This window comes from Cryptomeria japonica, chromosome 8 (genome assembly GCF_030272615.1).
Source record: "Cryptomeria japonica chromosome 8, Sugi_1.0, whole genome shotgun sequence".
NCBI lineage: Eukaryota > Viridiplantae > Streptophyta > Pinopsida > Cupressales > Cupressaceae > Cryptomeria > Cryptomeria japonica.
The window spans coordinates 570,125,707-570,269,885 of NC_081412.1; the positions used below are offsets into that span (position 1 = coordinate 570,125,707).

The 144,179-nt window shown below is 36.9% G+C and overlaps 1 protein-coding gene across 3 annotated transcripts; it reads left to right on the forward strand.

Annotated features, from left to right (window-relative positions):
* Positions 1-11,590: 11,590 nt before the first annotated feature.
* On the forward strand, positions 11,591-82,353 carry LOC131030585 (probable anion transporter 3, chloroplastic). Of its 3 annotated transcripts, XM_057961449.2 has the most exons (8): positions 11,591-12,505; positions 63,317-63,543; positions 63,847-64,219; positions 64,392-64,436; positions 64,612-64,758; positions 81,394-81,531; positions 81,692-81,725; positions 81,878-82,353. In XM_057961449.2, the coding sequence occupies exons 1-8, from the start codon at positions 11,966-11,968 to the stop codon at positions 82,045-82,047; spliced, it is 1,674 nt and encodes a 557-aa protein (XP_057817432.1). In that variant the 5' UTR covers positions 11,591-11,965; the 3' UTR covers positions 82,048-82,353. The 3 variants fall into 3 exon arrangements, with proteins under 3 accessions (XP_057817432.1, XP_057817434.1, XP_057817433.1); XM_057961451.2 differs by lacking the exon at positions 63,317-63,543 and having other exon boundaries at positions 11,591-11,865; XM_057961450.2 differs by lacking the exon at positions 63,317-63,543 and having other exon boundaries at positions 12,335-12,505.
* Positions 82,354-144,179: the final 61,826 nt, after the last annotated feature.

The window sequence follows — 144,179 nt, forward strand, 5'->3', positions numbered from 1 at the left end:
ACAGGAAATTTAGACGATATGATAAGGGAATAGGTTTCTTTGTAGGAGAAATTAGAACAACACCTGCCCCCGATCCCGTACGACACTTAGAGCCATCAAAGTATAACTCCCAAGTTTCATCTTTCTCTATAGAAAGAATGAAGTCGTCAGGAAAGGACTCAGGGTTAGGGAAGGAGAAAGGTGAAGGAGCCTCAACTAAGTGATTGGTCAACGCTTGTCCTTTAATTGCTCTTTGTGAAACAAATTTAAGGTCAAATTCAGTTAACATCATAACCCACTTAGCTAGACGTCCTGATAAATCAGTTTTAGAGAAAAGATGCTTCAAAGGATCAAACTTTACCATGACATGGACTTCTGAATTCAAAAGATAATGTCTCAATTTCTGAGTCGCAAATACCAAGGCCAAGCATTGTCTTTCTATCGCAGAATATCGGGTCTCATAATCGAGTAAGGTACGACTTATGTAATAAACCAGACATTCCTTACCATCTTTATCATGTTGTGCCAACAATGCTGCGAGAGCATGAGAGGAAGCAGCTGTATACAGAAGGAAGGGTTTAGAAGGTTCGGCAGGTTGAAGAATAGGAGGACTAGCCAAATACACTTTTAAATCTTCAAATGCTTGCTGACAATCCTCATTCCATTGAAAAGTGATATCCTTTTTAAGAAGTTGAGTAAAGGGAAAGGTACGATCCGCAAGCTGAGACACGAACCTACGAATAGCTTGAATCTTTCCTTGTAAGCTTTTAAGTTGAGACACATTTCTAGGAGGTGGCATGTTGACAATAGCATCTATTTTCTTAGTATCCACCTCAATCCCACGATGCGAAACTATGAACCCTAATAGTTTTCCACTATCCACACTAAAAACACATTTTCGGGGATTCAAGCGCATGTGATATTTACGAATTCTTTCAAAGATTTGACGAAGGATTGTAACATGATCCATGCGAAGAAAGGATTTAGCTAAAATATCATCAACATAATCCTCTAAAATCTTATGCATATAATCATGAAAGATAAGGGTCATCGCTCGTTGATAAGTTGCACGGGCGTTTTTAAGTCCAAAAGGCATCATTATCCAACAAAACGTACCCCAAGGAGTGGTGAAAGCGGTTTTGAATTGATCTTGAGGGTTTATGAAAATTTGATTGTAGCCTGAAAAACCATCCATGAAGGATAGCAAGGCATGTCCTGCCGTAGAGTCAACTATCATGTCAATGTTTGGAAGAGGGAAATCATCTTTTAAAGAAGCCTTATTTAGATCCCGAAAGTCAGTACACATTCTTATTTTGTTATCTAGTTTAGCCACAGCGACAATATTTGAAATCCATGGGGAATAGTCAATAGGGCGGATAAATCCAGCCTCCAATAATTTTTCAATCTCAGCCTTAACAAGCAGAGCCACCTTAGGATTCATTTTTTGAATCTTTTGTTTCACGGGCTTAGCGTCAGGAACTAAGACAATATTATGAGTAACGATCTTAGGATCTATACCAGGCATGTCAGAATATGTCCAAGCAAAGATCTCAGGGAATTCATGCAATAGTTCTTCATATTGTTTCTGTTCCTCTTCATCCAAACATTTCCCAATTTTAATGACTTTCTCTTTATTGCAAGGATCCATCTTAACATCAGTGGTGTCACTTATGAGAAGATTACTTTGTTGAGGAGTATCCTTTAACTGAGGGAATTCTTTCACAATCTCATCATTATCAATCTCTTTTCCAAAATAGGCTTTGGCGTTCAAACAATAAGGGAGTCCCCTATTGTGATGATAACGAGGAAGAGTATCATAGGCTCCCAAGAACTCAGCTAAAGCATCGTCGGTAGGGAAGATATCCAAAGCACAATCACCCGAAGGATCCCCATCAATATACTCAGGATGTTGTATTGATAAAGATATAGATATAGCATTAACACTAATGCATGGTCTTTTAGAAGCTTTAGTACATCTGCAGGGATTATAGCCAAGTCCAAAGGCATAATGTTGAAAATTAGTCTCTAGAGGAACTCTTATCCCTTGTTCATTAGCACCACAACCTTTTCCATGATACCCATGCTTAGCAAAAATGCGAAAACCACGACCATAACGATCAGCCATTTCAGGAAGAGAAGGTGGTTTTTCATAAGACAAAGAATCAAACTCTTCATAATTATAGATGTGGGGAGAAGAAGTTTGAGAAGCGGCCACAAAATTATTACTCATAGATTCAGGTAAGGTTGATTGATTTTTAGTTTCTTCTTTCTTTTCAACTTTGTGATTTTCAGCTTCTTCCTTCTTTTCAACTTTAATTTCTCTAGAAGGAACCTTATATTCACCTACAAAGGTAGGGTTAAAATCAAGAGATCCCCAATCATCCTCTGCGAGAACCTTCTCAGGATCAAAATCCTTTTTATGTGTAGTTTCAAGTCGAGAAGGATCTTCTTCAGGAGTTCCAGACTCATCCGAAGGATTTTGATCATCGGAGAGCGAAGACTCATCGATAGGTTTCTTGTTTAAAGAATCATCACTAGACGAGGATGGCTTAGAAGAACTCCCTTTGGAAGTAGATGTTTGCAGACAAGCTTGAAAATTAGTATCACCCATCAAAGTGTATGTCTTATTGTTATAAACGAATTTAACTTGTCTATGCAATGTAGAGGGGGCAGCTTGCATGCTGTGAATCCAAGGCCTCCCTAATAACAAGTTATATGTTAAATTTTCCGGCATAACATGAATAGGAGTAGGCAAAGTAACAGGTCCTACTGTGAGAGGTAAGGTGATGATACCTAATGAAGTCTTAGCCACATTGTCAAAGCCACGAATGGGACGAGAATCAGGCTCAATAAGAGATGTATCCACATTCATCTTATGCAATAAATTAATGCTACACACATTAAGGCCAGAGCCATTATCTACTAGTGTTCGTCTTATAGCAGTGTCTTTCATGACAACCACAATCATCAAGGGATCATATTGTTGTTGAATTTCACTAGTAGGCAACTCATCTTGGGTAAACACAATTTGAGCTTTAGGATTCATCACAGAGTTAACAAAAGATGCTATATTACTAGACGTATTCGGTGGAGGAGCATTCAAATCTTTCAAGGCATCTTGTAACATTCCATGATGAGCGGAAGAAGTTTGAATCAAATCCCAAAGGGATATCTTAGCAGGGGTAGCTTTAAGTTGTTCTATGAGATCATATTCCTTACCCATAACTTGCGAAATACGGGGAGCTTGAGGAAGAATTGGTTGAGGATTAGGAAGAGAGACTGGAATAACAGGAGGAGGATTAGGTTGCCTATTATTTCTGGTATGATAGGTATGGGCAACCGCATGATAACTCTCTCTAGTTATTTGCTTAGCATAATTGTAAGGACTTATAGGTTTTCTTCCTTGTACAGTGATGATTGGTTTATTCGGGGTGTGAAAGGAATCATGATCATACCTTCCTTGAACAGTAAGGAGAGGTGATTTAGGAATTTGAAAGGTAGGAGAAGGATAAGCACCTTGGACTTCAAAGAGAGGCTTATTATGTTCATTCAAGTTTATCATGTTAACCAATTTAGAGGCCTTGTTCTTGTTTAAAGATTTCGATAAAGCCACAAAGTCATCAAGAGCATCATCCAACAAAGCATGATCATATCGGTTAAAAGGTTTGTCTTTTGATTCAAAAGGAGACATCTCCTCATAGAGGGGATTATTGAAAACAACCATGTTACTAGATTCAGGGGAAGAGTTGATAGGAATGTATCCTTGAGAGGAATCATTCGACTTATCTTTCTCATCACACCTAAATGGCATAGTAACAAGGTTTATGAGTTTTTGGTAAAATGAAGGTTTAGCATCCTTAGGGTTTAAAAACTCATCTAAAGCTTCATCTAATTCATCTTGGCTATACTCATAATAATCATCAAAATCATGAACATTTTGCAAATAAAAATCTGACATTTTGAAAGGATTACATAAAATTTAAACACACAATGCAAAGAAACACACTTTTTTTTTTCTTTTTCTTTTTAATGAAAATGAAATGAAAACACACTAAATCTAGATCTAGATCTAATAAATGCAATGCAAGAGGAAGCAATGATAGATTCACGTCGGGTTCACCAAAATGTGTGGGGGAAAAAAAGCGAGACTAGGTCAATCATGCCCTAATCCTACCTTTTGACACACATTACGGAATACGAAAGAGCCTAGAGATATCGCACAATTGGCTACTTCTTTTGGTGAAAGAGAGAGCCACGGGATATCTATTAGGATTTCTATTCCCTTGTTGAAATTGTAAGATCAAGTAATGCAAGTTCAAACCCTAATCCCAAAATGCAAGTATGAACCAATAACAAGATTGCAAAATTGAGATTAAACAATGAACAACTATAAGTACAAGGATGAAATAAGAATGCAGATATGTACCCGGAGTCAAAATCGGACTAAAAATGTTCGGGACGGGAGCGCGGGCGCCACTGTCTTGAAAACTGCATCGGAAACCACTGTTCTGCACTCTGAAACACTGTCTGGAAACTGTCTGCAAACTGTCTATCCGGAGGACCAGGGCGCCCAGCGCCTCTGTCCTGGCAGGACCAGGGCGCCCAACGCCTCTGTCCTGGCAGGACCAGGGCACCCAGCGCCCCTGTCCCAGTCTCCTGCTTTGCAATTTCACACAGAGTGCTGTTCCAACCTTCTCTCTCCGGATCTGTATCCTGCGGCGTCGTCCGAATCTCGAAACCTGCAATAATATCTGAAAAGGGGGAGGGGCGGCTATATAGGGTTTTGCCTTAGTCAAACCCCCGCTTCGGTGATTTCCACCTCCACGAATAGCCAAGTTGTTTTGTAAAATGTATTGTGTGTGCAGACCTAGTGTGTGTGCAAGGTCCAAAATGCAAGAAAGCAAACTAGAGCAACCTAGAAAGTAAACCCTAATTGCTTGCAAATGATAGTGTAAATGCTCTAAATCAAGATGCAATGTGATCTAAAGCATGAATAAATGATGTATCAAAGCTTATGCAAAGACATGAAAACAATACGAAATCATACCCAACCCTCAAGGGAGGAGTACAAGCCAATCTTCAGTCGGTAATCTCCTATTGTTCTTCAATGTCTTCCAAGCCCTAAGTGGATGAATGAATTTGATAGATGCTTCATAGAATGATGTTGAATGTTGTTGAAGTCCTCAAAGATTTGCTCTTTCGCTGCATATGAAGTTCCTGGAAACAAAAATCCCATCCCTTCAAATGAGGAAAGAGAGCTTTTATGTATGAAACCCTAGGTGGTAAATTCGTATTTTGGCCGACCTAGAGATTGAATATCCCGCCAATTTCTTGGGGTTAAGCTTTATTTTATGATTGGATCGCGCTCCTAAAATTTCGGGAAAAATGTCCGGGACCATGTTGCACTCCGGGCGCCATGGTCCCGACAACTTTTCACCAAATTTTCAGGCCCGTCGGATATGATGATTTTAGAGAGAATCCCGAAGTTACAGGCGATTTCGAGATGTTTTGACCCCGAAACCAAGCCCCCAAGTTCGAAATAGGACTTAATTAGGGTTTTTGATTGAGTGGTGTATTGGAGGAATAAAATGCGAAGGGCGCGCTTTAGTGAAAAGGGCCCAATTTTATGATGTAGAGAATGATGAAATAGGACCTTAGACCTAATTAATTTGATTAATTAAGTGCTAAAGGAGAAATGCAATGCAGAATGTAAAATGCACTAAGGCGGGTGCTAAACTAGGTGTGAAATTGTACCACCCTATATATATATACATACATATATATATACATACATATATATACATACATATATATATATATACATACATACATACATATATACATATATATATATATATACATACATACATACATATATACATATATATATATATATATACATATATATATATATATACATATATATATATATATATATACATATATATATATATATATATATATATATACATATATATATATAGTTTATTTTATTATGGGTATTGTGTTATTTAGTATTCTTTTAAATTTTGTGAAAATTAATTTATGTGATTATATATATATATATATATATATATATATATATATATATATATATATATATATATATATATATATATATATATATATATATATATATTAAATTTGGAGTTTGGTTATTTAAAAAAAAAAAGGAAAAGCTTATATTTTTAGATTTTATATTGTGCTTGAAAATACATTAGGAGATCAATTTTATGTGATTGATTTAACCCTATTGGACAAATGACAAAATTGATTTCTTTGTATTAATGTAATTGTATTTTGTGGAAAATCTTTAATTGCAAGTTATTTATGCTTTTGGCTATTTTAAGAAAAGAATGTCTATATTAGGATCTTGTGTAAATGGTATTTGCAGTCAAGCTTAATTTCGTTACAATTTTGGTTGAGTTGTCATTGTGTCTTATGTTATTATATCTCCTTGGTCAGGTGTTGTTGTATAACCCTATTGATGTGAGCCATTGTGTGTTATGTTCCAAATGGTCAATCTTGGGTTAGTGATTGTGTATCCTTCACCTGTGGTTTGTCAGGATTAGTTATGGCTATCTGTTTCGCCATAGAGTTCTCGTAGAGAGACCTTTCCTGTTAGTGTCTTATGAGAGAGAGTGGGTTTCGATTGGGGGCCGCGCTCGAAGTGGATGGCAGGATAACCCCTCAAAATTCAGTTAAGAAGTGATAACCTAATAATTGATTAGGGGGTGGGTAGAATAAATATTAATTAAGATAATGTACCTCGTGCATAGGTGAGTGCTAGTACAGGGCTCATAATGTTGCGAGAAGGCCTGGAATGACAAACTTACCACCTTGTCTTCACGAAAGGATAGGTAGGGTCTGCATGAGACTTAGATGGAGCCAGAGGTTCAGGAGAGGTTACCAGGATAACCTTGGATGGGGGCCAGGACCTATGGAGGCCTACCATGGTAACCACCGTAAGCCATGCGATGACACTCTCTCCTTAGAGTCACTAGTGTTTGTGAGTTGAGTCACATGGATGTTTGCGGAGTCATGTAGTTCTTTCATACTTGTCTTATTTTGCTTGCTTGAGGGTTTTATACTATCTCCTAGCACATTGGGGTGGTTCCATTTCGGGATCACATGGTCGGGTGATAGTGCCACTTCCCATCGGTTGTTCTGGATTGTATCTTCAGGCGAGTAAAGGCTTCACTGGTGTTCTTGGTTTGTGGTTCATGTACCAGCTCTTGTTCGTGATCATTGTTCAGTTGAGACCTTGTGGTCATTGTATCAGACTTTTATGTAACCTTGATATTGTAACTTTGGATTCCGTGGTATTTTTGGAAGCCATGTATTTATGGATATTGTAATATTATGTCAGTAGAATGTATGTTAAATTCAGTTGTTTGATCTTATGTATAAATGATTTATGGATAAATTGAATGCATGGAATACTTTGATTCTTTCATTTTGGAATTTAGATGTATGTGTAGTTTTAATCATAAGCATTTAATTTACCTAATTAAATGGACAATTGGATTAACCGTGGTGTTAATATAATCTGTGAATTAATCTTCGTTGGCAACCCTTAGGAAATCATGTGTTAGACTTCTGCTGTGTTATTAAACGTGAAATTGTTATAATTAATGCACTTAATCTTTAAAAAAAAATTTATTTCACCCTTTAGTTGCCTAGTTGTGTTGTTTTCCTTTAGGGTTCCTGGCGGGGCATTACATTTTGCATGGCTAAGAGTGCCTAAATAGTCTTTCCTTATTACATTAGCAACATCAAAAGGGAGAGATTGAATGACCTTATCAATTTCAATAAGAAAGTCAACAAAGGGAATAGAGGGAGGGGGGAGATGACAAACCCAAGGTTTCTTTAAAAAAATTTAAAGGTTAAAGTGTATAAATGGGCATCAAAGAGATTAACAACCAATTTATTTTCCCAATCTTGTATAATGTGGGAGAAGTGGTTGCTAGAAAAGAGTGGGGAGGTAAGAGTGAAAAAGCAAATTATTTGTTAAGATTATGAGAACGAAGGTAAACAAATCCTAGACAACTTTTACATGTTGATCATAACCCAAGGAATGATTAATGAGAGAGGAGTGAGTTGATTTATAGTTGACCAATAAGGTGGGAAGATTATGATGCATCATCAACACATGAAATCAACAAAGATAGAGATGCTTTAATGTTATTGGTGTGAGAACTTAGGTTGGAAGGTCAATGAGGGTTTGAGTCAAGATTTAAGAGTAAATTGACATTAATGCACATCAATTCAATAGAACAACACTACACATGGGAACTAGGAGATTGTGTACTTGAGAAGCTTGCTAGAAGACTATTAGGACCAATCTGTTGTTGTTGGATGAATGAGGAGTTTTGGTGAGAAAAATCAAGAGAGGTTTGAGGAAGGAGATCTTGCTAAACCATGCGATGAAGTGGATACATCAATGGAGGAAGGCGAGGAAAGAGATTATGGTGACAAGGACACCTCACAAGGAGAAAAGGGATAAAAGAAATACAACAATTAGAGAGGATGGAGAAGGTTGGTGCGTGGGCATAGAGAGAAGTAAAACACTATGAGTGGAACCATACTCATAATGAGCACCGCTAATGACATCTTGGTGGAGATCAACATAGGAGAAGTGTAGAGAGGGAGGGAGAGCTAAGATGGTCAATGCACCTAGGATGCAAGAAGGAAAATTAGGTGAAAGGTAAGTAGAGAGAAGTGACAAACAAAAAGTAGGGAGAGAAAGAGGCTGCGTGATGAAAGATGGAGGATGCTAGGGGGACACAATTGAAGTGGAGTGTGGTGGATAGAGTGAAGGATATAGAGAAAATGGAGGAACTTGAATGCAAGTTGGAAAAAGGTCAACTAGATGATGGAGACTATGGGATAGAGTGACAAGTTGGGACCCATGGCTAGCCCTATGTACTAAGGCTCCAAATTTCATTTTTTTTTTCTTTGTTCACTTCCTCGCTTAATACGTACAACCCTCACTTGAGAGGCTATGTTTAGAAGAATCCACAAATCAGGGTGAAGATATGAGGAAAGTTCTAGGTTAAGCAATAACTAGATTTAAGAAATTTGATTATTATTCACTTTCATGGATTTGATCTTAAAACAAAGGAGAGAAAGACATGCACACTGGATGATATGCAAGGTCTTGTGACCACGCAAGTGGTAGACACGTTTAACAAAGGAAGGGATAACCTAAGAATACCTACATCTTTTTAGAAAAGATAAGTCTGCTAGCTTCTTTAAAAGCTTAATTTAGAGTCTCTCTAATTGCTTGGATTTGTTGAGCCATTCCCCCCAATGAAGGTTGTCAATTAAAGTCGCGTAGTTTTTCCCTAGTCCATGAAGATATGTATAGTAGATTTTTGGATTAAACTATGTGCAAAGTTTATCATCTTGACATTTTGAATCATACTTCATGATCCATCATTAGGGTGAAATATTAGAGACTAGAGATAGAAAGAGTAACAATAGACTTAGAAGACTAAATAGATAAGAGGGAGAGGGTGTAGGAGAGAAGGGAAGCAAGAATTGACAAGAGAATAAAAATAGTCAAAGAAATACATTAAATAACTGTAAATAAGGCTAAATAAGAGGAAAAAAACAATAGGTTTAAATTCAAAGAAGAAATGCATAAAAATGTTGACAATTTGTGGAAAAGACAAGGAGAACAAATAATTCAAATAACAAGAAATAAAACCAAGATAAAAAAATGAGAAAAATTATGAAAAAATTAAGAAATGAGATGATGAAAATAAATATAAAATATGAAAAAAACTATTAAAAGAATATAAAAAAAATGAAAAGTGAAGAAAAATTATAAAATGTACAAAAGATATAAGGAAAAGAAATATTTAACAAACAAAAAGAAATAAAACAAGAAACTAAACTAGCTAAATGTTATTTAAATGTAAATGTAATGATAGAATGAAAAATACAGATAAATAAAAGAAATATAATAAATTGAATTAATAAAATGAAAAAATAGAATCAAAGCAAAAACTTAAAGCGCGCGCACGCATACATAAACACATACACACACACACACACAAGTGGGAATGGGCACACGTGAGAGCGCACACATACATACTAGTGGGAGCAATTATATATATATATATATATATATATATATATATATATATATATATACACACACACACACACACACACACAAACTAGTGGGAGCAATCTTATGTATATATACATGCAAACTAGTGGGAATGATTATATATGTACACACAAACTAGTGGGAGCGATTATATATATACACAAACTAGTGGGAGCAATTATATATATATAATTGCTCCCACTAGTTTGTGTATATATATAATTGCTCCCACTAGTTTGTGTGTATATATATATATATATATATAAAATTGCTCCCACTAGTTTGTGTATATATATATATATATATATCCCACTAATTTATTGAAACTAAGGGAAGCAATTATGTATTTCCACTAGTTTGTGTGAAACTACTGAGAGTGATTATATATAATCTAGTGAGAACAATATTTAAAGAATGAGAAAAAATATCTAAAAAGTAGAAACAATAAAAAATGAAAAAAAGACAATGCATAAATGTGAAATTAAAATTAACAAACCGAATAAAATGATCCCCAAGAGAAAGATGAGCAAGTTACAAAACTTAAGTAGGGAACAAGAAAAAGAAAATACTTCTCACAAAACTAGAGAAAGGAGGAGAAGGTGGTCTACGAGGAAAAAAAAACATGTCATTAGAGTAGGAAAGAGAGAATGAGAATAAAGAAAAACAAAAGAGGGGGGGCAAGAGGGGAAAGGAGAATCAGATGGGTAGGTGGAGGTTGGTATTTGGGTGGTTTAAAAGGGGGTACCACGTGAGTTCAAATTCAAACCATTATCACGATTAAGTTTATCATGGTGATTGCAATTTTAGTGTCTTCTTTAAATCTTCTCTTGAAATAGTTGTTTTCTTTTATCATGATTTTATTGTCTTCTAAAGGGATATGGTGCTTGGTCTTGTGAGAGTTTTCAACAAGGGCTGACTTAAGGACATGTTAAGTCAACGTAATGCTCTTTTATTCTAGTGTCAACTGAACAACTTGTTTCACCAATGTAGGGAGGCCATAGGAGCAAACTACTTTGTAGACTCTTGATCTGAGAAAGGAGTCAACAGAGTCTTTGGAAGAAGGTATGTGATTCCTAAGAGTACAAATGGACATAACAGAACGTCAAATGCCCTCTTTAGAAAACATTGGAAATCTTGTTAAAGAGACCTTTGATATAATAAAAATAAAAAAAAGAAGAGGGGGAGACCGCCTCACTAAAGCTGGATTGAGATTTGACTTACTTGATTATCCTACTAATGTGCTTTCTTTTCTATCCATTTAATCTTGTCTTCCTTTTATTTTTAATTTTTTAGTTTTAAACTTGATTTCAACATTTTGAATATGATTTGAATCCTTTTTATTCTTATAAACCGAAACTGTGGACAAACAAATATCTTTCTCGCTAGTGGCGAGGCGTCTGCATAAAAGATTATTCAATGGTATAAAATTGTGCTATGATTCTTTGAAAATTCTTTATGACCTGTTTTAGATAAGGGGGGATTAAAATAACAATTTCATGCATTAGCCGGGCCCAAGATTTCATTAGGGAATTAAGACGACTTTCCTACTACAGTCCACATACCTAATTTGAATGTTAGAAATGCTCGCAACACACCATCCTGCTCGGCACCTGGTTTCTGTGTATACCGGAACACCTATGCATTATCCGCGGTTCATACAAATGAAGAAATCTATTCCTAGTTTGTACATAAAATATTGTAACAGAAGTGCACGTGTAGATAAGAGCCCCAATATGCTCTTGGGTACATCCGCAAATCAGTTTCAAGTAATTTTTTCCATTTAATTAGTTTTCTCAATAGAAACTCAAGGTCTCTTCAATACCCACTCGGGCTTACCTTTAATTTTGCTCCTAACATTATTCATCAATGGTGGGCAGCTCCTGTTCTTTAATGGATAGGAGACCACCATTTCAGAAACTTCAAGGCAGTCCTACACTGAGGAACAGCCAATCATGCCACTATTTTGCCAGAGTGGCAAGATTTGGGTGCTTAAATTTCTCCCAGAAAATGCACAAATGCATTGGTTTGACGAGAAATTTAAGAACCCAATACAGGATTAGTACAGACTTAAGGAAATTCAATGAGGTTAGTGATTTGATTAGAGATTCAAGGACCCAAAACAGGAATAATACAAATGGATTGAGGAAACTCCTGGAGATTAGGGCTCAGGTGGTTTCCGGAGCAGATGAAGGACTTCCTGAATCTATGGGTAAGTTGGGTGCAGTCTCAGGAGCATCACAGTCGTCAGGCTTGGTGGAATTTATTACTTCAGAGAGAGTGAAGGTTGTCGCAATGGTGGCACTGGCATTGGGGCTCTGTAACGCTGACAGAGTTGTAATGTCTGTTGCCATCGTGCCTCTCTCATCTACTTATGGTTGGAGCACCTCATTCTCTGGAGTTGTTCAGGTTAGTGTTCCTTTTAAAAGTGCCCATACTTACTCTTGTTTAGTTGTCATGGGGTTGAGGGTTGGGAATGAGGATAGGAGTCTCTCTCAATTGCTTGTCACATATACCGTCTTCTTTAAAGGAGAAAACATTTAGAAAATGGAATGAAATCATAACTTTGTATTATATTGAATATTGTACTTAACCAGAAATCCGGCCAGGGCCTTCAGCAAGGTACATAACTTGTTTTATTCATTAATATACTATAACTTATTTGCATCACCAGGCTAGTCAGTAATTGAACATCACAATTGATTTCCCATTCAAAATGCAGTATAAAAATAATATTGCAATTATTTAGAAAACTTTTCATACATGTCCTATCGAAATCTTAAATCAAAGTCACCTTATGTTATAGAGAAACTATTTAGAAAAGAAGTGAACCGACTCGAACAAATGATGCGTTGAAACTTTCTAAGCAGAATTACATAAATGGAATTTACTCGATAGCATGCAGAAAAATGAAAGTCCATGCATCCAGCTTATTTTTCAATTTGGAAGGACAGTATCAGTTGCCCTAATATTAGTAGGATCAAATGTCCTCTCGAGTTTCATCAGAGGAGGGAACTATCAGGCATAGAAGTTATACATTGGTCTAGGCCATGCGTTTAAAGGCTAATGCATGAATGGTTCATTGTTTATAATACAAACATTTGACGTATCATTGATAATGTAGGACTTATGACATCTAGCAGCAGCATTTAGTAACTAGTTTGAAAACATAGTAGGCTTCCGGCCTTTATTTGTGACATTGATGCTCCTTCTTTACAGCAGGAGTTTCTAAATTATCCTTATGACAATAAGTCCCAAAAATTGAAGAAGTCCTTCCTCATTGGATCCTAGCAGGCTTCCGGCCTTCATTTGTGACATTGATGCTCTTCTTTACAGCAGGAGTTTCTAAATTATCCTTATGACAATAAGTCCCAAAAATTGAAGAAGTCCTTCCTCATTGGATCCTCTCTGACAAAAATTCTCTAAAATGGACTTTGGATCCTTTCTGTCAAATCTCTCCATTAACCTTTTGCAAAATTCATCATACGTGTGACATGTGTCTATTAATTTATGACATTGGGTAACCAACCCATGGTACCACCATTCATGGGCTGATCCTTCCAAGTGTAAGGTTGGAAATTTGATGGCACCATCTTCAGTCTCAATGATAAGGTATGTATCTAATTTTTAGACCCATGCACGAGCAGTACTCTTATTAGATCCATCAAATGTAGATAATGTTAACCTACCAAAAGCTTGAAGTGTTCATTTTGTCTTGGCTGGGGTCTAGGCTCCATTCTTGATCCATTTCTTCCTCTCTTCATATTTATGTAGTTTGTGAGAGACATTGCTTCTTGGATTTCTCTACGGAGATTTCTATATTCTACATAACGAGCAGTGATATATCTCATTGAATTTTGTGTTTCTTCAGTGGCAACACTTTTCCTCTTTTAATGAATGTGAGATGAAGTTGTCTATCCACAGACCCAACCTTGGTTCGTTACGTGTAAATTTTATGACCATTATTGCTACTGTTAAAAGTTTCCCCACTATCTTTTTGGAATTTTCTGCATTATTTATCTTATGTAACATTTGCCTCATCATATCTATCATAAGGTCAAATTTTCTATCTATTTCATAAGCATAATCTCAATTGTTACTTTCTCTAACCTTTTTTATTTATGTTGTTTCAGAATCTAGAGGGGCTTCTGTCACTTTGTCCTTAGAGTTTTGAGTTTTTCTTAGTTTTCTTTGATAATATCTGCTGGCTCTATTACTAAATTGCATATGGAAGAAGATTCACAGGCTGGCAAGATATAGCTCTGATACCATTTGTATCTCCCCTTTTAAAATTTTCCTTATGTCTTTTAAATATAATTAACCCTCACTCATAATAATAGCTGCACAATTAATTATAAGTATGAAGTTAACCTAGAAATTATGCTTAGCAGTTTATAATATAATTCAGATCTCATGCTTAGAATGTATTTCGGAAAATTGTAGAATGTATCCTCTTATCTCTGCTGCAAATCTTCCTCCAACCTGCAGTGATATCTCTATATTTGAATGCCTTTGAAATGTCTTAGAAATTTCCTGAATCAGGGGTTTTCATCCACTAACTTGGCAATGGAAATGGAAATTAAGGAGTAGCTTGAGGGGTTTTGTCCTTAGGTTGCTGAACTGCAGTTCACATTCGACAAGGGATAATAATATTAAAATAACTTCCAAATTGCCATCCTCTTCTCCTCGATTGATCTTCCTTATATACTTTATCCCTTCATGAGACACAACCCTTCACATGCCTTTTCACCATTATTAAGGTAAATCTTTATTTATTTTCAGTTTTATAACATTAATAATCTCTCCTTAGGGGCATTACAAAATGGGAGAGTCAACCTAAATTTTGGTTGTTGATTTTAACTTGAGCCACTTGGAGCTTCCCATTGGCAGTATCTCACTATGAACACATTTATCAGAGAGTTTGATGAACAGGAATATTGATAGATTAAGGGCATGGCAAGATGTCAATAAAATGACACTAATAAAATATTGGATTATATTGTAGTAGATGCGCGTGCTTTGATATATGTTACATAGTTGACCTGTTCTCTATCATACTCACAAATCTGTATTTTAAATTAACTATCAAAATGAAGTAATTTTGATCGTCTCAATTCAATTTCTAGAAAATTAACATTTCATTGTTTATGGCAATTTTATTTGTAAGCATGAAATTGTTGTTATGCTCACATGATCCTAAAAGATAGCAGCTCAAGAGACAGAGACTATAGGCGAGAACTTACTTAACAATCACTTGGCAAGGCAAGGCAATTCTTTGGGTTTTGAATGGGATGATTATTGTAACTGAGTATTTCTTGAAACATTTATTAAAATGGTCTTTGGCTGAACTTAGCTCTTATCATAATATTGTGTGTGGATGTTCAATTTGAGTGGTGTTGAATTTCCTAACTTCACATTGAGAATAATTGTGTTTATCTCAAATTTGTTGTAGGTTCTTTGTTCTATGTTACATAGTTAAGTGTTGTCGAAATGATCAATTATTTTGATGCATCCCCTCCTTTACTTTTATCTTGGATATTTTCTTTCCCCTTCCACCCCAAGCATTTCAGTTTAAAGATTAGAATTGGAGAGTAAACCTAAATTTTGGTAATTGCTTTTGACTTGAACCACTTGGAGCTTCCTATTGGCACGATCTCAGTATGGACACATTTATCAGACAGTTTGACATGTGAACAAAAACATTAATAGATTAAGGGCATGGTAAGCTATCAATAAAATGATACGAATAAAATATTGGCTAAAATATGGTAGTAGATATACATGCTTTGATGTATGATGCATAGTTGACTTGTTCTCTACTACACTCACAAATCTGGGTTTTAAATTAACCAGTAAAATGAAGTAATTTTGATTATATTGGTTCAGTTTCTGGAGTTGACATTGCATTATTTATGACAGTTTTATAAGTAAGCATAAAATTATAATTATGCTCACATGATCCTAAAAGATAAACAGCTCAAGAGACAGAGAGAATAAGCCTGAATGAACTTAACAATCACTGGACAAGGCAATGGAATTTTTTGGGTTTTGAGTGGGATGATAATAGTCATAATTCTATCATGACTAAAATAAGAGAAAAGGTAGCTGAAAGGTGTGGAACATGTTGGTCTACAATGGAACTCCTAGGAAACAGGTGCAAGTTAAGATTAGTCTTCAACATTGACGCTACACGTATGTCTCTATTGCAGAACTCTTAAAAGACCTCCTACCATTGACACTTTAAGAGCTCTACTTACCGTTGATCTCAAAATCTAAAGCTGATCTAAGGGTTGGTGAATCAGTGGAATCATAAAGCTAAGACGACAAATTTAGGCTCCACATTGAAGGCAGCTGTTTTTATGACACTATGCAACACAGAATAAAATACTAAGTATTCTCTCCTCTCTGGAACAAAGACCTCTTGGATGCTAAACTATGTGATCAAACGAGACAACTCCAAGGCTTCGATAGTCAGGTCTTGACTTTATACGTGGATAGACCCAGTGATATATGATTTGACATTGCTGGAATCACAAGGGGGACTTAAGTTGAACATGAATGTTGCTGGAACATGAGAACTTACTTGACTTGGAAAACAATTAGCAAAAGGAATTAAGTGTTGAGAAACTAATCTAATTCTAAGACTAATGATAACAATGGATGATGTTTGGACGGACACATTCCTTAAACTAAGTTTTGCTTTGCCATGCTAGGAACAACTGCACAAAACTAGTGCAATCTTCTAAGGATGATAAGGGTTTTCATTACATGAACATCCTTTCAAATACTTAAATATGGCGCAACTTGAACATATATCAACAATTGAACTTAGCACAATAACAAGGTTCAGGTTAACTTTGCATTGTAGCTTACAATCAACAAACCACAAAAAGTATGAACTAAAGAATTATCAACATCCACACACTTCTCCGTCATAATCAATAAACTTCAACCAAAACTTGAGAAGTAACAAGAAACCATACAACATGTAGAAAGAACAACACATTCCACCATATCTTCAATGAAAAGTATATTTATTCACAAGTCTTGGCAACAATATCAAGTTTCTCCTCCTACTCTAAGTGCTAATGATCTACTAGCTATTCTCCTAATTGTCTAGCTGCTAACTATTAACCTTTACAATGAGAGATTTGAGCCTTATATAGAGGTCTCTTTACAATGGATGGCTTAGATTGATTCTCAAATCAATGGCCAAGATTACAAGATAAAACCTTAATTAGGGTTTGTTACAACAAACTCCTTTTGGCTAATGAAATAATTATATAGAATTGGACACATGTCCATCTTTGAATGTAAGCCAATGAAATATGAGGTTAGGTATCTCGAAGTTTGTGCATCCATGGGATCCATTAGGTTCATTGTAGCTAGACATTTTAACTTGGAATCCTTTGATTGGTGGAATGATGACTGGAATGCCACCTCAGCTTGACTTGTAGACTAGATTGACTTGCCTTGTTCTACTGAATCTTTTTCCTTGAAGTCCTTCACTTTGGAGTACTAGCAATAATTCTTGAATTTTTGGAGGAAATTCAAGATTGTAAAACATCCTTTTGTCTTTGTCACTATCTTCCTCCAAGACTTGATATGTTGATCCTCATTCACCTTTGTGATGTTGTCTCATTTGACTGTCTCTTACATTGATGTAGTTCTTGATTTCATGCTGAACACAACCTCTTGACCTAAAACTCCTTCATGTTGTTCATGCTTGATCATCCTCATGATGCATGAAGTATCTTTGTTATTGTACTAGCCTTGATTTTGATTTTCTCATCCTTGTCATGTCTGTCTTTCCTTCATTTGTTCGCCATCATGGTGAAGCTCTCTTCGTGTCTTGAGCTAATCCTTGAGTTAAAAAAGTTTCTTTCCCTTGGTGAAGTCCTCTTTTGCACTTGGTTCCTTGTCTTGCGTATATCGAATTTATTCATTATCGTGCTTCATCCCGTATCCACTTGCTATCAATCCTTCATCTTCTCTTGGATTTGAACCTTAATTCCTCCTCATAGCATTATTCAAGTTTCTCTATATGGTGAAGTCCTTCACTCCACACTCCATACACCACATTGCTTGCATTCAACCTGAAAAAGAAAAAGAAAACATTTAAATCTTGATTATGAATGAAACCTCAAGTAAGATAATTCACAAAATTTGCATCATGAAACCCTTCAAAAACTTGGAAATAGTCCTTCACATCAAAATTTCAAGGAAAATTGATCAAAATCTGCAAATTTGACCTCAAATCTGATTGCTAGGACCTGAAAGGATGTCCTGAAAATCCTTATTTACAGGCAATGAGGGCTTTGATCTGTGATCAGCCCTCTTGAATCTCCTCTTGCAATGATTAATCTCCCACAATTCGCCTCTTAATGCTGAATTCCTTGTGCTCATTATCATGAATATCTTCTTCCTTTCGATGCGAACTTGTTTTATTCCCTTGGATGCAAATTTAGAAGGGCAGACTTGAGTTTGGTTTGAAATGGGGCGCTTCCTCCTTCACTTTATATGTCTTTCTCTTGAATAATTGCACCCTTTCACCTTCGTATACTTCCAGCCGACTTGCCTTTAGAAATTTTTATGTTTGTTTCAATTAAAACTTGTATTTGTTTTGCACTTAATAATTAAGCTTACCTCCTTTCACCTTTTGTGCAATTTTTCGAATTAAATCATGATCAATTAAGGTGTAGCGCTTAAGGTTTTGCAAGGTGGAAATTCAACATGTATAGGGACAGAATTAGTGCCTATGAAAGTTCGCACTACCTTAGCATGGTTCATCCACAAGTCGAAAATCGATATGCATAGGGACTATTTAATCCTTATAAAAAATTGTTTTGTCTCTATGAATTTCGTTCAAATTTTGCAAGCTTTTAACATTGAGTGGAGATTCAATGTGCATAGGGACAAAATTAGTCCATGTGAAAATCCATTTTTCCTTTGCAAGTTTATCTCCAAGTGGAAATTCGATAGGCATAGGGACAAGAATTAGTCCATATGAAAATCCATTTTTCCTTAGCAACTTTTTAACTTAAAGTGGAGATTCAAATTTTATAGGGACTTTTGATCCTCATTTTGTCCCTACTTTTAGATGTGACTTCCCATAGGTAATTGGATCTTGAGGCTTGGAGTGGAAAATCCATATGTATAGGGACAAATTTGATACCTATTTTTGTTGCGACTTCTCATAGGTAATTTGATCTTGAGGCTTGGAGTGGAAAATCCATATGTATAGGGACTTTTTGATCCATGATTTTCCTTGATTTGTCCCTATGGATTTTTACTAGTTTTTTCAATGCCTTGAACAATGGAAATTCGACCTTTTTAGGGACAAATTAATCCTTATGAATTTCCTTTGAAATTGTTCAAATTCGCATTGCTTGTTTATTTCCAAGGTGGGAAATTTGATTTCCATAGGGATTAAATGGATTTTCATCATCATTCTTTACTTCAAATCTTAGGAGTGGAGATTCAATCTCCATAGGGACTTTTCACCTGCTCATCACAAAATTTACATTAGCTTGCAAACACTTGGACAACTTAGCATTCCAGATGACTTCCTTGCAATTTGACAACCTTTTGCATTCTTTGATTACATTTCTTGCTTTGTGACAACTTTGATCTTGATACAACAACCTCTCATAAGCAAAGATTAAAACCAAGAAATTATTGCTAAGATAAGGCAATTTAAGCAAAACATCTACCTAAAAAGCGAAAAATTGGGGGTCCCCATTTGCAATGGACAATGTGTGAAAACATCACAACATCTAGTGCCACCTCGAATAAATGTTCCTAAGCATTATAAAGATAAAAACTCAATCCAAACCTAGAACCTTTGGAAAATTCAACCCAACCTACCTAAAGACTAGGAAACATACTCAAAAGGGAAGAAGAATCCCAAATTGTTTCAAGGCACTTAGTCTTTGATTACCCAGGTGTGTGCAAATGATTCATTCAGACTCATAAGAACATTGTGACCCTTAGAATCCACTATGACGATCCATGTAGTTATCCTGACTCCAAAAGCATCCTAGATAGAGCCTCACTGCCAGCGAGTGTCCATAGCCCCGACGAGGTTATTGCTGTAATCTCATGGAGATTGCTCTACTTTTGGTAAATTTTCTTCTAGTACCTATAGAGATGTCCGCACTCCCAAAGCCAAGTATTTTGATATTTCTTTTCATTTCATTTTTTAATTTTTTTGATTTTCGTTTCTTTCTCCTTTTTTTCTTTCTTTTGATACTGCTTTCTTTTCTCATAAGCAATGAAGCTCACATGGGTTTGAGAATTATAGTGGCGCTGAAGTAGGATTTAAGATTTTTTGTTAGCCATGACTTCACCAAAGAAACCACAATGACTTAGAGCAATTGATTAAGTGTGTAAAATATAGTAATCGAAAGATGTCGGTATCAAGACACAATAAGTGATTTTGTTCCGAGTCAAGTACAAGTCCTAACCAAATGATAAAATTGGAGAAGAACAACCTTGGATTCTAAAGCACTTCATAAGTAGATATCTAGGAAATGAACCGAACATGAAATCTAAATTGTGCCAGTGCATGAGAAAACAACACAAACACCTTTCTCACAAGCAAAGGCTCCCACTTAGGACTCCTAAACTAAGCAATGACTAACTAAAGCAAACTTAAACAAAAAGCAAACTTGAGCCACCTAACAATCATAAGTCAAATGACTCAAGGCAAATTAAGAACAAGGCTCAACAAAAGCTTCTAAACTAGTGCACATGAAAGAAAACCTATTCTAAAACTATACTATACACAAGATGCCTAAGACAACCAAGACTCAAATAACCAAAATATGTACATGATCTCATGTGGTTTCTCAAAATGTGCAACAAGAGCATGTCATTAGTCACAGTTCAAAGTTTTGCAAATTTATCCTTAAACTTTGAGAAGTAGTCTCTCACCTTGCAACTCTCATACTCAATCAAGACCTCATGTAAGATTATCAATTGGGGCGACTCATTAGGTCCATGATCTATCCATATGCAAGTTGTTTTTTTCTAAACCCTCATAATCAAAATCATAGAAACTTACAAAATTAAGATCAAGGAAAGAGACAACCTGGCATGTTTCGAGCTCAAGTAGAAACTCTAGTGTGCTCTCCACGATCGCATCGTAAGAAGAGAAATCATCAGTTGCTTTAGGAGGTCGCCATTGGTGATGTATCACTCCACACCCATCTATGACATGTTGATTCTCATTTGCAAGTTCTTCTTGAAATAAGCTTTGCGCCCTTCAAATAGCTTAACATTGTTTGCTTTCATAGTGACATCTTGCATAAACCACGCATCTTTATGAAACTCCATAAGCATATCCTCAAAAATTAGAGACTCTTTGATAGGTTGATCTTCAAAAATTTCTTCTAGTTGATCCTCGAACACAATCTTTGGTGGTACCTCGTCCTCCAACAATATCTCGGGAGGCTGGCATTCATGATGAATCATATCACTCGCTGCAACTTGTTTGTCTTGAAATTTTTTTGGTAGTGACTCTTTTTGTATCTCTTGCATGAGATCTTTCAGCATCCCTTTAAATAGCATTGTAGTAATGATGTCCTTCAACGCCCCTTTGAATTGTTCTTCATACTTAACCTCACTTGTGATAATTTGTAATTCTTCATGTGTTACGCTAAAATTCATCATTGCTAATCAAAATAATAGGAAAATCACGAATCCTATCTAATTAACGAATTTCATAACACAATAAAAGCACGCAATCAAGACAATCAGGCTATAGATAAATTCAATCAAAACTCCCTATTGCATAGATGCAAGTCACTTCCATTGTTCTTTTGCTTCTCGTGGTATGATATCTCGTTCAAAACAGATGCTACAGGTCTGAATTTTTTACTGTAGGCATGGCTTGTGATCCTTAACCTACTGTAAAAAAATCTCAGAGAAATTCGTTTATTTGCTCCAAAAATCAAAGATTTATGAAAAATATTGAAACTACCATATCTCACTCAAAAATGACGATCTAAGGCTGATTCTTGGACTTTAGAGTTGTGAGATGATCATTAACCTACAGTAAAAAAATCATGGAGAAATTCTCAATCGTTTGGAAGATATGATAAAATCTTTGAATAGCCTACAGTCTTGCCTGGAACCTGATCTGCACAATGTTAGTTTTGAAATTTTTGAATAAAACACCAATTAAGATCAAAAACCTCTTAAAATATGAATTTAAAAGAGAGGTGTGAGTTCACGTTGGGTTCACCAAATGTATTACGGGATTATTAATCAAAAACTAGGCTAATTAGAATAAGGGAAATCACGAAAACCCAACTAATTAATGAATTTCATAATATCAATAAAAACATGCAATCAAAACAATAAGGCTATAGATAAATTCAATAAAAACTCCCTATCGCATAGACGCAAGTCGCTTCCATTGTTCTTATGCTTCTCGTGATATGATGGCTCTCAGTATTGCGTTGCTAACCTGCATAAGATCGATACAAGAATTTGAAGATCATGATTTTGAAAATGAGATATGAATGCTCAATTTATAGATTTTGGGAGGAGATTGATTGAGAGGTGGAATTAAAGTGAGCTAAAAAGCTGATTGATAGTTGAACTAAATTGATTGAGAGATAAACTCATTTGATTGATGAGTCAATTGAATAGATTGATTAGATGACTAGATAGATTGATTAGTTAACTGATCTGATTGCCTTGTTAGAAAAAGCTGATTTGGAGTTAGAAAAGGTGATTGAGGAGTTAACTGAGTTAATTGAATTGATTAATTAGTCAGGATTTTTAGCATGTGCTGTAGGATTTTGATTTGAAATTCAATTTTAATTTTCATTTGAGTTGAATTTTAATTTTTGAAATCATGAAATTGAAATGCACATTTATTGAAATTAGAATTTGGAGATTTATGAATTTTGAAAGAATGAATTAGTTAAAATTGAATAATTTAAAGAAACTATTTAATTATTAGAAATTGAATTTAATTAAATAATAAAGATTACTTAGTTAAAGTAATTAAATTGAAATTAATTAAATAATAAATATTTAATTAATAATAAGAAAGGGGGTTAATTGATTAATTGATTGAGATAGAAATTGATATAATTAGAATATGGTGAAAAGGTGATGATTAAATTAGTTTAGTAGAATAAGAATTAGATTAATTAAATAATTAATAAGTATTTAAATAATAAAGACGAATAATTAACATGTTAGTGATGAGACATTTTTAGGTGTCTACACTTCATTCAATTTGTTTATTTGATTATCTTCAACCTCGAGGATGCTTGAAATTTCTTGTAATTCATCCTCTAGAACTTCCTTTTGTAGCATGGACGAGTATTCCTTAAGGATTTGTTCTTCTTGCTTGATTATTGAATCAGTACCATGACCTTCACTTGCCTCCATTTCTCTTGCTTCAACCAGTTCACTTACACTGTCTTCTTGTGATTCTTCTTCTTGGGATGAAGTTGTAAAATACTCCTCTTTTATTCCTTCGTACTTCTCCGCCTCAAGGTATGTACTCCAAATTTTATCTACAACGCACTCGTCCTTGGATAGGATTGGCAATCCGAATTGGCATTTGGCTTGATTGATAGTTTTTTTGCATAATGAGCAAGTGAATTCGGAGTGGGGTGCATTGTGAATCCTGCACTATAAAGGTAGTAATATGCTTTCTAGGCATATTTCACCTTCAAGACCAAGCTGATTTTTCGATCATCCCTACGAATCTTGGAAAAGGATCATTGCTCTCTGGGACACTGAAATTGCTTGATTCCACCCTTGGCTTGGGGACATCCCAAAAGAAGATTTTTCCTCGTAGTGCTAACTGCATCCTTAATAGGAATGTCAAGCAATGTATTTCATCATGCTTGGTTGTCTCATGAATCCTGCACTGTCCTAGCATTGCAAATTCTGACAAGCTACATGGGTGTAGTTGTGCATTCAAAGTCCACCAAATCTTGAGAATATCTACTTGTTGATCATCTCTACCATGAAACTGCGACTGCTCCATTGAGAATTTTTTTTTTTATGATTTTTTGACTTTTTTTTGGATGTTCTGAAAATTTTCACTTTTTTGGATTTTTGACCTAAAAGAGATCTAACGAATCTTGGATTCAACTTGAAAGCTCATTCTGGTTCCAGCCTCTTTTGCGAATCCACTTGATAATCCACCGATGACCTTCCTTGTACAAATTCTGTTGGCAACTGCTTCAAAATATGACTTGATAAGCTCCAACATCGACTGATTTGTTCATGTATTCACTATCATGCCCTCCTAGTGCCAATTCTGTTGATGTGTATTTTGTGACACTATGCAACATAGATAAAATACTAAGTATTCTATCCTCTCGGAACCTTGAAGTTGTCTCGTTTGATCACATAGTTTAGCATCCGAGAGGTCTTTTTTCAAGAGGATAGAATACTTAGTATTTTATTCTGTGTTGCATAGTGTCATAAAAAACAAATTAACAAGTAGGCCAAAGTTTTGAGAGATCTCAAGATTGGAAGCTTTTCAAATTCTGATAACCATTGGCAGCACTTGAAAAGGTCAGTTTGCACCATTGATTTTCAAAGAAGGGCTTCCTACAACATCATCATTTGCAAGCTTAAGGAAATTGTTTGATGTTGAAGTTTATTATTCATTGATGTCAAATTGCTACTTCAGCTGTAAGCCTGTAAGAGTATATGCTTCAGCAAGTTGAGTGCGAGTTGAGTGTCAACTTAATCCAAGTGTTTGCTCATTTGGTCTTTGTCAGCAGCTCTGTCATATTTGGTGCCACATCATTTTTGGTGGGACCCATCCTTTGTTTTCTATGCGATTTTTTTTTCTAAGGGAAGCAGTTTGGTTATTGACTATTGATGCGTTACTTTCCCTTCCTGGCGTTAAGTTTTTGCAGACTACGACTTTGTATTAGAACCAGCAGAATTTTTTGTTAGGAGCATATTGTGCTGACAGGTTCGTTGTGTCTATTGAATTCTTTCACAAGTCAATGTGCATACTTATAGATGATTCGATTTTATGTAACGGCTGGGTGGTCGAAGATCAACTTATATGCTGTGCGTTATTTTTCCTACACCATAGATAATTAACTGTGGCCGCCTCAGCATAAGTCGTGAAAATTCCTATTAAGTGCACTTTGTAAGTGTTGTTCGTGCAAGGCAGAAATGATAGGGCTAGTAAAAACTGGAGGTTTTTGATTTTGAATGGGGCTGCGTTGATTAATTTTTTTTTAAAACAAGGTTGCATCTGCACCTATCGAGTATTATTTTCTTCCATCGATTATTCCTTTACGGGTGTTGTGGAGGATTTTTTTTAATTTCTGCTGAAGGCGTTATTTTTGCAGAGCGCAATTCTTTTATTAGGCTCTGTGCGCATTAAATTTTTTAATTGATGGACAAGTGTGCCATGGTGTTGTGTAACCGTGGCGTCTTGGTTACTGTTGCTGAGAACTTGATGAAGTGAGTCGATGCCATACTCTTTGGAAGTTTGAATCATCTATGGTGTTGTCGATTTGTATTCAAAAGAGGACGTATTTGGTTAGGTTGGAGTTAGTAAAAAATTCGAATGGAATTATGATTTTAAAAAGGGGAGCCATGATTTTCGGTTTTGACAGAAATCTTTAATGAAATGTGAAAAGCGGCTGTGTATAAAATTGTGTTTTGAAGGCTAAGTGTGTGTTATGTGGAATATAAAAAGGTGTGCTGAAGGTGTTTGGAGATTTTTTGTGTTGGTGTGCAGCATCAGGGAGCATATAAATAGTCTACATTGGTGCAGAATTTTTTTATAGAAAAAGGGGCAGTTGGTATATTCAGTAATGAAAAATTTAAAATCTGGGCTTGCTGTCATTAACAGTGGTGAATAGCTTCCCTGGAAGTAGTGCTGTTCATGTAGACCTGAAAGATTTTGATGCTTCTCTTTCATGTGTGAGTCAGAATCTGTTCCTTGTATACATTTATCAGTATATGAGAGTTGGAGCTCTCACAGAGGTTGGAGCCTCTATATCAAGAATTATAGCTGATCAGAGATTGGTGTCTCATTTTCACCGAGTTGGTGCTCAGTTTGTAATCTGGGTTGTAGCCCATTGGGTTGGTGCTCTTTTTATTTGAAATAGAAGAAATTTTGAAACGTGGTTTTTTACCTGAAAGGGTTTTCCATGTGATAATCACGTGTTTTTGTTGTGTGTCATGCTGTTATTTTTATATCCTTATGTTTGATAATCACGTGTTTTTGTTGTGTGTCATGCTGTTATTTTTATATCCTTATGTTTGATAATCACTGAGTTTTCTGAAAGTATTGAAAAATTTATAACACTGATTCACCTCCCCCCCTCTCAGTGTTGTTTGTGTGACTTTCATTTGATTGTGCAATAAGAGAGAAATCAACCAAGCCATAGTGATAGCCAAAACACTACTCAAGACTAGATGATAGATTGAACAATGCTATTCCCCATTAATCAAGAAAGTAAATAAAATGCATAATAGAGAGCATGCAAATAGAAAAAGAAAAGCTAGGTGAGTGGATTTCAAAGAAATGCAAAAGATGAGGGATGTGGAATATGAAAAGACACGACTTACTACACTTACCATTATTAGTCAAAATGAGCCTGCTTCAGAAAGCTAAACTAGGTGTATGAAAATAGTACCTATGTTGCATGGGTATGCGAACCCAACCCCCTAGGACGCGAACCGAAGATTGGTACGCGTCTCTCGCACCGGAGACCCATCGGGAGACATCTCTGCACATAGGAGACTCCACGTCAATGAACCCTCCCGTCTCCACCCTAAAAAACACGTGCAAAAGTCAAAAAGTTTGACACGACGCATGGGCAGAAGCAAAAATTGCTGACGCGAGCTCCACTTTTAGACATTTGTATGACATTTTGATTTGACTCATTTCACATTTGTGTACTTAAACTTCAAAGTTAATGTTAATTCTTGTTTTGAAAGTTCAATGTCATTATATTTTCAGATTTTCTATAAATCATTAAATTATATTTAAAAAAAATTTGGCGTCTCCAAGTACCCCCGTCTCCTATTTTGAAAAAATAGCCGTACTGGTATCAGTACTAGTCTCCGGTGTCTCCGAGAAACCCCGTACCCATGCAACCTTGGAAAATACCTAATAAACTAATGAAAAGAAATAAAAACTTACATTGACACCCCCCCTTAAGCACAAGTTAGGTGGGTGAAAAAGATGGGTCTTGTCGACAATATGCCTAATGAGGTGCCCATGTACAAGTAATTCTTCCCCATAGAGAAGAATCCTCCACTTTTGCCCCACAAGAAAAGAACAAAAGCCCCCTTCTAAAGTAAAGAGAAAATAGATCCTCATTTCTCCTCGTGTCCTCCCCCCTTCCCCTAAAGAAGAGGGAGGAAAGTGAGAAAGACCATGTATTCTCCCAAAAAATAGATTAGCCCCCTACAAGATCAATAACTCTACATATTAGAGAGAGAGAGAGTGTAGGTGTAGATGGTCTCACATAGTGTTGAAATAGGTCCCTTTGCATTGAACAACGCATCTTCCTTTTGGAAGGAAGAAGCCCATTGGTGCAAGTTCATTGAATTCCCCACTCAAAGTGGAATGAAGGGTGGAAATAGGATGGAGATCTAAAAGTTGTTCAATTGTTGCCATTCTGGTGCTGAAAAAGAGTCATAACTGAATCAGGAATCCTGAGCTTAATTGAAGAAGACCATCCAGAATGATGTGGAAAATGATGAAGGATAGGAAACAAAGATGAAGATAATCCCTTCAAAAATTGCTCAAGATTCTAAACCATAGTAATATTATGATAGAGACTGATAAGACAAAATTAAGTACCATGTAAGTGCATGATATAGGCATGCTCTAAATTCAAGTAAGAGATTTGCACCAATGGGGGTATTCGGTACTTTTGTAGGAGATGTGCTTGTAACAGAATGATGTGGAAAATGATGAAGGATAGGAAACAAAGATGAAGATAATCCCTTCGAAAATTGCTCAAGATTCTAAACCATAGTTATATTATGATAGAGACTGATAAGACAAATTAAGTACCATGTAAGTGCATGATATAGGCATGCTCTCAATTCAAGTAAGAGATTTGCACCAATGGGGGTATTCGGTACTTTTGTAGGAGATGTGCTTGTAATTTGACTTCACTTCTCACAGTTGGATGATGTATTCAAACAAAATGTTTGAGTACGAACATTAGATATATTTGTCGATGTTTGAATACTAGAGTGCTCAGCCTCAAGATGCTGATTTGAAGATAAGAAGAAAGAGTCATAGAAGCCAAAGAACCAAAAAAAGTCTTTGTAGGAGGAAAAGAAGCATCATGAGAGTCTCAATGTTCATCACGATGTTCAACCTCTTCCCATCTAGCAAGCTGCACAACTGTATCACATGCATACGATTGTTGTGACGTTTTCACACATCGCCCCATTGCAAATGGGGACCCTTGCTTTTTTGCTTTTTAGGGTTTGTTCTTTAGGGTTTTTTAGGGTTTTGTTAGTTGGCCTTTGCATTTTGAGTGCTGTCGGGGAGATCAATAGGGTAGCAAGTCCGGCTTGAGTGAGATCCTGATCCTGAAATTTGGCTAAGTCTGGAATGTCCTGATCCTGAAATTTGACTAAGTCTGGAAACTGAAAAACCTCCAAAAACTAGATTTTGCAATATAACTCCTGGAGGTCTGAAACCACTCTCAAACATCCTGAAAGTATATATGGAATATAACTTAAAGTATAAGTTCTTCTTTCTTATACTTAAATGTTATATTCCATAAAAATTATCCTGATAGAGAGTGCGAAAAGTCAAATTTCGCTCATGTCCTTCAGTGAGGATCCAGAGCGAATTTCGCTCCTGTCCCTCACCAAGGGACCAGGGCGATAATACTTATTTGAGCCATTCCTGACCTTGTTTGGACGAATTGAGACATCAAAGGCATGGTGAAGGACGAAATGAGCATGATAGAGCATCCAGACTTGATCAAAAACAATGAAATGATGAAGTTTTTGCCTAGAGGGTCAAATTCGCTCCTGTCCCTCACTGAAGGACCAGAGCGAAATTCTTCATAAGGTACGATCTGGGCAAAGATCAAGCAAGTTTTATGTTTGAAGGTAAGAAAGGAGATGAATTGAACCCATTGAAGACAAATTGAAGATTATCAAACGTCAACAAGGGACCCAAATGCCCAAGTTCGCTCCTGTCCCTCAGGTAGGGACCAGAGCGATTTTTGTCTTAGACAAATTTCTTGCCAAGTTACAATGAATTCCAAGGCATGGATGAATGAAAGGGTACATTACGAATCCGTTGAAGATAAATTTTGAAGGAGATAAGATGAAATGAAGTCTACAGGACCAATATTGCTCCTGTCCCTCTCCAAGGGACCAGGGCGATATGATGATTATATTGCCGTTCCTCCAAATTCAAGACACTCCAAGACAAAGAACAAGATGGCAAAGACGTTTCGAAGTGTTCCAATCAAGCACAAAGCATCAAAGGTCGCCAACATTGAAAGATTTGCACTAAAATATCCCAGTTCGCTCCTGTCCCTCAGGAAGGGACTAGAGCGAAATTTGCATAAAGGCATAAATTTTGAAAGTTTATCACGCATCAAGCGACTAAGAAGGATCAAGGGACTTTATTTTGCACGATGAAAGTAATTGCAAGTTGGCCGAAACAAGGACAAGCTCAAAATGTTGAAGTTCGCTCCTGTCCCTCAGGAAGGGACCAGAGCGATATTGAATATATTGGCCAATTCATGCAAAAATCACGTTAAGTCAATGTTTTGCAAGGTCATACAAGGTCTAAGGTGTCTTTTGAAGATGATATACAAGGGTTTTGAACGTCAAAAGGTTATTATTTGAGCTAAAGAGATTATATCGCTCCTGTCCTTTGGACAAGGACCAAGGCGATTTTTATTAAAACACTCATGTTCCTTCAAAATCATGACAATACAAAGATAGGCAAGATCGAGGACGTCATTTGGAAGGTAATGAACGAAGAACAAAGATTGAAAGATGGCAAATTTAGACCAAGACATAGAGATCGCTCCTGTCCCTCTCCAAGGGACCAGGGCGATATTCTTTTAAACATCAAAACGCCTCGTTGAATTCAAGTGAAATGAAAGTAGAATGAAGGAATAACATTGTTTGTCCCTCACAATGAAAATTGGAGTTCGAAGATGTAAGATCTAGGAGAAAGCATGAAGATCGCTCCTGTCCCTCTCCAAGGGACCAGGGCGATATCATATCTAAAGGACATTCATTTGCAAGAACAAGTCAATCAAGCTTGAAGGACCTAGCGAAAATGGCAATTCCAACGTAAGGATGAAAACTTTGAACGTCAAAAATGCAAGGATCAAGACCAAGTTGATGGATCGCTCCTGTCCCTCAGTCAGGGACCAGGGCGATGAGGTTTGTACTCTTCCCAATTCTCCAATTTTGGCGTTCAAACGAACAATTGAATTTATTTTAAATGCTAAAATTCGATAGGTTTTGAAAATTTAATTAAGTGGCATTTAAAAATAACGCATAACATTTATTAATTAATTTTGCCTATTAAAAATCGAAATTAATTATAAAGGCATAAAGTTAATTAATTATAAAAACAAGTTGAGCGCTTGAGTTTATTTTATGAAAGTCGGCCCTTGTTATTTATTTAAAAATCATTTTAATTGCCTCATTTTGGCAAAGTCGGCCTAGAGGTGAATAAGAGGTTAAGCGCCTATAAAGGAGGAGTAGTTCATGTCATTTTCACATCATCAAGCATCCTCTTTCATATGCGATTTGGAGTATACAAAGGAAGTGCGAAATTATCATTCAAGAGGAGGAGCGAATTTCAAAGGGAAGGTGCAAGCATTATCAAAGGAGTTCAAGTTTCAAGTTGAGCGAATTTGCCAAGGACATTGAAGAACACATCAAAGATATCCCCAAGGGTGGCGAATTGACAAAGAGGACGTTCATTATCCTTCAAGATCACGTCGAAGCCATTAAATTTTGATTTTTGCCTAGGCAAATTCCTCATTTTGCATTTTAGAGTTAAGTTCTCAAGTAAGGTATGGCAAGATCTCTTGTTTTAATTTCGAATTTTGATCGTCATTGCCTTAATTTTGAATTTTGAAAATTTGTTTTCCCTTAGCTCAATCGTTTTTAGGAAATGATTAATAAAGGACTTATCATTAAGTTTCCTAAAATTTGCTCTCTAATTTATGTTATGTATTGCAAAATCATTGTACTAATTTTGAAATGTTGTGTAGGCATCAAATGGAGATCTCTTCAAGGAAAATCAAGCCGGATCTAGGACGGTCTTCGCCAGGACGGTCTTCGCCAGGACGATCAAGTAAGGACATGGGCAACCTCTTTCAATCCAACGTTCCAAGGCGAGGTACATCATCATCCTGCACATCAAGGACACAAGGAGTTAGAACAAGGGCTCGTTGAAGAAGTAAATAATTCCAGATGAATTAATTAAAGCAAGCTTCTCAACAACATCAAGTTGAATATCTACCAAGTTACAAGTGTCAGATGAGGTGGCATCCTAGTCATCATGTCTCCAATCAGTGAGGTCCATCTCAGCATGTCCAGATTCAATGTACTTAACTCATGGAAGGTGGCACAAACTCCGATGTACCTACCCCGGCTATCCATTGGTCGATTTTTCTAGAGGGGACATGTGTCCAAGCAATACAATTTTATCATTGGTCAAGCATTAAATGTTATGTAATGGTTGTAACAAACCCTAATTAGGGTTTTCATTGTAAAATCTTGGCCATTGATCTTGAATTGATCTAAGCCATCAAATTGTATTGTGAGCACTATATATAAGCCCAGACATTTCATTTGTAAAGGGGATGATTAGAGATAGTATAGAAATAGTTGAAAGCGGTTAGTAGATAGAGAGTAGTTAGAAATTGATAGAATAGCAATTAGAGTAGAATAGGAGGACAAGGCAAGAAATTGTTGCCATTGATTGTAAACAAACTCCATTTTCATTGAAGTAATGGTGAAATATGTCGTTTTCTTGCAATTTGCATGGTTTCTTGTTGAGTCTTCAATCTTAGATGGTAGATAATTAGATGAATGGAGGAAATGTGATTGATTGATGATGGAATTCGTATATCCATACTACTAGCAGTTTGTTGATTGCAGACTTGCCTTGTGTAGTCAACTGGAATCGTTCAGCTTAAGCTCAATTTCAATTTGTCGCTTCTTCATTGATATGCATCAACTTGATGGTGTCTATGCTTGCGGTGATGATTTGAACATCATAAAGCTTCCCTTAGAAGATCGCACTAGCCTTGTGTAGATGTTCCATTGATGTCAAAACAAGACCTAGTTAGAGTTTCATCAAAAATCAAATCATTGCTCCTACATTCTTAGTATTAGGATTAGATCCTCTCTTCGCCCTTATCCTTTTTTCATTTTTTTTAATCTAAGTTAGTGAGAGCTTGTGTTCTAGCAAAGTAGATCGGAAATTCAATCACTAAATGTAAGTCCCCTTGTGATTCCAGCAAATCACATCATACCACGGCGAGCTTATCCACACGTAGAGACCCTACCAAAAGAACATTGGAGTCATCCTAACTGATCCTTCATGCGAATCTTCAGCAGTTAGAGGCTTTATTCAAGAGAGGATAAGATGCCTTTAAGTATTTTATTCTGTGTATGATGGTGTACAAAATACACGTCAACAACGATAAAGATTCGTTAAGGGCACAAGACAATCTATACCAAGATCCTCTAGAATTGGAGGCTCATTTGAGTCTCCATGCATCTCCTAGATTTTGGTACAAAGGTGACAAGGGCACTCAACATGCAAGATGGTCATGGTGTTATTGTCAACATAACAGTCAGTTAATCCTATGATATGATCCTTCATCTATTGAATACAATAATAGAAGGATGAACTTTTTCTATACTAATGATTATCTTCTCAAAACTTAGTCACACAAATGAATAAAGAGATCCACTTGTTATGAAACTTTATCTCAGAACTATGGAACAATGAACCCATAGATGCCCCCAAATTTACTCAATCATGAAAGCCCCCTAAACACAAAATGATCATGACACTTTATATTGAGTGTGATTACAAGCTCTCGAGCAACAAGGATATTCAATTACAAATTGCAATCATAGTTGCAGGGAGACGTGTCTTGAGGACTGGGACGCATCTCCTGTATTGGAGACGTCTCAGAATCTTGGAAATTAACAGCATATGTAATTCTGTTTTGTGATATTAATATTTTCAGTTTTATTGTTAGAAAATTAATAAATTATTAAATTATATTTAAAAAAAGTGGTGTCTCCAAGTACCCCCCGTCTCCTATTTTTCAAAAATAGACTTACTAGTACCGGTACCAGTCTCCCATACTAGTACTAGTACCAATCTCCTAGAAACCTTTATTGCAATCAATCTGTGCAAAATTAGATAGCACAAGTTTCATCAGATCAGAGTGCTTGTATAGAGCTTTTCATCACCCACATGAAGTCGAAAAATTGATACTGAGAGAAAAAATATGCTTGTTTTCATGCAAATGCTTTATAAGGAGCAATGTAGTTATCCTAGGGAATATTCTTTGAGGAAAAATCACCTTAAAAAATTTACTTTGTAATACTAAAAAAGATTCCCACTTCATAAACCAAATATTAAAAGAAGATCCTAACGTGATGTAAAAGGAAGCTTTTAGCTGAAAAATATATCTTTAGAAGTGTCGTAAAATAAAACAAATTTTAAATTTTTTTTACCTTTACTACTTAACCATGGGCATGACACCTTAAAGTATTTATCCATAGCACTAAGAGATATGCTTTTATTCGGTTCACTTTTGCTTGTTCCTCATAGAGGTAGGTGTAGCAAAGACTATCAAGATCTCATTTTGTGCGGCCTTGGAAGTCATAGGCATTACTAATGGAATAAGTAATGTACTTTGTGGTAGGCAAGAGTTCTACTTTTGTAGAGGTGTAAATATGTATGGTGTACCATGCACAATGGCAACTAAGTTAATAATGTTGTTAGAGGTGTTAAAGACCATAGGAATTGTGAAGAAATTTGAATGTTTTTTGGTACTATGAAATAAACCCTACCGATGGAGGATTAATGATGTCACAACTCCTAGCTATTCGTAGCATGTGGAGTAAAGAATTCATGCTTGTTGGGAATAATTATTGTTGTGTTGGGACAAACAATGGTTGAAGATGTTGAAAGGGCTAATAGGTGACAAATGTTGCCATTGTGTAGCATGGTACTAGACACCCATTCTTCAGACTATGAACAATGAAAATGACTAGCAGGGAACTAGGAGTAATAATTTAGTACCTTAAAACTTGTAAAGAACATGTTAACTTCTGTATCGACCCAAATTGAGCAATAAAACCAGTTGTGGGAGATGCAAATTGTGCAATGAACCAGTACCAAATATGAACCTTGAGCAATGTATAGAATAGAGAAAATTGACAAGAACCCCTAAAAAAAGGTGCTAGAATATAGGCAAATTTATAGTCAATGATTTTGGTCACCTTCAGCCACTTGCAAAACTCACATATGCAAACATTGAAAAGCCACCATCGAAAAATCAGCTTCTTGGAATTAGATTTTGGTGAAATAAAAGCCAATCTTGATTATCTTGAGCTTTTGGACATGATGGTGAAGTCCTTATGGCTCCATTGATCACAAAAAATGAGCTCACACTTAGAACTCAAAAAACAAGCTCCATTGATCACAAAAAATGAGCTCACACTTAGAACTCAAAAACAAGATATCACACAATCCTATTGCTTATGTTGAACCATTCTAATTCTCTAGATCCTCTAAAGTTGCAAGAGAAGAGCATATTGGGATTATGAGAAAAAATACATGCACACTTATTTGCACCCAAATCTCTCAATAAAAAAGAAACATGGACTAGACTAGGACATCATGGCCTTGATAGCATTTTGGATTTTGCATGAGCAAAATATCAACCTAAAACAATTGTCATAGTGATAGCCACAATACTACTCAAGACTAAATGATTGGCTGAACAATGCTATTTTCCATTAATCAAGAAAGCAAATACAATGCAAACTAGAGAGCATGAGAATAGCAAAAGAAAAGCTAGGTTAGTGCATTTATAAGAAATGCAAATGAGGAGGAAGGTGGAATGTGTTGAGACAACATTCACTTCACTCATCATTATTAATTAAAACGAACCTGAGTAAGCGAAACTAGGTGTAGGAAAATACTTTATAAACTAATGAAAAGAAATACAAATCTATACCAATAGAAACATGGTGAACAAGCTAGCCGCCTATGAAAGAAAATGACAAGGCTATTTTTTGGGTGTTGGAAACATCTGTGGATCATCTGGAGAACAAGTAGAGGACAACACAATCCTTTTGCAATTGTTTTCAAGTAATCATAACACCAAGAGGTCAGAAAAGCTAACAAATAAGCAATAAAATGTCGCCAAGGAATATTCTTGGGAAGAAATCAAGCATATTCATTTGGTTTATGGTTTATGTAGATTACTTTGTATAGCTGTAGTGAATTTTGATGCCACTTGTAAGATTGTCATGAAGCATTCTGATCCATGGCATAATTTAGGTGCACTTGCTGCACTTTTAATTGGACAAATAGAGCTTTTGGTTTTGTAGTTTTGTCTTTTAGCAATTTCTTTAATGAGAAGTATTAGCCATAGCAATTTACTTTTATGTAAACTGATAACCTTTAAAACTTAAATGTACATGAGTATATCATGAAGCATTTAATAAAATGTTTGTCTTAGCTCAGCTCTTATCATAGTATTGTGTGTGACCATTCAATTCGTGAGTAGTGTTGAATTTATTACCTTTTACTTTGAGATTAATCGTGTTTATCTCAAGTTTGTTATAAGGTTCTTTGTTCTATGTTGCGTGGCTAATTGTTGTTTGAAATGAAAAGTACTTTGGTGCATCACTTCTTTCTCTTTGGATAGTTTCATACTTTTTGTCTTTCCACCCCAAGCAGTTTAGTAGAAGTGTTACAATAGGGAGCCAACCTAAATTCAGATGTTCCTCTCAACTTGAACCGCTTTCAACTTCCCATTGGCAAGATCTTATTAAATTAATTAATGTTTATTTAATTGTCAGTTTTTTAGTATTAGTTAGTTTAGCAACTTTCTAATTTTTGTGCTTTAGTTTAAAATTGTTACGTTTAGAAACATTGTTATGTAATTCATTTATGTGGAGTCTTACATCTCAATTTCTTTAGATCAATTTACCATTTCATGGGATCAGAGTGTTAGATTTGTTTTTTGGCAAATTTTTAAAACAAAATTCATGGCAATTTTGGAAATTAATTTTTTTAGAAGTTTTTTAATTCTATTTTTTTGAAATAAAAATCGGAGGGTTTATTATTTGCGATTTCAAAGGATAATTTTTGACGGTTTATTTGCAACTCGTGGAAGTTTTTTGAGGAAGATCACAGGTCTGAAATTCATATTTCTTTTAAGAATCGCGTGTGAAAATCATGGGCTCCATTTTTTGAATCGTGTTGGATTTTATTAAATCGCAGGGTTTGTTTCAGGGTCGTGGACATTTGTTCTTTTTGAAAAAACACAACATTCTCTGCTCGTGAGAAAGGTCTCCTTCCTATTTGTGACATGGCGGATTTGGTGTTTTTTGTGAAGGGTTTGCAAATCACTGATGGGTCTAAAGAATTTCACGATGGCTCCTAACGGGTTCTTCTCCTCGCAGCTACTGCGACGGGTGTTTTTGAGTTTTCTTGCGATATCTCTAGTTATTTTTGCGCCGTGTTTGGAGATTTTCTTGCTTGTGATGCTTTTGGTCTGAACATTTTGAGGGTTCTCTCATTTTTTTTTGCTGCTGTTTTTGCTTGCGACGAATTGTTTTTTCTGCATGTAGGGTTTTTCAAAAATGTGCGAGGGTTTTGCTCGCACGGGTTTCTACTTGTGTGCATTGGTAATCGACAATATAAGTCTGTTTTTTGCATGATTTTCTAGAAAAATCGAAGGTTTCATTAAATCTAGCAATGGGGGCATTGTTTTTTGATTGATTTTTTTAAAATTAGGGGTATTTTTTTTCTGATAACCTTAGGATCTATGCCTTGAGCTTCATGTTAGTGTGTTGACTGATTTTTTGACCACAAAAATCAGCATTGTTTTCAAAGTTTGTTGTTGTAGTATCACCTCATTTTTCGTGCATTGGAAAGTGGCAGGGATGGCGTCGTTGACCAACATAATGTTGGAAAGCAGTCAACACTTCAACAACAAAAATTACAACATGTGGAAACAATTCATGCTCATTATTTTTCGAATACCAATGTTTAGATCAGATTGTTTTGGGTGAGACTGCTCGCCCCTTAGTGACAAGAAAAGACCAAGGCAAGTTTGATGAGTGCAATTGGGAAGCAGTTATGCTCATTAAGTTGTCAGTCATTGACGACATGCTTCCACAAGTGTCGTGTAGCAAGACAACTACGAAGATTTGGACGCATCTGAAGGATCTCCATGAAACGTCAGACAAGGGCAAACATTCTTTCTGAAGAATATGCTATTTTCAATCACGATGGATAATAAGATGCCCCTGCAAGAGCATCTTACAAATATCAAGGAAATATCAAGGATATTTGCGATCAATTGGAGGCTATTGGTTGCAAGATGGAAGAAGAGGATATGGTGGTTATAACGTTGAAAAGCTTATCATGATCCTACAAACACTTCATTGAAACGCTCAACATTACATCCACGAATGTTGACCTAAAGTTTGCTGACCAATGCAACAAGCTTCTGCCCTAGGATAGTTGGAAACAACAGTTTGGGAGTAGCAACAAATCATCCATTGCAGAACAAGTGTTTACTACCAACTTTGCCAAAGATAAAGGCAAAGGCAAGTCCTTTCAGCCAAAAGGATAAAACAAAACTGAGGACAACTCCAAGAAAGCTATCACATGTCATTATTGTGGAAAGCTTGTCCATTTGAAGAAATAGTGCAGAAAACAGTTGGCCGATGAGAAACCCAACCAGGGAGGGTCTCAGCAGAAGGCCCATGTTGTGGCGCATATTGAGCAGAAGGAGTTTTCCTTTTATGCATTTATGGCCAAAAGACTAGCAGACCATGTCAAATCATCTACCCGAAGGTACATTGATTTTGGAGCTTCTCGATGTTTCACACATAGAAGGGATTGGTTGACGGAGTACAAGGCTTGCTTCGATTTAGTGATCTTCGGCGGAGGTGAAGAGTATATGGTTGTTAGCAAGGGCAACACTCAAATTACATCCGATGGGAGGAATCTCATATTTCTCAATGTATACTATGTTCTGGACATGGAGCTCAATCTACTTTTTGTTAGTTAGATGATGCGACATTGTTTGAAGTTGGATGTCGTCTTCAGTGCACACAATTGCCACATTGTTGATAAGGAGTCCAAGAAGACAATTGCAGTTGGCCTCGAAGATCATGAATCGTATAGGCTAGTTGATACTGGTGAGTTTCAGGGGATTGCAATGGCTGCGAAGAGTTCTTCCATCAGCACTCTTTGGCATTAGTAGTATGGGCATCTCAACCTATCATATCTCTCTTAGTTGGCTTGAGAGAATTTGGTAGAAGGCTTACCTAACATTCAACAACAGACACATGGTGTATGCAGAGCTTGCCAAGTAGGGAAGCAACATCGAACTCCATTCTCCAATGGACAAGCTTGGATAGCATCCAAGGTCTTGCAGCTGGTTCATGCAGATGCTTGTGGACCAATGAATACGACATCGGTCACTAGTGCCAGGTATTTTCTTTTGTTTGTCGACGATTTAAGTAGAAAAATGTGGGTGTTTTTCCTCAAAGCGAATTCAGATTTGTTTAATGAATTTTAGAAGTTTAAAGTATTTGTTGAAAAAGAGTTAGGACATCAAATCATAAGTCTTAGATCAGATAATGGGGGTGAATTCTTTTCCATTGAATTCATGAACTTCTACGCTAAACTTGGTATCAAGCATCAATTTACCATTACCCCTCAACAAAATGGTGTTGTTGAGCGGAGGAACTAAACCATAACAAAGATGGCTTGGTGAAGAATGTGCCTAAGAAGTTTTGGTTTGAGGCGGTGTATAATGCTGTATACCTTTTGAATCGGTCTCCCACGCAAGTTGTTAAGAAGATGACTCCCAAGGAAGCTTGGTCTAGGAGGAAACCAAAAATCAGCCACCACAAGGTTTTTGGTTCGACTGCATATGCTTGGATTCTAGATGTGTTGATGTGTTTTTTATGCACTATGCAATAAATACTAAGTATTCTATCCTCTCTTGAACAAAATCATCTCAAATGCTAAACTGCATGATCGGATGGGATGACTCCAAGGTTCGGAGTGTCAAGTCTTGATGTGCTCTTGGATAGACTCAATGATTATGATGTGATTTGCTGGAATCACAAGGGGACTTATGTTGATACTTGAATGTTTGAATGTGTAATGGTGAAAATATTAGGGTTTCCACCATTAGATGTATGAAAATTGCTAATATTTAGACTTAGGGACCATTACATTAAAAAAGGGGTAAATCTAATGGATCTAGCCACAAATCAGTAAGGATAAGGGCTAAGAATTCTATTAGATTTACTGGATTGGATTGAATTGCCCTCTTTTAAGTTGAATTGTAAAAATGCTGAAATTAGGGTAAATGTGTTGGAATTGATGTAAAACGCATGAATAGTAAGCTACAGTTGTTGGATCAAGCCACAAACTTGGATCTAAGATGTAAATGTATTCGGATCTGTTCCTAGAAGGAGCTCTTGATTTGTTGGGACCGGGATAGTGGTCGCTTTGGTCCTCCACACTTTTCATACTCCAATGGGGGATTGATTCGTGTTGTGACCTTTTTGACATATCGCCCCATTGCAAATGGGGACCCTCTCTTTTCCTGCTTTCTAGGGTTTTTGTTAGTGCCCGTGGCCTTCCGCTTTAGTTTTGCCTAGCCTTGCTCAGTTTTGAACGGTTTGAGTCCTAGAGATTGAAAGCTAGTTTTTGCAAGCCCAAAGATACCAGAGTCCGGATACCGTCAAAGTGCCTAGAAAGGCCAAAGGACGAAGATCACAATTGATTTGGACGAATTTGAACAACTTTCTATTTTTAGAAAGTTTGCTTTTTTTTTGCTTTTTCCTATTTTTCAGGAAGTTTTGTTTTTGGCATTTTTAGCCCAATCCCCGGTATGGCTATTTTTAGAAAGTTTTCCCTATTTTTTAGGGATGCCTACTTTTTGCTTTTTCAGAGTGGGGATGCACTGATACCACTGACCTGCTTCGATCGCGACCCAAAATTTCCAAGTTTTGACCTACAAAGCTAGCTTCCTACATTTTAGGGGTCATGATGCTTTAGATGGTTTGCTTGAGTGTGGATTTCAAATTTCAAGTCAATCTGGTTAAAATTGGTTAAATTTTGAAATTTCCAAAATTTTTCCTAAGTCTGGCTAATGGATGATGTTGAGTGTTATGGCAAGTGATCAAAAGTCCACCCAAGGAAGACACTCAAAAGTCCGCTATGTTGGAGACCCCCCCCCAAAGTCTGCCATGCATTGGAGGTAGTCAAAACTCCGCCCTATGTTGATGGCCAGCATCCTAAAGTCCACCATGCATAGTGAAGGGAAGAAAGTCCGCGCTTGGTGGTAGACCAAAAGTTCGCCCTCCTTGATAGACCAAAAGTTCGCCCATGATGGTCCTTCCTAAACTCCGCCCAAGGAAGACCTTCAATACTCCGCCCAAGATGAAATGATGGGGATGATCAAAGTCCGCCATGTTGGAGAGGCTTCAAAAGTCCGCCCCCTTGATGATGTATTCAAAGTCCGCCCTCCTTAGACCTAAAGTCCGCCCATGATGGTCCTTCCTAAACTCCGCCCAAGGAAGACCTTCAAAACTCTGCCCAAGGAAGACCTTCAAAACTCTGCCCAAGATGAAATGTTGGAGACCTCCCTAAAGTCTGCCTTGATAAAGAGAACATGAAGAGGGAGCACAAAACTCCGCCCTATGCCTTGCTTGGGGTAGCATCAAAAGTCCGCCTTGAAGAGGATGGGATGAAGGCCTTCCAAAGTCTGCCTTGGTTGAGGTCACCTAGAAGTCCGCCCTCAAGGTGATGCCTTCAAACTCCGCCATGTGTGGAGAGGTCACAAAACTCCGCCATGCTCAAGGAAGACACCCCAAAGTCCGCCATGCATTGGAGGTAGTCAAAACTCCGCCTTATGTTGATGGCCAGCATCCTAAAGTCCGCCATGCATAGTGAAGGGAAGAAAGTCCGCCCTTGGTGGTAGACCAAAAGTCCGCCCAAGCATGAAGTTGAACACTTAAAACTCTGCCCTATTCTTGGAAGTCAAACAAAGTCAACAAGAAGCTAAGTGATGTCATCAAATCTTCCCAAAATTCTAACTTCTAATCAATTTAGAAAGTTGAAAAAAGAGATTTTTAAAGATCAATGAGCTGGGAAATCAAAATGGAAACTCGAAATTGAAATTAGAAAGAAGATATTTGCAGATCGAGATGATTTTCAGACTGAGTTCCAAATTATGAACTTTTTGGAAGATGCTAATTTATAAGTCTAGTTCGAATTTATGGACTAAATACAATTTAGAAACTTGCAAGTAGAAGATTTTCGAACTAAAGGAGATGACAACACAACTCAAAATTGGATGATAAACTTTCCCAAGATTTAAGTTGAATTTAGAAACATGAGTTGGATGGTTTTTACGTGTTTCTAATTATGAAATCAACTTCATTACAAATACATCCTTTGTTTCTTCATTCTTACACCAAGAAGTTCGAATTTCCTTAGCAAGCTAAGCAAAACATTAAGAAGTATACTTGCAGATTGAAGTTTATTTGGAGAAAATTTTGATATTGCTTGCAGTTGGGCAAGCTTCTTGTCAAAGAATTTGCAGATTTTGGGGTGAAATCAGCTGGTATAAGGCAGAGTTGTTAATTTTTCTGAGTTTTCTAAGAAACTTCTAGCCTTATTCCAATTTATCCGAAGGTGAAGTTGAATTTACAATACAGATTGGTTGCATTTTCTGAGTTTTCCAGAGTCATTGAAAGTGATTTTAGTGGATCTATTCGAATTCTTAGTGAAGGAAAATCATTTTATTGACTAAGTAGAAGAAGAGTTTTTGAAGTTATAACACTTGGTGTTGGATTGCAATCATAATTATCCTTAGGATTGAAGATTTTACATGTGAAAATCCATTTTTTTTGGCTAAGTATGAAAATAAGATAAAGTCTCCAAACACTTAGCCATTCGCAGCCTCTATTTTCTTCAATTCGTGAACTAATTTCTAACTTAAGCTTCGTTTTTACTTGCAGATTTTAAGCACGATGAAATTTCAAGTTGACAAAGATGCTCCTCCCGAGTCAAGGATGACTTCGAAATGGAAGAATGTTAGCGACACTAACCTCAGGCACATCATTCTGAGGGAATTCAAGCAACGGATGTTTGGTTTGGACAACCTTGGGCCTACCATAACAGCACGAAAGATGATGAAGAGTGGCATCGTACATGCTGCTGGTTTCCTCCCTACCATGCAATGCACCGAGTTGGTAGCTGAATGTGCTAGGCATTACAACCCTGCCAGTAGGGATATTGTCGTGCCAGATGGGAGAATATTGGCAAACATCAGCGATGAGGCCATCAGGGAAGCCTTTAGAATTCCAAAGTATCACAATGCCATGTATGTAACCAAGGATGAAGCTGATCGCATGTATCAGGATCATCTGGAGGAGAATGACGCCATCGTCAATCATTCCTGGCTGGACAAGCCAAGGAAGGGTGCCTCCAAACTTCAGAGGAAGAGCTTGGTAAGAGCATACTTCAAGGAAAATATTGGAGATATGATTGTCCTACCTGAACAGGATAATGGGGAATCCTCAAGGTGCTCCGTTTGAGCCTTGGATGTATTATTTTATAAATGAAATAATGAACGGAGTTAAGATGATAGACTGGGCTCGAATGATAAGTGATAACTTGGACAACCAGCTGAAGAATCTGGAAGCAAATAGGACCTTCTTCATGAGCTCGTACTTGTTCTATTCTTTGGCCAGAATCTATAGATACAAAGGCATCACCTGCAGAGGGGAAGTGGGAAACAAAGAAAATCAGTTTCCTGTCTATGATTGTTATCACCAGCTTCACATAGAAGAAAAATTCCATTTCAAGAGAGTGAATGACACATTTCTCATGCACATCACACAGACGTTGCAAGGTGGACTACATCAGAGACTCTCTCAAGAGTCTATGAACTTTATCAGTAGATTTGGATATTGGTATATCCAATACCCGAAGTTCACTTACATTAGAATTCAGGGGTTTACTGGACCTCCCTATAAGCTCCCAGCTTACCCTACCAACCGAGTTGTGCTACTCAAGGTTGTGAGGCAATTGGAGGGATATATGGCAATTCAAAGAGATAAGCGGAAGAAGGCAGGAACCTCCTCTCTCACGATTGGGAATGGACTGGAGATGTGTCCGTCATCACAAGATGCTGCCACTGCTGAGAAGGAGCTAGCCTGGTACCCCTTTTTATCAGTACAAGGCGAGAAAGAATTTTGATCTGTTCCACAAGATAAAAAGGGTCGAAGGGATGACACTTGAGCACAAAGCTGATTTAGAAGATTATTGAGCTAATGCAGCCGATAGTTTCGAGATCAGGAAGAGATTTTGGTCAAGGATTCCCTTGAGCATGGTAAGGGCAACAAAGTTATTAGAGTTGCGGATCAAGTAGAAGACAACCTTGAACTTCAGCAGCCAGGCTTTGAAAAGATGAGGAATGAGCCACTAGCCTTGATCGACTGGTCAGAGGGAGAGAAATCAGATCTGGCAGACCTTATGAGGTCGGTAGTCTAGTATTCTAAGTGGTGGACATCTGAGAGGACGAAACAATTGAAGTCCAAAGGTGTGGCCTTGACCTATGATTTAATGGGAGTAAATGACTCTCTATCCTCCAACCCTTGTATCTCTGCAGGCAATGCTCGAAATCCAGAGAGTGTTGGGTCCCGGAAGAGGAAGGAATTAGTGGGAAGCTCTGGAAAGGCTAGAGGAAAGAAGATTGTAGGGGAGAGACGGGAGTCCAACGAAGGTCATTCCATCTTGAGTGCCTTGTCTACTATGCCAGATCAAAATACAGTTGAAGAACAAGATATGGACATGTATATGGTGAATAATGAAGTGAGAAGGCCTTCTCCTTCAATTGAGGAAATAATGAAAGAAGCCATCCAAAGTCCAAATAGGGAACATGTTTCAAATGCAGCTACAGAAGTTGAAGAGCTTGAGCCCCTAGTAGTTTTCCTCGATGGTATAGTTACTGAATCAAGAAGGGCAGATAATGGGTTTGATCAAAATACTATTGAGCAGTCAACCATTCCTGATTGGTTGAGGGAAAGGATAAGGGCTAAGGTCCCTAAGGAAGCCCAATCTGAAGAGAACACAACAACATTTCTGGAAAAGGTGAATGAGCCAGCTATAGTCAAGCCACCCAAGCCAACCAGAAAGTTCTCTTTGATTTAGAGGGATAGTGCAGGATTCAAGACAGTTCAGATAGCTGTGCCAAAGGAAGGGAAAACTCGGGACAATGTTGCCCTAGAGGATTATAAGATCACCACTATAGAGTTGGGTAAGCCTACCCAGGACCAAGAAGTCCAGTACTTTGATGACTCCTGCAACGCCCTCAAGGTAAGTCTAGCCCAGGAGAGGGAGAAAAGGAAGAAGGTAGAAGAGGAGAACCAACAATGGAGGAAATATGATCTCCATCTCACTCGGTCGCTCAACCATGAGATACCGGTCACTCCTCTGCAACCTCTTCAGCAAGAATCAATGAAGGATTACGAAGACATGAAGGGCACATGCACACAAGCCAAGGAGTGGATCTCAGATGCTTCAGCACGGGCTGATATACTTGTGGAGAATTTAGTATTAGCACATGAGTCGGCTTCTTCATTGGTCGGCCGTATCCAGGACCTAGCTGCAAATTGGGAAGATGTGGAAGAAATTCAAGATGAAATACTCTCGCATCTGAAGGTCATCCGAGGCTTGTTGAAGAGAAGTTTGGTGGATGCAGGTGTTATACAGACCGGAGATAGATATGACTTCAACACCTGGTATTATGCCCTGGTCACCAGGATTGAAGTGCTGAAGAAATCCGAGACTAAGTGCTTTGAGACAGAGGAGAGTGTTAGAGAGATTTTGAGCAAGGTGTTCCATGTAGCATCAAAAATTTGGAAGAAAGAGAGTATAAGGGAGAAACACTTGCAGGTAGAGAACCTGAGATCCAAGATTCAGTCGAGCTTCTTCAAGGACTCAAGGATGATTGACAAGGGCGATTTTACAAGGATTGCAAATTTTCTCTTCATTGATGAGAACTTTCTTGCCCAAGCAGTTAAGTGGGAAGGCATCCTCGCCACATGTACTGATGATGTGGACATCATTGACTTCCAGATTGACAACTTGCCAAGTGTCACTATGGAGGAGGTCAGGCCCATCATGTCCAGATACATCGAATCTGCAAAAGAGGAAACTAGACACTCACCTCAGTGACAATAGCAGTTGTGCCACATGTCACTTTCTCATTCTTTCAAACTAATAGAGTTTTGGGAAACCCTAATTAGGGTTTGTAGCTTTCAATCTGGGCCCTTGATCACTGTTTGATCTCGGCCGTTCATTTACTTTTGAAAACTATATAAGGTTACCTCCTCTCTTTGGAGAGTGTGAGGTTTTTGACATTGTTGCGTGAAGGTCATTTTCGAATAATATATTGCATGTGCGCTTTCTCTTAAGGCTTTGTAATCTCTATTTTTTGAATGATTAGCATGGTTTCAATTTCCTCAACACTTTAGTTAAAATTAATCTAGATTTGCTTTTATGTTGTTAAATTGAATGAAGGATTTGATAAGTGTTAATTGATGGTGTATCTCCACTCATACTTTTGGTGAATGGATGATTTCCATCTCATTGTGCAAAGTTAGTTTGAGCCTATCCTCTGTGCATGCCAATATTTCAATCATAAGCACAACCCATTGAAGATTGCACCCACTTTGTGTAGTTGTCCTCAGTGTGGCGAAGCAAAGTGTGGTTTCCCGAGAGCACCCAATTGATATCGTCTCTGGATATCGTAGGATTAGATCAGCCTTCTCAAATCCTATCTCTTTTCTCCTTTTTGATAGTCTAAATCCTAGAAAATCTAAAAAATAAAAAGCCTAAAGTTGCTAAATCCGTCTAAGTCTAGCAGTTCAACAGACATTTGTTAATGTAAGTCCCTCTTGAGATTTTCAGCATACACTACCCAAGAAGCTATTTCGCTAAAGTCGCTTGTTCGCACATATAGACCTTGGAATCAGTAGTGATTTTTCAGGAGAGGATAGAATACCTTTGGGTATCTTATTCTAGTGTTTGGTAGATGATAAAACAAACACCAACAATTCGTCACTGTGAATAAAGCCGATTCTGAAGGTCGAAGCTCTGTACTCGCTCCTGCGCACAATAAAGAAGGGAAATAGGTTGGGAATAGGGGTTTGCCTTAGGTCAAACCCTGGTTTTGGAATTAACCATGAAATAGAAATAAAATATGATTGAATTGTAGTAATGGAAATGTTCTTTTGAGGGAGATGCTAAATAATGATTGAAACACAAATGCTATACCTCTTTGTGAAGTTTTGTTCGTCTCCACATGGAATTAGGGGTTCATGAAGTCTTCAATAACATAGAACATGAATGTCAACTCCAATGCTTGAATCTTGACTTTATCTTTGCTCCAATGCTTGAAAGAAGCTTGATTGCTTGCTCACTTGAATGCTTGATTGCTTGAATTGATTGATCAATATTATTGCCGGATGTTCAAATGAGAGGGGTAGACCTCCTTTTATACTTGCTCGTTGAAAAATAACTTAATTTTCCGATATGAGCTGACACGGAGCTAGAATTCCCCCTCAAATCTCATGACCGTTAAGGTGCCCAAATTTGGGTCCTAATGGGAGGACCAGGGCATTCTATTCTTGAAGGGATCAGGGCGTCGTGCCCTGGTCTTGCCCAATCAGAGACCACGAATTGAAGGCAAAATGAAGGGTAAAGTGAAAATGGTGACAAATTTGCCTAGTTTGAGCAAAATAAGGTCCCAATCAAGCCTCAAAGCATGAATACCAAGGTAAGGGCCCAAATGCGGACGGAATTGTGAGGGAGTGCAATTTAGGACGCTACAGGATGCTGCTGGAATGTGGAAAACTACTTGATTTGAAAAAAAAGATAAAAGAGATAGAGTTTAGGAAGCTATTCTGATCCTATGAATGTAAGAGACTATGAATGACTTAGTGAAATTCAACTAGACTTTGCTTTGCCGTGCAAAGCAATAACTCCACAAAGTTTAGTGCGATCTTCTAAGGTAATTTTATGATGTTCATACCACCACCAACGACATAGACACCATCAAGATGATGCATATTAATGAAGAAGTAGCAATCAAAGTTAAGCTTGTAAAGAGTTTAGTTGACTATGCAAGGTACTTTACAATCAGCAAAATACTAGTATGAACATAGGAATTTCACTACTAATCATTCACAATAACTCCATCCATCTAATCAACATGAAAACAAATGAGAAGTAGACACCATGCAAATGTTGAATCAACACTTGAAATTAACCATATCTTCAATGAAAAAAATATATTCTTCTTGCAACAAAATCTTGGAAACAATCTCCTTTTCTCCTATTCTACTCTAGCTATCTGCTAATAATCTACCTACTAACTATTGACTATTAACCTCTGCAAATGAAGAAGTCGAGCCTTTTATAGTGCTCTTATTACAATGAGTGGCTCAGATTGATTCACAATCAATGGCTGAAATTACAAGATGAAAACCCTAATTAGGGTTTGTAATACCCATTACATAGCATTTAATGCTCAACCAATGATAAAATTACAATAAATGAGACACGTCCTTCATAGAATGATTGACCAATGAATGATGAAGGTAGGTACATCGGACTTTGTGCTCACATGTGGTAGTTATCTGCCTCATCGGATGAGTTAGGTGCATTGAATCTAGATGCCTTGAATTAGATTGACATGTGAAGGTGAGTTGGTGATGACTGGGCACCACCTCAACTTAATCCTTGCAACTCATCACAAGTGTAGGTGATTGAGGCATATCTCTTGATACTCAATATTTCCAAGCACTCAAGGTGATGATGGAGGGAATGAGATGGTGGTGGGAGATATTCCCGAATTGCATCATCCTTGGGGATCAGGCTTTCTAACATTGATGAACTCTTTTGAAACTATCTCGTTGATCCTAAATCCCTTCATTGGAAGCCTCCGTCTTGGATTACTTTCTTGATGTATTGGAAATGATTCTTGGATTTTTCGGAGGAAATTCAAGGTATTTGTAAGATTCCTTCCTTTAGCACCTTCATTCTCATGCTTTCTTTTTTGCTATCTTCCTCATCTTCCATTTAATGGCATCGTTGAAGGTGCTGATCATTGCACATGCACAGCATGAGGTCATGATGCCTCTCTCTTGCATTGAAGATGTTGATATCTTTCTCCTTCTTGTGTGATCTTGTGAAATCTTTTCCTTTGAGCAGCTTCCTTGTATCCTTTGACCTGCTGGTAAATCCTTCCATGTATGTCCTGTTACATGTTGTAGTTGGAATGTACTAGTGTATCTTTGTGCTGATCACGTCCTTTTGCATTTTCTATCATCCTTATGTTGATCTTGAAGTCTTTCTTGTTACTTTGCAGTTGTGATGATCTTCACCACGTTGCAATCCCTTATGTGGCTGCATCCCGATTGTGAAGTTTGACCTGCTCCTTTCATCAGTTGATGACCTTGTGTTGATGTGTTTTTTATGCACATGCGAACACAAAATAAAATACCAAAGGTACCTTATCCTCTCTTGAATAAAGTTTCCAAATGCTGAAGATATCGCAAAAAGGATCAATCGGAGAAACTTCAAGGTTCTGTTATGTAGGTTCTCTACTCGTGGATAAGCTCTTCGTGGTATGATGTGATTTGCTGGAATCACAAGGGGAGTTACACTCGATGACCTGAACGTCTGATTTGCTGGAATCACAAGGGGTCTTACACTCGATGACCTGAATGTCTGATTTGTTGGAATCACAAGTCCTATTTACTAATTGGAAGACAAACAAATGGCAAAAGATACAGGGTTCAGGAAGTCTACTCTACTACCTAGAATGCGAGAAGATGGATGAATGACTAGGTTGAGTCCTACTGGGTTGGGTCTCACCATCAGGTGGAACAATTCAACACCAACTCAGTACGATCTTCTAAGGGATGCTTCCAATACGTTCAAATCGTACACCATCAGACACTGATCACCATTCAAGATAATGCATGAACAATAGACGTGTAACGACTTAAGATTAAGCTCATTTTATGCCAGTTGACCACACAGGGCGCACTTACAATCAGTAAGAGGCTAGTGGTATGGATTAGACGGATTCCACGCAGGTGCATTCAACAACTTCTTTCATTTAATTATCTATCATCTAAAATGAAGATTCAACAAGAGACCATGCATATTGCAACGAAACAACACACTTCACCATAACTTCAATGAAAATGGAGTTTGTTTACAATCACTGGCAACAATTTCTTGCTTTGTCCTCCTAATTTACTCTAATTGCTATTCTATTTGCTATTAATCATTAGCTATTCTAACCTCTATGAACTAACTATTCCCCTTCACAAATGAGGAGCCAGGGCTTATATAGCGCCCTCAATACAATTCAATGGCTTAGATCAATTTGAGATCAATGGCCGAGATTTGACAATGAAAACCCTAATTAGGGTTTGTTACAACAAACTTAATTCTGGCCAATGAAATAATTGCATTATTTGGACACATGTCTTCTCTGGAATATTCGACCAATGGATAACCGGGGTAGGTACATCGAAGTTTGTGTCATCCCCGATGAGTCAGGTACATTGAATCTCGACACGCTGAGGTGGACCAATCCAACCGGAGGAAAGATGACTGGGACGCCACCCTGTCTGACACTTGTAACTTGGTTGATGTTTCAGTTTGATGATGCTGAGAAGATGACTTTAATTAACTTTTCTGAAACTATTTGCTTCTTCAACGAACCCTTGCTTTAACCTCCTTTGTCTTTGATGTGCAGGATGGATGGTGTACCTTTCCTTGAAATGCTAGACTGGAAGAGATCATCCTTGATGATGCTGGATTGGAGGAGGTCGTCCTTGCCCTGGCCTGGTCTTCTTTCATTTGCAAAACAAACCAAAAGATGATTAAGGACACATAATAAATTCATTTCAACATAGCATTTTCACCTTAAATCATCAACAAGAAGATATTAAAAGAAGCTTGCTCAAGATTCTTCCCAGGGACAGGCCCTATAAGAATTTCGCCTTGGACCCTTTGGAAGGGTTAGGAGCAAAATTTGCTATTTTGCCCAATTTAGACCTCTCTTCAACATTATTTCACAATTAGCTCCTCGCCTGGCCCCAACAAGGTGAAAAATAGTAGTTTCAAAGGATCTCGCCCTGGACCCTCTGAAAGGGTCAGGAGCGAATTTTGCATTTTTGGACAAATTCCATCATGTCTCTATTCCAAAATGCCTTCCAAGGCAAGCATACGCTATCCTTCTCCTCACCAAAGGCTAGGAATCCACAACTTGACCTTCCTCATGGGCAAACTAGGTGATTTTGGGAATTTCGCTCTGGACCCTTTGGAAGGGTCAAGAGCGAAATCCACTCTTTAGCTCAAAATCCTTACCTCTTGGACTCAAAACCTATTGAAACACATGCCTATGGCCATCTTTAGGTCCAATTTGCCTTGATCATCGTCTTGGCTTAGCTCAAACTTGAAGGAAAAAGGACATTTTTTGATTTCACCCTGGACCCTTTGGAAGGGTCAGGAGCGATTTTCATCATTTGGCTCAATTCCTTCAAACTTGATAATTATTGGCAATTTGAAGTCATTCCTAAGGCCTCCTTTGATCTTGATCCACACTAGATTTGGCATAAAATTGAGGGAAAAGATAGGTTTTGCACAATTTCGCCTTGGACCCTTTGGAAGGGTCAGGAGTGAATTTCTTCCTCTAGCCCAAAATCATCATTTTTGGAGACAATAATCTATTCAAGGGCAATCTCAAGGGCATTCCTCACCTTGGTCTAGGCATAGCTTGGCACAAATTTTGGAGAAAATGATGGGTTTTAGGATTTTCGCTCTGGACCCTTTGGAAGGGTCAGGAGTGAAAATCTTGTTTTAGGCTCATTCCTCCATCATTTCAACTTGAATCCACCTTAAAAGGCAAGAAAACACTTCTCCTCACCCATCCAAGCTACAAAAAACCCAAGTTTGACTTGACTTTGCTAGGAAAATAAGGGATTTTAGGAATTTCGCTCTAGACCCTTTGGAAGGGTCAGGAGCGAATTTCCTATTTTGAGCTTGTTTTGACTACTCCATTACCTCAATCCAATATTCAAAGGCAAGAACACATCAAAGTCCTTCTAACCGTGCCATAAAACTCAAGAATTTGACCATCTCCAAGAAGAAAATATGAGTTTCCAAGAATTTCGCTTTGGAACCTTTGGAAGGGTCAAGAGCGAAATTCACCCTCTTGACTAAAATCCTTCATTTTTCAATGCTTTCAAACATTTCCAAAGGCCAAACATGTCCACTCTTCCTTTCAAGATACCTTGCAAGTCAAAATTTGGTCAAACAAGGAAGGGAATGAGGTCTAAGAAGATTTTCGCTCTGGACCCTTTGGAAGGGTCAGGAGCGAAAATCATGATTTGGGCTTGTTTGTTCAATTTTCAAACTTTCAATCTCATTTGGGAGCAAACATAGATCATTCTTCATCTAAGGAGCAAGGTTTCAAGCTAAAACAAGGGAGCAAATGAAGTATATAATGAATTTCGCTCCGGACCCTTTGGAAGGGTCAGGAGTGAAATTCATCTCCTAGGCAAAAACTTGATTTTCTAAAGCATCCCACTCCCTCTCAGGGCAAGAACATACTAATTCTTCCTTCATCATGCCAACGCCTAGCCAAAACAAGGAAGAAAACAAGAGATATAAGGATTTTCGCTCTGAACCCTTTGGAAGTGTCAGGAGTGAAAATCATGTTTTGACCTTGATTCTTGATTTTTCAGACTCTAATCTTCCTTGGGAGGCAAACATAGACTACTTTCCTTTCATTTCCACCTTGGTCCTGACTTTGGCTAAAAGAAAAATGAGTGTTTTCAAGAATTTCGCTTTGGACCCTTTGGAAGGGTCAGAAGTGAAATTCCTTTTCTTGGCAAAAATCCTTCACATTTTCACATCCCATCACCTCAAAACTAGAACGTTGGTCTAAACAAGGGAGAAAATGAGGTTTTCAAGAATTTCGCTCTGGACCCTTTGGAAGGGTCAGGAGCAAAATTCCTACTTTAGGCTAATTTCCATCATTTTGTCACCTCAAATCTCCTCTCAAAGACAAATGTGCATCAAAACCTTCCCATCACGCCCCATAAGTCAACAAACTTGGTCATGTCAAAGAGCAAAGTGGAGAAAAATGAATTTCGCTTTGGACCCTTTGGAAGGGTCAGGAGCGAAAATCATCCTTGGGCTCAAATCCTGACTTCATTTTCACATTTCCTCATTCAAGCAAGCGTTTTTACCTTCATTGAAGCCTAGGAATGCATTAGTTCTACGTTTTGGTCAAAGTAGAATGTCTTATGGAGAATTTCGCTCTGGACCCTTTGGAAGGGTCAAGAGCGAAATTTGATATTTTGGTCTCTCCGTCAGGATCATTTTATGGAATATAACATTTAAGTATAAGTCTTATACTTTAAGTTATATTCCATATATACTGTCAGGATGTTTGAGAGTGGTTTTGGACCTCCAGGAGTTATATTGCAAAATCTAGTTTTTGGAGGATTCTTCAGTTTTCCAGACAGTCAAATTTCAGGATCAGGACATTACAGACAGCCAAATTTCAGGATCAGGACATTCCAGACTTAGTCAAATTTCAGGGCATTTGAAGATCAGGATGACATTCCAGACTTCATCACTCACCAACTTGACCTAGCTCGGACCTTCAAGAATGATACTCACTCACCAAGCAAGACACAATTAGCAACAAGAGCAAAATCAGGTCCTAAGGAAGACTCAAAGAAACCCTAATTCTAGGGCCCCGCGGACTCACCCTTGCTCAAGCAGAACCCGCCATCCTAGTGATCCCCCTGGCGACACTCAAAATGCAAAGGCTAACGGACAAACCCTAAAAACCTAGAAAGCAAACCCCAGAAAGCAAAAAGTAGGGGTCCCCATTTGCAATGGGGCGATGTGTGAATACGTCACAACACCTTGATACCAGCTTCATCCGTTGATGAGTTCCTTAATGGTGTTAGCAATTTGCACCTTCATCTTTATCTTCAGTCATATCTGCAAACAAAGATGGCATCAAACATATATGACATAGACAAATTTTTACGGATCTCTTAATCTGATATGTATTCTAAGCACTTTAATCTTCTGATTTTACTTCTTTTGATCCGATTTCCATCAATTTGAGTCTGATTTTGATGCTTGAAAGTTAGATTTTTGAGTTACAAGTTTGAGTTTCTTGTGTTTGAAGCTTGATTCTTATCTAGATACATGCATGGTTGTGGATTTTAGGAGCAACTGGAAGTGCCCTACAACAAGTCAGGGTTTTGATGAGGCACTCAAAGTGCACTATAGCAGGTCGGGGTTTTGACCCCTTACTAGAAGTGATCCCAAAAAGTTCGTGGTTTTCACCCCCAAGTGGAAGTGCTATATGCCTGGTCGGGCTTTTGGGCATGCACATGAAATCATAGCAATGAGATTGGGCTTTTGGGGTGATATTGACAGTTCTTGGAGCAGATTGGGGTTTTGGGTGTCACTGACAGTGTTGGGGATTTTGGGTGTCACTGACAGTGTCGAGGATTTTGAGCCCTACTGGAAGTGACAACTTCCTCCCTTGACTATTTGCATCTCTTCATCATTTTTTATCACTTGCAGGTTTAAACATTGAAATCACTCACCTTAGCAGCACCGACATTATATCTTTATGTCCTTGGGCGGGGCTTTGAGTTCTTATTGGAAGTGGCAAAGGCTGATTGTGGTTTTGACTAGCAATTGCAAATAACCTCAAGGAGGTCGTGGATTTGTCCAACAAGTGGAAGTGACAGCAGCAGGTCAGACTTTTCACCCTCAAGTGGAAATGTTCATGCTTAGTTGTGGATTTGAAGGGTGAATGGAAGTGCTCACTAGTTGGTTGTGGATTTAGAGGGTTACAAGAAGTGATTCCAAAGTGTCAATATCACTTGCTCAATGAACATTTCAATGCGCTTTCACTCAAACTCAACAAACTTCACCAACCTCAAGCAACATCATCCTTCAAAACATCAAATACTTACCTCAGCAAATATTGATCTCGCCAAGAAAGACATGCTCATCCTAGCCGGGCATTTGATAGCCAATTGGAAGTCATCCCAAGGTGGTTGGACTTTTGGAGGGTCACTGAAAGTGGAAGTGGAAGTGGAAGGAACTAACTCACTCATTGCCACCTCCATTCAACATCACCATCAAGACCTTGGTTGCAACTCATCAAACACTTCTTCTCAGTTGATTGCTCATTACTTCTTGATTGCTCCTCGCCTCCATGCTCCAATCTAAAGATGTCCACTTGCCTTCTTGACTACTCATCACACTTAAGACTCATATCGTGATTTGACCTTGAAGTCGCATCGCATCCCCTCTCAAGCAAGAGGTTAATAGCCAATGAAACTACTACCAAGCTAGACAATTAAACTAAGACAACTAACCTACAAGCAAAAAGTGGGGTTCACCATTTGCAATGGGGCGATGTGTGAAAACGTCACAACAAGATGCAAAGTGGACAAAAATGGATTCCAAAAGTCAGAAGTCGATGCTTACAGGCTACAGTGACAATCATAAGGCCTATCGGGTGATTGATGTGGACACTGATTGTTTCACATTCAATAGAGATGTGGTTTTTGATGAAGATGGTGGGCCCTTTCTGCTCGCTTTTCCCATCCAATGTCCCGAAGATCAGCCTTTGTAGACAAAAGATATAAGTGTTAGACTTCCATCATCTCTACCTGAAGGGAGGGATTCTAATGATTGTTGTGGAATCTCCTAGGCATGACATTGTTCTACCAAAGTTCCCTCAAGAAAACCTGGATCAACATCTAGATGATTTTATTCCAACCAGCCCAAGTCATGTTGATACACTTGATTTGGAAGTAGATGGTTCTACTCGCTGGTCTAAGTGTTGGGAAAAGCTTATCGGTGATGTTTGGGAGGATGAGCTTGTTGAGGGTAGATCTTCTAGATGCAAGAGCAAGAAGAACATAGTCAATTTTTCTCTTATGGCCAACATTCAGAGTGTTTATGAGCATCAAACTTATTTAGAGGTAAAAGGTAAACCTGAATGGGAAAAAGCTATGGAAGATGAACATCATAGTCTTCTAAAGAATAACACTTGGGTTCTCTTAGACTTTCCACTAGGGAAGAAACCTATTGGCTGCAAATGGGTCTATAAGTCGAGGTGCAAAGCCGATGGAACACTTGGTAAATACAAAGCTCGGTTGGTGGCTAAAGGCTTCTCATAGATGGAGTTGACCACGAGGAAACCTTTGCTCCTACAACAAAGATGGGCACCATTTGACCGGTTCTAGCCATTGCAACACAGTCTGGCTGGAACGTCCATCAAATGGACGCGAAGAGTGCCATCTCAATGTTGATTTGGAGGAAGAGGTCTACATGACACAACCTCAAGGTTTCAAGGTTGTAGGCAAAGAGCACTAGGTATGCAGATTGGTGAAGGCTCTTTGTGGCCTCAAGCAGGCCCAAGGGCATGGTACATCAAGATTAATCAAACTTAATTGAATAGATCTTTCAGAGAAGTCCTTCGAATCCCAACTTAAATGTCAAGAGTGTTGGTAATGACATCATTTTTCTTGTCATCTATGTGGATGATATCATCATTACTGGTAATGGAGCACAACTGCTTGAGCAAATCATACTGATTTGTGTCAGGCATTTGATATGACAAATTTGGGACTTCTACATTATTGTCTCGATGTAGAGGTTTGGTAGATAGGTGGCAGCATTTTCATTTCAGTCGAAGTATGCTAGGAGTTTGTTGGATAAGTTTAGGATGACATATTGCAAACCTTCATCTACACCTATGGAGAAAGCGCTGAAACTATCAGCCAAATCAGATTCACCTATGGTGAATGAGTCAACTTTTAGGCAACTAGTTAGCTGTCTCATCTATCTTACAACCACTAGACTATATTAGTTATGTTGTGCGCTACATATCTTGTTTCGTGATAGCCCTTAAAGCAGAACATTGGGTTGTAGTGAAGTGTGTACTAAGATATGTGAAAGGGATAGTTGACTTTGGCATTCTGTACAATAGAAGCAAAGATCCTCAACTGATTGGTTTTACAAACTCAGATTGGGCAAGTTCCTATTGATGACAGGAAGTCTACTTCTGGGTATGTCTTCAGTCTTGGTATGGGTGCAGTCACATGGACAGATGGACCATTAAGAAGTAGTAGGCGGTAGCTCTTTCCTCAACAAGAGTAGAGTATTGGGGAATTGTTAAAGCAACATGCGAGGCAGTATGGCTATGAAGGATTCTTTTTGACATGAAAATATCTCAAGCAGAGCCTTCACCCTTGTTTTGTGAGGATCAAGGGGTGGTGAAACTTGCCAAAAATCTAGTCTTCCACGAATGAACCAAACATGTAGAGCTTCATTGTCATTTCATCCAATAGCTTGTTGAAGATGGAACTGTGGTCTTGCATTATGTTCCAATTGTGGACTAGACTGCAAAAATTTTCAGCAAGTCTCTGAGCCCGAACAGGTTTGTAAAATTTAGGGGGGCAACTTGGTGTAGTTGATAGGATGACCATTAAGGGAGGGTATTAAAGTAATTAATGTTTATTTAATGGTCATTTTGTAATATTAGTTAGTTTAACAATTGTCAATTTTTGCACTTTAGTTCACAATTGTTTCATTTAGAAACATCATTATGTAATTCCTTTATATGGAGTCTTTTGCCTCCATTTCTTAAGATCAATTTACCATTTCAGATCTCACTACATACACAATAATCAGACAGTTTGATTTTTGAATAGGCACATTAACATATTAAGACATAGAAAGATATCAATAAAATGATATAAATAAAAAATTGGATTAAGGGGTAATATACATACATGATTTAATGTGAGATGCATAGTAAATCTGTTCTCAACCATACTAACAAATCTGAGTGGTGAATCAAAGTAATAACAATCTTTTACTTTTCAAAGCTTGATTAGCTGCAATAGCAATACTTCAAAAAGCATAACCGTCTACATATGCAAGATCTAGCAAGTAAGAATACACGATTTACGTGGAAACCCTTGCAGGAGAAAACAATGGCAAAATATTGCTTTTGCATTGAAAACTTCTTACAAATTTTGTAGGCACCAACTCATAGGAGATACAAATCCCCTTAAGATGATTTCATAGGCACCAGCCCATAGGAGACACCAATCCCCACAACTGAGCACCGACTCAGCAAGAGACACCAATCTCTTTGAAAATGAGGTACCAACCTCTAAAAGAATGAAATGATGAATGTTTGACCTTTCCAATCAGATCTGAAACCCTTCACAATTCTGCTCAAGAATCTCTGCTCATTAGTATGTATGTATTCTCCCTTAAGGTCTGTAGTGTCCCCATTTTTCCTAGCCTTTTATGAAGATTTAGCCTTTTGGCCAAATGGAGAGATAAGGAGAAATTAATTAAATTAATTTCTTATAAAGTCATTAAATAAATTAAAAATTAAAAAAAGTGACTTTTTATTTAATTAATTTAATTAAATAGTGACTAAAGTATAAAATTAAAATAGTTAAAGTCACTTGATAAATAATAAAGTGTACCTACCCTCTTCTAGAAGGAATCTCATGATGGGTTATGAAAAATCTAAATAGAAGGGGGTGATTGATTGATGAGGCAGGTTGGAGATTGAATTGGATATGATGAAATGACTGATGTGTGGCATTGGTTGAATCTTTGACGACGCAAACCTTCAGTAGATTTGATAGAAGGGCTGGATGAAACCCTAGTTCTTCCAAGAGGTAGATTCACAACAGGGTCTACATCAGTACCAATTTGTGAAGTCTCCTATGGAGACAAATTTGCAATAGTTTATCCATGTTCAGAAATAAAGAATCTTTGGAATGGCAGTTATTGGAAATAGATTGATGTTCATATTAGTGGCAGTTTGGTTGACCGAAAGATTTATTTAGAAATTTCAATGGAAGGGAAGTCTATTGTTCGAGCCAGATATTTCATCCATCTTTAGCATCGAAAATAATTGCAGTGTTTAATTATCCAAAGGAGCTCATATAAGGTGACTCTGAGTTTGCGGGCTGGGCATTATGATATTGCTGGCTTAATATTTAATAGGCCCGATGCTTGTAGGTTGTATTTAAAATCACCTTGCTAAGGAATCACCATTTATATAAAAAGGGCGCTAATATTTGCTGAAGAATTCTGAAGTTTGTGTTGATTATTTTTGCCGGCTATAAGTCTGGCAATTACTTTGGTGGATGGTGCGGACAAGGAGTATTTTCCCTAAAGACTGATATCACAGAGAATTCCTATTGTTGAGACATGGACCAGCTAGGACTTGAACCTAGGACCTTCCATACGCTGCTGGAGTGCTCTACCACTGAGCTACTGGCCCCTCTTGGACCAGTCCATCGTCGGTCTGGGTGTGGCTTATTTCCAACACCAACACCCCCCCTTAAGCCACACCTCTCGTGTGCTTGGAGCTCCTAGCCTGGACCTGGCTCTGATACCATGTTGAGACATGGACCAGCTAGGATTCAAACCTAGGACCTTCCATATGCTGCTGGAGTGCTCTACCATTGAGCTACTGGCCCCTCTTGGACCAGTCCATTGTCGGTCCGGGTGTGGCTTATTTCCAACACTAACACCTATTTGAGCCGGAAATAGAACTTGGAGTCGTGGAAGGGTGCGAGTATTGTGACTCAGCGATATCAATCTGTCACATGTGGCTATCGACTTTGTACACACTGGTGTGGATTGTTTCATGATTAACCCTTGTAACTTCTAACACAGGCTTTATCAATTCTTATTGGCCTCCTTGTATTTTGATTCCTAATCGCTGATTAGAGGTGCTCAGATTTGGTGGCATATGTTTGAAGTAAGGATTCCTTTATTGCAGCAGTCAGATCAGGTCTGAGAACAAGTTCTAATCAGACATCATTACCCACGATTTCACTCATTATTTAGCATTGGAGCATCTAATTCCATTATAGAGGCCAGCGGTATACTTGGAGGTGTAAGGCAATCACTTCAGGGAAAGATTGCAGGTGGTTTGCAGCTGTTATCCATCGACTATCAGACCTACACATCAGCAGCAGTGGCGTTATGGTATGAAGCCAAATTCAGACATTAGTGGCTTCAAGAGTCGAAGATATTGCTTGTTCCTTCTAGGCGCTTATTCCAGATTTATTTGCCAATTAAACTTCTTTGTAATTCTCAGTTGAATGCATAAGTTTGTGACTGTCATTGTCTTCAGAAAGGTGGTCTTTAATAGCAGTCCCTATATACTATCTTATTGCTGCCTACATAATGTCCTTATGTTAGTCAAATGAAACTAATAAAGGAGTTTGATTGCATTTTCCTTTCATTTACATTCATGACCATCTGAGGATGTATGCCAAATGTTTGAAGAAATGTCCCTTAGTTATTAAAGCACATTGGTCATTTGTAATACATATATGCATTGCATTTATCAAGAGTCCCTTTGCATTGAGTCATTTGATTGATAATCTCACGCAAACTCACAAACCACATAACATGCAAGATCACATGGTCTTCAGAACAACATAACACGCAGTATTGGCAGCAAATATCTCCTTGATTTGATCTACAAAGGGACAGGGGATATTACAAGGTCTGCATAAAATGTCCTTCAAATCTGCAATAAACAGCCTTTAAATCTGCAACAACTTGCCCTTGAAGTCTGCAATAAATCGCTCTCAAATCTGCAATAATTTGCCCTTGAAGATCTGCACTTAAGTCTGCAAAAATTCACCTTTAAGAATGCTATTAAAATCACCTTAGATCTGCTTGAAATCTGCTATTGATGGAATGGTATTTGATGAAATGGTTGAATAATGAATGACAAAAATTACCTCCTACAAATACAAGAGGATGCACAACTACAAGCTGGTTGGCCAAGATCAGCAAGTGCATTTTTATTTAATTTTTACATTGCCAAAGAAGGTGCCCAAATCAAGGGGGGGTTGGCCTCGCAAAAGAAATTATTTTGCAAGAAATAGGATTAATTATCCTAGCTCTCTACGAAACGTTGATACAAAAACTAACATGCAATCTAATCCAGAAATTTAGCATTGATTAAAATTATGGATTGTGGGAATCTGATATCATTGAAGAAATAGGATATTGAGAGGGGGCGCCAAAAGCTGAAGGCTGGCTGGCATGCTTTTATTTTATTTTAATTTAATTCCTTCCAAGCATTGGTTGGCCCTTGTAAAGATAATTATGCAAATTAATATATTTAACTTGCCTCCTAACTCCACCCTTTTACATCAATGACAATAATTTCCAACATTTTCATAACCAGCAAAGGAATTAATTTTGTTCATAATAAATTTTTAGAGTTAAAATTGCATTGTTTATGTCAATTTTATTAGTAAGTATAAAACTGTAGTTTTTTTTTTGGTCGATAATATTGAGTATTGTATTAATAATTAAAAAGTAACATTACCTCATCCATGTCCATGCTGTCAAAATATACTAAAACCGTTCATGCCAAGAAGTAGAAAGAAACCCCCATATCCATACTAACAAACTACCCGCCCTTCATGATATCCAAGCCATCTACAATTCCTATACCAAAAATCAGCTAGGCCAAAATCTTTAAAGTCATATACATCGATACACAGTACTATCCCAAACTATAACAGAGTTTGATTTTGAGAAACATGTAAACAAAAAACACAGTCTATAAAACTGAAATCCTAATTCTTTCTCACGGCATTCAAGGGGCCGTTATTCCAGTAGTCTTTCAGCTCGAACCTTGGCCCTGTGTTCGTCTCTGTCCCCTTCCTTCGCACCAGGTCCTTCTCTTGAAGAAAAAACTTCAGGGACTCCCATGCAATATACACCTCCACCCTTCTTTCCTCACGATTCATATCCTTTGGCCAACGGATGAACAACATTAATTGTTTTGTGTTTCTTCCTTTGCACCTTGCTCCTCCTCAAGAAGAAACTCGACACCTGCCATAGCCCGAGCAAGCACAAACTGCAAACCGTACAACCACTCCTCTACACAACCTTTCACCACCCGCTCCACTTCATCCTTCTTCCCCACTTCAAGGCCCCACGTCACCAACATTGACACAATGTCAATGGCGGTCCTGTATCTGTGTTCTGTGCTCATGAACTCCTCACCAAAAATCACCTCCAGGATTTGCAAGAAATTCTCCTCCCCATGCTTAAACAACCCCCACCATCTCTTTTTCGAAATTTGCCCCATGAAGGCAAGTTGCTGTTGCAGAGTAATGAGGGAGAAAGTCACCTCCATGGAAAACACCGTTCGCCACCTTTTGCTTCAATCAAACTCCACCACCTGTAGCTTCACTTGGACACCACCTTGCAAGCAAAAAACCCTTGTTCAAATAACCCTTGTCACCTTGCTATCTCATAAATGCCCTCTGCAACCGGCAGTGCAAAACCATTACAAACATTAATTTCGACCCTCGTGCGAGAGTACTCAATCTAGGGTTGATGTTATTGGATGCTTCAATCGTACTCTCTCCTTCCTCATCGAAGGAGATTGCCCAATTTGAAACTTTATCCGCCAACTCATTACTTGCTCGGGTCATGTGACATATCTTAAAATGTTCAAAGGTTTCCAAAATGGAATGGGCAACGGTCACATATTTATTAAGTTTCCAGGCATGAATATCACCTTTACTAATTGCGTTTATTATTATTTGGGAATCCCCTTCAAGCTGAATTTTATTCAGTCCCATTGCTTTGGCCATTTTTAACGCTTCAAGCGCAGCTTGAGCTTCGGCCTTGTTGTTTGTTCCTTCTACCAGCTTAGTCGTGCCAAGTGCAATGATATTAACATCCCAGTCCCGCGCGACAAACCCGGCCCCCGAAAAACCCGGATTGCGCTTGGAAGCCCCATCAAAATTGACCTTATACCATCTGGGGTTCGGTTTTGTCCACACCACTTTCTTGTGAGAATTTGAAGACGGATTAACCTGAGAAGGCACATTAACAGGCCAAGTATAAAACTGTAGTTATTATCACATGATCCTAAATATAGCAGTCCAAGAAACAGAGAGCATAAGTGAGAAATTACTTAACAGTCATTTGGCAAGGCAAGGGGAATGCTTTGTGTTTATTGGTGGATGATAATAGATATAATATACAACTGTCAAGAGAAAGATTGTGACTGAACAATTGCTTACCCAATAATGTTTTGGTTGCATCACACGTAGTTGAAGTTTGTTGATTGTCAGATGCTAAGAAAAGACAGTGAGTTGTTATAATTAATTGTTAAATTTTTCATTTAGGAAGAAATACAATTGCTAGATAAGTATTTTTATGTTTTTGCAAGCTGGGGACCAAATGCATTTAAATCTTAAATTAGCGTTTGTATTCGCTGTATTTATTTTAGGTCTGAGATCCTGATCACCATGTCATTAGCTGTTAAGCACTTAATTAGACCCTTGGTCAAATTTATTCCTCTATTTATAAGGGAATTCTTTTCTGAATTGGTATTGAATGATCTAGATGACAAATTAAGTCTTACAATCCATTGTTAAGAGTATACATGCATTTAATTGGAAGGCATAGTTAGGATCTACACTTATGCAAGATGTAATAGATGTAAGAGCACCCATGGACTGATTGCCATAGTATACAAGATCTCATCTTTACTCACTTGTTAAGCTTAAGCTAGCTAACATTCATTATCTTGTGTGAAGATTTATTCCTTTCTCATATTCTTAAATCATTTGCCTTTACCTTATAAGAGATTCATTATACTGCTAGTTGTCTGAGAATTCATGGCAAAATGCTATGAGAATGTATATTCCACCTTAATCAAATAGGTTTTAGGCAATGATATTATTCTTAAGAGTACAAGATTATAATTGCAGTCATCTTTCCTATGGGGATACTTCATGTCCCCTATTGCTGGAGGAGCATTAGTAGATCGCTATGGTGGCAAACATGTCATGGCATGGGGTGTAGCAGTGTGGTCACTGGCAACCTTTCTTACTCCATGGGCTGCAAGTCATTCCTCCCTAATGCTTCTATCTATGCGCATGTTGCTTGGTATAGCAGAAGGTGTAGCTCTGCCTTGCATGAACAATATGATCTCAAGGTAAATGAACAATCGATTCATTACTTTGTCTTAGGTAACACTTTTTCCACTCTTATATAGGAAGAAAAAAAATTGAGTAACCTTGATAAATGTGTGCTTAAAAGCAGCTGAGTCATCACATTTTTCCCAATTACATAGCAAACTTGTGCTTCTTAATTACTTTGTGACCCAGAATTATTTTTAATGAATGCCAGTGGGACTCAGTAGATTTATTCATACGTGTTTTATTAGTTTCTACTTCTCTTTCATTGCATGATATGACACTTTGCAAAGTAAAATCTGAACTGTGTCCCCTTCTTGCAGGTGGTTTCCTCGTACAGAGCGTGCAAGAGCAGTGGGTCTCTCAATGTCTGGATTTCACCTTGGCAGTGTCATAGGCTTGATCACTTCACCTATCATAATGGCACAGACAGGTGTCTTTGGTCCTTTTGTTATCTTTGGGATTAGTGGTTTCCTTTGGCTTTTAGTATGGGTGACAGCCATATCAAGAAGTCCTCAGTATCATTCTCAAATATCCAAATCTGAACTTTCGTACATTCTAAAGGGAAATGAAAATTCGATGAATATTGGGACAGAGAAAATGCCCAAAAGTTCTGGCAGACTACCTCCCTTTGGTCTTCTCCTTTCCAAGTTGCCAACATGGACTATTATAGTTGCCAATGCTATGAACAATTGGGTAAGCTTTAAGGAGGGTAGATATTGCATTGTGGGTTTTGGATTTCATCTGCAATTATTATGGCAATTACTAGTTCTCAATATCATGAAGCAGTATTTTGCTTTTTATCTTTGTTACAGGCAATCTAGTATAATGAATTCTGATCTAATCCTGTTAAATTTTTATTTCTCAGGGTTATTTCATCATTCTCTCTTGGATGCCTATCTACTTTAAAACTGTAAGATTGCCTCCGAATGTTGGCAGCTTATTGATTTCGTATTAACTTCTTTCCTGTCTTGCAGTATTATTCAATGTAATTGTATTTTCGATTTACCATTTAACTATATCAACAATATAGTCTTTGGAACTAAAATTTGTCTATTTTAAATACAAATTTTTGTTTTATGATGCAGATCTATGGTGTGAATCTCAAGCAAGCTGCATGGTTCAGTGCCATACCATGGGCAATGATGGCAGCTTTAGGATATGTTGCAGGCGCATTCTCAGATAATTTAATTCAATCTGGTTTCACTGTAACATTTGTTCGCAAGCTCATGCAGGTCAACTGTCTTTAACTTAAGCTGAATTAATGTTTCCTTCATTAATTGTTGTTGCTCACTTTGAATGTGCTTTACTAGCTATTACAATTACACTTGGGTGCTACCTCCTTTTTGTAAATGTAAGCTGTAAATGTGAAATCATATCTTTCATTGAAGCAACATTACAATTTCGACAGGGAATCTAGATCCTAAACTAATTCCCTCGTGCAATTTTGATGTAGTTTTTTTAATTCTCCTCTGTGTCTTAGCTTGTAGGAGAAGCTGTCTGGACTTAGTCCTTTATTACGTCTATATGTACCATTGGTGACATTTTTGCATAGAAAAATCTGAAAAACAAAGGAAATTATGGCTAAAGAGAAAACTAGGAGTTGTTTCCCACCTAGAAGAGTATGTTAGTAAAACCTGCAGTGTACTACACTGTAATGGAACTAATCACTATTCTGCTCTGGGTTTCTAAAGTGGCCAGTATGTGAGAAGCCAATGGATTTTAACAAGCATGCAATATGCATAGACCAAGTCGTACTACTCTAAATCATCTTCCTCGTTTGTTATTAACTTATTACCATTCATTATTTATTTCATTCTCTATACATTTGGAGTTCATTGTTCTCCAACTCCATGATTTTGTTGCTGCATGTGCACATTTTCTTGTAGCATTAAGAGAACCAAGGCAAGGCTGCCTCCTGGTCTTGTTTATAATATGGGTATTTCCGATTTCATTGGCTTGAACAGAAGGGAAAGATTTCGTGAGTTCTATTTTTTTAGCTTCTTAGTAGGCAAGAGTGAAGGTAGATGGTCATGATACTAGTTTTTTATTATTAAGTTTTGAATTAAGAATGCTGCTAATCAAACATTGTCTCATATGAGCTGTACTGCACATGTTAAATTTTGTTCATTCTGTTCACATTGGGTGCTAGGCTGAGCACACTCCCTGACTCCTGTCACACTGGAGCACTGATAAGCTTGTCTATAAGCAGGTCATAGGTTTTACAATTTCAGCGATCACTTCATGATGAGTTGGACAAGCTACTTCAAGAGAAAAATTATCCTTTATCTATGCCCTCGTAGGGTCCCTAACTCAACCCTAGTTGTGATGCCAACGAGTCAGCTCCTGTATCAATCTCAATTCAGCATTGTGACATTAGAAAGTACCAGGACATGGATATAAACAAATTATCAGAAGGGTTTACACCCAGGCTAATTAATCTGGTTACATTGCCTATAAGGGATCTATTAAACTACTCAATTATCTTATAGGTTCGGGGTCAATTTACCATCACATAAGTAACACATTGAGTCCATTTAAGATGATCTCTATCCAAACATATACATAAACCCATGCAACTCATAAGAAATCAAAGTCCATTTACTTCATTCAATTATTCTTTGGAAACACATAATTTACTAGACAAATTAAATCCACAGATATAATATTAAATAAAAAGCCATACCATATTGGTAATACTTACCCTTGTAGTTGGTGAAGGCAACCTTTAGGAAATCAATTCTAAGCCGAGCACAGATCTAAGTGTATACTAAAAGCAGGCAAATCATCCATATATACAAGAGTAGCTCACACCCGTAAATCTTAATGGTTTAAGTTAACATCACCATTAAATACAAGTTAGTAGGTTTCATAACTCCTTAGCTAAATCATGGCTAAGTTATTCCACCTTATTTCTTGGAAGAGTAAACCTCTTTAATGCATAGGGGCTAACTATACCTTCTGCACATATGATGTAGTTGAGACACCAAGCCATGGTGCGTAATACCCAACTCTGATTGTTTTAGGCATTCTCCCACATTCACCTCAAGACAACCACAATGACAATGACTTTACAAGTTCATCCAAGGTTGGAGTAGATTTTCAAGAGTAAAACACCACAAGCCTCAAAGTAGATAGACTTGATGACCGTGGGATTTCTTTCATTGGCTCAAACTTCATAGAGGGGAGTTCAAAGTCATCTGATGCAATTCTTAGCTTCAAGGTGAAGCATATTAAGGAGGAAGAGATAATCAAGTTTAGGAACAATCCCAAACTTGGAGTTATCTCCTAAGCCCTCCCTCCCAGACTTGAGGTCACATGGGCATCCTTCGCCCAAAGATTTCCTACATACCCACTTCCTAACAAAATAGAAGTCACATGCAATTCTAAGTTTCAACTATTAGGATTAGAGCTTGCACTTTCCTAGGTATGATAACCTATATTGAAACTAGACAACCAATTTGCTACAAATCCAATTTCATAATGATGGTTGACATAACGGAACTTAACTAGCACTTTTTAATTATTAAAGACTTGTACAATAATAACAACCATCATTGTGCTCTTTTGAATTTTCAAGTGTTTTCTTGACACAAGGCTCACCAAAAATATTAGTTTCAGTACAAATTAACTTGCAGACCAGCAAGGAATAAATACAATTTTCAGACACTCAATGCATTTCAATAGCCTCTAAAATAGGTCTCAAGAAGACATAACTACATTAGTTGTTTAATTGACACATTATGAATCGACACAATTTACAATGTTCATAGTATTTCTCAATAAGTTTAAGAGTATGTTGACTTTACAACTGCCATATAATTATCATGCTTTTGACCAAAATTTCACTATCACAAGATTACAGGTTTGCTAGTGTCTTATCATACCAATTTGTTTTCCGAAATTGAAAGGTCTATTATGCAATTTATGCTTCATAATATGGTAATTTAGACATCACATCTTTTAAATCAGCTTTACGGATACACGCAGAACCATTGCGTGGAACTATTTTTATGTCATATGACTATGTTTTAGATACCTGATACCATATGTTTAAGCTCTTTCGAAGTAGCCTAGATGAAAGAACTATCCATTTGTTTTCTTCACAACCATTCTAAACAACCTTTCTATAAGTTCCATTGGTTAGATTATACCAGACTTTTACACTACTATATTAGCAAATGGTAAGTGTTAAATTTGAATGGACACCACACTTTCAGCATTAACCATTCTTGAGTCATATTCAAGGAAGCGGCAACACTTTAGTTTAGACATCATCTGGTCATAGGTCATTTTTCTGATTTCTAAGTTGTTTATGAGCAGTTCCTCATTGACATAAAGTTTGCATTATTCCATATCAACTATTGTTTGTGTTGTGACCACATCACACATCACCCCATCAAGATGGGGACCCCCTTTTTTTTAGGTTTTGCCTCTCTAGGAGTAGTCTCTCTCTTTTCCCTTTTCAGTGAGTGGAGTAGAATAGATTCTCAAGTATTAGGATTTAAAGATTGAGCAAGTCAAACAAAGTTAGGTGAAAGAGTCAAGTCAAGAGTTAGTCATAGGGTCGCCTACATTGCCTCAATTTGAGAAAAAAGCTTTCATCAAAGCCGTCATTAGACTGAAATTTGCTTAAATGTATTGACCCGTACCTTGATGGTCCTAGAGCGAGATTTTGTTTTAGGTCTCGTCCTTTCGAAGGTCACAGAGCAAATTTCCTATATAGGTGTTCTTAGGGGGCCGAATTGATGATGCTTTCATATGGAGAAATTGGAAAGCTTATGACCCAAATTGATGAAGTAAAAGGAAGTAGTGAGTTTCAAGTCATGTCTTTGTAAAGACCCTAAGGTGAACTGCCAAGTCTTGTCATATAGGCCTTGTCCTTAGAAAGGACATTGAGCGGAATTCTCATATCTTGACCTTGTCCTTGGAAAGGACGGTGAGCGAATTTTACCTATCTTGACCTTGTCCTTCCAAAGGACGGTGAGCGAATTATGCTTTGGGTCTTGTCCTTATCAAGGGACATAGAGCGAATTCCATATTTGAAGCTTGTCCTTAGAGAGGTCATGGAGCGAAAATTACCATATAGGTCCTGTCCCTCCAAAGGACGTGGAGCGAAATTATCAACTGCTTACCTTGTCCTTGCTGATGGTCCAGAGCGAACTTGAATATGTCTTAGAGTGAACTTTGTTTACAATCATGCCTTGCCCTTACCGTGGTCAAAGAGTGAACTTGATCATTTGGAGCTTGTCCTTAGAAGGGTCAGAGAGAGAAACCTACATTATAGGTCCTGTCCCTGCCAAGGACACAGAGCGAACTGCACTATAAGTCTTGTCCTTACCAAGGACAAAGAGCGAATTTATCATATAGGGCCTGTCCTTAGAAAGGACATGGAGCGAAACATTTATCTTGACCTTGTCCTTCCAAAGGACATGAAGCGATTTGAAGAGAGTGTACCTTGCAAAGGTCAGCAAGCGACTTTGTGGATATAGGTCCTGTCCTTGGGAAGGACAAAGAGCAAATTTGTCATATAGGTCCTGTCCCTAGCAAGAACATAGAGCGAAATTATCACCACCTCAAGCTAATTACATGTACCTTGCATGAGATCCAAAGTGAAATTCCACAAGGTAAACATGTGGGCGCCTAAACTAATTCAAAAATTCGAATTGATAGAAGGGAGAGTATGATTTACCAAGTCGGCCAGCATCAAGAAGGATAATTTATATTTTGTTTACACTAGATCAAGTCGGCCTTGTATCCTAAAAGACATATCCCTACCTTAGGTCGTATATATAAGAGATCTCAAAAGATCATTTTTAACATCAAACTAAAACATTATCTTTCTCCATCAGTGAATTTTGTTTGCAGGTTGAGCGAACTTGTCCAACAGTCAACGAATTTCAAATTTCAAAGACAGCGAAGTACATTGAGGAAAGAGAATTCAATCATTAGCAAGGCGAATTTACCTTAAGGAAGTGTTGACGTGTTTTTTATGACAGCGTCGAACACAGAATAAAGTTGCCTAATGGTCACTTCACTCTCTCTTGATCAAAGTACGATTGCATGCTAAGATTGCAAAAAGATCAGACAATCAACTCCAAGGTTCCTTTATGCTACGGGCGTGACTCAGTTGGCTGATGTGATTGTTGGTAATCCAAGGGGCCTTACGTTTGCATCGTTCTTTCACTTCTTTGCTATGGCTGGAACTCCATCATCAGATATGGCAATTCTGCGATGCTGCTGCTTCGAAGGGACTAAAATGAACTGAAAGTAAAAGGGAAAGAGTTTAGAAGGATCTAAATCTACTCCTAAGTGCAGTGATAACAATGAATAGTGCATTGGTGGACAAATTCCAAATAAACCAAGCTCCGCTTCGCCAAGATCAACTACAACTCTGCAAGAACTGGTGCAATCTTCTGGGGATGCTAGAGGATTTTCAAATCAAGAAAGAACATTTGAATACCCAAAAAACGACGCAATCCAAATGACTATCCACAATCGAACTTAGCACAAATTTAGGGGGCTCAGACTAACTTTACACTGCAACTTACAATCAGCAAGATGCATAAAGTATGAACCATGGAAATTCATCAGACACCATTACATTCTCCATTGAAATCAAAGCGCTTTACTATATCTAATCTAAGTGAGGAAGGTGAAACCATGCAAGTCTTGAAAAAATAACTTAAGTGGAGACCATCAGAGAACAATGTTTCACTGTTATTATCTCAAAACCTATTGCAACAATTTCATACAAGGCTCCCTCCTTTATAAATGAGGGGGGTCACCCCTTATATAGGCTTCAAGCCCTGGCTACATGCAAAACCCTAATTAGGGTTTGCCCAAAAGATTCTCCACACATGATGCAACAAGGTGGGAATCTCCAATTAATAACCCATCATGCCCATATACAATTAATTCAAAAGTACCCAAAATAGCATCCATTGCACATTAAATGCACCACCTCTTTCAAATTCGCCCAACATGCATTGAATATTCATCCATGCAAAAATCACCCCATTATGTCATAAATGCTCCATCATTTCCACATGCGGCAGCTACATGCAAAAGGAATCTGCCATAAATTCAACATGCAATGACCGGGTCGCCATTTGGTCAAATATTTCGGTAATGAATGCGCCACTCTACTGCCACATGTTCAATAGATCCTCACTATGCAAGTGGACCCCGTCGTCGTATATCCGCTCCTGCACATCTGGAATTGTTGGAGAGGGAAAATTCGATTCAGGAAGAATTTTCTTGAAGTCTCAACTTTCCTTGCTCAGAGAAGGTTTTTCATCAATTTTGCACATTTCCTATTTTTTAGGAAAATTTTCAAATTAGGGTTCCACGGTCCAGGAGCGAGAAAATTCTCCTACGAATCCAAATCTGTAAAAAGTTTTGAAATTTGGATGTGATTTCTTGTTGTGGAGGAATTCTCCTTTGGAAAGAAAATTGTTCCTTACCCTGAGGAAGGAAATTCTTCATACCTTAGCCAATTTTCATGATTTCCAAGAACTATGTCTTGAAGGAAGAAATTTCAAACACTTAGTCAATTTTTCACCTTTCCTGGAATCTCTTCTTCTTGGGTGCAATTCTTCCTCGATGAAGGAATTCATCTCTTTGTGCACTGTCCATGAGAAGATCATTTTAGTGCACTCTTGTGTTCCTGGGCGACATTTTACACTTGGTTGGGAATTCTTTCAATTCCATGGATTCCTTGCATCCCTCTATCTGGCGCTCCTTCTCTCACTTGGGCGCTAAAATGCCCTTGGTCAAGGACTCTTGCAATTTGCCTGTTTCTCCATGCACTCTTCATTCTGGCGCCCTCCACAAGGCTGGGGCGGAAATTCCTCCTGAGGAAGGAATTCATTGTTTTGTGAATTGTCCATGTCTTCTTTTTAACAGCCCTATTTTTTAGGGATCCTCCTAAAATTTAGGAGCCAGGTTCATTGGATGGAGAATTCTGCCACGATTCGGAATCTATAACAATTTCCTCATTCCGACGAGATTCGGTGTCTAAAAATAGCAAATTCAAAAAATTTGCCCGAGGGGAATTTTATTTTCTATTCCTCCTTGACCCCTTGGATTCCATGCCTTAGGCAAAATTTCAACTTTTTAGCTTGGGCGTTGAATTTTCTCTATGTGGAGGATTCATGGATTTTCCCTCTCTCCTTGGGAATCTCATTTCAGCGCCTAACTCCAAACTTGGGCGCATTTTCTCTCTGTCCATGGACTCGTGGATTTTTCCACCTCTCCTTGGCTTCTCCATTTCAGCGCCTGACTGCAGACTTGGGCGGAATTTTGCTAATGCCAGGGATTCATGGATTTTTCCCTCTGTCCTTGCCATCTTCATTCTGGCGCCTGATTGCAGATTTGGATGGATTTTTGCTTATGCCATGGATTCATGGATTTTTCAATCATTTAATCTCCCAGAATATTTTGACCCCTTGAGACTTTAAAGTGTTTTCCCAAGCTTTCCATTTCAGGCATGGATTTCCAGCACTTGACCCATTTCTGGCTTTCTTTGTCTGCTGTCTGACTTTCCGGAATTAGAAATGTCTGCGAACGTCTGATCCGCGTCGCCTCGTCTGATTGACCCTACCAGTAATGACTTTCCAAAAATAGAAACCTTCAAGGTGTCAGGGTTAGATCCTTATACAGGTTGCAGGAATGACTTACTATAAATAGAAACTTACTAAAAAATAGAAATTACTAAAAATAGTAAGTTTGATTTTTGGCAAAATGACGACATTCCGGGACTGGGAAAAATCTCTAAAAAATAGGGACTTTCTAAAAATAGAAAGTTGCTCCGTTTGGGCTCAAATTTTACTGGGAGGTCCCTTGAAGGACCCTGATTCCAGTTGTATGTTCAGTTTTCCCAAAAACCTAACAGGAACCCCTAAAACCTAGGACAAAAGGCAGAAACCCTAAAAAGGGACGAAACAGGCCCTAGACTTCATAGAATTCGCTCGACAGAGAAGCAGATCAACTCTAACTGACCCCCGAACATCCGCAAAGCGGAGAGATTGAAGAGACTGTTGCGAAAAGACCGGGAGGGCCTAAAAAGTAGGGGGTCCCCATTTGGGATGGGGTGATGTGTGAAAACGTCACAACAGGAAGCAACAACATCATTCTCACAAAGGTGAATTCTAGCAGATTGGAAGGCAAAATTCATCATTTGAGCAGCAGAAGACTAAGAAGACAGCGAATCCTTGAACATTAGCAATCGCATCATTAATCAGATTTTGACGTTAAAATTCTGAAATCATAAGTGCATCATTCAGACGGATGTAAGGTCAGGAGCAGATCTGATTTAGGATTGGTAATAATTTTGTTAAAAACTTAAAACCAATTGGACCCTCTTAATGCATACAGTAATTGATTTCATATTTTAGATGCAAGGTTCTATTCATAGGTTCAAATGCATTGATAATTCACCAAGACCCTAACTTGAGCATCTCTCATAGGTAAACCATGGCAGCACCTAAGACAAGCGGATCATCCTCAAGGCAGGCTCTCATCAAAGAAGATCAAAAGAGTGATGACTTGGAGACCAAGATTACGTCCTGGTGGAGCAACATAGGAGATACAAATCGTGGGAATTTCAATGTGAAGAAGTTTCGTGAGGCACCATACATTGGCAAACCATCACCTATAGCCAAGAGGATAATAGAGAGCAGCATCATCAAGGCAGCCGGCTTCCCCCCTGCAGTTAGATGTCATGAATTGATGATTGAATGCGCCAAGCACTATGATTCACACTCAAGGACAATTGTGTCCGAGGATGGAACCGTTCTTGCCTACCTATCAGAAAGAGCCATCAATGAAGCCTTCCATCTACCAGAACAGAGGGACTTGACCTATAGAAGCCTAGAAGGAGCCAAATCGAGTTATGAAGATGATCCTGATGCATGCTTATCAATCATCAATAGAGATTGGTTGCAAAAGAGTAGACCTCGCCTGAACAAGATACCTAATGGGCCACACATTGAATTGACTTTCAAGAAGAGCTTAGGGATTTAATCACCTTGCTTGGTCGAGTTATAGGTGCCCCTCAAGCCTTTTGTTTTGACAAATGGATGTTCTTCTTCATTCAAATAATTATTCAAGGGAAAGGAATGATTAATTGAGCAAGAATCATTAGTAATTGCCTAGATGTACAATTGAGAAGGTTGATTCCGACCATGTCATTCCACATGAGCTCATATATCATATATTCTCTAGCCAGAAGTTATGAATATGCGGGGCTACCACATAGAGGCCGAGTTCGAAGAGGGCTTGGAGAGATAAGGATTTGTGATTCTTATGAAATATTGCACCACCAACCTAAACAACACTATAGGTTGGTCAATGATACTTTCACAATACATATCACCAGGACTCTACAAGGTGGAATCCATCAAAGATCGTCTCCGGAGGCACAAGAACTTGTCAAACAATATGGTGCATGGTTTATTCAGTTTCCCAAATTCACATATATAAGGATTCAAGGATGTCCTTCTCCTCCTTATATGTTGCCACGTTATCCCATAGACAGGATGGTACTTCTCGAAGTGGCAAGACAATTGTTAGCATGTACTAGATCCTTGACGTACAAACATCGAGCTGTCATCACTAATTCCATTTCACTTGGGAATTCAATAGAAGTTTGCCCTTCCCTTCAAATAGTTGAAAGTGCCGAGCCAAAGTTATCTCTCTATTTATTTACACCATTTGCTTGTAGAGATAACTTTGATCCCTTTGGTAATGTAGAAGAAATGGCTGGAAGGAAGCATAGGCATGTGTTTCAAGTAGAAGATTTTTTGGATGAATGCACAAGATGACTTCGAGATAAAGAAGAAGATGCACTCCCGACTGCCTCTTGATCTCATTAGGAAATGCAAGATCTATAGAGTGGCTGATCAAGCACATGATAGTGGCCGATATATCCAATCTACCTATGAGAAGGAAGATAAAGAAATAAAGATTGATTGGAATGAAAAGGAAGTCACAGATTTGAGAGAATTGATGAATCAAGTTTTAACTTGCACAAGAATATGGGTAGATATTCAACATCAAAAATTGAAGGAGCAAGATGTGACAATGACATTCAATTTGGAAACAAGGACAGAAGAGGAGGAAAGAGTGAGTGTCAATGAGAACACTTCTCATTCCAAAGGATCCAAAAGAAAGAATGAACAAGGAAAAAAGGAGACTTCCAAGAAGAAGCAAAAGACAAATTTTGATCAACCTCCTAGTGCTTCTTCTAGACATGAGAAAGAAAATGAAGGCAAAGATCAGAGAATAGATAAAGGCATGGTCCACGAAGTAGATGAATCAATAGAGTCTACAATACAAAATGACAATAATGATAGGCATGATCAAGGAAAAATACCACAAGAATCATCAAATCCAGCCCTTCATATCCATATTTGTGATGATGAGGAACAAGGAGACTATAATGAAATAACTTCCCCTCCCAGGAATGAACTATTGCTCGAAGAAGTGCAAGTAAGAGAAGCAAGATCTTCTATTCCCGAATGGCTTAAAGAAAGGCTTACCAAAGAAGTGATAGAGGAAGAAGAAGAACAAGCATTTGATTTAGAAAGTCTTCTAAACGGACCTCAAGAAGTCATTGAGAGAAGGAAAGCTCCAAAGATTTCTAAAATAATAAGAGATGGTGCAGGCTCTAGAAAGATACAGATTGCCACTCCAACGGTAGATAAATATGAAGATAAAATTATGGCAGAAGAATATGATTTGGAGACATTTGACTTAGGTCCACTCACTTTTGAGCAAGCTATGGAGGAAGCAACCGACTTAGTCAAGGCAGTCAATGAGAAGCTAAAAGCTGAAAAAGAGAAGAACGAAAGGTTAGAAAAGTAGGTGAATGCATGGAGGAACCATGTTCAACAATTTCAGCAAGCATTGACACATCGAAGTCCGACAGCCACACCACCTCCCTTGCTTCCCGCAGAGTCAGTTGATCACATGGAGAAAATGAAGAACTCAGCACAACTTCTAGAGGCATGGATCAGCAAATCCTTCACAATGGCTAATGAGTTTGTAAGAAATATGATGAAAGTACTTGGTAGAGCCATTCAAGTTCTTGAGATAGTTCATAGCCTCATGGTGATAGTTGATGCCTTCACTCATGCTAAGGACATCACCATTCCAGTATTGCAAGCAATAAGGAAAACACCGAGACAGATATTGGCACAAGAAGGGGTAATTAGAAAAGAATCAACTCCTAATCTGTTACAGTGGTCGACCTTGCTTCAAATGAAGAAACTCCTTTTTGAAGATGTGAGTAACAAATGTAGTCAAGTCGAAGATACCGTTCATCCTATTCATGACAAGATAATTGAAGTGATATACATCATTCTTAACAAAAGGGCGGAAATTGAAACAGATGTGGATATTCATGAATTGGAGGGCAGGATAAAAGTTATCTTTCAAGGAAAAGGTGGACTGATCACAGAAAAATAGTTAGATATTATGCATGCCACTATGTTCCTTATTGATAAGACAAAAGAACTTGAGCATGGATGTGATGGGGAGGGGTTCTCAAAGAGAGTCTCACCTTGCTCAATAGGAAGTTGAGTGATATTTTAGTGGGCTCCTTTCGCTCTACTCTGGTCATTTACCAAACCAAAATACTCTAACTCTCTAGGAGTGCTCCCTATCAAATTGTGCTCAATAGTTGCTCAGGCATGGTTGAGATTCACAAGGGTAAATCCAACCTCAAAGCTATGCCATCTTCTAACATATACTTGCAGGGGTTGTAGAAGGTGTTCCTAAGGTGTCTCCATAATAATCAACTGGTTTTACAATTGGCTTTCCTTCATTTCTTCATCGCTCCCTCTTTTTCCTATTTTCTAGGCCTAGTAGCCCTAGAGCCCTAATTAGCCCTACCTAACCGGTTTTTGGGGAATTGTTCAAAAAACCACTCAAAGAACTTGGCAAACTCTTTTTTGATTTGAATACCCTTTTGGATGAACTTTTGGATCCATCAGGTGAGATAGTCAGGTCTGTCCGTACAGGTACGAAACCCAAAAATGGCATTTATGAAGGGTTTTGGGACTTTGTTGTCTTCTTCAAAGGGTTTATTGTCTTCCTTGCTCTGTCACACCTCCAACCTTCCACATAGGCTTTGCCACACATTATTTACTCATGCCAAACACTTGGCATCTTCATAACTGATCATCCCTGCAAGCACATGCAACATTTCACTCATTTTCCTAACCGGGCTATGACTGAGCTCGCCTAGGAAATGATGCCAAATAGCCTTTCAACGACTTCCAGGCCAAAACAAAACTTATTTACACTATACAAGGGTTCCATGGCTCGAGTCCCAAGGGTTATTGAGCAAAACTCAAGGGATTTCAAGCTGGAACCATAATTGGGCTCTTAAACCCTTGCTTAGGCCGAGAGCAATGTAAAATCAAATACACACTTCAAACCTGCACTACAAACAATCACAAACACCTCTTGAGCACTACAAAACTATGTACAAAGCAACCATGAAAGAACAGTAGTAGAATCAATCCATTAAGTACGGACTGCTGCTCAAAAATTGAGAAAATGTAAGGTTAAATCTGGAAAAAGTCTTCACAACGTATTCGAACTTGCTCAAGGCCTTTGCCAACCTGTTTACATTCCTTCTCAGAGCATTTTATATGCCATATGGATCCTAACCAACTCTCCATCGGTTGCCTAACCACCGATGTGCTCAAAGATGCAAAAAGTTGCTCAAAAGTTGTAAAATGTTGTCGAGCAACAATGACAACTTTTGCCAAAATGTGCATTTTTACATTTCATGCATAGCCACTCATCCTAAACCACCTAGAATGACCTACAAACATTAAAATGACATGTCTAAATGCCAAATGAGGTGTTACAAGACATTTTGCACCAAAATGCAAGTTTGTGCCGTTTTAGGCTTACAAGGGCTCATAAGCCAAATTTGAGTAAATACATGATCTAGTTGACATTCATCCTTCAAATGCATATCCAACACACATGTGGACCTCTGAGTAGTCCATTATTCACAAACCTAATCCAAGATAAAGACTAACACACCAAAATCTAGAAAATGCATTAAAACTAGGACTAAAAACTAGGTGCTCCTGTGCCAGGATGGGAGGTCACACTTCTTGCAGCCTTTGATGAAGTAATCCACCTAGAAGAACGTATGAAGAATCTACCTGAGATTCCAATCTCTGAAGTAGAAAGCATGATGTCTAGATTCATTGAATATGCTAGAAAGGAGAAGGAGAAAGGAAACAAAATTCTAGAAGAAAGTTTGTTATGAGTCCACTTGGCATTTCATTGCCTATTGGAGGATGCTTCCCCGATTTCCATGTTAGCACATGTTGTCTTCTTATTGGTTGATTCATGATGATAATTATCTTGATAGGGTTTTCATTTATATTAAATCCTAATTAGGGTTTAGGTGGCAAGATCTTGGCCCTTGATCTTCATTTGATCTCAGCCCTTCATTGTATTTGGGAGTCCTATATAAGCTCCACTCATTTCATTTGAATAGGTTAATAATAGTAATAAGAATAGCAATGTTAATGATAGCAATAGAGTAGAAGAGAGAGTAATAGTGCTAGAATATTGGCAAGAGAAAGACTTGAAGAATTGTTGTTGTTTGACTGTTGGATTAATGAAACATTGAAGTTATGGTGTTTTTGCCCAATCCTTGAAGCTTATTGCATGGCTCTTTTGTCATCTCAAGTCAATCTTTTATGTTAGTTTTAGTGTTTAGATTACATGATGGAATGTTGCATTTGATATATTGTGAAACTCGTTATCCATACCATTAGCTTTCTTGCTGATTGTAAGCGAGTCTTGTGTGGTCAACTGGAACTCTTAAAAGTGTTAAGTTTGATTATTGCTTAATCATTGATATGCATTCAATTGATGGTGTCTATGGTTAGTAGAGATTTGAAAGTTTTCAAACATCCTTTAAAGATTGCACTAGTTCTAGTGAAGTTGTTTGTGTATGGCAAAGCTATTGGGTTGTGTCATTTCTTCATTCATTCATTTTAGAGTAGCTTAGAATTCCTCTAAACCCTCATCTTTTACCATTTTTGTGGTATAGTAGTTTTAGGAGAAAATCCCATTGCATGCCATCTGCCAATCACTTGATGAGATCTTTTTGAACCATAAATGCCCCTTGATGAAACAACAATCACAACGACCAACTAAGCTTATCCACACGTAGTGATCCTACATATATGAACCTTGGAGTCTTTTTGGGTGATCCTTAAGCTAAATCTTCAGCATCCAAGAGAGTTTGTTCAAGAGAGGATAAGATACTTATGGTATTTTATTCTGTGTTCGCATGTGCCTAAGCAACACATCAACAGTTTGCTTTCACAAAAAAATATATATATACAATGTTGGCTTATCAATTGTGAATTTGGCCAAGGAGGGGTTGAGCTTTGCTATAGATCTGTGCACAATCTCTTGCTTTGTGTAGCTAAACTGTGTGCGTGGGTCAACCCTTTTATTGAAAAATTGACTGAACAAAATAATCAGATTCATTAATTGAACGATATACACACGTATATAAAGAGTTTACAAGACGATGTTCTATAAAAAGAACTAATCGTTTAAAGTGAACTACTAAAAAGCTAAACACTAAATAAAGCTTAAAAGCTAAATGACCATTAAACAAGGAACTAAATATAGGTGACTAAAATATAATACACCAGTCATCACGCGGTAAAACACCAGACAACATCACGTGGTAAAAAACCAAACATCACGTGGTAAAACAACACCCCTTGATTTTTGAGGAAAAATCAAGCAAAACCCCCATGATTTTTTGTGGCAAAAAATCAGAAAACCCTGAAATAATTTTTTGAGAAAAAAACTATTAAAAAATCCAAAAATATTTTTGAGGAAAAAATATATAAAACACCCAAAAATATATTTTTTTAAGGTAAAAATATTTAAAACCCCACAAACCCTAGCCCTGTTAGGAAAACCTGAGTCTCTCAGTTAGCCGATGGGCAAAAAAACTCATGCCCTAGCTGCTATATATTCTTTGCACACACAACCACCCGCGCGGAAAAACCACAAAAGGTAGGATCAAACGCAGAAAAAAAATGCCCTGATCTGAAGCAAAACCCTTCGCGCAACCTGGAAAAATGCCAAAAAACATGACGGAAAAGCACACAAAAAGCACACAAAAATAGCGAAAATACCCACGAACACCGGCACCAAAAGAACACAGCTGCGATGCGAAAATTGCATGAAAAAAAATCGCTGCTGTAGGTTGGGAAAAATATGTGCCGCAAAAACTACCGCTGTTTGAAAAAAACACCGCCACGATATGACCAAAGATAGCAGAATGCAAAAAAGGCGTCGTGTAGGTCAACAAACCCTAGGCAGGAAAGTTGCAGAATCAGAAAAAAAAAAACGACTGTAGAATTTTTTTTCAAAAAACCTATGAACTTTCAAACAAAAGCCTTCGAAAAAGTAGTCATTTTTTTTCATAAAAAACAATTAAAAAAATCTGAAAAATATTCCAGAAAGTAGGCCACAAATTTTTATTAAAAAATTCGCCAAATTTTAAAGAATCCCATCGACCCGCTCTGATACCATCAAAAATTGATTGAACAAAATAATCGGATTCATTAATTGAACGATATACACACGTATATAAAGAGTTTTCAAGACGATGTTCTATAAAAATAAGTAATTGTTTAAAGTGAACTACTAAAAAGCTAAACACTAAATAAAGCTTAAAAGCTAATTAAATAAAAAGCTAAATGACCATTAAACAAGGAACTAAATATAGGTGACTAAAATATAATTAAATATTCTAATATTTATGGCCACCCAATAGAACATATACATAGAAAGGTTGCAGCCTACAACCTCTCAAGAATCTCATTCACAGTCAGAAAATGAAGCATTATAAGTTGTAACACTCATAAAGGTTAAATCTTGTGCACCCAAAACTACATAAGGAATGGTAACAAAACCTCTTACCTGTGGCACCAAAATAATCCCAAAAGCATGCTCTGAGAAATGACATAAACACATGCTTATAGATCTGCACCTTCCATCGCAGTTCCCATATATGGAAACACCCAATGTCTACAATGTAAGATGAATTGTGTGGTGTCTATGGTCTCCACTCTTCCTTCTCCAATCTTGTAATGTCCCCTTTTGGGATGTTCCTAAATCTTGCCCTAATATCATCAGTTCAATAAAATAAGAAATACAGTACATTCAAAATACAAACTTACCAATTAACAATTTCCTTTCCAACATAAACTTTGGCTTAAACCCTGCAATAATGTTATTCAACATTTGTAATGTAATTCATAAGACCAATTATTTCCACAATGTTGATGCAAAATAAAATTACACAGTTAATTCCAGAAACATATTGCTCACTTTATTCAATGACATGTAACTTGATCGATAAATATCTTAAATATTGTTGAAGTGGCAAATTCTGTATGTTGCAATAAAATATCGAAGGATGAGAGATGTTAGTCAAGTTTAACATTCTGGAGATGCATTGTAGATATAAACAAAAATAATCTCAAATATTTATTTCTGAATTAACACAATTTAACTAAGTTGTACTACCATGGTGACAGGAGGTTTGTTGATTATGTAGCAGTAGTCCATAGTACATACTTTCATAAATTAATTATTATTGTGTGGAACATTCCCTGATATTGCCATAATGGATATACGCTTGCTTATGCCATACTTCGGACAGTAGGTGTACACTCTTTTTAAGCTAGCACATTGTACGCTATGTTAGCTGAGTGGTGACACTTATGTTCAACTTAATAATTGGTTCGAGCATTCTGAGAGGCTATATGTTTTTCTGTGTCTTTTCATCTTTGCAGTCCATTGGTTTCCTTGTTCCAGCAGTGGCACTTATTGGTCTAAACTCTGCCAAGAATCCATCTATAGCATCTGCTTGGCTCACGGCTGCAGTTGGTTTCACAGCATTCAGCCAAGCGGGTTTTCTTGTCAATCTTCAGGTTGGATTTGGGAGTAGACAAATTTAGTTGTATTTCCTTTATCCATAATAGGATTAACATTTTTTTTGTCTGTAATAGAATTTCAGTTTCCTTTATCGGTGTTTTAGTACTTATATAGACTGATTGTTGCATATCTTCTTTGATAATGTTGCACAACCAGGAGATCGCCCCTCAGTACAGTGGAGTTCTTCATGGTAAGTAATGTTCAAATTTTTTGTTTATAAGGCTGGAGAAACTTATGAAATATTTTTGGATCATTTTCAAATTGAGAGTTTGTTCATTTTTCATTGACCTATTTTGAGCATATTTCTTGTTTATTTTTGCCATTCCATCATTTCTGGTGCAGGTATGTCAAACACTGCTGGAACATTGGCAGCTATCATTGGCACTGTTGGAACTGGATACTTTGTAGAATGGATGGGTTCTTTCCAAGGCTTTCTCACATTTACTGCAGTATTATACTTCATTTGTACTATCTTTTGGGATCTTTGTGCTACAGGGGAACGCATAATTTAAACCAAAGACTCGACAGGTCATTTTGCTTAAATTTGTAAATGGAGTTTTTATTTTGAAGTGCGTGAAGCCGACTCAAGGCCATATAATTTTGACTTAATATTAACACACATGATTCCCAAAATGATATTACATAACTGAAAACTCTACCTGTTATTCTGCTTATTCTTGTAAATGGAGCTAGTCTGATGAGGCGCAGAATTCAGCAGAAATGTATATTTAGGATAACAGAAGCCAAATTTTATGCATAAATTAAATTGATGTTTGTAATTGCCAAGTGGACAGAAGAAATGACGTTGGTTTAAAGAATTTAGTTGAATTGGCCTTTGGTGTTTGAGGGATAAATGAGCTTTGATAGATTTTGTTTGGTAAGCTTTCGTAAAATTATGTAATACTTGGGCTGCTGTCAAACTTAAAACTCGAAGTGAAAAGAAAAGGTATCACTGTTCAGCATGGTCAACAAGAAATCTGGATATGGATATAGAAAGCAGGTTGCAATTTTCAGAAGCAACATTCATGGATTCAGGGGTTAAGGGTTTGTCTGGTTTATACACACTAACTAATACTGTTACAATTCGCAAAATCTAAAAACTTAATACTATGCTCCACCAAGTTTTGGGATGGGGATGGTAGGGGATGGCGGGATGTGTTTCCGGTGTGAAGGTACTTTTTGGCCATTTCTAAGGGGTATGGCAAGGGATGGATATTAAAAAATAGTTTTTTAAAAAAAAATATAGAAAAGTTTCAAATTATTCATAACATTGATAAAGCATTCATCATAGACATTCTAGAAGCTTGATACATAACATTAGAATAGAATTGAATTGAAATTTCACTTGTGTAATGTCCCCATTTTTACGACATCTTGTTTTACGAGCATTGACCAATTGTAGGGGTTCTCCTTAAATTCCTAGGTATGCAAGAAGAGTTTCAATGTTTTTGGAGAGCTCAGGTTGCAGTTTTTTGGTTTTCGAGAATTGTTTGGGTGTCGGTTGGTGACAACGGTCATTGTAGCATTTTGGGTTTTCTAGATTTTTATGGGTTTTTGACTTTGTTCTCCATAGTCCTCAAAAAACACTTCTATTCATAGTAAATGCTTGTCTAGCACCTATCTTTTTGGGGTTTTCTACGTTTGTTCTCCTCAGTCCTTGGAGAACATTGCTATTTATAGTAAGTGCTTGCCTGACATCAGTCTTTTCAAGTTTTTCTAGTTTTGTTCACTTCAATGCTTGGAAACTATTGCTATTATAGAACTGCTCACGTTGGCACCAATCATCATGTTTCAGCATTAGTTATGTTTTCACATGATTGATTTTCCATTTTTGATGTCTTGGTAAGTTCTTGTAAGGTGATGGATATTATCTAGTATTTGCACTAAGTAATAAAGTGACATTTAATTCAGTTTAGTGTTTAAATATTAAAGTGTTATGCTTTGACCCTCAAAGTTGGATGCCTACATGATGTAGGGTGGGGACTTAAGTTATTTTTTAAAACATAGTGAGAGCTTTTAGAGGGAAAATGAGATATTTGATATTTAAAAATGCCTTAATTCCCTCTAGGTTTTGTAAATTGAAGTTTTGGCTCTCATTTCTTCATTGAGACTTTGCACACATGACAAGATGTTGGAGTGAACAAAGAAGTTCTTTCAAAATTGATGGACAAAAATTGTCATCAAAGCACCGGTTTTAGTGGTGAAAGATTCTCCTTTGTTGATTTGGGTATGTTTCTATATCAAGAATACTACTGCTTTCATAGTTGTAGATTAGGGTTTCAAAAAGAACAAAAACATTTAAGGTATTTTGAATGCAAGTTTGTGGGTTTGTTTTTTTGGTTTCTTTTTGCAAAGATTTAGTGGTGTTTTTGGAGGCATTTTAGGTATTCTCTATGTTGGCCATGCAATTGAGGGGTTTTAGTTGATGACCGAGTTCACGTTGAACCACATTTTTGACATTATAGAAAGAGTTAGAACAAGTTTATAATTTTGGGTTATTTACTTTTGCTAGGCAATCGGATTGGAGTCTTTAAATAGGGGGGTTTTGTCAATTGGATGTTTTAGACTAGTAATGTTTATTTCTATCTTCGATTTCATGATATTTCTGTTAGGAAATAATATTTCATGTCCAATTACGTTTTAATCCATTTCCTACATAACCCATCAGAGAAATACATGCATACAAGCTTGCATAATCACCATATGCAAAGATAAAATAGACAAACCACAAGATAACACAAGCTATACCCTAGGAAAACCCTCACGAGGGAAAAGCCTGGCCTCCAAAAGCATCCATACTCCATTGTATTAATCAGCCATAAAACAATACAAAGAACTTACAAAGTTACAACGAATACTCTGAATAAGGTGTGGAAAACACTTCCTAACACTAATCTAGTGGGGGAGAGAGTGCAAATTTTCTTTACAAATCTTCTATTACAGAATCATAAACACATTTACAAGTAGATAATAAACATGCATAAAGATAAACATAATGAACACAAGATATGTGGTGGGGAAAACCCTTTCGGGTGAAAATCCCCACACTCCAAAAGCAAAGTACTTTGTATTTCAGTAATCAAATTCTTACAATACAATATCAACACTTAGCTTCTTCAACATGACTCTACAACTACAACCCACAACCTGGAATAATTCCGGCAGCATAGCATTTCACCTACAAACTTAACATGACTAACACTCTCCAAGGCTACCTTTTATAGAGAAATACATCGAAGAGGGAAGCTTTTAGATAAAACAACAAGATGGGGTTGTGCAAAGCATTTGGCCCTATTTTTCGGCCACCAAAAAGCATGCAAATGACACATGTACATCTCCAAATGACTCCCCATTCAAATCTCCTAGGTCGAGCTCCCAAAATTTACTATTCAAAGGTATGACAGATACTCTTACGCATCTTACAACCATCATAACTTACAACACTTACAACTATAAGAGAATCCATCATAAATGACTAATATTAACTTATTCTCTTGCAACTCGTGATAACCCAACTTGGGCACCCACTTTCTCCATGCAAAAGGTATCTCCTGCCACTTTTCCAATATGTCATAGAATCTATCATAGGTTGACACTTGCCAAGATCCTCAAATCGACATCAAATATGTGTGGATGATATCAAATATCCATTCCCACATAGTAACATATCATATAATGCAATAATAAAAATGTGACCATTATCAGTTTTGAAGTAAACACAATGATCGTATTTAGACCTTTGCAATCCCAAACTCAACACATAGGTATCAAACTTTTGGTACCACATCCTAGGAGATTGTTTCAAACCATACAAAAACTTTCAACTTTCTTTACCTTTCACCACGAAATGCTTTGGTCGTGACATATAAATCTCTTCCTCCAAATCACCATGAAGGAATGTTGCCTTCACATCCATTTACTCAATTTCCCAATCATACCATCATCACCAAGTAGGATGCCACCAAGCCTGTGGGTCCCACTAGATGACTAGACATTTGTTGGCAAATAATAAATAAATAAAGCCAAATCAATGTTAGGATTTGCAAAGGTCGAGACACCTTAATCCCAACATTCTCCCACTTGTCGAAGACCTTTCAAATAACCCATAGATCAACTGCAGTGGGATGAGAGGCCCATATAATTGGAACACCATATGAACTTTTCTGTTCTCACTAGTTTCGTTAATGCATCTGCAACATTCGTCGAAGTGTCAACCTTATCCAAAATCAGTGTCTTCACATCCATTTGTTCAATTTCCCAATCAGGAACTGTACCAAGTGATAACAAGAACCAAATGGATGTCAACTTTGCAATAGGAGAGAAAATATCACCATGATCTATTCCCTCAACCTAGAAATACCCCTTCAGGACCAACCATGCTTTATGCTTTTCAACACTGCCACCAGGGCCTAACTTTTTCTTGAACACCCGTTTGCATCCCACAGGATTACATCCTTCATGCAAAGGTACTAGATCCCAAGTATTGTTCTTCTTCAAAGATGTCATCTCATCATTCATGGCTTCCATCCAAGAATTTGCATCATGCATACCCATAGCCTCTCTAACAGTCCTAGGCTCATTAGTGTTAGCAATCAAAGCGAAAATATAGTTGGAATCTAACAATGAATACCCAAACCTACCTGGTGAATATCCATATCTATCAGGTTGCCACCTATCACAAGTAGAACTCCTCAAAGGCTGAGGTTGAGGTTCTTCATCTTCTTCTAAACTTTTAGAGTTGTTAGAGCTCTCCTCATCATCATGTCCACTAGGAGCTCGTAGTTCTTAGGGGTAGAAGGAATCTAAACTACATCCTTATTATGTTTCTCCTCTTTCTTTGGTTGTAGCTCAATAGTGGAAGGTTTCATCTCTTTGAAAATAACAGTTTTGCTATAGATAACCTTCTCTGTCGCTGGATCCCAAAGCTTGTACTTTTTTACACCGACACCATAGCCGATAAAGACACACTTTACTACCATGTTCTCTAACTTAGACCTCTTTTCACTTGGAACATGAACATAAGCTTCACAACCAAATACTCTGAGATGTCTCATCAAGGGCTTCTTTTCTGACCACATGTCCATAGCTGTCTTATCAACAAGTGTTGTCATAGGAGATCTATTTACCAGATAATAGGTAGTGGTGATTGCTTGAGCCCGAAACTTTTGTTCGAGGCCAACACCACTAAGTATACTCCTAGCCCTCTCCATCAACGTCCTATTCATCCTTTCTACAACTCCATTCGGGTGATGGGTATATAGAGTTCTCTTATGCTTCTCAATCCCATGGTCCTTAGAAAATCTATCAAAATTTGCTAAGAAAAACTCACCACCATTGTAGGTCCTCAAATGCTTAATCTTTGTACTAGTTTGATTCTCAACAAGAGCCTTAAACTCCTTAAATCGACTAAAGACTTCAAATTTAATTTTGAGAAAATAAACAAATGTCCTTTTACTATAGTCATCAATGAATGAAATGAAATTCACAAATTTTGAAATCAGAGGAACATTAATAGGACCAAAAATATCAGAATGTATCAAGTCCAACAACCCAAAAGATTTGTGAGAACTATAGTAAAAATGATCATGATTTTGTTTACCATAGATGCAGTGTTCACATAAATCAAACTCAAGATTACAATCATCAAGCCCCTCTATGAAGCATTTATTTTTCAAGGTTTTGAGACCCTTCTCACCAATGTGACCAAGTCTTCGGTGCCATAACATTGTCTTCTTAGCTAAGAGTTTCATTTCCAAAGTATTGGCACCCTTAGGTACCCAGAAAGCATGACCATCTGATGTAGAAGCAATAGTCCTCTTCACAACTCAATCTGATGGCGAGGATGAAGAATCTAGAGCCCTCTTTTTGGACTCCATAAGAGAACTATTGCACTATACAGTGCATGCATCAAGGTTATACAAGGTGCCTATGTTAGGCCCAATATAGAAAGCTAATGTACTAAGAGGGGAGGGATGAATCAGTACTCCAAAACTTTTCCTTTGTAATAACCTTATTGTTATGCATAAACAGAATAGTGCAGTAACATAAAATAAAACTATAATCAACAGATAACAGTCATACATGATTCACTCCATAACACATATATTTTGGTCACGCAGAAACTCTTGGTTAGAGAGAAAAACTGCGGTGGGGATGGCACCCACAACTTCACTTCTGCAATAATAAAGAATGCTCGATTAGAGCTACATTTGGCTATTTTTGATAGCTTACCCTGTTAGGAGTATTAAGATCAGTTAGATCTACCTTACTAAAGGATTTGTACAACACTATATAAGTGTAGCACTTGGTTAAAGGATTTACAATTTATAGACTTGGTTAGAGTCTTTTACCCTGTTAAAGGTTTCTCTTACAACTTCAAAATATTACAATATAATCATTACAAATATCTGCAACTTTACATCTGAAATGGTAAAGCAGATTCTATGTGCTCTGAATAAGATTACCTAGCTTGTAGTATACCTTGGTAACCCATAATGAAACTCGGTAAACCCTTTTGTTTACTCTGCTCTTCGACTGTTCACTGATAACCTTCTCGATGACCTCTCTGTGTCTCTGTAACAGTCTTCCTTCATGTATACACACTGCTATCTCATTGCATCTCTTATCACATCATATCATGTCTTATGTCTAACCCTAGAATCATGCTGTATATATAGATCTCTTACAGCGGTGATCTGATTCATTGCTTCGATCTTACAAAAAGATTCTTCGATTAAACAAAATATCTCATAGGTTAGATTGATCTTGTAATCATGCACAATCTCCTAGTGCAATTCCCAATGCAAAAAACAGTTAGATGTGCCTCGATCTTGTAACACGTTTTCATGTGCATGTCCAGGTTCAATGTATCTAGTAAGACGTTTCACTCGGTGAATATCAACTCGGTGAGTTAACTTTACCACTCGGTAGCCATGAACCTTTACTCGATAAACAGCTCGGTGAATACTGTGTTCTGTGATTGCTTTCTTCAGTAACCGACTAGACTGTTCATACCGACTTCTCTGTGTGTACCGACTGCATGATTTGATAATACTAACCGACTAGAATATAGTATGACTTTGGATATGAAACTAATGGCAATTTGATAAGTAGTAACAATCTCCCCTTTTGACATTAGTTGAGATGTTTGACAAAAACTACTTACAAAGTCATAACTCAAAAAAAATATATACTTGACAAAATGACTATACTTGACAATATGTACAATAGTCAATAGTATATGTAGATATACTCCCCTTATCATTATCCTGTACATAACTCTGAATTTTGCATGTTCGGTTCGGTTCTGTACTATACTTGTGTGCTCTGTATATTCTGCTCGGTAGACTCCCCTTGTATACAATACTCAAAATTGTGTTATCAAAACTGTACTATTCTCCAAGTGTAGAATTACTCCCCCTTTGCTGGGCTTTCCTCCCCTGTGTAGTAACATAATATTACTCCCCCTTTTTGACAAACATTAAAAACTTAATTTGCATCCGGAGGCGGTAACTGATCAAAAATAGTCTTATACTTGGTCTGGGCGTTAGTGAGGGCGACTGAGACTGAGTCCTTGAGACTTTCCATTAATGAGTTCTGTGCTTGAATATCAGATAAGAGTGATATCAAGCCATCAAGAGTGCTTCCCTCTTGGGTAGTTGATAAGCTTGTAGCTCGGTTAAGCTGCTCTTGGACTGATGAGAGATGAGGAAGGAATAATGTTTGAAGGGTCATTATATCCATCCTAATTTTATGCTCTTCATTCCTCAATTCTAACTGTTGAGCCATGAGCTGTTGTAGCTTTTTGTAAAAAGTCTGAATTGAATTAGGCTCAGTGGTCAACTTGGAGGAGAGATCGGTGATCTCTTTCTCAATTGCATCAGTTTTATTTTTGACGTCTTTAATAAATAAAGAAAATGTACACAATTTCTAGAATAAATAAAGAATGTGCTTGAGTTGAGGGGTCAACTCAGCAATGAATTTGACAAGTTTTACCTTGCCAACAACAATTGATTTTTGGACTTCCTCTATCATTTTTGTTGTGAGCTCTTTATCCTTGAGCTTGCTTAGGTATTCGGATGCATCAACTCTGGATGTTTCAATTTGATTAAGGAGTTCATCCAACTGAATATGGATGGCTGCATCGGTTGACACTGTTGCTGATGGTAGTATTTCTGTGAGCAGTGTCCTAACCTTTTGAAGTACCTTGTTCTTTTTCTGTATTGCCAGTTGTTTCTCCTATTTGGCCTTTGCTTTGCATAGTTCACCGAATTAAGTGAGTGCTTGCCCTTTTAATTTGGAGATGTCGACATTGGGCAACACGATCGATTTAGATAAGTCAAATTTAAAACCATGCTTTCTCACCTTTTTCTCTTTTCCTTTTGTCTGGGGCACTAAGACAAGTGCTTGTGAGGCGTGCTATCCCTTGGTCGGTTGCTTGGTAGATGCAACACTTTGCACTGTTCCTGTAGCAAGTGCGGTGTCTTTGGATGGCTCGGTGCTAGGCATCTCTGCTATAATATTTGTTGTGCTTGTCTGTCCCTGAGACGATTGATCTTTTGTTGTGTCTGCTGTAGCTTCAGATTTGTTACCTTTGGCAACTTGTTCGGTGTCCTTGGGGGCTTCGGTTGATACTGTTGGCTTCACCGGCGGATAAGGCTGAACTTGTTCTAAGACCGATTCACTAGACACAAGTTTTGCATAAGTGGTGCCTTCAATCATTTCTTGCTCCGGTGCGGTTTCATCCATTACATCTTCATCAATTTGTATTGTGTCAACCGGGTCTGGACCTTGCTCGGTGACATCTAGATCTTGCTCGGTGATGCAGCTGATGCTCTGGTGTTAGATCTCTTTGTTGGTGGAGTCGGTAGGGCCTTTGAAATGTCCTATTTCTTTCTTTTTAGAACTTTTCCCTTTGGCAACTTTGTGTTCAATGTTATTGCAGCCTCCTGTGCTTTTGATTCTTCCTCGGTAATGGCAAGATTGCCTTTGAAAGGTGTAGATGAGGATTCTTCTCCGAATTTCTCAGATAAAGCTTTTATCATCTTTGTTGCTTTCCTCGTAGCCTTAGGAACTACAATGCTCATTTTTACTTTCTCCTTTACCTCTTCATAGGTTCCATACCTTAGTTCAGTTGCATGCCTTGGCAATGATAGGTAGGCATCAATTTGTTGCTATGTGATGTCATGATCAATTTCATAACCCATTGGTTGCAACGACTGAATCCTCGGTTCAACAACATTTACATAGCAGTAATCAGTGTTGACTTCAAAACAAATATTGTCCTTGTATTTTTCAACCAGCTGTGGTGGGATCCTGTACTTGTTGTGCATTTTCTCTTGGAATTTGCTAAAGCAATCATCCATGAGATCATTAAAGTTATCTCCTAACTTCTTGATGTAATCATTGATCTGATGGGTGATAGGTCGGTGTAGCTCCCATACTACTTTACCGACTGAGGGAAAGAACTTTTCAAAATAGAAAAACATACAGACAAGTAGTGAACCGAACTTGAGTGTGTTTGCTGAGTTGTTCTTCTTTGGCTTCCTTATTGTGTTCAGGTTCTCAAATAAGTTCTTTAGTAGTACTTCACACAAGTCTACTTTCATTCCCTTCTTTACTATTTTGTAGGCTAGGTCCACTGCAACACATGGTACACTATTTTCCCTTACAGATTGGAAGAAACAGTAACCAATGACTCTGACTGCAAATTTCAGTTCAACATTAGTGACATTATTCAATATCAGTCCTTGGTAATCAGATTCTACTCCGGTTAGACTGATTAGCTCCTTTTGTGATATCATTTTCTGTGCACGAGCATGATCGTAGATGGGCTATCCGGTGATTAGGTGAATGAATTCCTTCATGATCTTGAACGGTTGCTCTTGTAGCCACATGAAATCCTCATGTACTCTTCTCAATACAAACTTAACCCATTGGGGTTTGAACACACGAGGATAGACTAGGGCTTCAGTTAATCCCTTGATTCTGATATGTTCAAATTTACTATCCAGTTTGCCGTCAGTGCACAGTTCATCATATGTGTCACTAATCTCTACATGACTGAGTTCCTCAACATGACACTTGGTAAAGAATCTGACATCTTCTACCAATAAGACTCGATCTGGGATGAGTGAAAATGCAGTTTTATCATCCGGTTCTGAGGCGACTTTAGGAGTTAGGGAATACTTGAAAGATGGCTTCTCCACATTTTGGACAACTACAGGTTCTTGGATCTTGGGTGCCATGGTAGATCTCGAGTAAAAATTCGACAGGTTATCCTTAGGGTTTACAAGTAGCTTACTCTTTACACTCGGTAGATACTAGCAATTTGACAAGATCAGAAACCAGCTAAACAGTGTGAATAGATTGATGTAAATACCTTGAAAATTCGCTCTGACTGAAATTTGGTCGCTTTGATTTGCTTTGCTCTGCTTCTCGAAAACTTGGGTGAATGAAAATGACCGCGAAAACACTTTTAAGTACTCAAAAATACCTTATCGGGCTCCATGCAAGTTAGGTCATGGTATTAAATGCACTCGGTTCACCTTTTACCGATTTACTTCATTTTCTGTTTTCATCGAGTATTCAACTTTGCTTTGTTAACCGACTTGACAGGTTTCCTGTATACACCGACTTGACAGGTTTCCTGTATAGTATGTAAACTGACTAATTGCATCTTAACTATGTAGATTTTGAATTCTGTTCATAATAAAATAGGAACTGTTATGATTTAACTTTTAAAGAATGCAGTCCCTTCATACCTTTTCTCGACTAATTTGAAATAGGTGCACCTAACTGGGTAGGTAAGGTGCTTTCTTCATCAGACATAATTTCTTTCTTTTTCCAAATCATCTTGAATTTTTCTTTTATCTCCTCAGTGTCTCTTCTCGGTTGATCTATGCAATCTCCAGCTAAATGTCCAGCTTTGTGACAATGAAAACATGCCATACCGGGATTTCTCCATGATCTCCGGTTCTCCATGATCTCCGGTTGTTCATTCCAAACCTTATAAAACAGTTGGCACTTATATGTCCATATCTTCCACAACATTCGCACCATATCCTTGTATTGTAATCCCATGGTACTGTTGCATATTGTTGGTAAGAATTTGTGTGAGTTCGGTAACCTCCAGTGTTTGCTCGGTGTGGATACTTCATGTAGTTCTTTCGCTTAAACCAGCATCTCTCGGTACTATGTCCATATCTATTGCAGTTTTTACAAAACCCTTTGAATTTTGCCTTCTGATGGTTGTTAACAGACTTTGTTCTACATTGATTAGGTATGTGACCATATTTAATGCAATTATAACAATATCCATTGGACTTAGAGATATTCGGTTGCTTACCTTTTCTGATCTGGCATATGTTGGCAATATGACCTTGATTTCCACAGTAGTAGCAAATAGGCTTCTTCCTTTTGATGTTATTTCTTTTTTCAACTTGTTTTGATGATTCTCCTTTCTCGGTAGTATTAATTCCTTTGTAGCCGAGTCCTCCATCTTTGTAGAGTCTTCTTGTATTCAGTTGCTCATCCAACATCTTTGATGCTTCATAACTTTTCTCTAATGATTCTTTGGATTTATTTTCTGTTTCAAGTTCACCAGTCAACCTTGATACTTCAAGTTTCAATGATTGATTTTCATTATTCTTCAGAATTGCTTCATGATGAGCATAACCTAGTTGATCTGTCATATTTTGTTGAATACCGGTTAACCTCATGATTTCATCATCCTTATCAGATACTAGAGCTTCAAGTTGTTGTTTCTCTCTTTGTAGATCTCTTGCTTTATCCTCAGCTCTCCTTAATGCATCTAGATTTCCAGTCATTTGTGTACTGAAATGTTCATGTTCTCTTTTCATTGCTTTTAGTTGATCAGCCAATGCTTTGTTCTTTTCTTTCAACATTCCAATCATTTCTTCAGTTTCTTCAGATATACTGTTCTTAGATGATGTCTCGATTTGTTCCACTAGCTCTTGAGAATCCTGCAAGTCATCAGATAATCTTCTCCTTACTTTAAGAGATTTTTGCATTTGCCTCTGCATGTCTACAATCACTTGATTTGCATTATCCAGCTCTTCTTGAAGATGCACAATCCTCCGAGATTGTTTGTAGCCTTCCATTGCTAAGATCTTTCTCTTCAGGTGGTTAAACCCTTTTCCAAGATTCAAGCTCTGATACCAATTGTTAGGCCCAATATATAAATCTAATGTACTGAGAGGGGAGGGGTGAATCAGTACTCCAAAACTTTTCCTTTGTAATAACCTTACTGTTATGCATAAACAGAATAGTGCAGTAACATAAAATAAAACTATAATCAACAGATAACAGTCATACATGATTCACTCCATAACACATATATTTTGTCACGCAGAAACTATTGGTTAGAGAGAAAAACTGCGGTGGGGATAGCACCCACAACTTCACTACTGCAATAATAAAGAATGCTCGGTTAGAGCTACATTTAGCTATTTTTGATAGCTTACCCTGTTAGGAGTATTAAGAATAGTTAGATCTACCTTACTAAAGGATTTGTACAACACTATATAAGTGTAGCACCTGGTTAAAGGATTTACAATTTATAGACTTGGTTAGACTCTTTTACCCTGTTAAAGGTTTCTCTTACAACTTCAAAATATTAAAATATAATCATTACAAATATCTACAACTTTATATCTGAAATGTTAAAGCAGATTCTATGTGCTCTGAATAGGATTACCTAGCTTGTAGCATACCTTGGTAACCCATAATGAAACTCGGTAAACCCTTCTGTTTACTCTGTTCTTCGACTGTTCACTAATAACCTTCTCGGTGACCTCTCTGTGTCTCTATAACAGTCTTCCTTCATGTATACACATTGCTATCTCATTGCATCTCTTATCACATCATATCATGTCTTATGTCTAACCCTAGAATCATGTTGTATATATAGATCTCTTACAACGGTGATCTGATTCATTGCTTCGATCTTACAAAAAGATTCTTCGATTAAACAAAATATCTCATAGGTTAGATTGATCTTGTAATCATGCACAATCTCCTAGTGCAATTTCCAATGCAAAAAACGGTTAGATGTGCCTCGATCTTTTAACACATTTTCATGTACATGTCTAGGTTCAATGTATCTAGTAAGATGTTTCACTCGGTGAATATCAACTCAGTGAGTTAATTTTACCACTTGGTAGCCATGAACCTTTACTCGGTAAATAGCTCGGTGAATACTGTGTTCTGTGACTGCTTTCTTCAGTAACCGACTAGACTGTTCATACCGACTTCTCAGTGTGTACCGACTGCATGATTCGATAATACTAACCAACTAGAATATAGTATGACTTTGGATATGAAACTAATGGAAATTTGATAAGTAGTAACAGCCTATCTGAACACCCTTAGCAAGCACCATAGAACCTCTAGTCATCTTGCATCCACCTTGCAAGAAAACAACTTTCACACCCACATTACTCAACTTACATACAATATATTTCGTGTCAAACCCTGGATGTGCATTACAATATCAATCCCCTTCACTCTGCCATTAAGGAATATGATCTTGACTCTTTCATGTCCAACAACTTTCAAATGAGAGTCATCACCAAGATACACCTTCTCACCATCATATTCTTTATACTTTGAAAACCAACCCCAATGTCAAGTCATGTAAAAAGATGCACCCAAATCTATTAGCCACACATCTTTCGATGCATGTGTTGCCAAAGTTGTGACAAATGCTTCACCATCATCTTGAGGGGATTTGTCTGAATCTAAATCAGAGGGTTTCTTCTTCTTCTTCTTCTTCTTCTTTTTCTCCTCCTTACATTCTTTGCGGAAATGACCGATTTTGTCGCAGTTCCAACATTTTGCCTTGGACTTCCCAGGAGACTTAGATCTCCCATGGGATTTGGATCTACCTCTTTCGTCTTTCTTGTCCTTCTTCTTTCCTTTCTCTTTCGATCTACCACGAACCACAAGAGCCTCCTTAGCTGACTCAGAAGTTTTCCTTCCCATTTCTTCATATAACAACGAACCAACCACATCCTCCATCTTGAAATTGGTTGTTGTGCTTCTAATGGCCATTACAAGTGATCCCATGAGTCCAACAAAGAACATAACAAAAACATACATTTATCTTGATCTTCAATCTTGTCACCAACATAATTTAGCTGAGCAACCAACATATTGAATGCATTCATGTGATTTGCAATAGATCCTCCTTCATCCATTCTCAAAGAATACAATTTCTTTCTCAAGAATAACTTATTTACTAAGGATTTCCATTGATAAATGTCACCAAGCTTTTTCCAAAGTGCGGACACAGTCTTCTCCTCATGGACATTCAGGAGCATCGAATTAGCTAGGCCAAAGTCTTATCAAACCCTTGGCTTTCCGATCCATTTTTATCCCAAACATCTTGCACTGTGGTCTGGGATTTTTTTATAGATATTGCATCCCATAGATCTCTATCCACAAGCATATCCTCCATTTTCAACTTCCAAAGTTCGAAGTTGCTGCCATTAAACTTCTCCATATCAACTTTTGCAGATGTGCTTGCCATATTCTTCCTACAACAAGATTTTGATAATACTCTACAAAAGCTCTGACTCAAATTGAGACCAGTACAAAAACCCCACTACCCAACAACAAAATCAAAACTGGCTAGACTCTGGACATTCAGGAGCATCGAATTAGCTAGGGAAAAGTCTTATCAAACCCTTGGCTTTCCGATCCATTTTTATCCCAAACATCTTGCACTATGGTTTGAGATTTTTTTTTAGATATTGCATCCCATAGATCTCTATCCACAAGCATATCCTCCATTTTCAACTTCCAAAGTTCGAAGTTGCTGCCATTAAACTTCTCCAAATCAACTTTTGCAGATGTGCTTGCCATAGTCTTCCTACAACAAGATTTTGAAAATACTCTACAAAAGCTTTGACTCAAATTGAGATCAGTACAAAAACCCCACTACCCAACAACATAACCAAAATTGGCTAGACTCTGATACCAACTGAAAGGAAGCTAAGGTGTGGAAAATGCTTTCTAACACTAATCTTGTGGGGGAGAGAGTGCAAATTTTCTTTACAAATCTTCTATTACAAAATTAGAACACATTCACAAGTAGATAATAAACATGCATAAAGATAAACACAATGAACACAAGATATATCGCGGGGAAAACTCTTTTGGGTGAAGAACCCCACACTCCAAAAGCACAATACTTTGTATTCCACTAATCAAACTCTTACAATACAATACCAACACTTAGATTTTTCAACAAGAGTCTACAACTACAACCCACAACCTAGATTAATTCTATCAACATAACACTCTACCTGCAAACTTAACATGACTAATACTCTCCAAGGCTACCTTTTATAGAGAAATGCATCAAAGCAGGATGAAGAAACAAGACGGGGTTGTGCAAAGAATTTGGCCCTATTTTTCAACCACCAAAAAACCATGCAAATGACAATGTACACCTCCAAATGACTCCCTTTTCAAACCTCCTAAGTTGGGCATCCAAAATTTACTATTTGGAGGTATGACAGATGCTCTTATGCATCTTACAACCATAATAACTTACAACACTTACATTTGTAAGATAATCCATCATAAATGACTAATATTAGCAAATTCTTTTACAACTCATCATAACCCAACTTGGGCACCCACCTTCTCCATGTAAAAGGTATCTCCTGCCACTTGTCCAATATGTCATAGAATCTGACATAGGTTGACACTTGTCAATATCCTCAAAGTGGGAGACCTACCTCCACATGTGCAACATATGTTTCATACTGTCATCACCAAGTAGGATGCCACCAAGCCTGTGGGTCCCACTAGATGACTAGACATTTGTAGGCAAATCATAAATAAATAAATGCAAAATCAATGTTAGGATTTGTAAAGGTTGAGACACCTTAACCCCGACATACTCTTGAACCATCAAGCCTTCCAATGCATTCCATACGTCCAAGCATGAATCCACACATCCTTGTGCTCTGCAAAACTATCATTGGTAAATAAATAATAGTTTGTTTTGCTAGTATAATTGGTAGTGTAATTGGGTTGTTCCCAAGAAGATTTTAGTTGCCAACGGTTCGCAATCTTAACCAACAGCTAAGCAGTACATGTACTTTTGTTGTATCAGGAAATGAGGAATATTGATGATTGTACTTATTACACTTGATAATAAAAACATAAATGTTTATGCCATGTGTTGTGTTGAATGTTGTTAGTTGCTATCAAATCTGATATGTTTCTATTTATGTACTCTATTTACTCTGTATAAATTAAGAATATTCCTTTTGAGAGTAAACATTTTGTCATTGTTGCTAGTTCGAACTTGGGAATCTGAGAGTGATAAAAACTGGCGATAGGCAGGATGATGGAGTAATGTGCCAACCCTTTGAACAACAAGTACTAGTAACAAAAAGTGACAACGAGGAAGAAACACAAGATCAATTGACACAGGACCTGGTACATCTGTGGGACATCTCAGTCAATCAGTACATTCAAAGGGAGGCTCTTGAGAGAGCGGTCCCTAAGAGCATCATTTGTCACACATTGAAAGTGAACAACATTGTCTTCGATTTTCTTGGGGAATTATAAGGCTATTAGCATGAAATTTCATTAACTTGCAAGATTAGTGTGAGGAAAGAAACTAATAACAACATCGACAACAAATACTACAATGGTATGAATAGAGGAATTGTAGGGAGGAAGAAGAGTGGGATATGAGTAGACACCATACCCCTATGGCCAAACAAAGATAGGTGACGTACCAAAAACACTCGAGATGAGAGAGAGGTATCAGTAAGGAGATCTCCCCATCTAAGAAAGAAAAGGGAGAGGAGAGGATGCTTAGGGGGAATCATCAAAGGTTCAAAGAGTCCAACAAGAAGTAGGAGTCAGAGTGTTAGCCAAAGTTGTAGTCGAGAGAGGGAAAGAACATGTATGTGGAGTGAGTTGGAAGAGGTTTCTAGAAACTTGCCACTCCTGAATGACGAAGTAAGCGAAGATTTTGCCAACCAGGCAAGTAACCAAATCATACACTCTTCTTCAAGCAAAGACTCTGAATCTACAAACATTACCAGTAGCTTGTTCGTACATTTGATACACAATGAAGAGGAAGAAAGGAACCTCTAGACTAAAGTTGCCAAAATTGTTGAAACCAATTTACATTGTATTAGGAACATCTAAGAGTTTCTCACCCTTGAGCACAAAAAATTTACATACCACACCATCACTCTCTTCCTGGATGCACTTAGAACATAGGTACTTGCAAATAGGTGGGGATAGTTCTAACCTCTTAACTGAGCGGAACCAATGAAGCCAACCATGTCTTACTATACACACATGGATACACTCATGGCTGGGGGTGAGCAGCTTGCTATGAAGAAAAGACAACATGAGTTACAAGATAGCATTGAGCAGAGTGTGGAAGATGAGGGTAGCCTAGAGGAGGAGGATATAGTAGGGTATCATCCTTGGAGAGTGAGAGAAGAGACAATACCTTCAGGATGGCTCTTCATGGTTGTGATTAAGATGACATGGAAGGAGAGGCCTAGCCCGAGGATACGTCAGAGGACACACCAGCCATACCACATTTGAAGTATGACCCAAGCAAAGGAGTAATATGACAACTGAGGTTTGGGGTAGTTGAATTAGAGCCATCATTGAGGGTTCCAATAAGCCATAGCATCACGTTTACACCAGCTAGGCTATCTTTGATGACACACTTCCTCTTGCGAAATATAGTACTACAGATTGCCATGCCTAAAGGGATACAAGAGGCTACCCCTATCACCATCGCATGGTAGACAATTCCTACTCGTACCACAACTACCAGGAGCATTATACCAGAGAATACCAAGGTCTCACTTCCAAGGATACTGAATCAGAGTATGCTAGTCCACTTGCTACAATAGCTAGAGACAACAAGAGGTAGATGCCTCACTCGACAACTGGTTGAGTAGATTTGACGTAGCACTGAGTGAACCTCCACCACCATCACCAAGGATGACAAAAGGTTCTCACCTCTAGACTGCAAATGAGTCACAACAGGAGGAGGTAGAAAGGACTTAGTGTATGCCTATGGAGATGGAACCCCACACTGAGCACGTAGTGGAGCACAACAGGGAAGAAGGGACTCATTGTAAACCAATAGTTGAGAAAGAGGAAATAGAGATTGAGGAGAGTGCACATCATTGTGAGACCACCTTGCATTTTGGGATGGTGACTGATGGGTCCAACAAAAGGGATATTCACGAAAACCATATTCGGGTTTCAAAACCCAACCCCCAGGATGCTTTTGAGTTTATACGGAGGTATTTAGAAAAGTTGGATTACATCAATTTGGTCACTTGAGGGGTGGCAAAGCTAGTGAGATAAGTTGACATCAACCTTGTACCAAAGGCTGAGAGGCTTCTTACCTTCATTTGGAGTGGTTGTGAGGAGGACTTTACACAACATTTCGCAAATTGAGGGTGGCCAACCACTAAGAGACTGAAGATGGTTGGGACATGGCGTTATGCACAACTAGAGGAGGGTAAGGGCGGTGTATTATCCACCCTGCATAGCATGGAGAGTTCATTCAAAGACATATTTTATCAATTGCAAAGAGTGACACACTTGGAAGGAGAGGCTGACGTAGGGAGAGTGGCCACATTGAAGGAGGTAATAGTTGTGCGAGAGGAATTGGCACAACAAAATAGACTCACCACTGCGAAGAGAGAGTGGAAAGTGGCCTTGGAGGAGGAACTTGAACATTAGCAAATAACTGTGGCAGGGCAAGATACTAAATTGGCAGAGTTGGAAGCACATCTCGCAATAGTAACTAAGCAACTAGAGCATAAAGAGTAGGATATCATGAAAGTTGTGTACATGGTGAAGATGACACGAGAGTGTTAGCTTGTGGCAGAGTGAGACTTGTGGCTATCGACAGAGAAAGTGCAACACTTGCGGAAACATCTATCGACATCTCTGAGCACTCCAACAATATCCTCTCACCCTCCTCCTTCTCTGTGACTTTGTAGTATTCAACCCCATTTTGTTTTTGTCATGATAACTTATTTTTTTGGGGGGCTGATGTAGTTGACAAAACTTTCGCTGGTAAATAAATAATATTTTGTTTTGTTAGTATAGTTGGCAGTGTAATTGGGTTGTTCCTAAGAGGGAGGTAGTTGTTGATAGTTGGCAATCTTAACCAACCGTGAGACATTATATATAATTTTGTTGTATCAAGAAATGAGGAATATTGATGATTGTACATGTTACACTTGATAATAAAAGCATAAATCTTTTTGTCATGTGCTATGTTGAATGTTGTTAATTGGTATCATCTTTGATATGTTTCTATTTTTGTACTTTGTTTACTCTGTGTAAATTAAGAACTTTCCTTCTGAGAGTAAACAATCCCATGCCATGCTCCACAAATGAAATCCTAAAAAAGAATCCAATATAATGACAACCCTAACCACCAACCAACCTTAACCACTAAACATGTGCTTGCTTTTATAAACACAAACTCACACAAATGCAATTAGTGGTAAAGTAAAACCATGTGAACACAATACTATTGACCCCTCATTTAATATTGGGTACTAATTTTTCACTTTTTAAATATCTTTCCCCAGTATTAAACAATTATAATATAATATTACAATGTTACAATACAATATCAAAGTGGCCCCGATAATATTCACATAAAATCTCTACATGTTATGCACGTCCATGTGCAACTCACATAATAAATAAAATACAATATTATAACATTATTATGCACGGTGTACAACACCTATTTCCCAACATTGTCCCACTTATTGTATACATTGCATAAGAGTCAATCATGAAATACATCATTATAGCCATACACATAGTCGAACTACTCCCCAAAACGAAAATCTTGCCGGGGCCCAAAAAAAGCTCGATAAAAACTCGACAAAAAACTTGAGAACTTAAAAAATTGCTTAAATTTAATTAGAAACGTATTTTTTCCCCTAAAATTCAATGAGGAGATGCATCCAATGAGCCAATGAATGAGTACACAAATGAAACAAGCCGAGTCTAGACATATTTAATTTATTTTATTGCAAATTGGGTATAAAATTGCATCCTCATGAGAAATGTTGATGGTTGGAAGAAAAATAGTAAATACATTGCTACAATTACATATTGCTCTTCCCAACTCTAGTAAAAATGAGGGGAGAGGTATAACTAGAGGGTCTAGTCCTAGGAGTTTGTTGTGGTTATGCCTCCTTGCTCGACACGACTGGTTGTGGCTCGACCTCCATCCTGGTTGTAGCTTTGCCTCTAGTTTCTCTTGACACTGGCAATGACTCCTCCTCATCCTCATCTTGCTCAATTTCATCTAGTGTGAATCCAAATCCACCCCCTCCTCTAAAACATGCCTCTCCAAATCATAGATGTCATCCTCGATAAACAATAGAGGCTACTCTTGGAATGCCCAATCACTATAAGGATCTATATCATCAAAATCAATTGGACTAGTTGGTGTTTCCTCTACCTTCCTTGTGTGCAACCAAAGATTCTATTGCACAAAGACAAGGTCATTGAGGTGTTTTTGAGCTAACTTGCACCTCTTCTTCATGTAGATGGCCTCAAACAAGCTCCAATTGCACTCACAATTGAATGAACTACAAGGCTAACATAAGATTCCAAGGACAATTTTTTTTTGAGATTTGGGGTATTTCCACCCCAACTTCACTACCAAGCATTTGCAAAATAAAGTATTAAAGAGTTAGAAAGCAAAGTGAAAACATATTTTATCAAATTATTAATAGTTGTAAGTTACAACTTGTAACTTGTAAACTTGAAATTTGTAGCTTGTAAGATACATGTGAAAGACTCTAAATATTATACCTGGGGTTTGAGTGGTTCTTCCTCTCTTGGTCAGCTCTGAAGAGAATATTTTACTGCTTGCTTCCTCATAATTTTGGAGTTCAGCCACAATAATGTTTCTGACCTCAACATTAGGTATCATCCTCTAAATGCATGTAGTGAGGCCCTCCATGACCTCTCCATTGGGATCTGAGTAAGAATCCTCGAACTTAAAATGAGGTTTGAGGAAGTATCTTGTTGCATGAATGGATTGGTGGAGCTGATTATTCCACCTCCTATCAATAATTTCTCAGATGGGATCAAATTTGAGTCTATCCCCCTTGTAGTATTTTTTGATAGACTTGTTGACCCTATCCATGGCCTCATAAACATACCCCATTGGAGTTTGATCCCCATCTACCAAGTGGAGAACTCTAACCAAGGGCTATGACACCTACAATTGAAAAATATAAATTACAAAAAGATTAACCATTAAAGTTACAAATTAATAATGTGAGAATTGAATAAAAAAATTAATATTCAAGTTTTGAAGTTACCTTCACAATATTTGGAGCTCTTTGTGTAAATAGGTTGTCGAAGACTATGCATACAACAACCTCCCCTTCAGGCTTCTTTGAATAAGGTTAGTCTAGCCATGCTTGACTCATAAACATATGTTTTAAAACCATCAATGCACCAAGAATGCTTTGCAACGTTAAGAAAATAATTGCAAACCTTGTGACATCTGCTCTTACCAACTCTTTCCCTTAGGTGTGTTCTCTCATCAAGTGAAGAACCCAAGGGTGATTGTAGATGTATTTTGTGATCCTCCTTGCATCTTCTACAATTGGTGTCACCCAATCAAGTTTTCCTGTGTCCTCCAAAAGAAGGTCAAGGACATGTGCTACATAAGGTGTCCAAAAAACAATGGGGTGTGTCTCTCAGAGGATTCTACCTGCTGCCACATATGCTAATGCATTATCGGTTATTATTTGCACCACATTTTCAACTCCCAACTCCATGACAATTTTCTCCAACATTAGAGCCAAAGTTTTAGCATTTTCCACCTTGTTGGAGGCATCAACCAATTTCAAGAACACTACATTATTCTTGCAAGCAACCAAAAAATTAATGATGGTGTAGTTTTTTCCATTTGTCCACCCATTGGAAAGAATAGTACATCCATATTTTTTCCATTCTTTTCTTTGGTCTTCCACCACTTGTTCTTGCCATATCAATTGTATTTGTGAGAAACCTACAAGTACAAAGTAAAATTAGGTCTTAGTACACAATTTTGATTAAAAAACAAGAAAAACATTTAAAAATTAAAACAAGTGGACTAAGTTACTAACCTCCCACCCATGTCCTTGTGAGAAGGGGCTTTATATCCTTTTCCCTAAAGTGTCAATGCGGTAACCGAATTAATCCAATAAGGATTGTTTGCCACATTGAATGGAATGTTGTTGAAGTACCAAAAATCGACACATGCAATGTATGTTTGCTCATGCACATCCCTATTCCACCTAGTTGCCTCTAATAATGGTTGTGTTCCAATTGTGTTCTTGGGCACAAAATAATTACCTTTAGATTGTGACATTGATGGTGTTGTAGTTGGTGCTCTACTAGAATTAGTTAAAGTGGTGGTCAAGGTGGTGTCAGATTTGTGGATACGTGGGCCATGAAGAGATCCCACTTTACCTTGAAATGTTGCTTCTTCTTCTTTAAGGTCGATTGAAGCACCTTGAGATTTAGCTATGGATGCTCTCATTGCTAGTTTTGTCCTCTCCCTTTGCAACTTTTTTTCTTCCCTAGTTGCAAGTATGGCATTCATTTCTCTTTTTATTTCTTCTGTGGCCCTAGGACACCCCCTAGAATCATGCTTACTGATCCTTGCAAGGTGGTATTTGAGGCGGTTTATGCCTCCATGAAATAGTCTTTCACATTTAATGCATATACCCACCTAGGTTCCGGTCCTTCAAAGACATACTTCCAAGCCTTGTCTCTAGCACATTTAGAATGAGTGCCTACATATCTAGATGTGCATGCATCTACTCACGAGGTAGACCTTGAAGCTAAACCAATTGTAGAATCTTTTCTATTTGCCATTATAAATTAACGGTTAACCTACACATAAAAAGTGAAAACACAAAGTTAATATTTTAGTTAAACAATTTAGAAAAGTAAGTAAATTAGTTTAAAAAATTTTAGACATCATTGAAAGTTGAAAAAAAAAGTGTCAGTGTTTGAATTTGTTTGGAATAGTAGAGTTCTTGAAAAAACAGTGAAAAAAATCAATAAAAATTGTCAAAAAATGGTGTTAAATCTTGTTCATTGGACTCTAAATCAATTTAGACTACTTAGGAAAGGCCATTGTTGATTTTTTATTAACCTAGATGTAACAAAAAAGAAATAAAATGTTTTAAAGAAACATAGAAAAAAAATTAAAAAAACCTACCCGAGAATATGTTTTTGCTTCAAAATCTGGTCCAAATCCGCTTCTAATTGACTAAAATTGATGCAAATTACGTTGGAAAGGCTTGGGAGGTTGTTTTTCCTCTTGAGCAACAAACTAGAACACAAAAAATTAAATTATGATTCTTTTTTGATGTTTTTAGCTTTTACACTTGTGCCTGCAAGTTTTTGGCACAGAATTGTCAAGTTTTTGTCAAAAACTCAACGAGTTTTTCTAGTGAGTAAATGGAAAGTTTCCTCGTGAGGAAAAAAACTTGCGAGTTTTTTACTATTCATTGAGTACTTGGCAAGTAGTCTAGATCTATGGCCATACATGTAACCACATGAATTTCCAACGTGCTTTCATACTCCATTGAGATAGCTTCAATAAAACCAAGTGACCACCATCTCAAGCAAGAAATATTCTCATCCTCCAACATGCCACCTATAGAAGAAATTGAACAAGCCAAGGTGAAGATGCACTAATCCAAGAGCACAAACATCAAATCCAATGTGATAACAAAGGCTCCAAGCCATTGTCATAAAGTAAAAACCTACATGATTGGAAAAAACATCCACAATGCATGCCAATACATCCAACCATCCACACCTCTTAGGTATAAGGAACATCAATAAACTCATGCCAAAATTAGATCAACCCATAAACCACAATCAAGATCCCTGTATCAAAACCATGAAGTACATACATATCCAAGAACTCCCACTACATGGTTAATATCAAATCTGAAATGAAGCTCAAAGAATATCAAGTCTACCAATCAACGCTCATATCTAGGTGCGATAAGTAAATCAAAACATGAAGTACCAAGAACAAACACAATGATCCATACATGTGACTCAAATGTTGCATACTCTCCCACAATATGTCACCATCTACTCAAATCATATGATAATGAATCTCATGGAAGAACCCATATAATGAAAAGAGAAAACCTGTAAACCATAACATGTCCTTCTACCAACACCTCAATGAAGCACTGTTGTGTCAAGTATGATCTCCTCTAAAACACCCCAACTGAAAATCTTTAACAATGCCCAAAATCCTATTCAATCTCTTAAATCAAACAAGTATATGTATTATGTAATGCCAACATGGATGTAAGCCTCTCATAACACACTCAAAAAGTAAGTCAGTCCCAATGAAGGAAATCCCCACTAAATTATCTCCTAATATCTATTGGTATTTTGGTATGGTTTTGTCATTGATGTCAACACCTACTAAAACACTAGCACTTTGGAGATCCAGCAACATTCATCGGCAAGCAAGTAACTATTGCACAGTTACTGGTATATGGTTCATCGGCAGGATATAATGATCACCGACACTTGGAATGATATGAAAGACACCTGGTAATGTCGAAGACATCGTGTGGACACTTTGTTTTGAAGAATTAATCATTGGTATATTCATATTTGCATATTTTCTTTTACCGACAAATAGGTCCAGGGTTACCTAGGGTTACACCGACAGGTTTATCTTTTCCAGATCAGCATAGCACGCTATGGAGATGATTAATTATTGTTGTAAATGCATTAAGCCGACATGTTTAATCGGTTATTGCATCAGATATTATATTGTTTGTAAAATGTTTTTATTGTAATATCTTGTAGAGCTGACCTACTAAAATTGGTCTTAGGTTATGGTATAAATGAAAGATCTTATTTGTAAGATCGAATGTGGAATGCGAAAAAGAATTGTGAGAAGGTATATGCGAGATTAAGCAGAGATATACACACATACATCATTTGAAGGTGAAACTAGGTTTTTGTGAAAGCATATCAACATTACACCGGTACTGAATCCAGCATATGAAGATGCTATTTTGTGTAGTACATTCTTATTGGATTTAACCATCCAACTGTAGTCAGTGTGACTCCCTTTTGTGATTGAGCAGTGAGCTCTAGGCTGTTGGCCTTTCTACATGTGCAGACCCCATTTATGTACACTTACTATCTGCAGTAGTATCATCTGATTGTGGGTAAGTTTTCCCACCGTGGTTTTTCCCCTTACAGGGTTTCCACGTACAAATATTGGTGTTATGTGTTGTGGATGACTTTGTGTTTATGTTTCATGCATTAATCTTTACCGATATAGCAATTAATTGTTAACACTATCTACCGGCATACTTAACTGGTTTACCGGTATTAAGCATTAAGTTGGTTAAGTTGTTTTTGGTTTGAATTTATTTGACAACTGATTCACCCCCCCCTCTCAGTTGTCTCCGGGACCTAACAATATCCTCATAATGATATCATAATAGCAACATCTGCACAAGGATATAACCAAATCCAAACATCTTTGAAATGAATTCTCTAGAACTAACAAACTCCATAGCTCAAGATCCATGTCTATGAAAGATAAGAAGAAACATAATGCACCTAAAAGGTCTAAAAGGAACAATGGACAATACCTATCAAGTAGTAAGTTGTTGAGTACACCAAGAGTGGAGAATGAGAATGCTCATGAAGTTATCCAAGTCATCATGACTCATACTAAGAACAATATCCTCTCATGTCTATGCCAGATGAATGCTCCTTAGACTTCTTGCTGAAACTACCAATTGTTTCAATACATGTCTCTAATCATAAGAGAATATTAGTATCACCTACATCTCCATGTATCCCCGAGCACCTATAACCTATCAATCCATGCCAAACTCCAAATGCAATAGATCATTATCATAAATTAATCAAGAAAATGATCACACAATGCAAAGTGAACCACCAAGATCAATGTCACATATCCAACCTAGGAATCAGGAACATAAACATGACAACATGATCTAACCATCTCCTCTTAAGAGATCACATGCTCCATATGAACATATCAAATAACTATACCATGCCAAAAATTTAATCTAGTAATCAAGAGTATATCATGACATAATAGAAGACCATGAAAACACATCAAATGAAGGTATAAACCACACCTCAACCAAAAACTCCAAGAGTCCTCTATGGCTCCAAGATGTCAACCATCCAAAATCATCATGAAGATAACCATCCTCTACTAGTGAATATACAAATGTGAAAGACTCTTTTGCAACAACATGTTCTAAGGACTCCAAAATTTGCACACTAAGAAGATCATCCACCATCCAATAGTGAATCCACATTGTTGGATATTGCTACTGCTAGGATATGTTGTTGTCATTGATGTCAACATATTCCTGTGTTTTGGTGTTGCAGAGAATTGTTTTGGTGTTTCGGTGTTTGCAGTGAGTTGATCTGGCTAGTTTATCTGTTTTCTATGTTGAATCAAATAGAGATACTTCATTCTTTATTGATTCAATGATCCTATGTGATGATTTGATCGAGTTGAGGATTCCATACTATGGAGATTGGTTTTCAATGTTCAGTGTTGCAGTGTTCTGGTGTTTGATCCGTTGTGGTTCAGTATGATTATATCTTGTGTTGTGGATTTGGGAGAGTGTTTGGGAGGTTCATGTGTATCTTCATTTCAGATGGTTCGTGATTTGATGCTCCACAAGCTATCTTTTTTATTCGAGTTGCTGTTGATAAGTGTTCTTAAGTGTTAGCGTGTTGATCGATGAAGATTTGAATAAGTGGCGTTGGTGCAACTATTGCAGATGGCTATAACATACTTTTTGATGTTTTCTAATCATGTTCTATTTGTTTTGGTGGTCTGCATTAACCCTTGTGCAAGTTATTGAAGATCTTCTAGGTCCGGTGATATTCTTCGTGTTATCCGGTAGTTTTGGTGGTGTAGCGTGTTGCGCTTGATCTTGGCGAGATTTTTGGTGATGGTGCATGTTCGAGGAGTTGATTTAGGTCCATGCTATGTTTTCTATGGAATTATATTGGCCCGGTGGATAATTTATGTATAGTGTGATGTAATTTTGTAATTAGGTGTTAAGGGTTTGGCTGAACTTGTAGTCAAGGTTGATGATTTGTATAAATAGGTGTTATATTTGTGGTTTGGTGATGTATGGGTGTCGATTTTTCATTATCAGAGGGTGATGTATGTGCAAACAAGTGAATTTATCTTTCGGTGTGGTGTATTGAGCAGAGATTGTTGCAAGGCAGAGAAATGTGCTTAACTGAAACTATTATCAGGCATTAGCAGATGCTATCTTTGCAGTTCATCTTAACCGGATTGTAGTATGAATATTTTTGTAAGGTAGTGAACCTTCCTTGAGGGTTGGAGCCTTTTGGGTCATTGTAATTTGAGCAATGAGCTCTAGGAAGTGTGCCTGAATGCATGTGCATTTCCCATTGTAATATTTTCACATACTACTATAGAGTATCATCTTATTTTGGGTAGGTTCCCACTGTGGTTTTTTCCTTAACCGAGTTTTCCACGTCAAAATATTGGTGTTATGTGTGTTGGTGTTATTGTGTTTATTTTTGTTCTTGTTGTAGTTGATCAGATTTGAGATTGTGCATAAATTGTTTAATCTGGTGAAAACTGATTCACCCCCCCTCTCTGTTTTCCTTCCTTGTTGTTGCCAACAAGTGGTATCAGATCTAGATCCTCCGAAAGAAGCTTAACCGCTTGAGGAGATTTAGGATGACAACTTATGTATTCAAGAAGGAGAGTCCTAGATTTCATGGAAATAGTTATACTGTTTGGAAGGATCAGATGGAAGTTCATCTGAAGTGTCTTGGAGAAGATTATAAAGAATGTTTATAATGTTCCTTTGAATGGACCGGTTACTGCTGATGAAATCAAGGAAGCTGAACATAACATAAGAGATAAGGAAGAATTTTTGAGTGTCTTGACCTATTCGGAAATGACTAATGTGATGGGTTTGAAGACTGCACATGAGATCTGGAAAAAGTTACCTTGTATGAAGGAGATGCACAAGTTAAAGTTGCTAAGTTGCAGAGTTTGAAAGGGAAATATGTGACATTAAAGATGGGATAAGATGAGAATATAACATCATTTATGGCTAAGATGAATGAACTTTTTATGAATATCAGATGTACCGGTGGAACCCTTGAGGAAGATAAGATTGTTTCTAAGGTGATGAGATCCTTGCTTCTTACCTACAAAGCTAAAGTTGCTACTATTGATGAGATTCGAAGTGTGACCAATGTGACAAGAGATATGTTGGTTGGGAAGATTGTTGCATTTGAGTTGAGTGAATTTGGAGAATCACATGGTAAATCTGAAACTGCATTTAAATCCTCTGTATTTGGGATGTAGAAGTATGATCCGGGAGAGAGTTCATCTAGGGTTTCTAGATATGAAAGAGAGATGAGAGAAATGGAAGAACAAGAAAGGGAGTGGGATGAGCTTGAAGCATTTATTTCTCAGAAATTGCCTAAAGGAGCTAGTAAGTATGATGGAAAGTTACCTTTGAAATGTTTCTCTTGTAATAAGATAGGACATTTTGCTTCTAGGTGTCTTGGAAGAATGTCTAAGTATGATAAGCATGAAAGAAATGATAGATTTGAAAGGCATGATAGATCTAATAATAATGATAGATATGATAAGTATGACAAGTATGATAAGCCCTATAAACCTAACCAAAAATACAAATATCAGAAGAGATGTTATTATGCTACTCATGAAGGTGTGATAGATGAAGAATCAGACAACGGGAATTCAGAAGAAGAATTTTTATTCATTTCTATCAAGGAAGATGATTCTGTACCAGTGAATTCTATAAGCTGCATTGTTGAGGAGAAAGCTTTGGCTGCTAAGATTGGAAAGAAAGATGAATGGGTATTAGACAATGGTTGTTCACATCATATGACATGTAATAAAATAAAATTTGTGATTATGGAGATGTATGATGGTGGTATAGTCAGATTTGGAGATGACAAAGCTTGTGTGATCCACGGTAGAGGTTCTATTTCCTTTTATGGTAAGAATAATACTGATGATGTCTTATATGTTGAAGGTTTGAAGAATAATCTTTTGAGTGTTGGACAAATGGTTGACAAGGGATATGATTTGTAATTTAAGAAGGGTAAATGCAAAATTTTGAATGCCTCTGGAATAGAGATTGCATCAGGGACAAAGACTAAAGGTAATATCTTTCACTTGAATGCCGATGAGACAAGTTGCTTGATTGCTGAGATAGATGAAAGTTGGTTGTGGCATAGAAGGATGTGTCATGTTAATTTTGACTGCATGATAAGGATAAGTTCTATTCAAGCTGTTAGAGATTTTCCTAAGATTGTAAAGCCTTCTAATCCGGTATGTAAAGAATGTCACTTGGGAAAGCAAAAAAGAACTTCATTTAAGAGTAAGCTATATACATCTAAGGGATTATTGGATCTTATTCATACTGACTTATGTGGTCCTACAAGAGTGAGACGCATGCAGGGTGACATGTATTTATGTTGTTGATTGATGACTACTCTAGAATGATGTGGGTTACCTTTCTAAGGGAGAAATCAGAAGCATTGGATAAATTCAAGATATTCAAAGCTAAGGTGGAGATAGAGACAAGATTGAAGCTAAATTGCCTAAGATCTAACAAAGGAGGAGAATTCACATCCGATGAGTTTGATACATTTTGTGAGAGGAATGGAATTAGAAGATAGATATCTGCTCCTAGAACCCCTCAACAAAACAAAGCTGTTTAAAGGAAGAACATAACTATTTTTGATGCTGCTAGAACTATGCTAATTGAAGGAAATGTTGCACAAACCTTTTGGAAAGAAGTTGTTAGCACTTTTGTTTACACATTCAACCGGGTGCATATAAAAGGTGATTTTGGTAAAACTCCTTATGAGCTATGGTTTGGTCATGTTCTTACATTTAGATATTTTAGATTTCTGGAAGCAAATGTTATATAAAAAGGGATGAGGATATAGGAAAGTTTGATGCAAGATGTGATGAAGGAATCTTCTTGGGATATTCTACTAAGAGCAAGGCCTACCAGTGTTGCAATAAGTGATTGAAGAAGATAGTGGAAAGTGCAAATGTGAAAGTTGATGAATGTCATGGAAAGTAGATCAGAGCATGCGGATATGATATTGATGATCAAGACATTGTTCCTAAGCCTGTGCAGACTGAGATCCTAAAGCAGAATGCTTCGGTAGAGACAGTTAATCTAGATATTTCTGCTACTGGTGAAGAAGTTAAAGATCTTGAGAATCAAAACAATCCGAAGACTCCGAGGTATGTGAGATTGAATCATTGAGAGAATAGGATTATTGGTGATAAGAATAAGGGTGTGATGACTAGAAGAAGACTTGTTGCAAGAGATATGTTTGATTTCAAAGATTGAACCTAAAGATGTTTCTGAAGCATGTAAGGATGAGAACTGTATAAAAGCTATGGAAGAAGAGCTAAATCAGATTGAGAAGAATAACACCTGGGAGCTTGTTCTAAGACCTAAGGACAAGAATGTGAATGGTACTAAGTGGGTGTTCTAGATTAAACTTAATGAAGTTGGTGAAGTGGTGAGAAACTAAGAAAGGATGGTATGTAAAGGATGCTCTCAAATTGAAGGTATTGATTATGAAGAGACTTTGTCTCATGTAGCTAGAATTGAAGATGTTAGACTACTACTTGCATATGCTGCTCATCGGAATTTCAAGGTTTACCAGATGGATGTCAAGTCATCCTTTTTGAATGGAGATTTGGAAGAGGAAGTCTACATTGAGAAACCAAAAGGATTTTCACTATCAAATGAAAGAGATATGGTATGAAAATTGAAGAAAGCATTGCATGGACTGAAGCAAGCCCCTAGAGCCCAGTATGCTAGATTAGACAAGTACTTGATGAAGTTGGGATTTTGTAAAGGTACTGCTAACAGTAACTTATACTTTAAGGTTGATAAAGATAACATTTTGATTATTGAAGTGTTTCTAGATGACATTATTTTTGGCGGTGATGATGATTTGAGTATGAAGTTTTCTGATGATATGCAAAAGGAGTTTGAGATGTCTATGATAGGTGAGATGAAATTCTTCTTAGGATTGTAGATTACTCAGACTGATAAAGGTATTTTCATTTCTCAATCTAAGTATGTGAAAGAATTGTTGAAAAAGTTTGAGTTAGATGATTCTAAGCTTGTTGGAACTCCTATGGTGATTGGCTGCAAGTTGTCTAAGAATGATGAATCTCAGAAAGTTAATCAGACTTTATATAGATCTATGGTTGGTGGATTGCTATACTTAACTCAAACTAGACCTCATATTATGCATGTTGTTTATCTTTGTGCTATATTTTAGGTTGACCCTAAAGAGACTCATGTTACTGTTATGAAGAGGATTTTCAGATATTTGAAGGGGACTGTTGATTATGGTTTATGGTATCCGAAGAATGATGATTTCATGATACATTCCTATATTAATGCTGATTGGGCAGGTGATGCAAATGACCAAAAGAGAACTATCGGTGGAGATTTCTTTTTGGGGAAGAAGTTGGTTTCATGGGCAAGTAAGAAACAAGATGCTATTGTTAGGCCCAATATGGAAAACTAATGTACTGAGAGGGGAGGGGTGAATCAATACTTCAAATCCTTTCTTCAACAATAACTTTACTGTTATGCATAAACCAAAAACTGCTATAACATAACATAAAGCTAAAACAAATAAATAACAATCATACATAATTCACTCCATAACACATATATTTTGGTTATGCAGAAACTCTTGGTTAGAGAGAAAAACTGTGGTGGGGATGGGACCCACAACTTCACTACTGCAATAATAAAGGGTGCTCGGTTAGACCTACATGTTTAGCTATTTCTGATAGCTTACCCTATTAGGAGTATCAAGATCGTGAGATCTACCTTGCTAAAGGATTTTACAACACTTATTCTAAATGCTGCACCTGGTTAAAGGCTTTACAATTTATAGACTTTGTAAGTGTCTTTTACCCTGTTAAAGGTTTCTCTTACAACTCAAAATATTACAATAAAATCTTTACAAATATCTGCAACTTCACATCTGAAATGTTATAGCATATTCTGTGTTCTCAAAATGAGATTACCTTGCTTATAGCATACCTCGGTAACCCATAGATTAACTCGGTAAACCCTTCTGTTTACTCTGTTCTTTGACTGTTCTCTGAAATCCTTCTCGGTGACCTCTGTGTCTCTGATAGTCACAATACTCAGTGCTTTCTTATGTATTACACATGTCTTGCTTCATACACCTCTTATCTCTTGTATCTGATCCCAATTCATGATGTATAAATAGATATCTTATGTCGGTGATCTGGTTCATTGCTTCGATCTTACAAACATGATTTATCGAATGAATAACTATACAAAATATTTCATTGGATAGATGACCTCAAAATCATACACAATCTTTAAGTGCAATTTCCAATGTGATAACGGTTCTTTGTTCCTCGATCTTGTAACACGTTTCCACATGTGTGTGTCTAGGTTCAATGAATCTGGTAACACGTTTCACTCGGTGTATATCAACTCGGTATATCATTTTTGCTGCTCGGCAGACATAGAGTGTTACTTGGTAGACAACTCGGTGTATACTAGGCTCTGTGACTACTTTATTCTATAACCGACTACTTTGTGCTTACCGACTGAATATTTCGGTAGTAGTAACCGACTAGAGTATATAGAATGACTTTGGACATAAAACTAATGGCAACTTAGTAAGTAGTAACAATCTCCCCTTTTGACATTAGTTGAGATGTTTGACAAAACTTCTTTCAAAGTCATAACTCAAAAATCTATATACTTACAAAATTTTGACTAAATAGACAGTATATACATTTGTCAATAAAATAGTATATTTAGATATACTCCCCTTATCAATATACTGTACAAAACTCTGATTTTGCATGCTCGGAGATCAATGTTCTGTATTAACTGCTCGGTTGTCACTGCTCGGTTCACTGCTTGGTTCACTGCTCCCCTGTCAAATTCAACTGTGCATTTGGATACTCTATTCTGTATACTCCCCCTATATACTACACTCCCCCTTTGGTACTTTTGATACTATACTCCCCCTTTTTGACAAACATCAACACTTAGTTACCAGTCGGTGGAGGCAACTGGTCAAAAATGGATTTATACTTTGTCCTTGCATCGGTGAGAGCGGCAGAGAGGGCATCCTTGACACTATCCATGAGTGAATTCTGAGCTGTAATGTCAGCTAACAGTGAAATTAGTCCATCTAAGGTGCTTCCCTCTTGTTGAGTGGATAGGGAGGTAGCCTTGTTGATCTTCTCTTGGACGGAGGACAAGTGTGGAATGAATAAGGTTTGAAGAGTCATAATGTCCATCCTTATTTTGTGCTCTTCATTCCTGAGTTCCAATTGTTGAGCCATGAGCTTTTGTAATTTTGGCTCAGTGGTCAACTTATTTGAGAGATCGGTGATCTCTTTCTCAAGCACTTCTGTTTTATTTTTGATATCTTTAATGAATAAAGAGAATGTACAGAGTTCCTGAAATAAATAAAGAATATGCTTGAGTTGAGGGGACAACTCAACAATAAATCTGACAAGTTTTACTTGCCAATAGCAATGGCTTTTTGTACCTCTTCAATCATTTTTGTAGTGAGCTCTTTGTCTGTTAACTTGCTCAATTATTCAGATGCGTCTACTCCAAATTTCTCTATCTGATTGAGGAGTTCATCCTGTTGAATATGGATGGTTGCATCTGTTGTCACTGTAGCTTCAGGTAGCATATCTGTTAATAGTGCTTTCACCTTCTGAAGTACTTTGTTTTTCTTTTGAATAGCCATTTGTTTCTCCTGTTCTGCTTTGGCTTTGCATAGTTCACCGAATTCAATGAGTGCTTGCCCTTTTAATTTGGAGATGTCTACATTCGACAACACTATTGGTTTTGACAAATCTAATTTGAAACTATTCTTTTTTAGTTTCTTTTCTTTAGAGGTGGAGGCTTTCACCAGTTGAATTGATACAATGGCTTGGGAGGCTTCTTGACCCTCGATAGGTTGCTTGGTAGAGGCAACACTTTTGTCGGATCCTGTAGCCTCTGTTTTCTCCTTCGGTGCTTCTATGCTTGGGTTCTCAGTTGTAACATTTTTAGTGCTAGAAGGGGCTTGAGAGGTCTGTTCCACGGTGGCCTGAGAAGTAGCTTCTCCTTCTGTAGACTTGTGACCCTCTATTCCTTGTTCAGTATCCTGAGGGGCCTCAGTTGAAATAGGCTGAGTGACCGGAGGATAGGGCTAAAATTGTTCCAAAACTGACTCACTGGATACCAGCTTGGCATATGCATTCCCTTCTATCATTTCCTGTTCTTGTGCCTCGGTGTCCATGATATCCTCATCAATTTGTATAGTGTCAGCAGGGTCTTGCTCGGTGATATCAGGATCTTGCTCGGTGACATCAACTATTTCAACTTCAACTTGCTCACCATCATTCTTGATTCGAAATATTTCCTGCCACTTTTCTTTGGTCTCATTCTCTACATCCAAATAAAGGCCATTCATTAATTTCAAGGCTCTTTGCTTGACTAGGAAGTTTGAGTGGTAGTTTTTCAGATGTTCACTTATTTCATCTACCGACATGTCTGGAAAGAGATGTACCAGACTTCTTTCTCTCATCTTCTTTTCCGAGTCCATGGCATATTTCCACCTATTATCAATATGCAAATACAATTCTTTTGGAAGAGAATTAGTTACTTCCAATGGGACCAATCAGAATTTCAGAAGTGTGTAGATGACAACTTCTTCTATTTGTCTCTTTTCTGCATCATATCTGGAGTCATATTTTACATATCTAAATGTTCCAAATCCACCATATAGCTTCAGATTATCACAAAAGTTATCAACACTATGTACTTCTTCCTTTTTGCTCTTAACAATCTGAAACTTACTTGCATCTTCAGATTCGGTGTCACTGGACTCTTTAGTCAAAATGAGTCTCTGAGTAGATTTCTTATAAGTTTTTGTTACCTTTGGTGCGGCAACATTCTTTGGTTTCTTACTCGGTGACGCTGCAGATGATCTTGTGTTTGCACGCTTTACTGAAGGAGTCGGTGATACCTTTGATGTATCCCATTTCTTCCTTTTCAAAACTTTCTCTTCAGGAAATTCAGTTCTCAATGTAATAGCTGCCTCTTGGGCTTCAAATTCCTCCTCGGTGATGACTAGAGTGCCCTTGACAGGTGTGGAGGAAGAACCTTCACCAAATTTGTCCATTAATGCCTTGATCATTTTTGTTGCTTTCCTCGTAGCCTTTGGTACTGCAACTCATCTTAACTTTCTCTTTAACTTCTTCATATGTACCGTATCTCAGCTCGGTAGCATGCCTTGGTAATGTAAGAAAAGCATTTATCTGCTGTTGTGTGATGTCAAAATCAATCTCATAACCCATAGGTGGCAAAGATTGAGTTCTCAGTTCCACAACATTAACATAGCAATAATCGGTGTCTACATCAAAGCATATGTCATCCTTGTATTTCTCTACTAACTGGGGTGGGATCCAGTACCTGTTATGCATCCTTTCCTGAAACTTGCTAAAGTAATCATCCATAATATCATTAAAGTTATCACCTAGCCGTTTGATGAAGTCATTGATTTGATGGGTGATTGGTCGGTGTAGCTTCCAAACTACATTACCGACTGACGGAAAGAATTTCTCAAAATAGAAAAACATGCATACTAACAGTGATCCAAACTTCAGTGAGTTAGCCGAGTTTTTCTTCTTCGGCTTCCTTATGGTGTTTAGATTCTCAAACAGGTTTTTCAACAATACTTCACAAAGATCATTTTTCATTCCTTTCTTCACAATTTTATATGCTAAATCGACTGCTGCACAGGGTACACTATTTTCCCTTGCCGATTGAAAGAAACAATAACCTATTACTCTAATGGAAAACTTCAGCTCTGCATCTATGACATTGTTCAGTTTCAGTCCTCTGCAATCAGATTCAACTCTAGTTAAAGTGATCAATTCCTTTTGTGATATTATTTTCTGAGCTCGGGCATGATCAAAAATAGGGTAACTGGTGATCAAATGAATGATTTCCTTGGTGATTTTGAATGGTTGCTCCTCTAACCACATGAAATCATCATGAACTCTGCTCAAAACAAACTTGACCCATTGGGGTTTGAAGACATGGGGATAGGTTAGGGCTTCGGTCAATCCCTTGATTCTAATGTGTTCATACTTGCTATCCAATTTCCCATTGGTACACAATTCATCATATGTGTCCTTGATCTCAACATGACCTAGTTCCTCAACACAACACTTAGTGAAGAATCTGACATCCTCAACTAGTAAAACCCTATCCGAATGAGTGAAAATGTAGTTTTATCATCCGGTTCAGATGCCACTTTGGGAGTTAGAGAGTATTTCAGTGAGGTCTTTTCAATGTTCTCAACAACAACGGGCTTTTGGATCTTAGGTGCCATTGCAAATTTTGGATAAATACTTAACAAAAGATCCTTAGGGTTTGAAAACTTTCAAACAGCAGACGCTTCCCACTTAGCAAATGTAAAACAGATATTCACAACTGATATGATCGGTAAACTACCTTGACAATGCATTGTAATTGATGTAAATACCTTGAATTTCACTTTGGAGGAGGTTTGATCACCTTTGAATCGCTTTGCTCTGCTTTCTTGAAAACTTGGTAAGTGTAAAATGATCATGCAAAAGCTTCAAGTACATAGTATACCTTATCGGGCTTCATGCAGTTAGGTCAGAAAACATTAAATGCACTCAGTACCACTTCCTTTTTATGCTTTTACCGAGTAGCCAGACTTCCTGTATTTACCGACTAGACAGGCTTCCAAAAGACTTGATAAAATTTCAAATTTCCTAATGCATCTTTAGTTATGCAGATTTTGAATTAAGTACATGATAAAATAGGAACTGTTAAGATTTAACCTTGAGAGAATGCAGTTCCTTCATACCTTTACCAATTAATTTGGAATAGGTGCACCTAACTCGGTAGGTAAGGTTCTTTCTTCATTTGACACAATTTCCTTCTTTTTCCAAATCATCTGGAATTTTCTTTTTATTTCTTCAATATCTCCTCTAGGTTGATCTCTGCAATCTCTAGCCAAGTGTCCAACTTTGTGACAATGAAAACATGCCATACCAGGATTTCTCCATGATCTTCAGTTGTTCATTCCAAACCTTATAAAGCAGTTGGCACTTATATGTCCATATCTTCCACAAAATTCACACCATATCCTTGTATTGTAATCCCATGGTACTGCAGAACACTATTGGTTAGAATCTGTGTGAGTTCGGTAGCCTCTAGTATTTGCTCGATGTGCAGACCACATATAGTTCTTTTGCTTAAACCAACACTTCTTAGTACTATGTCCATATCTATTGCAGTTTTCACAAAATCCTTTGAATTTTTCCTTCTGATAATTGTTAACAGACATTGTCCTACATTGATTAGATGTGTGACCATATTTATTGCGATTGTAACAATAACCATTAGACCCAATGACATTCGGTTGCTTACCTTTTCTGATTTGGCACATGTTGGTAGTATGACCTTGATTTCCATAGTAGTTGCAAATAGGTTTATTTCCTTTGACGTTTTTCTTGTTTCCGGCTTGCTTTGATGATTCTCCTCTCTCGGTAGTGTGGATTCCCTTCTCGGTAGAGTCTTTTCCTTTGTAACCGAGTCCTACATCTTTGTTGGGTCTTCTTGTATTCAGTTGCTCATCCAACATCTTTGATGCTTCATAACTCTTCTTCAGTGTTTCTTTGGATTTCTTCTCTGCTTCAAGTTTATCAGTCAACTTTGATACTTCAAGTTTCAATGCTTGATTCTCATTATTATTCAGATTTGCTTCATGATGTGCATAACCCAATTGATCTGACAAATTACTTTGTATTCCAGTCATCCTAGTGATTTCATCATTCTTTTCAGACACTAATGCTTCAAGTTGATGTTTTTCTCTTTCTAGATCTCTTACTTTATGCTTGGCTGTCCTCAATGCATCTAGGTTTTCAGTCATCTGTGTGCTAAAATGTTCATGTCCTCTTTTCATTGCTTTTAGCTGATCAATCAGTGCTTTGTTCTTTTCTTTCAGTTCTCCTATCATCTCTTCAGTCTCTTCAGATATACTGTTCTCAGATGATGTCTCAATCTGTTCCACTAACTCTTTAGAGTCTTGCAAATCATCAGACAATCTTCTTCTAACTTTCAATGATTTTTGCATTTGTCTTTGCATGTCTGCAATCACTTGATTAGCATGATCCAACTCTTCTTGCAAATACACAATTCTCCGAGATTGTTTATAGCCTTCCATTGATAAGATCTTTTTCTTTAGGCTGTTAAACCCTTTTCCAAGATTGAAGCTCTGATACCAATTGTTAGGCCCAATATGGAAAGCTAATGTACTGAGAGGGGAGGGGTGAATCGGTACTTCAAATCCTTTCTTCAACAATAACTTTAGTGTTATGCATAAACCAAAAACTGCTGTAACATAACATAAAGCTAAAACAAATAAATAACAATCATACATAATTCACTCCATAACACATATATTTTGGTTACGCAGAAACTCTTGGTTAGGGAGAAAAACTGTGGTGGGGATGGCATCCACAACTTCACTACTACAATAATAAAGGGTGCTCGGTTAGACCTACATGTTTAGCTATTTCTGATAGCTTACCCTATTAGGAGTATCAAGATCGTTAGATCTACCTTGCTCAAGGATTTTACAACACTTATTCTAAATGGTGCACCTGGTTAAAGGCTTTACAATTTATAGACTTTGTTAGAGTCTTTTACCCTGTTAAAGGTTTCTCTTACAACTCAAAATATTACAATAAAATCTTTACAAATATCTGCAACTTCACATCTGAAATGTTATAGCAGATTCTATGTGCTCAAAATGAGATTACCTTGCTTATAGCATACCTCGGTAACCCATAGATTAACTTGGTAAACCCTTCTGTTTACTCTGTTCTTTGACTATTCCCTGAAATCCTTCTCAGTGACCTCTGTGTCTCTGACAGTCACAATACTTAGTGCTTTCTTATGTATTACACATGTCTTGCTTCATACACCTCTTATCTCTTGTATCTGATCCCAATTCATGTTGTATAAATAGATATCTTATGTCGGTGATCTGGTTCATTGCTTCGATCTTACAAACATGATTTATCAAATGAATAACTATACAAAATATTTCATTGGATAGATGACCTCAAAATCATACACAATCTTTAAGTGCAATTTCCAATGTGATAACGGTTCTTTGTTCCTCGATCTTGTAACACGTTTCCACATGTGTGTGTCTAGGTTCAATGAATCTGGTAACACATTTCACTCGGTGTATATCAACTCGGTATATCATTTTTGCTGCTCAGTAGACATAGAGTGTTACTCGGTAGACAGATCAGTGTATACTAGGCTCTCTGACTACTTTCGTATATAATCGACTACTTTGTGCTTACCGACTAAATATTTTGGTAGTAGTAATCGACTAGAGTATATAGAATGACTTTGGACATAAAACTAATGGCAACTTAGTAAGTTGTAATAGCTATATCTCTATCTACTACAGAAGATGAATACATTGCTGCTGCTATCAACTGTACTCAGGTAGTTTGGATGAAGCAAATGTTGAAAGATATTAGAGTTGTGTATGATGAGCATATAGTTATGTATTGTGACAATTGAAGTGCTATTAATATTTTAAAGAATATGATACCACATTCTAAAATAAAGCATATATCAATTAAGTATCACTTCTTGAGGGAGAAAGTTAGTGATGAAGAAGTAAAACTAGAGTATGTATCTACAAAGGATCAGATTGCAAATATTTTCACTAAGCCCTTGCCTACAGATACATTTGTCTATTTGAGAGACAATTTAGGGGTCTCTGCCCTTCCTGATGAGAACTAGGTGCATTGAGATGCATCAATTCGGTGGACTTCACAATCTTATCTTCTTATCGAGGTTGATGAGTTGGTGCTGCTACTTCGCCAGAGTAGTCAGTGCATTTTTCAGAGTTGTGAGTTTATCATAAGGGGGAGATATTGTCCTTCTTAGAGGGAGATAAGCATGATTTATATTTGTCTTTGGCATTGTTATCAAAGGGGGAGAGAAGTATGTGAAAAATTGCCTTATCTTTGGAGCTTTGTGTGCACAATCTTAGAGGGATTTTGTTGATGGTGATTTATTCCTTTGTATTGATTGTTTTTCATATTCATATGTTTCCATCAATGCCAAAGGGGGATATTGTTGGATATTGTTGCTGCTAGGATACGTTGTTGTCATTGATGTCAACATATTCCCATGTTTTGGTGTTGCAGAGAATTATTTTGGTGTTTTGGTGTTTGCAGTGAGTTGATCTGGTTGGTTTATTTGTTTGCTATGCTGAATCAACTAGAGATACTTCATTCTTTATTGATTCCATCATCCTATGTGATGATTTGATCGAGTTGAGGATTCCAATATGGAGATTGGTTTTTAGTGTCTAGTGTTGCAATGTTCTGGTGTTTGATCCATTGTGCTCTGGTATGATTATATCTTGTGTTGTGGATTTGGGAGAGTGTTTGGGATGTTTGTATGTATCTTCATTTCAAATGGTTCATGATTTGATTCTCCACAAGCTATCTTTCTTATCCGAGTTGCTGTTGATAAGTGTTCTCAAGTGTTAGCGTATTGATCAATGAGATTTGAATATTTGGTGTTGGTGCAACTATTGCAGATGGTTCTAACATGTTTGTTGGTGTTTCCTATTCATGTTCTATTTGTTTTGGTGGTCTGCATTAATCCTTGTGTGATTTATTGAAGATCTTTTGGGTTCGGTGATATTCTTCGTGTTATGCAGTATTTTTGGTGGTGTAGCATGTTGCGGTTGATCTTGGCAAGATTTCCGGTGATGGTGCATGTTTGAGGAGTTGATTTAGGTCCATGCTCTGTTGCTAATGGAATTGTGTTGTTATAGTGAATAATTTATGTATTGTGTGATGTAATTTTGTAATTAGGTGTTAAGGGTTTGGCCGACCTTGTAGTCAAGGTTGATGATTTGTATAAATAGATGTTAAATTTGTGGTTCGGTGATGTATGGGTGTCGAGTTAACATTTATCAGAGAGTAATGTATGTGTGAACAAGTGAATTTATCTTTCGGTGTGATGTATTGAGAAGAGATTGTTGCAGGGTAGACAAACGTGCTTAACTGGAACTGTCGTCAGGCATTCGCAGATGCTATCTTTGTAGTTCATCTTAATCGGATTGTAGTCCAAATATTTTTGTAAGGTAGTGAACCTTCCTTGAGGGTTGGAGCCTTCTGGGTCATTATAATTTGAGCAATGAGATCTAGGCAGTGTACCTGAATGCATGTGCGTTCCCCATTGTAATATTTTCACATACTGATGTAGAGTATCATCTTATTGTGGGTAGGTTCCCACCATGTTTTTTCCCTTAACCGGTTTTTCCATGTCAAAAAATTGGTGTTATGTGTGTTGGTGTTATTGTGTTTGTTTTTGTTCTTGCTACAGTTGATCAGAAATGAGATTGTGCATAAATTGTTTAATCCGGTGATAACTAATTCATCCCCCCCTCTCATTTTTCCTTCCTTACTATTTCCAACACACATCACTGCCAACAACTCCCACTAAAATGTGATACCGAGTCACACATGGTGTAGTGAAAACCATCTCCTAAATAAAGAACATATACCTGTCTACACACATACAACTAAAATGTCAATAAAATCAATTGAAATGAAGATCTCTAAGCTAGGAAGACACATATAACCACCGACAAACCACCAAACAAGAATCAATTATACATTGTCAATACATCATTGCCAAAAGTTCCAAATAAAAAGTGTAACCAATGAATAACCAAGCTATCATGACATCATGATAAATGCTACAAGTCCCAACTCCAACTATTCAAGTACTATAAATATCATCCATCCTCTAATATCAAATAAAACATACCAATGCGTTAATGACAACAAACAAAGCCAATTAGCATAGTCTACAATAACAATGAAACAAACCCGATGGATACAGATAGTCCATGATTGAGTCTTCCCATTGCAATTGAATAGGTGATCAACCCACAAAACTGCATAACTCATAGGTCAAACACTGGAATGTGCAAACTCAAAATCACATTAGTAAAATGCAACCTGAGATATCAAAGAGAATAATACTGTAGACCAAATGACTCAATCACCAAATCAACCTCAGATCTGATTTGTCAAACATTTCCACAACCAAATACAATAGTCAAAGAACCAAATAAGCATCAAGGAGGTAATAAAAAACCTCCTAATATCAAACCTAATCATCACTAAATCACCAAAAACATGACTATTATTTGTCCATGCAAAACATGTACCTAGAAAACCCTAACACCATAATCATCACAAATAATGTACCTACACTCAACTATCACCCATACAAGACTTTAAATCTCAAACCAAATAGAACCTATATATCTGTCACCATCAAAGTCCAACTCTATTAAAAATGTATAAATCTGTACCTAGGAAGCTCTAAATTTGATAATCAACCGTAACATCAAAAATATCTCATAAAAACATGTACTCCCTCAAGGTTCTCTCTCTTGATTTATTCAGATGCTCACATAATCACACCCTGAATCTCAAGCATCTACAAGTGATAAAAAAAGTACATAACTATCCATACCTATCAATCTGATAAAATAACAACACCATAGTATAGTCAACACATGCTCTCCAATACCTATTCGAAATCAAAAATTCGATTCTGTATGCAAAAGTTATGATCAGAACTGTATAAAGGAGAACATTTGACTTGCAGTTACCAAAAACTGATCAAAAGAAAAAAAATCATGGAACCAATCTTGTACCACTATATAGTACTCAAAACTAGCTTTCCAATGAGTATAAGAAGTCAAAAAACAAACTCTTGGGGTGAAAGTTATGCTCTATTGAATTGAAAACAACTTATTAGGCTATAGGGGCAAAAAAATGGTGGATTTGAAAAAATTATCCAATTTGATTTAATTTCATTTCTAAAGTTTAAAAAATAAAATAAATAATGTGAGGATCGGATAAATTTAGACCCATCGACAAAAATGAATATTTTATTTAAACTTAGAAATTGTGACAATTTATTTAATTTTAATGACAGATTTAATATTTCACATGCCACATCTAAAAATTTAAAAACATTAAAAATAAGTCAACATTCTTAATTTTTAGGGGGGCATTTTCTTTGTTGCAACGATATTTGTTTTTAATTTCTAGTGGGTCGGTCACTAGGGCCTATTGCCAATGGTTGACAACAGTCGTCTAAGACATTGTCCCGTACACACCCTATTAGAATCACCGACAATGGGCCAGTATTGTCAATGTATTGCTTGTACACTACATGAGCTATTGGGAAAGGCGGGGGTCTACACATGCGAAAAACCCATTTGACCCTCATTTGAATGCACATGCCAAGAATTAATTTGATCCAAAATTTTCTAAACCCCAAATCCACAAACAACCCATCATAACAACAAAGACAAATGCCTTAGGTTTACAATATAACAACTTGCAAGTGCATTCCATACCATGTAATGTCCCTATTCTTTCATGCATAGCCATGGCTTCCAATTTGCACCTTCTCCACTCAAGTTAGGGTTATAACTCCAAATCCAAGCACGAAAGCTCTGATACCATTTGTTAGAAAATAATGTTTCATGACCACTTACATGTTAATCCATTTCCTACATAACCCATGAGAGAAAAGTATGCATACAAGCTTACAAAATCACCATTATGTAAGTATCAAATAGACAAGTCACAAGATAACACAAGATATATCTTGGGTAAACCCTCATGAGGGAAAAACCTAGCCTCCAAAAGGCATGCATACTCTATTCTATTAATCGACCATAAAACAATACAAAACACTTACAGAGTTACAATGAATACTCTTGAACCATCAAGCCCTCCAATGCATTCCCATGTGTCTAAGCATTAATTCACACATCCCATGCCATGCTCCACAAATGCAATTCCCCAAAAGACCTAATACAATGATAGCCCAAACTAGCCAACCTTAACCAGTAAACATACGTTTGATTTTATAGACACAAGCTCACACAAATACAACTAGTGGTACAATAAACTATGTGCCACAAAACTATGTGAACACAATACCATTGACCCCTCATTTTATATTGGGTATTAAGCTTTAACTTTTAAAAATCTTTCCCCAATATTAAATAATTGTAATATAATATTACAATGTTACAATACAACATCAAAGTGGCCCCAAAAATATTCCGGTGGAATTATATGTTACACATCCATGTGCAACTCACATAATTTTTTTACAATTTCTCATTATGGTTGTTTGTAAAACATTGTCTGTTTAGTGTATTGTTGTATGGCTTTGAATTTCTGTCATGTTTAGTTGCAAGAATAGAAGAACATACACTGAATTTGATATTAGTTTAATAATAGTAGTAGTATGTGTAGACACCTAAAAGTTGCACAATGAATTAAGTGAATTTTATTCATTTAATTATTCTTAATTCTTCCAATTAATTAAATTAAGATTTAATTAATATCCCTATTCTTCTAATCGCCTATTAATTAAATTAAGATTTAATTAATATACCCTTCTTCTATCTAAGCCATTCAATTAAATTTACATTTAATTAGAATCTCCCCTCTAACCCATTTAATTAAATTTACATTTAATTAAAATCCCCCTTCTAACCCATTTAATTAAATTTACATTTAATTAAAATCACCCCACTTGCAAAATCCTACAAATGCAAATTGCAACCACAATTGAAATAAATTAATTTTATTTTAATTAAATCCTATTATTTCTCATCCACTTGCATTTTCCTACATCTTCCACTTGCATCCTAAATCCTATTCCTAATTTCTTCTAGAAGTCATCTAATCCAAATCAATTAACCCTAAACCCATTCATTGTCCCTTTTCCCTAAATTTGAGAAGGTCACTTCTCAAATTTGGAGTAGAGTCTTCAAAAGGCATTAAAGCCTTTATCCATTCAACAAGCCACCTTGTTGAATCCCCCCAAATTTGGAAGGACTTTTACAAATTTGTCCCCAAAGTCTTCAAACCATTAATGGTTAACTAACCCTTAGTGGCATGGTTAGAGACTTTTTGACTAACTCAACCTTCATCTAACCCAAGGGTCTCATCAAGCATTCATTGCTTTGACCATGGTTATCCCTTTAACCCTTGCACAAGAGTTTATCCTTTGGGTAAAACCTTTATCCATTGGATAACCCTAACCTAACCTTAACCCTTACCTTCTAAGGTAACCATGAGGTCTTCTCAAGCATTTAATGCTTCTTACATCTCCTCTCAAGTAGTCTCTTGCTGACAATTGTCACCATTTCATTGGTGAGAATTGTGAACATGGATTGATTAACTTTCAATCCTGGCCCTTGTTAAGATTATCCAATCTTGACCATCCATTGCCCTATTTTCCCTATAAATAGAGCCCATTCCTTCTTAAAAAAAAATCAAGTCTTTGTGCATCAAACTTATAGTCTCATAACATTAAGCATATTATCGCTCTTTGATAGAATAGCATGTTAGATCATTTTGATAGCATTATAATCTTAGATATATCATGTTAGCTTTATCTTAGTATCATTTTCATACTAGTTTAAGCTTCATATCAATATCTTGCATCATATCATCACCTAGTTTCATATCTAAATCATCACTAGGATCTTGGTTGCATTCCATTTAGATCTTAGAATCATAAATCTCATTCTTTAGGTTGTCATCTTAAAGAATCAAGTGCTCTTCCAAGCTGAGATCCACCTTGAATCTTGAAGATCCTTGGAGATAGAGGAGCATGGAATGATTTAAAGAGTTTAGATTCATTTAACTTGCTTTGTTTGGATTTCTAACCTCTAATGCAATGTTTCATGTGTGTGTTTGAATTGTTTTCTCCTCCTGCAGGTTGATACCACTTTTTTGGCATACAGTATGTTCTCATAAATATAAAATCATGTTATCATTTTCTTATTGTAAAACAAAAAAAATTCTAGGGGTGTTATTACAACATGAAAATTGACAGCCAAATTAACAAAATTTAAATGGTTTTCATTGTTAATGTGCATACATATTATGTAAGTATTATAAAAAAATCCCCAAAGAGATAGTATCGAGGTTTGGAATTTTGATAAGGACATAAACTACTATTGGCGTTGAAGGATAAGATGGTACTAGTGAGCTGAAATAATTCCTTTAGTAGTTTGAGGATGGTAATTGTTGTGAACAATAAGATGTTATTAGTGAGCTAAAATAATTCCCTCCAAAATTTTTGCTAGTATACTTTGGATTATGATCCCTATAAATGCAATCTTAGCTCTCCATTTCAAACCAATGCCAACCTTTCATTTTTTCTCATCAATTCTGTAAACCCACCCTTTGCAAGCCATTTTTAAGACAAGAACGTCCAAATAGGGACAAGCTATCAAATTGAGGACTCAAAGAACAACTTAACACCAACACATTGTGGGCATGCCCATACACATAGTAGGTTTCTATTAATCATAAGTTTTAAATTTAAATTTAAATGTTGCATCCTTAGTTCATTCAATTAGAGATGTTGCTAGCATTTCAAATTTGAATGCAATTATGATTTTGTTCTCCTTATTTTCTTTCATCTTTCTCGACTACATTTAACCTGGCCAATTTAATTTAAAAAAAAATCTCAGTTATTTGTGATTGAAAATCTTGAACATGTTAATATTTTCTTCTATATAAACTAATTTTTACAACTAAGATGTAACCCCAAATTTCACTCCTTTATTTTGGGATATGCTTATTTTCTTCTATATAAACTAATTTTTACAACTAGGATGTAACCCCAAATTTCACTCCTTTATTTTGGGATATCCCTTTCTAGCTGCTCTTCCCCTAAAATTCCATGTGACAAAAGGACACCCCTATTGGTGTGCCATTTTTTTGATTTATCAGTATTTACATGATTTGAAAATATATTAACCACATATAGTCGTTTCCACTATCTCATGGTTTATTAAAAATTCTAAAATCTTTAACTTTGTTATAATACAATAAGCAATAAAACATTTTTAAAAGGAGGTTTTGACTTTAGTGATTGACTTAGTCTTTATAGGTAAAGGTACTAATCTGATCTAAAGGCGTGGTTGTAGGCATAAGCATTCTTGCAGGGGAGGACATTGTTGGATATTGTTGGTTATTGTTGCTGCTAGGATATGTTGTTGTCATTGATATTAACATATTCCTATGTATTGCTCCGGTGATTGCAAATCGGAAAGGTCTTATGATTCAGTTTGTAGTGTTGTTTTGCTAATCACTGTTTAGCAGAGTTTAGTATTTCCTCCGGTATATTTTGGTGTGATCAGATCTTGTGCTGAAATTTTGGGATATTGCTTGGGATGGTCTTGTGTATCTTCCTTTCAAATGGATCATGATTTGGTGCTCCGCAAGTTATCTTTCTTTGTGATAGTTGCTGAATGGTTATGTTCTTGAGTTTCAAACGTTGACCGATGAAGATTTGATAAGTGTTGTTGGTGCAGCCGTTCTTGATGATTCTAATGTGCTTTCTAGTGTTTCCTAGTTGTGTCCTATTTGTTTTAATGATCTACATTGATTGTTGTGCGAGTTTGTGGTGGTTTCTATCGGTGATGATTTTTCGTGTTATACATTTTTCCTAGTGGTGTAGCGTGTTGCGGTTGATCTTGGCATGATTTTCGGTGGTGTTGTGCATTTGGGAATTTGAATTAGGACCATGTTATGCTATGTAAACCATTATATTGGTCCGGTGGTCGATCTTTGTATCGTGTGATGTAATTTTGTAATTGAGGGTTAAGGGTTTAGCCGACCTTGTTATCAAGGTTGATGATTTGTATATATACGTGATATTGTCATGTAACTTAGGTGTTGATGTTATGCCTACATTATCAGAGAGAGGTTTATGTGCGAACAAGTGATTTATCCTTCAATGTTAAGTTTGAGGAGAGATTGGTGTTGCAGGGCAGACAGCTGTGCTTAATGAGAACTTTAATTTGGCATTTGGAGATGCTATTCTTTCAGTTCATTTCTTGCGTATTGTAGTCAGAATCTTATTGTAAGTTAGTGAGACTTCCCTGAGGGTTGTAGCCTTCCAGGCCATTATCTTTTGAGCAGTGATCTCTAGGCAGTGTGTTTGAATGCATGTGCATTCCCCATTGCAATATTTTTTCGCATACTACTGTAGAGTATCATCTTACTGTGGGTAGGTTCCCACCATGGTTTTTCCCTTAACTGGGTTTTCCACATCAAAATATTGGTGTTGTGTGTTGTGCCTTCAATTTTCTTATCTGTCTTATTATTGCAGTTTATCAGATCTATGTTTTGTGATTAAGTTTGATATTCTGGTGAAGATTGATTCACCCCCCCTCCTAGTCTTCCCTCTTGGTTGTTCCTAACAATTGGTATCAGAGCTAGATCCTCCGGTAGAAGCTTAATCGCTTGAGGAGATCTGAGATGGCATCTCAAGGTGTTATCTTTAAGAAGGACAATCCAAAATTTTATGGGAGTAACTATTCTATACGGAAGGACCGAATGGAAGTGCACTTGAAATGTTGGTGAAGATTATTGGAAGATTACAAAGATTGCTTATATTGTTTCTCCAAATGGACTGTCTACTCCTAATGAGATCAAGGAAGCTGAACATAATATTAGAGCGAAGGAAGCATTGCATAGTGCCCTGATTGATTCTGAGATGACAATTGTAATGAGACTTCAGACCGCACATGAGATCTGGGTGAAGCTTGAGATTCTGTATGAAGGTGATAAACAGGTGAAGGTTGCTAAGTTGCAGAGTTTGAAAGGAAAATATGAGATGTCTATGATAGGAGAAATGAAATTCTTCTTAGGTTTGCAGATTTCATAGACTGAAAAAGGTATATTCATATCTCAAACTAATTATGTAAAGGAATTGCTGAAGAAGTTTGGGTTAGATGACTCCAAACCGGTTGGAACTCCTATGGTGACTGGTTGCAAATTGTCTAAGAATGATGAATCTCTGAAAGCTAATTAGAGTTTGTACAGATCTATGGTTGGTGGATTGTTATAGCTTACTCAGACTAGGCCAAACATTATGCTTGCTGTGTGCATGGCTGCTAGATATCAAGTTGATATGAAAGAGAGTCATGTCATTGCTATGAAGAGGATATTCAGAGGCTTGAAAGGAACTATGAATTATGGTTTATGGTATCCGAAGAATGATGATTTCATGCTATGCACCTACACTAATGTAGATTGGGCTGGTGATGTTGATGACTGAAAAAGCACTACCAGTGGAGCATTCTTTTTGGGTAAGAAGTTGGTTTCATGGGCTAGTAAGAAACAAGATTCAATGTCCTTATCTACTATTGAAGTTGAGTACATTATTGCTGCTAGTAATTGCACTCAGGCAGTTTGGATGAAGAAAATGTTGAAGGATATCAAAGTTATTTATGATGAGCCTACTGTTATATACTGTGATAATTCTAGTGCTATTAACATGTCAAAGAATTTGGTACAACATTCAAAGACTAAGCATTTGTCAATCAAATATCATTACTTGAGAGAGCAAGTCAGTGAAGAGAAGGTGAAGCTGGAGTATGTATCTACAAAGGAACAAATAGCTAATATTTTCACTAAGCCTTTGCGTGTAGATACATTTGTCTATTTGAGAGACAAGTTAGGGGTATCCACACCTCCTGATGAGAACTAGATGTATTGAGTTGCATCAATCCGGTGGAGTTCACAGTCTTATCTTTTTATTCATATTGGTGAGTTGGTAATGCTCCTCTGCTGGAGTAGTCTCTGTTTTGGGGAGAGAGATTCATTTTTCATATTCTAAGAGGGAAAGTAAGTTTGGTTTTTTGTTTAGAGATCTTTTGCATTGATGTCGAAGGGACAGAGAGATCATGTGAAAAAATTCTTTATATGTCCTGATCTTAGGGGGAGTTTGTTGGAGATATCTTCTTGCTTAGCATTGATTGTTTTTCACATTCATATGTTGCCATCAATGCCAAAGGGAGAGATTTTTGGATATTGTTGGTTATTGTTGCTGCTAGGATATGTTGTTGTCATTGATGTCAACATATTCCTATGTATTGCTTTGGTGATTGCATATTGGAAAGATCTTATGATCCGGTTTGTAGTGTTATTTTGCTGATCACTGTTTTGGAGAGTTCGATATTTCCTCGAGTATATTCCGGTGTGATCAGATCTTGTGCTAAGATTTTAGGATATTGCTTGGGATGCTCTTGTGTATCTTCATTTCAGACAGATCGTGATTTGATGCTCCACAAGTTATCTTTCTTCGTGACAGTTGCTGATCAACTATATTCTTGACTTTCAGACGTTGACCAATGAAGATTTGATAAGTGGTGTTGGTGCAACTGTTCCTAATGATTCTAATGTGCTTGCTGGTGTTTCCTAGTTGTGTCCTATTTGTTTAGATGATTCACATTGATTTTTGTGCAAGTTTTTGGTGGTTTCTATCAACTGGTGATGATTTTCGTGTTATGCAGTTTTCCTAGTGGTGTAGCGTGTTGCAGTTGATCTTGGCATGATTTCTGGTGGTGTTGCGCATGTGGGAATTTGAAATGTGACCATGTTATTCTATGTAAACCATTAAATTGGTTAGGTGGTTGATCTTTGTATCGTGTGATGTAATTTTTTAATTTAGGGTTGAGGATTTAGCCGACATTGTTATCAAGGTTGATGATTTGTATATATAGGTGATATTGTCATGTAACTTAGGTGTTGATGTTATGTCTGCATTATTAGAGAAAGGTTTATGTGCGAACAAGTGATTTATCCTTCGGTGTTGAGTTTGAGGAGAGATTGGTGTTGCAGGGTAGACATATGTGCTTAACCAGAACTGTAATATGGAATTTGGAGATGCTATTCTTTTAGTCATTTATTCCGGACTGTAGTTTGAATCTTATTGTAAGTCAGTGAGACTTCCCTGAGGGTTGTAGCCTTTCGGGCCATTATCTTTTGATCAGTGAGCTCTAGGAAGTGTTCCTGTATGCATATGCATTCCCCATTGTAATATTTTCACATACTACTGTAGAGTATCATCTTACTTTGGGTAGGTTCCCACTGTGGTTTTTCCCTTCACTGGGTTTTCCATGTCATAATCTTGGTGTCGTGTGTTGTTCCTGCAATTTTCTTATTTGTCTTATTACTCCAGTTTATCAGATCTATGTTTTGTGATTAAGTTTGATATTCCGGTGAAGACTAATTCACCCACCCTCTCAGTTTTCCCTCTTGGTTGCTGCTAACAGACATTGCCATTACTTGTACCATTTCATTGACAAAGCCATCAACCTTTAGAGGTCCTAAGAATAGGTAATCTTTTATTAAGAAATAGTTTTCATTTGATGTCTTGTTTGGCTAATTTTTTAAGCTTTTAACAATGGTGTTTTTTGTTTAAAAAACATATTTTAAGATTTGATTTGTTTAGGTAGATTATTTGAAATCATATTAATAGGTGGGTTCTTATGAATAATTTGGAGTGATTTTAGATGAACCACCTAAAAAAGTCAAAACTTAGAGTGTTCTATTTAAAGTTGATCCAATGACGTTAATGTCTTCTTCCATACTTGACATCATTACAAGCCCGTTTGGTGGTTTAGGCACTTCTTTCTTTTTTTAAGAAACCTTTCTTTTCTAAATTGTTTGAATGGTCAGACTTCTTAATTGTAGTAGCACCTTGAAATCTTTAATGGGCATGTGAAAATCATGATCTTGATGCTATTTTTTTAGCAACCTTCTTGATTAGACAATTGTTGATGGTTCCTTGATAACTTGTGACACTTTGACTAGATTTATGACTTGCTTTCTTACTAGTCACCACATTAACTTCTCCAAACGTGTTTCATTTTTGCAAATAGATATACTATTATTCTATTTATTTTATAGATTTTTTTAATAATGTAAGGCCCGAGACAAAAGATAATTAGATTTTTCTTATGATGACTCATATATTGTGATATGATTGATTGAAATATCTTAATGCAATATGTTGATGGTCCAAAGTGCACTTTCATACTCATTTGCAGCAACATGGGAAATCTTGTGAAAGTAGGATGTTCACAAAATATCTCTAAGATAAGAAGCTCATTTTTTATGATCAATAAATTCAATTCAAAGCATATGGGATAAAAGACAAGAAAGTATAGGAAATACAAATATATTCTATTATAGAAGTTGCAAAATGTGAAACTCGATGCTCTCATCTAAACATTAACACACAATTTCTTTTTCTTAAAATAATGATAGTACAACAATTTTGAAAGGCACATCAATGCACACTCAGCATCTTCTGTACAAATAACTAAAATTTGAACATATACATAAAGGATAAGGCAATAGATTAATAATTTAGGAGCAAGTAAACTATTTTATTCATTCATATTAATTTGTATTATACGAATTATGAAAGGACTACCATATTTTATACAAATGAATAAATTTTGAGCATATAAATAAAGGCTAAGACAAAAAAACAATAAATTAGAAGGAAAATTGTATAGAATACTATTGATAGGCGCAATATGTAAAACACTTCATTCATTCCTATCAATTTGTATTATACCAAGTATGAAAGGATTACCATCCTCTATACAAATAAATAAAATTTGAGCATATAAATAAAGGCTAAGATAACATATGAATAAGTTAGAAGAAAAAATGTAGAGAAATCTATTGATAGGAACACCAAGTAAAACAATTCATTCATTCATATCAATTTGCATTATACTAAGTACGAAAGGTTCGAGGGAATAGTCATTAGAGAACAATAACATACAATATTTATCCTTAAAGAACTAAATAACAAAATGTTTTTCTTACACAAAATTTCTCCTCTTTTCTTACAAGCTTGCATCTAATATTTATAGCATTTTCCTTTGACAATTATAACACCATTAGATATTGAGAACTAGGAGTTGCATACTTCTTATTACACCATCAAATCTAATTCAAAGATTTAAACCATAAGATATAACAAGACTTTTGACAAGATTTTTCTTATTTAAAGTCATTTTTTCTAAATTTTTGAATGGTGTAGCTTTTGAGTGCTTTAGATGGTTCCAAGGGATTCATTTATTATGTATTGGATCTTTCTCTCCAATGACATACTATAAGATATTTGTTAGTTTGATGATGCTTATGGAGAGTTCCTTGGTGGTGTGTTTCAACTACAATGCTATTAACTTATGAAAACATGTATGCAATGGGTTCCACATAGTTGTTAAAGTTTATTCTTCTAGCCTATGGTGTAACAATTTAAAGATGTTATATTTTTCACATTCTAATGTTACATTCATCATTGATATTGCATATAATCAATGGCTCCACAAAATATAAACTTTACCTTGCATCCTTAGTATTTAGAAAGAGAGGGGTCTCACCTTCTTCAACACACCATCTAGAAAATAATACAACATAAAACCTTTCTTAAACTAACAATGTATTTGAAGAGCACCGGAAAGACATGTAGCACACAAACATCAGATTTTCAATCTTTATCCTTTGTTATTTATTAGATACTATTATACATACATCAAACCTTGGTTTCATTTATACTAGCAAATGTAGCACAAGGATATACATAATTGTAATTACAATGCTTTCCTCTATCTTAGAAAACATCATTGAGATATATAAATACAAGAGTGTGCATTAAAAAATCTTTCCTACACCATTACAAAGTGCATATCCCTCTATAGTTTAGATGTTCAAAGTTTGATATCCTAGAACACTCTACAAATTTTACTTGACCCTAAAATTGGTTTGATGACTAACCCTTTACATGAGTAGCTTATTGGTATATGTAGATTTGTAATTTTGGTTCTTAGATTTATCAAAGAAGATTCAAGGTGTTAAAATATTTGATGACATGAGAAAAACCATCATTCCCAAGTTGTAGTCATCAATCCTCTAACATTCACATTTAAAAATATTAGAAAACTATTATAAAGTGTCGATGTCTATACACAAAGCATGAGGGAACTTTATACAAACCTAAAAAAATATCTTTTTATTCAATATAATTTTGGATTTAGCATGTAATGACATGAAATTATTTGAAAAATCTATTGTAGACATTATTAAGGATCTATGAAGAAAATGGTCTATAAAAACATAACTATTATATTAAATGCAACACGAGTTGAATTTCTCATTTTTCATCTTGAATCTGTACTTTCAAAAATGTAAAATATATTTGGAGTTCCATTTAATTTGATTTGGTGATTACAAAACTCCATTGGGTTCGTTTTAGGGTTTCCAAGTTGTTTTTTTCTCTATTGATATGAATAATAAGAAAATCCACACACTTTTGGATGAACAATTATTTTTTGAGAATTTTTAAATGATAAAATGATGATGTCAACCCTAGATTAAAAGTGGCTTTCTAGGTGTATACGGAGGTAGGTGAACTCAAAAAGTGAAAAATGGAGGAGTTTTGATTTGTCAGTTGTAGGGAGAAATTAACACCTTATGACTTTGATTAAGGTGTTAGGAATTAGAGGCATAAACGAACTCATACCATCAAGGTATGTAGAAAGAGGGAAGTTCATGAATAACCTCAAAAAGTTACTAAGCTTTAAAATGTTGAGGTTAAAGGATGGGGGAAGGTATGAAGAGAATGCCAAGTCTAAAATTCCAAAAAAAAGAATCAGAAAACTTTTGGAGGGTAGGGGATTGAGATAATAGGTTTGATAGTTAAATAGTACTTTGGGAAGGGAAAGTCCAGTAGTTTGACTTGGAAGACTTAGAGTTTTGTAAAGGTGATGAACTGGGAGGTTGAGGTTGAGGGGAAATGCATGACATCAAGGGAAACTTTGAAAGCCCATGAATCCGACAAATACTATTAAAAACACTTAGGAATTCAAGAACAAAGCCCTCATATTTAGATCTTTAGAGATTTTGACAATTTTCAACACATGAGAGTATGAAGAGAATGACACTAAGATAGAAATCACAAATGAAAACCCACATAAAGACTTCATAGATCAGTTATAAGTAGTGTGCCAAAGAGGGTTATATACACAAAAAGGAAGGGACAAGCAAATTTTGACATGGTAGGATTGAGTCCCAATACTAGCAAGGGTTAACTATTTATTAATTTTAAATGAAGTGGTGGAGGAATGTGCAAGATGTAATTAATTAATTTAATAAATTAAACTATCTCTCCTTCGAATGTTCCCGTTGATTAATTAAATAAACCTAAGTATAAATATAATTTATTTAATTAATTCATAAAAATAAATTGTGAGATTAGTATTGTGATGACAAATATATGATAGTGATAGGCTAAAATAAAAGAGCAGATTTTAGGTGTCCACTTACCATAATAATGCTTGTTTCTATTTAAAATCACAACTATCAAAAGAAATCTATTTATATGATGGTATAATAACAATAATAACTATAATATAATGTTATTGTAACAAGATGTGTTCATATAATATACTAAATGGTATGTATACTCATGAGATTTGTCTTTACAAGGAATCAAAATCACTTGTCATGCTCGACTTTTGAAAATCTTGTTCAAACTTTAAGTAGTCAATATCCATATTATACAACTACAAACAGAAAATGAAATAACAAAACATACCCATTGCTTCTCACAATACATTGAAAATTTGTGACTATTAACCAACCATTAATACTTCTAGAAATTTTTCTAATTTACATTATTACATACATATTAACTTTGACGAATCATATAATTCAACTTAGTGAACAATAACGCCAGATATATCTACTACCAACTACTCATTTTACATCATACTTTGACTTCAATCAACAATAACACATCAGATATATCTACCGCTAACTCATTTTACATCATACTTTGACTTCAATCAACGATAATATCAGATATATCTACTGCTAACTCATTTTACATCATACTTTGATTTTAATCAATGATAACACCAAATATATCTACTACTAACCCATTTTACATCATACTTATTTATATCTAAATCACGCAAGAAACTTTAACACAGTACAGCTTTTCTTTAGGAAATGATGCTTGTTGGGTCATCAAGCAAATAATCAATAAAAACATGACTAATGCTCATGAATGTGTAAATTGAAGACATAGATAATTGCAATTCAAATATCCTTTGCCATCATTTTTGCAGACAAAATTTCATTTATATTCTAAATAAAGTTTAGAGAATTGAATGGTGCTAATATGATTAAAATCCTAATCATTACATTTCTTTTTATACTGAACTAAATAGAAGTTGCAAATAACAGCTATAAATGCACAGTCTGAGACTGTGGAAGTACAGTTAAATGGCTATAAATAAGCACAGCTATTGACAGAAAAACAGACTGTTGGAAAGTTCAGAACATCAGAGTCATAACAGGTTATGGAGCATTTGCAGACCAGATAATCATTTTTCTTTGATATTATGTCAATCCAATAAAGTTTGGTGAGATGTGGAAGGTGGAAATGATAAGCACCATTTGGTAGACTGATTTGAAAATGGGTGGTCTGAATTTCTTATTATATAGGGAGTAGATTTTGAATGACAAGTGAAAAGGAATTCTTAATATGTTTTGTAGATGTGTCAAGGGAACATATTTGAAGCGATAGTGATGTTAAGAATATATTGATGACAGTTTTATAATACATCCATCAACAAGACCATAACAATTTAGAGTATTTAAGATCAATAGTTGGCTTATTATAATGCAATTGCTTATTGGCAATTTAAACAATTGCTTTTAATTATGTGGATTATTAAATTAATAATATTTTGAATTTTGAAAGAGATATTCAAGTGGGTTCAAGATCATGTTGGTATATATCAAATTATTAATAATATTAAATTATATATTTTTGAATTAGAAGAAATTGATTGAATTGATTTATATAATTTTTTATTGTAAAAAAGTTTCTTCTAGTTTGACAAAATATTAGTATCATTAATTAAATAGCCAACCTTGTTTATTTCACAGCTTTCTTAATTATTTAACCCCAAATATAATGATTATTTGTATTTTGTTTGTTTTATATATATATATATATATATATATAGAGAGAGAGAGAGAGAGAGAGAGAGAGAGAGAGAGAGAGAGAGAGAGAGAGATGGTTTTGGGTGTATTAAAAAACAAGCATCAATACATGGATTGAGAAGATGGATCTAGAGTTTCAACTCCTCTATGACTTTTTTCAATCACTAAGGGAACACAACATACTCTATGAGAAAAATTCCATTAAACAACCCACCCTACAAATCACCACTGCTCACACCACAATGTAGGAGTCACTCAAACAACCACAACCACCTCTCTCCTCAATGAAAACCTTAGACTCTATTGCCATGTGGCAAGGTTGTTTCCAAACCATTTGGATAGTCTTCACGTGCCTAGAGTGACATCAACACTAGTACCACTATGCTTCCAATGTAGAGCATTATAGTTCCTTTTGTAATTTATAATAGTTGGATGACTCTTGATCCTCCCTTGGATAAGTCCTTTGCTTAGGCTAATCATATCCTTGAGATGTTTTTCCACCTCTTGGTGTTGTAGAACTTGCTTAGTGCTTTGATGGTCGCTTATATCTTTGATATATAATATGTTCATAATATTTTTTGGCCATACACACCAACTAATTTTTTTTATTACATATAAGCCTTCAAATGTACTTTTAAAACTTCTTTTGTTTGTGTAAATGATGATTCACAAGAAGCACTTGATAATGATGAGCAATTTCAAGAGACTTACAACTATGATAACCAAATTTGCATGCTGTTAGAAGAACCAAAATATGACGAAGATAAGAATCTCTGTCTTATGGATTGGGGGCATGAAGAACCGTTTCATTCGGGATGGTTTAAAGATGAGCTTATAACACATATCATGGATGTCCGACTTGCACATGATGACTATAGGAAGGGATGTGAAATAAACCTTGATAACATAGCGTATGTTACAGACAGTTCCCTCACAAGAGATGATATAGTGGCTACAATCACGATAACTCCTAGAGATAGAGACTGTGCAGTAGTTACTCGCAAATCTAAAGTAACTTTACGAGTAGTGCCATCAAACCCACCACTAGTAGTAAGGACCTATAATGTTGTTGACCAACTCAAGAAAACCCCGACACAAATATCAATCTTTGAACTATTGCGTATATCACCAACTCATAAAGCTATCTTGGACAAAGCACTTCAAGATTTAGTAGTTGACAAATATATAGATGAAAATGCCTTCCAATCCATGGTGGGGAATTTGGCATAGGGTACCCGTATTATGTTCACAAAACAAGATATTCCCAGTGATAGACTTCTCCATAATAACCCGCTACATCTAGAAGCTTACATACATAAGAGAAGAATTATAAGAGTACTTATAGATGGGGGAGCTGGTCTCAACATCTCTACATTAAAGCTAGTTAAGGCATTGGGATATTCTGAGCTTCATATTGATCCTTCAAAAAGAATAAACATAAAAGCATATGATGATGAAGAGCATCCTTCAAGAGGTGTAGTTACGCTATCGGTGCAAATAGGACCTATAACAACAGAGGTTACTTTCCAAGTGTTGGATAGAGAACTAGGGTACAACCTGTTATTGGGCCACCCATGGATTCATACCATGCAAGTTGTACCATCATTATTTCACCAATGTGTTAAATTCCCGTATAATGTTATTGAAATCACCATAAAGGGTGATCCAAATCCATTCCAACACTGTAATCACTTAAAGGAAAGTGTAGATAACCAAGTACCCATTAATCAAGCAGCACCCCTCACTACACAAATGGAGTCATTAGTGATCACAAAAATATAGAAGAATGTGCCTACAACATCTTCTTTGTAGATTAAGGATGTTGGTTGTGGAGAATACTCTATTTCAAGTACCTCAAATAGAAAACTGTTATCTCTTTCTCCTAAGTCTTTTGGGAAGCCTCAAAGCACATGAATGAAATAAGACAAAGGAAAAGAAATAGTCAGATACTCAGATTCATGCTCTTTCATTAGGTGGGGATATTTACAAGAAGAATCTCTGAATGAAGATGTCACTCACTGGATATACAGAGAAGAAGATGACATGACAATACCCAGGTTACCTTTAGATTAACATGGAAATAGATTCAAGATGCTATGAAAACATGGGTATGATGGTACCACAGGCTTGGGATTACAAATTCAAGGAAGATTAGAACCCATTGTACCAAGTGAAAATCCAAAGAATCAAGGGCTAGGATATAAACATGTACCAAATATAATAGAAGCAAGACAATGAACACTAGATATATTGAACAAACCAAGGCTACCATCAGAGTACATATCTCAAAGTCAGTTTTCAACACGAGCATTTCCTTCTTCATCTCAGACAAGCAAGAGAGTACCAACATCTCCTAGTATGGAATCAGATGGTGAAGATATGAGACAACTTCTACAAGAACCTAGCACTGAGTCACCCAGCAATACAGTATCTAAAACATCCACACAAGCAAATATGGTAATAGACATAGGCTTAGCACCAGTAAATGAGCCTAATCCTTGGTTGTTGTCAATACTTTTTCCAAGGGAAACAAATCAAGCTCCACCCAATGAATTAGATGAGAAAGACTACAACGACTTATACCAGGCTTAAGAAGGGTGACCCCATACAAAGGAAGCCCACAAATATACAACAAAATTAGATGCAAGAACAAGAGGAGATAAGTGATGCAACCTCAGAAGCTGAAACATACATAGAAAGTGAGACAAATTCTCACGACTATGAATTCCTATCTGATCATGATTCTATCCCACAAACAATTGACATGATAGAGAATCATAAATCCCCTATAGATGATGAAAATATATTAGGTCACTCAAATAACCAGGTATGCATGTTATCAAAATCTGTTACAACAGAAGGGAGCAATGAATTACCCCTTGTACACTCACATTTGATTGATTGGGGACGAGAAGGAAAACCAACTCTAGGTTAGTTTGAGAATGATGAAGCTATTGCATAATTCCTTGGTGTCAGAGAAGGGTTTCCACAAGGTGATCACAAGGCAGGATTTGCTATAGACCTAGATAAAATATCATACTTTGGAGAGGCAAGTGCCTCTGTGACAAAAGATATGTATCAAAGCAATCACAATGGCAAGAGTGAGCTAGACAACCTCCCTATTGAAAAAGAGAATTCAACATTACTCATGGAAGAAACTGAAGAAGTCAATATAGCAGAAGGAGAAGTTGTACATAATATCCATTTAGCAAATCCATTGAACCAGGAAGAAAATGACAAATTCATACATTTTTTCAAACAACATCCTATCAATTTCACTTGGTCCTATGCGGATATGCCAGGCCTAGATCCAGAATTGGTGTTACATCATTTACCATTGCTACCAGGAATTAAAACGTACAAACAAAAGCTAAGAAAGATGCATCCACAGATTACATTATTGGTCAAAATAGAACTCCAAAAGCTTCTGGATGTGGGCTTCATTCGACCTATTGATTATGCAGAATGGATATCCAATTTGGTACCTGTGACTAAGCCCACTGGGGGCATAAGAATCTTTACCAAATTTTGAGATCTAAATAAAGAATGTCCTAAGGATGATTCCCCATTACCCAACATAGACATGATAGTTGACTTGACTGTTGGGAATGAAATGCTTTCATTAATGGATGGTTTCTCAGGATATAACTAGATCAGGATTGCACCAGAAGATCAACACAAGACGACATTTACCTGTCCATGGGGAACACACTGCTGTAACGTCATGCCGTTTGGTCTTAAGAATGCTGGAGCAACATATGAAAGGGATATGACGATACTATTTCATGACATGATCCACAATAACATGGAAGACTATGTGGACGATCTACTGGCTAATTCACAGACAAGAGAAGGTCACCTTGAAGTCCTTGCAAAGATATTTGATCAATTAGAATAGTACAATGTCAAGTTAAACCCCAAAAAGTGTGTGTTTGGCGTAACAACAGACAAACTTTTAGGATTTATTGTGTCTAACAGAGGAATTGAAGTAGATCCTGCAAAGGTCAAAGCAATCATGGATAGGCAACCTCCATCAACACTTAAGCAATTAAGGGGGTTACAAGGAAGACTACAGTCCATAAGAAGGTTCATAGCACAACTAGTAGATAAATTTCATTCATTTTAGTATTTACTCAGAAAAGGAGTTACCTTCAAATGGACAAAACAATGCCAAGAATCTTTTCAAGCTTTAAAAGATTATCTTCTGAATACTCCAATATTAGTTCCACCTACTCAAGGAAAGCTCCTATTACTATATATATCAACAACAAACTCATCTTTAGGAGCCTTGTTGGCACAACATGATGATCGAGGAAAGGAAAGAGCAATCTACTATATAAGTAGAACCCTAATTGGATATGAGCTTAATTAAACTCCTATAGAACGAGTATGTCTAGCAGTGATCTTCGCATCTCAGAAACTTAGACATTATATGCTAAGTCACAAAGTCCAACTCATTGCACGTTTTGATCCACTGAAATATTTGTTAAGCAAAGCAACATTAACTGGAAGATTGGCTCAGTGGGCCATGATTTTAAGTGAGTTTGATATAGACTGTGTGGATAGAAAGGCAATCATAGGACAAATTATTGCAGATCAGTTAGCAGAGGCTCCCTTGCAAGATAGTCACCCACTACAAACATATTTTCTTGATGAATCTCTGTTTACATTGACAACATCTACTAGGTGGAAATTATACTTTGATGGGTCCTATACAAATCATGGAGCTGGAGCTGGGATTATTTTCATCACCCCTCAAGGTGATTCTATCCCTAAGTCATTCAAAATAAATTTTCCCTGTACGAACAATATTGTTGAATATGAAGCTCTCATCATAGGACTTTGTACCATTGTACAATGGAGGATAAAAGAATTACAAGTCTATGGTGACTCACAACTAATCATAAATCAAGTCAATGATGACTATAACACAAAGATGATAAACTGCTACCTTATAAACAAATGGTAGAAGATTACAAAGAACATTTCAATAACATCACTTTTGAACATATTTCGAGGATACATAACAAGGCAACTGACTCCATGGCTACAATAGGGTCTCTACTAAATATGCCTTATAATGAAACTCAGTTTGAGTTTAAAGTAAAACAATTGATGATACCAGCATATGATATTCCCTCATCAAAATATGCATGTGTAATTATGGGTCCTAAATCCCCATGGTATAACAAGATATACACATACTTACATACATAGTATGTGTCTCATGATTTATCTAGAAATCAAAAGAAAACTCTTATTCATCAAGCATCTAGACAAACTATTATTGCTGACACATTGTATAGAAAGGGCTTTGATGAAACCCTTCTCCACTGTCTCGATGAAGCAGAATCACAACTTGCCCTAAAGGAGGTACATGATGGAATTTGTGGGGTGCATCAAAGTGGCCTGCCA

Excerpts from the sequence above, each read along its gene's own strand:
- LOC131030585 (XM_057961449.2), top strand. The coding sequence starts at position 11,966 with ATGGTGGGCAGCTCCTGTTCTTTAATGGATAGGAGACCACCATTTCAG. Across the intron at positions 64,437-64,611 it reads TGCCTATCTACTTTAAAACT|ATCTATGGTGTGAATCTCAA; the intron begins GTAAGATTGCCT and ends TTTATGATGCAG. Across the intron at positions 81,726-81,877 it reads GTACAGTGGAGTTCTTCATG|GTATGTCAAACACTGCTGGA; the intron begins GTAAGTAATGTT and ends TTTCTGGTGCAG.